At 45.8% G+C, this 144,179-nt stretch overlaps 1 long non-coding RNA gene across 2 annotated transcripts; it reads left to right on the top strand.

Moving 5' to 3' along the window:
• Positions 1-50,727: 50,727 nt before the first annotated feature.
• LOC137752052 (uncharacterized) lies at positions 50,728-135,573 on the top strand. 2 transcript variants are annotated; one of them, XR_011071036.1, is made up of 4 exons: positions 50,728-51,015; positions 129,664-129,712; positions 130,895-130,995; positions 134,712-135,573. It is a non-coding gene; the product is annotated as an uncharacterized lncRNA (long non-coding RNA). The 2 variants fall into 2 exon arrangements; XR_011071037.1 differs by lacking the exon at positions 50,728-51,015 and adding an exon at positions 51,427-51,597.
• The last annotated feature ends 8,606 nt before the right edge of the window (positions 135,574-144,179 follow it).

Raw genomic sequence — 144,179 nt, 5'->3', positions numbered from 1 at the left:
AAATCCCTATTCTTTGTTTTTGTTTCACATGCAAACCTCCATCTCAGGTTTGAGACTATCCTCAGAGCTCTGTTTCTTCTTAATGTGGAATGAGACTTCACTTCCTCTCCCAACAAAGCCATTTCTTTTGGGTTGGCCATAGCTTCTGCAACTGTATCTCAACTGGAGCTCCAGCCAACAAAGTTTTGGGGGTACAAGTGAAGTTGTATTTATCAACCAGGTTCCTCATTTGTGACTCAGAAATGCACATGAAAATTGGAGACTGTCAGTATTGCTTCTGACTCCCTGGCTGTTTGTTGTTTTGAGTGAATTTCTGGGTACCCCCCATCCTGTGTTCTCCTTTTCATTTGAGACTGACGCCCTCCACAGAGGCAAGTCTGCACGCCCTCTCTCCTGACTGTCCCACATCTGCTTCGGATTTCACTTGCTGTCCTGTCAGGAGTGTTCTGCTGACATTTTGAAATCCTTTACCTTAGAAGCTGGGCGAAAAAAAAAAAAAAGGATGTTGAAGCATGGCACCATTAGAAGATTTTATGGATGGGATAAATCAGGTTTGTATTTTTATAGATTTGACAACCCAGCTTTCAAAGGCACAACTGTAAAACATCACAGATTGGAAAATGTCTTGGTGGAGCCCATAAACTATTCTATCAGCTATCTCACCTATTAATTATTTTCCTCAGCACTTGAGGATTTGAAAGTGACTGACAAAGGTGTTAAGAACTGGTTCAAGACAGTTTGCATTTACACACAGTTTAAATGCACATTCAGAATGATTTCCACCTTTTAAATGTGTCGGTTATTATTCTAGGGTGTGTAACAGCGTGGCAAGAATGACATGGTTAATGCAATAATATGATCTTCCATCACTTTTATGAGATATTTGCATCCTTTTATGCAACACCTAATTGACAGCTGCCCCGCCAGTCCTCCCCAATGGAACCGCCTATTATATGGAATTTATGGCCAGTGCTTTTTGAAGTCAGTTCAATGACATGAGATGAAAATCTCTTTTAAATGACATTCAGTGAAATCTTTTCTCTGGCTGGAAAAATTGCATTTTGAGAAATATTTATTTATTGTGTAGTTGAGCTAGCCACAGTGCCAATGTGTGTGGTGTGTGTTAGGCAGTCCTTTTCTGTTGGGGATATACCTGCTGTGGTTGGGAAGCACAAGTCCCAGACCTTGCTGTGGCCCTTCTTATGTATATCAGGGCACAGCCAGCAAAGTGGCTGTTCTTGGGGAACACACACCCCTCTTTACTCCATTGGTCCAGAACTTCCGTGTCATGTGTGTTCTCTCTCTCTCTCTCATCTCATAGCTCTTACTTATTGTCCTTCTGCTAGAGTTTCAGCTCCAAGAAGACAGTGATTCTGTTTTGTTCAAGGATGTGTCCTCTAGCACATAGTAGGTGCTCAATAAATCTTTGCTAAATGATTGAACAATCACTCAATTGCCTTGGCCTTGTTATTTTTGTGATTTTGATACAATATTTATCCTCCCCAACCCATTCAATCCTTATTCTACAAACCGTTGAGTTTTATGATGAAGCCCCAAACAGATGCTATATTTATTTATTTTTTTTAAGGAGGTGGATGAGCCACTGCAGCTAAGAACTGGCACCTCTTCCAGCTGACTGATGGGTGGGTCTCCCAGGGTGGCCAAGGGCTTGGATGGCTGCCGGGCCTTTCAAACTGCCTGATCCAGTCTGCCCGACCTTTGGTGGGACTGGTGAGTGAGCAAGCACAGACACTGGTTTGGATTTGGGGAGGGTAGTTGACTTTGATTTCTGACTTGGTTGAGGACCAGCATGGATATCAATGCCTGCATCTTCTGTGACAAAGTGAACACGATTAAAACAGGATGGATAGATGTTCACCGGACTCTTGCCAGAGCTGAACTGGGAAATTTACCCTCCGTATCGTGCTTCTAGGGAATGTGAATCCACCCTGGACTCTCCAGTGTCCTGACAGTCCTTACAGGGTCTCAAAATGCAAGGACCACATTGACATCCACCTGGTTTGCTCGTGTAGCCCCAGTGCCTGGCATCCTTTTATTCATCAGCATTCCCTGTGCTCTGTGAGTATGAATTGGTGTTTAGCAAACATTGTTGAATGAGTGAAGTCATTCACTCTTGTTTCTGGTTGATACTATTTTAGAGGCAGGTTCGAGGAGCCTGAAGCTTACATACTTTGTGTGTGTGTGTGTGTGTGTGTGTGTGTGTGTGTGTGTGTGTGTGTGTGGTCTTCTTAATGTCAAAGAATACAAAATGACAAATTAGGTATGAATATAATTATTTATTTGGAATGAGTAAAGAATTTGTAACAAATTACTGGAAGCTTAGAGGTTCAGGTCCCTTCTTGCCAAGCTCTTTTTAGCCAGTTTGCCAGAAATGCTTTCTTAGGAATGTTTTCCTTTTCTCAACTGGCTTTCCTTCTCCATTTAGAGCTCCCTAAAAGTCCCAGCAGTCCCCAGCACTACAGAGCTCATGCATGTGAAGGACCCCAAATCTTAACCTTCGTTAGCTTCACAGTAATCCTACCTCTGATTATTTCACTGTTGTCTTGAGAAGACCCTAGAAAGAAGAGGAGTGGGAATGGGAGGAAAGAGAAAGAGAAAGTTCTTGACTAGTAGGCCATTGGCTCTTTGAGCAAATTCTAGAAACAATCTGGGACCTCAACTAGACTGTAGCCCAGAAATGTTGCAATGCCAGGACACCCTGCACAGTCCTCTTTTGGACCCCTGCCATGCTCCCTGACTTGCCCTGTCTCTTGTGACCAGGCTTTGGCAGCCACCAACATCCTGCCTTTGGGTTGCTACTGGATCAAGCCTCAGGCATAAGCAGAGTTGAATAAATTCCCAGGCTCCACGCTCTACTTGTTGGCAATCAGTAGGGAAAAGGTCAGGTCAATTGTTCTTTCTTTCTTTCTCTTTCTCCTTCATTCTATTTTCCATCTTCTCAGAGAGGGGAGCGGCGTATGAGGAGCCAAGTCCTTTGCTCCTCTTCCGAAACCTAAAAAGACATCCTGATTTATAGGAGCACGTGATCGTCATTTTTTTCTTTCACCCCCTTAAGTCTCTGCAATTTCTTTGAAATTGGTCTTACAGGTCTTACGGGTCTGTAAGACCACATTTGGGTCTCACAGCAGACGTTATAAGTCTTTTCCATAGCATTTCTAAGACCAAAGACCTTTAAATGCAGTCATGTGGATCAAGTGAATTCAGTAAATGCACGTGCCATTGTGTAAAGGGTATGTCAAAGAGTTGGGATAGACAAGGAGCTTTCCAGAGAGGACAGTAAGTCCCCGACATACAAACCTCAAGTTGCGAACTTTCAAAGATGGGAACTTGCGTTCCATCAACCTCAGGCGTGAGTGAAATCGCAGCTCGCCCTCCGTCTCCTACTGCTGACGATCCTTCAGCTCTACCATCTCCCACCTCCTCTCCCTCCTCCCGTCAGTAACTCTTCTTGCCTGTTCACTCGATGCCAGCCCCTGTGTGCCAGCTGTTGTACTACTGTACTTTTCCAGGTACTGTACTGTAAGATTAAAAATGTTTTCTTTATTTTTTGTGTGTTTGTTTTTTATGTATTATTTGTGTGAAAAGTATTATAAACCTATGACAGTACAGTACTATATAGCCCGATTGTGTTAGTTGGGTACCTAGGCTAACTTTGTTGGACTTAAGGACAAATTGGACTTAACGAACGCACTCTCGGAACGGAACTCGTTTGTATGTAGGAGACTTACTGTATATGCTATTTCAGGGGCAGATGAAGAATGAAGGATGCACCATGTAGCTGTAACACAAAATGGATTATGATGATGTGTAACATGAGGAAGGTAAAAAGGGGGGAGGGGCTATAAGAATCCAAGACAGGGCAAGAGCACATTGGGTTATATATACTTTTCATGGAGGGGGCAGGGAATTTCGTGGGACTTTAAAGAAAGGTAGGATTTCAGCAGGCAAGGATGGGCTGGGAGAGTAGGAGAAAGGGAAGCATCCCATGAGCACAGCAGGGATTCGGGAGAGTGTGGGGAAAGTTCAGGGAAAAGTGAGCATATAGCTTTGCTGTAAAGTGAGAGAATATGCTGGGAAATATTTTGTAATAGATGAGAAAGGATAAAGTAGGTACACATTACGGATGTCCTTGAATCTTGGGCTTAATAGTTGCTGTGAAAGACAGTGTGATGTACTGAGGAAATCACAGAATTTGGAGCCGGAAGATCTGAGTTAAATTATGACGTTGTAATTTACCGGCCGACCAGCTCAGCAAATCATTAAACAGTTGGAGGCTCCCCAACCGAATGGTGGATTAATGTCTCAACTAGTGGTCATTATAAAGGAATGGTGTTCAGTCATTAATCCTTGCAAGAAACACTTACCTACTGCCTAGGTCCTAGGGTTACTGAGGGAACCAGGCATGCAGGGCTCGGTTTTCGAAGAGCTGGCATGTTGGTACAGAGACCCAGATAAGATAGACATACACTAGCCGAAAGAAAATAAGGTAATTTCAGATAGTGATAATTACCGTGAAGGGAGGAGAACAGACAATTGAGTAAAGAATAATGAGACAGGGGAGAAGAGCTGGATTTTTTCGTACTTCAGATGTGGCAGTTAGGGAAAGCTTCCTGGAGGAGTGGGCAACGGAGGAAAGTGAGCCAGAAACGTGAAGACCTGGGGTCTAGGGTTCCGGGCAGTGGTGATAGTAAGACCATAGGTGAGGATCAGAAGGAAGGCCAGTGCGGATGGAGGACAGGGGGAGAAAGGAGGAGACAAGTTCCTTTGTATTGTCAGGACAGATCATATAAGGCTTTGTGGTCTCGAGGAGGAGTTTGTCTTCGATTCCAAGGGCCGTGGGAAACACTGGCTGGTGGAAAGCAAGGGTAGGGCATAATTCATTCTGTGAGAAGAGAATTGTAGTAGGACAGGAACAGAAGGGGGAGACTAGCCCTGGGACCGCTGTGGTACTTTAGACAAACAATGGTGGTGGTTTAGTCAGGGTAGTTGTTGGGAGACAGAAACACAGGGTTGGATTTGGGCTATTTGGAGCATTATCATGAAATTGCTGTTAGATTAGACGTGACCATAGATAAAATGCAAACTAGAAATGCTTTGTAACCTGAGAGCCCCGCATACGCACGAAGGAGTGATAGAGCCCGCGGTCCGCAGTCCGTGGGGAAAGGTGAAGGTTTGGAGCTTGGGGAGTGACACCAAGCAGCACTTCAGCCAGGTAATCAGGCCCTCGCAGCTCGAGGAGAATGCTCAGAGCCCAGGAGGGAGGGCGTCAGGCAGCCCAGCGCTTCTCAGCTTCCAGGGGCACACAGCTCACAGATGGGGCTCCGCAGATCTAGGGTAAGACTTGAGACTCTGCATTTGGAGCAAGCTTCTGTGATGCTGAAGCTGCTGGTCTGCAGGTCAGCCTCCCAGCAGCAAAGAATTCAGGACAACAGTTCAGAATCGTTCAGGTGAGATTAATGAGGGCTTGAGGGGGCTGGGGCCATGGAGAAAGAGAAGAGAGCTCGCTCTTTTACAGTCCAGGCAGAGGAACAAAGGGGAGTCATGAAAAAATGAAGTTTCGGGTCACGGGGACCAAGAAGCGATGGTGTCAATAATATTCGCACTGGAAGCGGGAGGACGTTTGGGGGAAGGGAAGAGGATGGATTTTCTAATCCCCATTCTTTTTTCTTGTGCTGTAGCGTGGGGTCTGACTTGGGTACTGGGGTGGGAACCACCACTCCCCACCCGCCCCCGCCCCGACCTATCCAGTCTTGTCTGGAAGGAAGATGAGTCAAAGGTTTCATTCTCTACCACTGTGTCTACTGAGTACGAGCATGCAGAGACTGCATGTATTTAAAGAGCCACAAAGGGAAGGAGGACCAGGAACCTCATTCCAAGCAGTGCGGTTGGAATTTGAACCCATACATCATCTGGGAAATCAGGAAAGGCCGTGTTTCCTTGGACCGTAGTCTCTGCCTGTTTACCTTGGAGCATCCTTGAGGCCAGCCCCCGCCCCATCTCCTGCACATGACGTGCTGCTCACTCCAGATATTGAGACCATAGAGCCCGAGGCCTAGTACCAGTACATATCTGTGTGAGGTTAATAATACGAACAGCAGTCCACGTTATTGGACACTTACGATGTGCCAAGCGCTGTGCGACACGTTTTACAGTTATTTCATTAAACCCTCACAATTCCAAGAGGAAAGTCTTATTAATATCACCTCTCCCCACCCCAGACATCACCCATGCCCGTTCTGTAGCCAAGGGATGTGAGGTTTTGCGAGGCTTAGCGGGTTTGCTGAGGTCCCACAGCAAGGTCGCAGGACTGGAAATCAGAGTAATCAGTTAAGTAATTCTTCCAACCAGCAGGCCCAGGGAGTCTGTCCTAGCAGCCTCGCCCTGAAGCATCAGGGAAAACAGCTCCCCTGGCAGCACCTCTACAAAATCATCCTTCCGCCCACTTGGGGTTAAAACAGGGTACTTTGGCCCAGCAACTGGTTTAACTCATCTCTGGTGCTAGCTCTGTCCCCAGTGGTCTGTGTGACCTTAGGCAAAGCACTTGAATTCTCTGGGCTAAAATCTTCTCCCCTAGAAAAAAAAAGAGGGGGATTTGATTTCTCAGGCCCCGCTATCCATTAGAGAACCGCAGAGAAGCCTTTAACAAATACTGTTGCTGGGTGCCCCCCAGAAATCGCAATTCACTTTGTCTGGCGAACGACTCAGGTACTGGGACTTTTGTAAAGCTTCCAGGGGCTTCCAGTGGACAGCCAGGGGTGAGCCCCTAGACTGGCCGATCGCTCCTCGAAGGCGGTGAAGGAAAGCCCACCTCTTGTCACTGTCTTCCTAAGACTTTGTGATGCAAACCTCTACCAGAACTCATTTCATGGTAGCTTTTATTCTGAGCACAAAGCCTCCGTGGGGCCATGCGGTCTGAAACATTAGGGAGGTCTGATCTGGTCATAAAAATCATGGATTTTACAGGTGAAAAATAGGAATGTGGGAAAGATGATCCTTTTTTTTTTTAATGAAAGAAAATGCTTCTCCAGAATGGCCCTCTGAGGCTCCTGGAGGGGCCTGGGTACTTTGTGTGCTGAGATATAACCTGAGGCTGAGAAATGCGCTCAGGGCCAGCAGGACCCGCCTGGATTTGGCTGGGAAAACGTAGTCACTGGATGCCTGAGATATTACGCAGAGTGACATGAGGGCAAGGCACGAGCTGTACATAGAAATGATTTCATCCCCACGGTTGGGACGTCGAATAGCCTCCGGGGCCTCTGGGGACCGGAGCTTCCAGGCGGCGTGTGTGTGCGTGGCAGCACCCGGAGCCACCAAACCCCGCTTCACGGAGGTGACATCATGACCAGTGACCCCGGCCCGGGGGGCGGGGGGCGGGGGGGGGGTGTTTCAGCCCAACGGTCCCTCCTGTGCCGATACGTGTCTATGTTAAGATTCCTTCGTTGTAAGGATTGGTGTATTCTCCCCGAGCTGTGCCGTCAGAGCCAAGCCTCGGCCGACTCCCTTTGATCCGAACCTTCTCTCACTTCTGGTCCTGAACTGCTGAACCCGGAGATGTTTGCCTCCCGGCGCAGGATGACGTCAGCGAGGAGGCAGCTCCTTGGCGGAGGGAGCCAAGCCCTCAGACACGATCTCGGAAGTAGGACAAGTACATTGTGTTTCTGCGCTCCAACCCAGAGAACTTCTCGGTCCCCGAAGCCTGTGCCAAATGTGTTTGCGTAACCTCAGTCAGGCGCTTCCAGAATGTGGGCTGAGGACTTGCCAGGGTTTCATTTCTTTCGGGGATGGACATCCATGCCGAGCCTCAGTGGCGACAGCCACGCAAGCCAGCGGGAATCGGGGGCTCAGACCTCAAAGAGGGCGAGGGTCCTGAGAGACGGTCTCCCTGCCCGGGCTACACACGAGACCCGCCTGCCCTGGGCTCACCCCATATGGCCGCGAGAACACTGAGATGAAGTTGCCCAGGCATGCTTCCATTTTGTTTGGGCTAAGGGTGTGTTAATGCCGTGGAAAAGAGCAAGAAAAGCTACCAATCTGGCCGCTGCTTCTGAACATTTGCTCTGCATTCCTGAATCCTCCTGGTTAAAGAGAACTTCCTTGCAATTCTTTCCCCCGAGGCGGTGGGACAAGAACCCACACGTACTATACACATGCAAACACACACACGGAATTAAAACCTTTCGGAAATGAAAAATCATTTATCGCACGTGTGCCCACATTCACATGCTCCTACTGGGAGAAATAAAGGACTATAAAAATGGGCGTGCACATAAAAATGACCAATTTCAGGGCCAATGTTGGTGTCTTTCAAAGGTCAATGTTATAATAATAAACTACTTTGTAGTGCCTTAGAGTTGGTAGAACAATTTCACGTCTCATCTGATCAGCCCAATGACTTTGTAAGGTAAGGATTAGCTTCCTCTCCATTTTAAGGAAATGAGAGATCAGAGAAGTTAAGTGACTTGTTCAAGATTACACAGCAGTTAATTTCCAGACTCAGGATAGAAAACACGGGTCACTCCCACGCAACCTCTCTGCCAAATGTGGCTCTCAAATCCTGACCTTTGGAAGACCAGAATTTAATTGCCACGTGACTCATCTGTTTATATGGCTGGACGTTAGGCCGTGTGTCTCAGAGTGTGCTTTGAGGACCAGCCTCTCCTGGGAGCCTTTGAGAACTGCAGACATGCAGACCCACCCCAGACCTTCAGGATTCCCCTCAGGTGATTCCCAGGCGCAGTCGAGTTTGGGATGCCCTGGGGGAGGGGGCTTGGGTTTCCGTCTCAGCTCTGCCACACGCAGGAGTCCCTGAGTGCCAGGACTGCATAACCTGGGGAACTAAGAAGACAGACCCATGCCAGGATCCCGCCAACGATGAGACAAAGACAGAGATTCACTCTGAAAAACGCCCCAGGTGGCTCTAATGTGTCACAGATTGAGAGCGATTGGAATAGATCATTTCTGAGGTTCCTTCCCACCCTGGGTGAGTCTGAGAGCCTTCCCTTCCTCTGCCCGGGAAGAGGAGTTAAAACATCCTTTTGACTTTAAAGAGGCCCCAAAGCATCATGCAGCACTCAAGGCCCTGGGGTGAGGAGGGGCTGGCCTGCACAGCTGGCCCTTCAGATGAAGCTCTCCAGTGTCCCTTAGGACTGGCCCAAGAGTCAGCAGATTGCAGACACCACCGAGAGTGCCAAGGAGAAAGTTCCAGACAAGATCTGGATCCCAGGAACATCCTGGCTGTTGCTGGTAAGGCATTGAGAGTCCCCAAGTCATTACTGTGTTAAAACAAAAACAAAAACAAATACCAAAACAAACCCCACACAGTTCCCTGTGTGTACAGAGTCACGCTGGAAGATGTGGGAATGTGTTCAGGCTCCCGTGGAGCCATCTGCTTGAGCTATCAGGAGGGAACATTCGTTAGGGAGAGATTGCGCCCGGGTCAGGGGAGGACAGCTGTACAGCCGGGGCCACTGAGCTAGCCCGTGCGTGAGGGAGCTCGTAACTCGAGATGTCCCGTATTTCACTGCTTCTTAGACACGCAGAGGGGATGCCAGGCAGCAGGACCCACGACGATTTACTGGGTTTTGCAAAAGCAATCTAGAGACTGACAGAGGTTTCTGGTGGTGCTCCGTGCTGCCACTGTGAACGCTCGTGTTCTCATCTGCTATCTGTGGCTGGTCAGGTCTCACTCTGGCCACGGGAGGCCACGTGCTTCAGCTGGGTGCCGCGCACAGAAAGGACACCGCTGTCGCCATCCCTGGCTGCCGGACCTGTGCCTGTCACGTCCCTCTTTGCTCTCTGCCTTTCCTCTCTCTTTCGCTCTCAGTTTTATGGCTTAGCAGCTGCATGGCTAATTACTTGATTTTCCTCCCCCTAAACTTCTTGGATTCCTCTCATCACCTCCTTCCTGCCTCTTCCCGGCCCTTATTCCCAGGGCACAGTCCAATTCCCATAGCTAAGCCTCCCACTCGCTCTCCCAAGCTCAGGATCCCAGGGAATCTGGAAATACTGGTGTAGACTTCTCCTGGATCTTGGAATAGAGGCAGGAAAGCTTCTAGGCTTTCGGTACCCAGCATCTTTGACGCTTACCCTCTCCACGTGCACTGGCCGTCCCGTGACCACCACAGGACAGGTCAATGTGGCGACCAGCCATCTGTCAACAAAGACGCCAAGGCAGGGAAGCGTCCTGTTCTCCTTGTAGGTCTAAGAGCAGCAGGATGTGGGCAGTGTGGTCGCGTGGGCCGCCTGATTACAAAAGCCAGTGGGTCGGGCTTCCTTGGTGGCGCAGTGGTTAAGAATCCGCCTGCCAGTGCAGGGGACAAGGGTTCGAGCCCTGGTCCGGGAAGATCCCACACGCGCCACAACTACTGAGCCTGCGCTCTAGAGCCCACGGGCCACACTACTGAGCCCGTGTGCCACAACTACTGAAGCCCGCATGCCTAGAGCCCGTGCTCCGCAACAAGAGAAGCCACCGCAATGAGAAGCCCGCGCACCGCAACAAAGGGTAACCCCCGCTCGCCACAACTAGAGAAAGCCCTCACGCAGCAATGAAGACCCAACGCAGCCAAAAATATAAATAAATAAGTAAATAAGTTTATTAAAAAATAAAATAAAATAAAGCCAATTGGTCTCAATCCTGCTACATCGTAGAATCCTCTGGGAAATTTTCAGAACGTACCAATTCCTGGGCCTCGCTCCTGGACTTCTGTCTTAACTGGGCTGGAGTGATGCACAGGTTAGGTACGTTTTTTTAAAACAAGCTGTTGGCTGGGTTGAGAGCCACGGCTGCTCCACTTTCCTTGGGTAGCGTCTGAAATAGGTGTCAAGTCACCACATCCCCACTCCCAAGACGGACGGTGTGGTATTCCCCAAATTGAATTCTAGAGTCTATGTAAAAGCGAACAGGGATACCTCATGTTTGCCGATCCATGGGGGAAGGCCAATGTGAATGCTAGTGTTGGAAAAAAATGTGATTGTGCTGTTGCCTGGCACATAGTATCAACTGCTGACTAAGTGCTGCCCGATAGTCCTCCCAGAGGGGCTGGCTGTAATGAACAGGACGGAGGCATCCGACTCGTGTGTAATTACACGTTAGTGCCGCTAAGTGCAGCTCACACCTACTGCTCTCCTTGAGGCCTCTGGGCCAGCGGGCAGACTTTGCATTGCTTATTCAGTTATGTTATGTGTCCACAGCCTAATCGCTTTTAGATTTGCCCTAATTTCTTTTGCAGGGGAGCACCTCTGGAATGGGTCTCATTTGTCTATCTGTCTTAATTACCCTTTCCTGACCAAGAAAATGGGAACTGCCGCCAGCCCTGGGATGCAGCTGGGTTGACTGGGGCTCTGGGGAGAGGAGGAACCATAGAATCACACATCTGCCTGCTTCCAGCTGTGTGGGACCCCACCAAACCGGCCCCCCCCCCCCGCCTGTCCCTCCCTGTTCATGGTGGAAGCCACATGCGCTCTTGATCCAAGAATGTGCCTTTAGACATCGTCTCCATCTATGGCAACAGATTGTGAAGGAAAGAGTTTTTAAAAAAGGGACACGTGTGCAGGAGCTCCAACCCCTGCTGGCGGGGTTTCCCCACAAAGAAGCTGGAATATCACGGCTACAAGGGATCCAGACTGTTATTCAGCTTGGGGCCACATATTCAAAGGTTTATGCAGCTCTGTTGGATGGAGCTTTCTGTGATGATGGAACTGTCCTCTAACTGTGTTATCCAGTTCAATGGCCACTAGCCACATGTGGCTATTGAACACTCAGAATTGTCTAGAAACTGAACTTTTAAGCTTATTTAATTTAGTTAGTTTAAACTTAAATTTAAGTAGCCCCATGTGGCCAGGGGCCTTTGGATTGGACAGCTCAGGTATACAGAATCAGGCAAGGGGGAGAGACCTGGGTCCAGATACGACCCCAGGCCGTGGGAGGGACTCGGGCCCTGTCTGAAGAAGGCTCACTCGACTCCAAGAAATTGTTGCCGTGTGGCAATGTTACGGGCTCAGCAGTGAGATATTCTGTGTTTTCAAGAGAAGACAACAATCCAGGTTTTTGTTTGAAACCTCCTAAGTTTTAAATGTTGGAAACTAATCAAAAATTTTAAAGAGCTTGTAACTTTCCTTTTAGTACAATTCCTTCATTTTATATCTGAGGAAACGGAGACTCAGGGAACTGACATGTCCTCCCCAAGGCTGCAAAGCAAGTGGGTGACACAGCCTTACCTGGTCTTATTCTCGATTTACCTCTCATCTCTTAATCTGTGTCCGTGCTCTTTTTCTATATTCTCACTCTAGATGGTACCTATTTTATCCTCCAGACATTTTCATTTTCCCAAACTGACCTGTGAGTTTGTTCTCCCCTCTTATTCTTCCAGCCAGCGAGAATTTTCTCCAAGCATCTGAAATGCCCTCGTGGCAAAGGAGAGAGAATTTTTGCTTCTCGGATTTAGGGGGCTGGAAGCAGTCTGTCTAGAGGTCTGAAATTCCTTTGAAGTCTCATATTTTATCTTTAAAAAATCCATGCAAACTTGGCAGTCTACTCCTTAATATATTTGTGCTTATTTAGTATTAAGACAAAATCCTCCTTTATATTTTCAAGTAAAACTGAAGTTCCTAAGAGAAGCACCAATTTAATCTTACAGTTTCAGGAATTATCTGGCCCACAAGCTCATACCATTTTAGTACCTCATACTCCAGTTTGAAAAGTGCTGATGCATGGCAAACTATTTTGATGGTCAGCTGAAATTTCTCTGCCTTCCCAACGCACCATCACTGAACAGGTAGAGAGGAGACTTCTTGTTTGGGGATGTCAGGATTTCTCGTCTTTTCCAGGAAGATGTGAATAGTTTGGGGCATGAACTTGGATCGTATCTCATTATCCTTGAATTTCAGATATTTCAAAGGCATAAATACAGAGATAGGGTAAGGCAGGGAATATAATCAGGAACAAAGGGATCAATCCAATGTCACTGGCTATTTGAATGGCGTTGTCTTGTCTCTAGAAAGTGAGAAATATGGAAGTAATAAGGAAGGAAACCATCTTGCGGGGGGAGAGAGTAAACAACCTTAATTCAGCCTCCCATTGCATGTTCTTAAGGCAAATGTGCAGGTATTCCAGCTCACATGTGTATGTATATATACACCTTGAAGAGAAGATGCAGATAAAAGAAGGGTAGCTCTCATAAAGAAAAGCCACAGACTATCAGTCCTGGGTTAATTTTGTTGCTCTGTGGCTTCTTGATACATCAACTTGTTTTCTGTGTTTTTGCATTATCCCCTCCTTACCTCAAAGGCGTCCAGTCAGTTAGATGTAAAGGAAAGTTTAAGAATATTGACATTGAGTTTGCAGCTAGTCATGGCTTTATAAAGTTAGGAGAGAAAAGTATCTTGAGCATTTTTTACTTAGATAAAAGACTGGGAAAATGTGGGACCCTTTGTGAATTTACTGTCACTTACTGTCTGCATTTACATGCAGAGTGCAGTGCGTTATGGATTCTCATGAAAGGGATTGGTTTTACAATGAGCTTTGGTTGATCTGGGCAAATCCTAAGGTCTTCTTGGTCTCCCTCCTACATTCTGTTTTTTGTTTTGTTTTGTTTTATTCTTGAAATTTCCAGAAGACATCCAGGATTTCAACTATCACTTTCCCAATTCCCCAAAACATCACCCCATATTTTGAATTGCCTACTGGATACGTCCTCCCTCTTGAGATACCATAGCATATCAAACTTAAAATTTGCTAAAGAAAATGTATTATCTTTTCTCCCAAACCTGCTCTATATCCTATACTTTCTCTCTCAGATAGAGGTGAAATGGCTCACTTAGTTTTTCAAGTTAGATAATCCTCCATCATCTCTGAGTTTTCTTTTTCTTTTCCTTCCACGTTCAAGTAGTTGCCTATCTTGTCAAATTTCTCTTGATGTATCTGGCAGCATTCCCAGTGCTATGACTTTGCTTCATACCATCATGTCTTGTCTAGACTGTTGCTACGGCCTCTAAATGATTTCTTTTCCTGACTTCTGGTCCCTCTCACCTCTGGAGTCACTTTAGCACTGCCCTCCTGAAATCATTAAAAAAAAATTGGATATAGCAGTCTCCTGCTTCAGATTCCCTGCAGACCCTTGCTGTTCCAGGATAAGGTTTAAATTCGTTGTAAAGGCTGCATGATTTGTCCCAAACTGATGCCAATTTAGTTTTTCAACCTAGGCTTTTTCCGGTTTCCACCTACATATTTGACAGTCACGCCACACAGCACCCCATTCCTCAGATCTGGCACACCCTTTCGTGACCCCGGGTTGCTGCTGCATCATCCCCTCTGCCTGGGATGCTCTTTCCTTTCTTCTTATTTCTCATTCATCTTTCAAGATCAGTTTCAAATGCCAGCTCCTTTAAAAATTGTCTGCAATTCCTCCGGTCACGATTAGCGATTTTGACTCTCGTGCTTCCCAATGCCTCATCCGTGGCTCTTTTACAGCTGTGATGCTTTGTAATTCACTGGTTTATGGTTTCTCTGTATTGTCCACTAGATAATGAGATACTGAAGACCCATGTCTTGTTCATCTCTGTGTCCCAGGGCCTGGCACAAGCGGATGCCCAGTAAGCCTTTATCCAAGCACTAATCTTACTAATCACAGTGGCCAATGGTGAGCTCCTTAAGAGGAAGGATCACGTTTTAGACATCTTTTCACTGTCAGTGCCCGTCAGTTACTGAGTGCTCTCTAAGAGTTTATGGGCATAATAAATCAGTAATTCCCAGAAATTAAATATGGTGATAAAGATCTCTGTCCATCAGTTTTGTGCCCTTGGAAAGTTACAGATCATTGTTGGGAGGGAACCAACAGTCTGAAGACCAACAGTCCATCATGACGGCCATGCTTTTTGCGTTCATTTTATTTCTACCCAGAAATGATACGAAGAATGGTGATAGCTACTCTTTACCGAGGGTGTGCGATGTGTCAAGTTTTGCATTAAAAATTACCTCATCCAACTAACATTTCTTTAAAAGGAGCTATGATGGAACTAAAGGCTATCATCAGAAAAACTCTGGAATTTATTTAAAATTACCTTGTACACATCTGAAAGACTCAAATTATTGTTTAAGCCTCTCAGACATTACACCACTAATCCTTTTCTAATGATCTCATCTTAAGACATAACACCAGCAGGAGAACGGTTGAGCCTCCCCCCATAACAACATAATGAGCAGATTTGGGTATTTACATAATAACTCAGAATGATTTCAGGCATTTTAGACAAAATATACAGCCACTTAGATTGCTGTCACTGCAGTTATCTCATCGCTCTTAGAAATTAAATGGAGATGGAAATGGAAAAAGTGAAAATATGGGAGTTCTTGGAGCTGTTGTACTTGGTTTAGCTACTTAAATGTTCTGGGTCTCAAGCAAAATGCCACCATTAGGAGATTTGGTTCACAGAAAATGCAACCATTAAAGCTTTGTGCAAGATATCAAAAATCGATCTGAAGTAGAAGCAATTAGACTCCAGAAATCCTTTTGAAAATGGCTACTATTTGACATTTGTAGAGGGGGGAAACTGATGATCCTAGGGGTAAGATAACTTACCAAATTCCCTATTTCTGACTCATATACCATCTTTATTTAATATTTTACTTCTAGCTTCATCTTTTAAACTTCACAAATGGGGCACCGTATTTATTATGTTGTACTTTATTTACCCACATGTTTGTTATTTTCTTTACTCCTCACTTCTTCTTGAGAATCATTTTATTTCCTTCTGAGATCATTTTCTTCTTTCTGAAATTCATTCTTTAGAAGTTCCTTAACTGAGTGTTTGTTGGTAATAACCTCTCTCAGGTTTTTTTTCTTGCTTGAAGTTACGTTCACTTCATCCTCATAGTTGAAAGATAGTTTTGCTGGATTATCAATGATTTTTTTCTCGATTGCTGCTGTTTGTGAGTCAGCTGTTGGGCTACAGCTCTTTGTAGGTTAGCTGTCCTTTTCTCTGGGTGCTTCTTTGACTTCAGTGATTCTGCAGTCTTGCTCTGATGTGTCTGGGTGGGACTCTCTTTGGAAATGCTGGTGTTCATTGGGCTCCTGGAATCAGGGAATCGTTGTCGTTAATCAACTCCAGAAAGGTCTCATCCGTTATCTCTTTTAATATCTCCCCATCCCCCATCTCCTGTGTGCTCCCTGTAGATTGATATTAGAACTTTGCCCGTGACCTCCTCGCCCCTTGACCTCCCTTTCACATTTTTCATCTCTTTGCCACTTTATGCCTCATTTTTGGTAAATTTTTCAGCTTGATCTTTAACTTCATTAATTTCCTCTTCAGTTCTGACTAGTTATATCAGCTTTTGGTTTCTCGGATTTCTAACTGACCTTTTTTTAAAATCAAAATCTTTCTTCTTATATCAAGTTGGGGTGTCTCTCTCTCTTTTTCTTTGTAAATAGTTGTTTCTTGGGACTTCACTGCAGGAATTCTTTGAGACCTAAGTTGAAGTCTCTTTTACTCAATTTGTGGCTTACGTTTTTAGAATGAATCCCAGCCCCAAACTATTTTAAGTGTGGGTTTATAGTTAGATATTCTCAGCAGAGAAGTCCCCCCACCCCGCTTCTTATTCCTCCATCAAGAACAAAGGACAAGACAGACATATTTATTTCTTTCTCTTCTAGAGTTTCCTTTTTAGGTTCACTTGCTGAAAGTGTTTCCCTTTTGAGGTCCTGGAATTTTTTTTTTTTTTTTTTTTTGGCCAGTGTTTCCTCTGACTCCTCATCCGACTCTAGCCGAGGTGTGTTTCCTGTCCTGCAGGCATGGAACCTGTTAACTCCCCGGGGGCTAGGTCACAGTGGTCGGCAGATGACGCAGGGAAGGTCCGCTCCAGCAGCAGCTTACCTCCCTGGATTCATGCTGTCTTACTGCCTCTAGCCTCTGAGAATTCACCTTACTTTCTTCCAGCTGTACCATACATTGCAAAACATATTTTAAAATTCATTCAGTGTTTCAGATATTTCCAGAAGCAGACATTTCCAGGGAGAATTAACTCTCCAACGTCTGATCAATACGATAGTTGTCGTTCCTGTTTGAAAGTTTAGAAGTACATTGACCAACAGGATAAGTGACTTTCTTGATAAATAATCAGTGTCTACACCAGATACTCAGGCCAGTATCTTCATTACTGTCTTAGCTGACAAGACAGCAGTCTTTCTACTACCTCATATTATAAAGATGTTTAAAGGGCATTCGATGGCCTTGCTTCATACTTCTTAGAGAACATAGTATTAGTTAGATAGGAGATCCTTATCTTCCCACTGCACAATCCACCAACATACCTGCTTCCCATCAGTTGTCCCTCCATTTCCACGGGGGATTGGTCCCAGGACCCTGCCACCCCACTCCCAATACCAAAATCCTCGGATGCTCAAGTCCCTTATATAAAACGGTGAGGTATTTGTATGTAACCTACGCACATCCTCCTATACACTTTAAATCATCTCTAGATGACTTACAGTACCTAACCCAATGTAAACGCTATGTAAATAGTGGCCAGCATGTGGCAAATTCAAGTTTTGCTTTTTGGAACTTTCTGGAATTAAAAAATATATATAGATTTTTGATCTGCAGTTGGTTGAATCCACAGATGTGGAAGGAACCCACAGATAGGGAAAGCTGACTATACTCATTCTTACTGCCCTGCCTTCTATTTCTGTGGTGAGATTTCTGCTTTCACCTAAGTTTGCCCTTTCTAGCTGTGCTTTGGACTCCTTTCCGCTCACTGTGTCCTGGCCTTTCTCCTTGCAATCATCAGTTTATTTGCTGCTTCACCAGTTTCCCTCTCTCCACTGAATTACTACCATTATCACTAGTATATCCATGTAGAACCCCTTCCTGTGACCTCCACATGCACCTCCAGCTACTACTTCATCTCTCTGATGCCCTTTACAGCAACTGCAGGCATACCTTGGTTTATTGCACGTCACAGATATTGCATTTTTTTTTTTTTTTTTTACAAATTGAAGGTTTGTGTCAACCGGCGTCCAGCTGGTCTGTCGGTGTCATTTTTCCAGCAGCACTTGCTCTGCTGTGTCTCTGTGTCACATTTTGGTAATTCGTGCACTATTTCAAACTTTTTCATTGTTTTCATATTTGTTATGGTGATCTGTGATCAGTGATCTTCGATGTTATTATTATAACTGCAGATGTGGTAGAAATAGCAGGAGAACTAGAGTTAGAAGTGGAGCCTGAAGATGTGACTGAATTGCTGCCATCTCATGGTAAAACTTTCACGGATGAGGAGTTGCTTCCTATGGATGAGCAAAGAAAGTGGTTTCTTGGGATGGAATCTACTTCTGATGAAGGTGCTGTGAAGATGGTTGAAATGGCAGCAAAGGATTCAGAACATGCCATAAACTTAGTTGATAAAGCAGCGGCAGGGTTGGAGAGGATTGACTCCAATTTTGAAAGCAGATCTACCGTGGGTAAAATGCTGTCAAACAGCACTGCACGCTACAGAGAAATCGATCGTGAAAGGAAGCGTCAATCGACGTGGCAAACTTCACTGTGGTCTTATTTTAAGAAACTGTCACGGCCACCCCACCTTCAGCACCCACCACCCTGATCGGTCAGCAGCCATCAGCATCGAAGCAAGACCCTCCACCAGCAAAAAGATTCTGACCTGCTGGAGGCTCAGATAACGGTTAGCACTCTTTTAGCAAGAAAGTATTTTTCAATTAAGGTACGTACATAGTTTTTTGACATAATGCTATTGCACATTTAACAGACTATAGTATAGTGTAAACATAACTTTTATAGGCACTGGGAAACCAAAAAATTCATATGACTTGCTCTATGACAATATTCACTTTATTAGGGTGGTCTGGAGCTGAACCCACAATATCTCCAAGGCATGCCTGTAATTAAAAGTGTTTTCTAAGTCACAGTTTCCACTCCTTTTTCCACATTCTCTCCTTCAGTCCATTACAACTGGGGGCTTCTCTCCTTTCTAGTTGCTCATGTCAAGATCACTTTCACGTTGTCAAGACCAATGATCATCAGTCTGTTCTTACTTGACCTCTGAGCCGCCTTTGGCACCACTAACTATTCTCTTTCTCCTTGAAACACCTTCTTCTTTTGGCTTCTGTGATAACCACACACTCTGCTTGTTCTCTTCCTACCATAACACTTCTTCCTTTGTAAGTCCTTCTCCTCTGCTGGACCTCTAAATTTTGGAGTGCTCGGAGGTTATGTGCTGGATCTGCCTTCTCTTCTCCATCTGCAAACGTCTCCTGGGTAATTACTGTAATTCCACTGGTTTTGACTCACAAATCTGTAGCTTCAGCCCAGAATGTCCACTGTATTCCCAGGACCTGAAATAGTGTTTAACACATAATATGTATAAACAAACATAGAAATAAGAATCAGAAGACCAAACAAAGCACCACAAGAACTCAAAATCTGAAGCCTGAAGTGCTTCTAATCAGGTGAAATGGTGATTCGAATAGTGTACCTCTTGGAATCACTGCCCCTCACCTGGTTCGTGCTGACATCTTCAAAGAATTATGGCAAAAATCCATGCAATTCCTGGTATTCTGCAGAAGAAAAAAAAATCCAATGTCTTCTCTTCACGGAAAGCTTGAAAACTGGCTGGTCCAACCTACTGTTCCTTTATAACATGTTGAAACATTTAGAATGGGAAAGAAAGTCAAAAAGCTCCAAAGTCAAAGCCCCAAAACCTTGGGGCAATAGACATCAGAGCCCTGAGGGAGCAAATCATTTTTAAAATCTGGGCTGCTTTTTTCCGAAGAGGGAGGTGTGTGTCTGTGTGTGTATCTGTGTCTGTATGTGTCCCTGGTGTGTGTGCCTGGAGGACGGGTGCTGACCTGGAGTGGGTGGAGAGCAATGGCTATAACATCAGTGGAGAAAAGGACAGGAAAGGTTATCTCTTTTACAAACATAAACGTGTGCAGCGTCGTGTCTGGCAGGAAGAGTCCAGATTGGTTCAGATGTAAAATCAGGTCTGGGAAATGCAGATGATAATTGATCACAGGTCTCCTTCAACCCCTGGAGTTCTCAGATGGACTCCTGCAGGGGACCCCATTAGGCCTGGGCTTATTTGAATTCTGGCTAATGATCTGGAAGAGGGTGCTGCCAGTCTACTAATGATTCTGAATCACAGTCATTTTGAGGGCTTAAATCATCAGCGTGGACTGAAAAGAATGCACATTGTATTAACTTCCTATTGCTGCTGAAACAAATTATCACGAGTTAATGGTTTAAAACAATACGAATTTATTACCTTAGGGTTGTGTGGGCCAGAACTCTGACAAGGGTCTCAGCCAGCTGAAGTCAGGGTGTGCGCAGGGCTGCATTCCTTCTGGAGGCTCTGGGGAGGATCTGTTTCCTCACTCTTTCCAGCTTTGATTGGTCCCTTCCGCTGCCGTCTCTCTCTCCGGTTCTCTGCAGCCAGGAAACATTCTTCCCTCTGAAGAAAGGGAAGATCCTGTTGGGCCACCCAGATAATCCAGAATACTCTCCCCAGCTCAAGGTCCTTGACCTCAGTGGCATCTGCAAAGTCCCTTTGCCGTGTAAGGTGACATATTTACAGGGTCTGGGGATTAGGATGTGGACTTCCTTGGAGGGTGGGGTCATTGTCCTGCCCACCACACACGTAGAGAGGTTAAAAATTGGAGCTGTGTAAAATCAGTCTCAAAAGTGGAAATGAATGGAAGAGGGAAAATGGCTAATCTGAGCCGCCCTGATTCAGCAGGGGTTAGAGACACATCCTCCTGTGAGCAGGAGCCAACCGCATATGCCCTTCTGGGCTGGGCCCAGAGAACCCATTCTGGGGAAAAGTGAGGCGCAGGCCATTGCCTAGGAGTCTATGGATATTCAAATGAGTGTTTGCTGTTTAGTTCAAAATCAAACGTCAGACTAATGTGTCTTAAATAGTAAGTTATTTCTTCGGATGGGGTGTCTTAGAGACTGCAAAGGAGATGAATGTGCGAGCTGATGATTAAAAGGAAACCAGGGCAGGTCTGAGAACAATTTGCAAAAATGACGCCCGGGGAAACACCTTCAAGCGTAGCCAAGGAGGCTAATGAGGAACAACAGGCCAAAATCCAGGTTAATCAGTTTCAATCAGATACGAAAAATGAACGCTACTGGGACTGGGACCGAGCTAGGCAAAGCAATGGCCCCCAAAGATGTCCAAATCGTAATCCCCAGAGCCTGTGGATACACTGCCTTATATTCTGGCAACATATAGTAGAGTATAGTACCGTACAGTACAGTACGCCATATACACGGCAAAAGGGACTTTGCTGATGAGATTAAATCAAGGACCTCGAGATGGAGAGATTCTCCTGGATTATTAGAGTGGGCCCAGTGTAATCACAAGGGTTCTTAAAAGTGGAAGAGGCAAGCAGAAGAGTAGAGAATCAGAGAAGTTGTAGCACGAGGAAGACGAGAAAGACGCAGCCTGATGCTGCTGGTTTTGAATGAAGAGGAAGGGGCCATGAGCAAAGGAATGTCAGTGGCCTCTAGAAGCTGCCAAAGTCAAGGACATGGATTCTTCCCTAGGGCCTCCGGAAGGAGCACAGCCCTACCCAAACCTTGATTTTAGCCCAGTGAGACCCATTTTGGACTTCGGACCTTTTGAAGTGTAAGCTAGTACTTCTGTGTGGTTTTAAGCCTCTAGGCTTGTGGTGATTTGTCACCGTGTGTTTTTGTGGATCTGCATTCTGTAATGGAGTCTAATGCTACAGGGATATCCTCTCAAAGTCTGGCTGAAAGGCTGAGTGATTGAGTAAATTAACACATAAACTATGGGACAATCTTCTCAGGACACTTTGAAATAATGTCACTACTTTGCTATTTAAATTAATTTTCCTCTTGCATAAGCTTCCTTTGATCAGGAGCATAGAACACCAAGAGAACACACAGATACACACATGCAAATAAACAACTGTGGGTTCTAACGGGTAGGACAAGGCTTCCCCCTCTCAGGGTTCTGCAGTTAAGCCCAGGTTGGAGGAAACTAAATCCTCTCCAGTTTGGGGCCCAGCAGTGGTGTGGCAGGAAAATCTGTAGCATCTCTAATGTTCCAACCCAGGCTGTGAAATGTTCTTAATCATCTGACCTCAGACTCTTAGTTCAGGCTAATTAAACCTCTTCTGGCTGTACTAAATGTGCCAGTTTGCAGCAGCGGTTGGGTAATAGTTTATACTGTACACCTTGGCCATGGGAGTTTGCTTGAGTCCCTCTGTTTCTCTGTACAGGATTCAGGCCCTTCTAATAAGAATGCGATCTACCTGGTGCTCTGGTGGGGTCTCTGGGCTTGCAGCCATCAAAGGGACTATTTGTAGAGGTGGGCGGCGTGCTAGAACCAGCCAGCACCACCATCCAGCAAATCTCCCCTGAGCCTAAGGGTCTCTTTCCTCTTCTCCTGGGAGCTGCTTACCTACACATGTTCTCAGGTGGGTTTGGAAGAAGAGCCTGCTGCCTGCTGTGTCTGAAAAGGGCCAGTGGTGGGAAAGGTCAGCGGGGGGTCAGTGAGGGAAAATGTTCCTACAAATGAGCGTGTATCTTCAGAGTTAGTGTGGCGGGGAGAGGAGCTGGTTAGACTTTAAAGTCTATTTTATTAGGTGTTCTTAGCCATGAACTAGGCTTAATGACGGGCTACATGGCTTGTGTGCTCTGGTGTTATTTTTAAATTACTAACAAATCCTCTCTAGTGGTGAATAAGTGGGAATTCTTAGATTCTGAGTGTGGGTGTCTGCATATAACCCACTGTTTCAGTGTCAGCTAAGCTGACAGCCCCCAGTTTTGCAATGATATTTGAAGTGTTCTCAACGTCAGACCGTTTCACCTGCATCTAAGGCGATGGAGGTCCCAGGAAAGAAAGAAAAAGCACTCTCATTTTGGGCAAATTGCTTAGTTTGTCTAAGCCTCAGTTTGTTCATCTGTAAAGTGGGGTTCATAACACCAAACTCAAGCATGTGGTCATCGTGGGGGTTAAATGGGACAGTGCACGTAAAGCCCTGTGGAGAGTGCCAGCCACAGGGCGGGCCTCTGCAGAAGTTAGCTGTTCTTCCTGGTGACAGGTGCTTGAGTAGCACCAGGTGTCACCTACAAGCCCAAGTGCTGAGGTGCAAAGATGATTCAGCTAGAGTCCTGGCTTCCCTGGTGGCGCAGTGGTTGAGAACCTGCCTGCTAATGCAGAGGACACGGGTTCGAAGCCCTGGTCTGGGAAGATCCCACATGCCGCGGAGCCACAACTACTGAGCCTGCGCGTCTGGAGCCTGTGCTCCGCAACAAGAGAGGCCGCGATAGTGAGAGGCCCGCGCACCGCGATGAAGAGTGGCCCCCGCTTGCCGCAACTAGAGAAAACCCTCGCACAGAAACGAAGACCCAACACAGCCAAAAATAAATAAATAAATAAATTTAAAGTTCACCACCAGCGACTGTGCCAAAGCACCTAGTTTGCATTTAAAAAAAAAAAAAAAAAAGATAGAGTCCTGCCTGAGAGACTGTTTGTAGTTTATTGGGGGTGGGTGATTTGTGAATATATAAGAGTAAATGAAGAATCATGGGTCCCCTTAAAATTATGACTAGGGTAGAGTGAGTGGCCCATTGTGCCTGGGATCTGGATGAGGATAATGAGGAAGGGCTTCTAGATCAGACACTCTGGAGGTAAGACTTGACCAATGAGTAGGTGTTCACGAGGCAGATGGGCAGGAAAAAGGTCCCTCCCGCTTGACGGAGTGCCTGTCTTAGAGGGTCCTGGCACAGACCCGGGGCATTGCCTGCCTGTCCCCGCTGTGGTCTGCTGAGGGGGGGGGGGGGAATATTCCTTTGTGCAGGCATAGTTGAGAGGAAAGCAGCCATCCCAAAGGCTTCAACTTCTGCAGTCAGGCGGCCTTCAGGGCAGGCACAGGAGACCCTGCATCCCGGCTCAGCTTCTTCCAGGGCTCCTGGCAATGGAACCTTTTCCTTTGCAAAGCTGCATCCTGCCCTTGCTGGCAGCATTGTGGGGAGGTGCCCTGAGTACATAACCCTGGGAAAGTGCCAACAGAGTAGGAAGATCATGACCACTTGCTAAGTAGTGATGAATTCTTCCCACTCTTCTGACCTGTCCTTTCCTTCCTGCAGTGAGTCCTACTGATTGCTGCCGACTCTGGGTAGTACGTGGGGCATCAATCGTGTCTTCATTCTCTCCTCCCAGTGGTGGAAGGACCTGACTCAGTTTTGTACATAGTATGTACTCAGCAAATGCTAGTTGGAAGAAATAGTGATTTCTTGTTTGAAAGGAGGCTCTTCTCCATATATTTGGACAGCAAGTTCCATGTGGTTGGAAGGCAAAGCCCATACGTGACCTTCCCACCAGAGTCTGCCTGGGGCCAGCGTAAGTCTTGACATTTTGTGATCTCGAATACATTTTTCTGGTAGTTAATGCAAAGCTCCAAATTCATCTCTAACCACTTCCCCGTACTCTTAATGAGTTACTAGGCCTTGTCGACTGTGCCTACAAATATTCTCACATTTTTCTCCTTTACATTCCTACTGCTACTTGCATTCAGACCCTGGTTATTATTTATCTAAACTCTTACAAAAACCGTTTACCCAGTCACCTGGTCTTCCTGTTTTCAGTGTTACCTCACCCTTTCTATTCCCCAGCCTACTTTTTAAAAGTATGGACTGATCATATGTCACCCATCACCTGTGTGTGTGTGTGTGTGTGTGTGTGTGTGTGTGTGTGTGTGTGTGTGTGTGTTCCTTAGCCTGGAAATAAATCCCTTCACAATATAGTCTGCCTCGAACTCTCAAGACATGGTATTCTTCTGCCATTTGCTGTAATCAAATGTAACAACACGTCATTCCATTTATATTCCATGTCTTTCTGTCTTCATGAATGTGCTGGTGTCATCCTCTTTTCCTGCAATGCCATATCTGTTACTCAGGTCTCAGTCTGAATGCTACCTTGCCTTATCCAGAGGCAGAGGGTTTGGAATTTAGAGCCGAAAGGGCCCTTGGAATCTTCCACTTCTGCCTCCTCACTGTATATGTGGGGAAACAGGACGCTAGGGAGGTGACTGGGCTTATGTTAGATCAGCATTAAAGCCAGGACTAAAGAGGATCTCTGGCTCTTAATTCACTCCTCTTTCTATGTGGCCAATGCCTTTCATTCACCTTCGATAACTTCTCTTATGACAGTTTTTACATTCCATTTTGCTTTACAATTTTCTGTAGTTGTCTGTATTTGTAGCTCTGAGGGTGGAGACCATGTCTTAGTCATCTTAGTATATTCCACAGCAATTAGCACAGACCTTGCACATGTTAGGTGCTTTCTGTGTGCACTAAACATGAATGGATGGATGGTTGGGTGGATGGGTGGATAGGTGAGTGGATGAATGGATGGATGAGTGAATGAATGAAAGGATGAATGTGTAGATAGAAGGATAGGTGATTGGATAAGTGGATGAAAGGATGGTGGGTGGACAAATGGATAGGTGGATGGAAGGATGGATGGATAGATGCATGGATGAGGTTATGGATGGACGGATGGATGGATGGATCTATGGTTGGATGGATGGATGAATGGGTAGATGAATGGATGAATAGATGGGTGAATGGATAGATGCGTGCATGCATGAATGAATAATTGGATAATTACTGATGTAGCAGTTCTCTAGGAATGTGCTCAGGTACCCTAACAGCCCCACAGCAGACTTTATCTGCAAATGTGTGTATTGTGTAGCACAGCTGCAGTTGTGACTTACGCATTTTCTGATGTGATGAGGAAAAGATTATGAGAGGGGGTTTGGGTAAGGGATATACCCTTCCAGGTGTGCATAATAATAAGTCTTCATTTGTTACAGAGCCTGTGTTAAGTACTCCATGCACATGATCATATTTAATCCTCACATCAACTTTATGAAACAAGTTTCTTATTATCTGCAATTTACAGGCACTTAATGAGGTTGAATAACTTGTCAAGGAAATTGCAGAGTTAAGATTTGAGCCCAGGTTTTATGCACTCGGAAGCCCAGGCCCTTACCTACTACACAGAGCCAGGAAATATTGTGGTGGCAGTTGGGTGTGAGGCCTTGGAAATCAGAGCTGCTATGTTCGAACCCAGTCAGGCCACTCATTTCCTGAGCAGGCAAATCACTTAATTTGGCTTCTCAGTTTACTCCGCGGTTTAATGGAAGTAATAGAATCTTCTTAGCAGGAGTGCTGTGAAAATTAATGACTGCATATAAAGTGGTTTAAGATACAGATTCTCACATAAAAGAACCTGGAGGGAGGGAGTTTGGAGTGCTATTAGGAAAGAGTGAGGAACTGCAGCTTATTCTATTTCCATGGGCTGGGTTGAGAGTGGGCAATGTATTTGTTGCCCATTTGTTAGGTATTTGTAAAAAATTCAGCTTCAAATCGATTTGCCTGGATGAAGCATTCTGGGGAAGAAATAGAACCTGGTAAATAATTTCTAGATTTCATTTTTACACATTTATAAAACATTATTTTTAACACTATATTATTTTTAAAAGAGAACTCCTGTTATGACTTAATAATGATGGTAATTAAATACCACTGGGGGAACCAGGGGAGAAAAGTGCCACGTGGCCTTGATCTCTGAGTCAGCCGGGCTTCCCCACTGGTAAACTCAAGGTGCCATGTTCTTTTCCTCATCTGCGTGTGCTCGGCCACGGACACGGGTAGGAGATGGAAAAAGAGAAGCTCTTTATGTCACTCTCCGCCTCTCCAGATGGGAGTGTCTTGGTGTGGTTTCATAGGTAGGATTCCTGATCTCAGATTTTATCACCCTTCCTCATATTGTATGCAGACACCACACATGCCCTGTTGAATGGATGAGTAAACTTCCCCCAGCCTCTTTTATCCCAGCCAGGTATTACTGTATATTTACATACACTTTCTCATCCATTCATGTACTCATCAGATATTCATGGAACATCAGCTCTGTGCCAGACACTGTTCTAACACTGGGGATTCAACAGACGTGATCTCTACCCTGTGGAGAGATTCACTACCAGATAATCAGACAGCGAAATAATTAAGGAGATGACAAGAGCAAGGAGGAAAAGTAAAGGCAAGTGGGAAAGCCTGTGACAAAAGAGTGTGACTTTGTGGGCTGAGGTCAAGGAAGACTTCCGGAGGAGGTGGTTTTACCTGGGGCTGAAAAATGAGCGGGAATCAGTAGGGTTTACAGGGCCCAGTTCCTGTACTAGGTGTGTGGGATACAGAGATGAATAGGACCCAGGAGGTAAATGGCACAGCCCTGACCTCAGGTGCTTCCACTCTGGTCCAGGAAATGGACAGACACACCAGCAGTGATGTACAGAGAGGCAAGGGCTGTAGATAGAAGTGCCCGAGGAGGAGGGCGAGGGGGCGGAGCTCCTGCCCGGAGAGTTTCCGGGGCAAGTCCGTCCTGTCTGGGGAGTCTGAATTGCTCTGACGCATGAGTGGGATTAGTAGTGGATGATTGGCAAGGGATGGGGCGAGGGCATTTTATGGAGAGGGAAAGCTCAGATCGCTAAAGCATCCCTTGGTGGAAGCACAGGTAGCTTTTCAAACCTGGAGCATAGGGACATGTTGGGGAGAGGAGATGGGAGAGAGAAAGAGGAAGAGGTCAGGTAAGAAGGGCTTTGGGAGTTATCATGCTGAGGAATTCGAACTTGAGCCTCTTTTCTGTGGGAATCGTTGAGGGGTTTTAACCAGGGGAGTGAGCGATCACATTGGCACTCGAGGATCCTCCCTCCGGCAGAGTCGTGCTCGGAGGCTGATACAGAAAGCGCCGAGAGCATAGCATGGATGGGAGAGAAGGAGAGTTCGGGAATGACCTTCTGAGACTGTGTGACTGGATGTGATTGGGAGGGTACAAGAGGGCAGTCAAGGAGAAGAGTCTTTACCCTGTTCTCCAGGAAGCGATTCTTGGCAAAAGGTTCTTTAAACAACCAGTTCCTTGATCAACTGCTCAGCTTCTCTCTCCTCTTAGGGTCCACCCACAAAGCGTCACTGATTGTGCAGAACCTGGCAGCAAAGATACCTGATGGATTGGTTAAGGTTTTCCAAACATCTTTGACCTTGTGACCATTTCTTTCTTTTTTTTTTTTTTTTTTACGAAACATACACTAACATCCAGAGTGATCTTCCTAAAATTACACACTGAGCATATCAATCTTTGCTTAAAATCACTCTTTTTTTGGACAAAGTTCAAATTATTTGCTTTGCACCTCGAGACCCTTCTGGAACTAGTGTTTGGGAGACCGTGTTGGAAGAAATGACTCCATTTGTAGATCTTCTTTTAGAGAAATGTCTCTTCAACTCTTTTGCCCATTTTATTTGGTTGGTTTTCTTTCCATTATTGAGTTGCAGAAGTTCTTTAGATGCTTTGAATATAAATCTTGTGTCAAATATATGTTGAAAGTATTTCTTTCAGTCTGTGTTTTGAGATCACAGTATTATGTGAAGCTTCAGGAGGGAAATATGATTAATTGAGTTTTGGGCAGGTTGCATTTGAAAAGCCTGAGGTATATTCAGTCCATGCCTGTGTTGACACTAGTCTCAAGGTGTCCTGGGGTAGGGCATGTCGTTCCCTGCCTCTATAATATTACCTGTCAAATGGGGATAACAGTATTGGCTTGCTCTTTTTCAAGGGTTATCATGAAGATAAAACAAAATAAAATATGTGAAAACAGTTTAAAAGAGTGAAAAGCCATATACAAACGGTAGTGCCCCATTGACATTATGTATGTTCCAGACCACTCCCAGAAGGTAAAGACTTAGCATTGCTTTCAGCTTTAACCCGTCTTACCTCTTGTCTTAACTTCTCTCCAACTTGCCTTTTGCACCTGCACATGCCAAAGAAAACTCTTCTCCACTTACATCTCCTGGATATTTATAACTGGGTATAATGTGTTTGAACTCCAGACCTGAACAGGATACAACACGCATGTATCGTGGTCCTCTGTTTGCTTGTGTATTGGTCATTATCTTCATCCAGTCACTCTCCCAACACATATTTATTGCTTTTTAACTATATATTCCAGACACACGCTAGTGACAAAACAAGAGAGACATAGTCCTCTGCCTCATGGCCTGAAGTCTTTAGTGAGAGTCAGACAATTACATCATCATTATCATACAGGTCATGAAAGGGGGTTGCAGGAACATCAAAGAACAGAAGGCAGAATCTGGGGGAGCAGCATGTAAGACGTAAAGGAAAGCAGAGGAAAAGCCGGAGCTGTGACACCATGAAGTTTCTAAAGGAGCCACTTAGGGGAAGTAACAGAAGGGCATCCTACATCCATCAGGAAGGAAGCCTGGATGCATGAAACCCACATCTTAGTTGGCCATTCTAATCTTCCCCATTCACATCTTTTTTCAGGGTTAGTTGGCGGAGTCTCAAAAGGGTTCCTATCCCTGCTTCTTCTAGCCCTTTGTTGAAGGTAATCATGACAATAAGTTGTTCAAAAAAGAGCTGATGGGAAGGAGAGGAGAGCTGGGGCAATTCCCTAACTGAGTGTCAACTCTTGAAGAATTGACCATTGGCAGAATTGCCCTTCTCAATGACCGCTTCCCATCCTTTTCCGGACCTGGCACTCCAGAGTCAGCTGGATCCTTCCAGACAGCCACTTGTCTTATGTCGCCATCTGCCAGGCTAGCACTGGGAGAAGAGGCAGAACTCAGACCTTCTGGCTGTGACAAACCCCCTCTGTAGGGTGCACAGTGCCTGGGACCAGGAGCGTCCCTAGGAAAGGCAGCGCTGAGCCGTGCCCCGGCCGTGCCATTGGCACAGAGCTGCCCGGGCCCCGGCCCCTCTGCTCTTGGTTAGGCTATTTGGGGCATAGAGCAGAGGGCTATCTGTGCTCAGAGTACAAGTTCAGATGAAAGATTTTCCATAGGTTTTTTTTTTTTTTTTCCACAGTCAAAAAGCCTCTCCCAGATCTGAGGGGCCTGTCGTCCAGCGGCTTTACTGGGCATCTATCCGAGCTGGGTGGGCCCTTTATGCTGACTTTCCCCAGAACCCACCCCCCAGAAAAGCATGTGTTGTCCGTCTCCTGCCACGGTTCTGCAGAGTGAGTGGCTCTCATCGATGCAATGCTATGGGCCCAAGATGTTTTAGGTAAAAATCAACCAAGAACTTAATGAGCACCTTGGCAATTCGCGTGGTCCATTCTCCGAGCATCTCAGCTCACTGTTGCTGTGGTGATTCATCTGTGTGGTGCGGGAGGCTTCAGTAGCTTGAATGATGCGTGTTACATGAATGCGGCCCTAGTTGACAGGTGTGCGTCTCCCTTGCTCTAATGGAAGCATCATCTGCAATGCAGCTATTAACTGGTAAGTTTTTATTTTAACCTCCTGTGTTCTTCAGAAAAAAATTCCACCCTGAGGGAATATGAAGTTTAGGTCTGACTAAATTCAAGTGATGTTAACTCATTCATCTTGGGCACACTTCCCAGTACAGAGCCTCTCACCCAGGAGGGGCACGATAAATGGGTCCCTCCTCCTTCTGGAATGACTGAAAAGGAATCTAGGCCTCTGGACTGGCTCCTGGAGATTCGTGGGTTTGATAGAACCAACAGCGTTTGAGGAAGGAAGTACTGCGTTCTCCTGTGGACGTTGTCGACCACGTGACTCTCTCTCCACGCAGGGGCCATCTGTTGAGATCAGGTGGTGTCACCCTTCGTCTTGCAGGTGTGAGAAATCACCGCTTTCTGCTTATAGAAGTTGGAAAGGAAACTTTGCCTTTCTGTTTCAGAGGCTGCCTGTGGCCTGCTGACCCCTGCTTGCTGCATGCAGGCCGTTTCCCCTGTCTTCCGTGGGCTTCAGCATCAGCTGGGATTTATGGTAAACTGTAGATTCTAGGGCGCCATCCCTATAGCCCTGATTTGGAATGTCCGGGGCAGGGTCGCACGCATTGAGAAATACTGGGTTCATAAGACTGAGACTAAGAAAAAGAACGGCCTGAAGCTGGGAACAAAAAGAGTTGGTGACAAGCAGCAACGAAAAGCATGCTTCTCGTCGCTGCCATGCATCAGTTACACGGACACAGCGCTGGGTGCCAAGCAGGCTAAGTGATGTTCGTTTCTTCAGTGCCTACTAGGTGCCAATCCCCTGCCATGTGCTGGGAATGCAGAAATGAGGAAGAAATAGCTCTTGCCCCACGAAATTCACAGGCCAGTGTGTGTGGGCAAACAGACAAATACAAACAAACTACAATGTATGGAGACTGATGGTGCAATAATGCAGCACAAATCCAGTCTGAAGAGTCACAGAATAAAAATAGCCGCTGCCATTTATTGAGCATTTTCTGTGGGCCTGGCTTTGTCTTACATATATTAAGTAAGTTCCTGACAACAACCGTTTAGGGCAGGTGAGGAAAGAGGTCGAGGCTGTTAAAGTAGTTTGCACAAGGCTGCCCAGTTAATAAGCAGCAGAACCAGACTGTAAGTTGCCAAAGGCCATGTTCTTAAGAGCTGTATTACACAGTCTTTCTGGAGAAAAGGGGCCTGGTATTTGCTGAACACGTACTATGTGTGGGACTCACTTAACTGGATATTCGTGACATTTCTGAGGGTGGCCAGAGCTCTGCAAGCACTCACAGACCAGGCACACGTTGTCAGATGCACCAGAGCCTGAATGGATGCAGGGATGCAGGGATGTTGGGATGTTGATTCCCTTAGCCTTCCTGGTGTCTGGGCAGGGACTTGTCACCTCTAGCTATGGCATCCTAGTCAGCGTACCCCAGTATGCTCACAGTTTAGGGCACAGACAGCCCTGGTCTCTATTTCCCTGCCTCCATAAGCTATTGATGCTGCGTAGACGGCAGCTGTTTCAGCTTAAGGCGATCGGGGATGGCATTTTGCATTTCCATCCTCCGACCCCTTTCAAGTGTGAGCTTGGTTCCCCGCCCAGTCCTCTGAATCCAATCAGTTGGGCTGGTAGGTTGGTGCTGAGAGGAAGCCCCATCTGCTGGAACAGGAGTCAGAGCTCTTTTGAGTCCCTCACGGTTCACTTGCCATGCCCCGGACTCACTCTGCACACATTCTATCCGTTGGGGTTTCGGTTGAAGACACCCGTCTTCACTTCCTCTCCTAAAGACTGTCATGTCTTGTGTCGCATGCATGCAGCATGGCTACTCCAGCGTTGGCCACGTGTCATGGGTGGTCCCTGGCCCCTCGGTGTGAAGAGGGGCTGCAGTGACAGGTCCTTAATCAATCTGCAGTTTCCATTTGCCTTTTAATCAGTTACTATCGGGGGCCAATTATATTATTTTAAAAAACCATTTTCCTTTTCTTTTACGTGGTTCATCAAAAACAGGAAGTCAAAAGGTATGAATACTCTTCCTGTGAATCAGCAGAGAAACCTTCCTCATTTGTGCCCATGAACATGCCACAGGGGGCCACCAGATGCGCTACTGTAAGAAAGGAAGGTAGCAAGCGGGACCCTGGGGTAGTCAGCAGGCAGGAATGCCGGGCTGGGACAGCTGTGCCTGTTGACCTTGGGAGCTTAGCCTGGGAGGCATTAAGTAGAGAGGTAGGCACGCATTGTGAGCTGCAGCAGCAGGGGCGGGGACAAGGGCCGGCACAGGCAGCTCGCTCCAGGGCTGTTAATAAGTAAGGTGACAGGCCAGTGCCGAGGAGCAGATGATGCCCTCCAGTAGCCGTCAAACTGGAATGATGGTCCCGGGCCTTCTGGGAGCTGGCGAGAGGGGTGGCTGGGTTGGGGGAAGCGGCAGGGGGACGGGGTGGAGAGAACGCGTGTAGGAGAAGGAGCTCATTTCAGCATCTTGTGCTGCATCCAACACACAAACACTGTTGTTGCACAGACTCACTCGGCCTCAGGGATTCTGTCCAGTGCTGACTCACACAGGTCACTGATTTGTGATTAGCAACTCATATTTTGATATTAACCAGTGGGTCACGAGTATCAAGGAAAAGGGATCGATATGGTTTCAGGCCACATCCCGTGATGTCACTGGGGTTGAAAGACAGTCCTTTCTTGGCTGTTCAGGTGGCTGCTTGCCAGAGAGGAGGTATTGGGCAGGCTCTCGTCCAAACAGGCTGTTTGGTGTGCCTTTGGGAGCGGCCACCTGCCTGCATCTTCCCAGGGAAGAGGTGGGATGAGTGAGATCACGTAAGGAGAGTGTTTGAAGACCTGGAAACAAAAGGCCTTCTGTACGTAGGAGCTGCTCTGCCACTACCCCCAGTCCAAAATAAACAGCCTTTTCTGCCGCTGTGGATGGGCACTGAGAAAGCATGACGGCATTGGTGCCCAGACTTGTCTAATCACTCACATCCCCCGCCAGCTTCCACCTGGAGCCCGTGCTCATGCCAGGCTTTGAGCATCTCTTCCTGCAGAGCCGTGGCTTAGGTATCAATTCCCCTCAGCATCACTGACTCTGATGCTCTGAGCCAGGTATCTGGGATCAGACCGCCTCCGCTGATGTCATTTGTGTCCATTGGCCTTGCTCGTCTTCATTCTTTCATCAAGATTGTATCTAGCACCTATTATGTAGCATGCACTGTGGGATGAGTTGGGGATACAGGGACGAAAGCATAGGATGTGTCCCGCAGTTGCTTCAAGGCCAGTGAGAGAGAATGGCACATAATCCAATCAGATACAGGTGACCAAATGGTAACCGTGATTAGAGATGGGATGCCATCCCTTGAGAGACATCCAGGTAAGTAGCTTGTTTCATGTGCTGCCACATCTAATGGTTACTGAGCCTAAACTCCCTTTCTGTAACTTTGAGTCATTTATCCAGGTTCTTCCCTCTGGAACCACAAAGAGCAAGTTAACACTCCTCTTCCATAATGATGGAACTTTGGATATGTAAGCTTCTCTTCCAAGGCTAATAGTCTCATGACATGGAGTCTAGACCTGTCCCTGTTTTAATTGCTATCTTCTGGATATATTCTAATTTCTCAATGTCTTTATTGAAGTGGTAAAGCCAGAATCCAATACAATATTATGGGTTATTATTATTATACAATATTATTATAGCTGGAGAGAAATGTCAGAAAGACAAATAAATGAGGAATAATTTTAAAAAATAATAAAAAGGAGCCAGGCAGTGTGTGTGTGTGTGTGTGTGTGTGTGTGTGTGTGTGTGTTTAATGCACGGGATAGAGAGAGAGAAAATATTTTTATTTTTAATTTTCCATAATGCGAAGTCAGTTCAAAGACTTTTTAGCACAGCATAATTGATTTTGACTTAGATTGTAGCTTACATTTCCATTCTCTGGTCTGTTTATGTTAAAGTTCAATTAGGAAAGCTTGATGGAAACATCTGACCTGGGCAGGTACCATGGCTGTCAGCCCCTCAAGTCAGTCTTGACCTCATTAGCCATGGCCTCAGCACCCTGGGTGATCCTCCATTTCCAAGTAACTTCCTAATCTGGTCACACACATGGTTTTCTCTCTGTGTCAAAGCTGTAACCAAACCCTGCTCTCCTGCAGACAGCCAGGGAGAAGGCTCGCACGGGCAACGCCAGGGATGGGCATTCCACTTACAGTCTCTGTAAATCGTCCACAACCCGAGGAGTTACTCCTTCCCTATTCCGAGAAGTACAACCTGTGTGACCGCACATTGCACGTGGCCGCAGATCGCCTGTGATGTCTGCCTCTAGAGCACAACCCGAGAAACCTGTTTCTAATCTATCTCGGGAAACTGTCAGTGTCGGGATTTACCTGTCATAGATACATTGGTACTTGGCATCTGTTCCAGCTGTATATCTCACAGGATCCCTTGCAGCTAGGGTTATGGATACAAATCAGGGTTCCCCGGTTAGAGGCACTCATGGAAGATTTGAAATGTGGAACTCTGATAAAAGGTCAGATTTCTGCAGCTTTGGCCAATGTTGCTGGCAAGCAAGGTCTTAAAGATGCTGCACTTTTCTATAGCAAGATTCTCTTGTATAATTGTCAGCTCATGCGAGTAGAGAGGCAATTGTAGCAGCATGCTGACAGTTTCCAGAATCCACAGCTCTGGGGCTGTGCTCTGGGACTCAGCCATTCCTGGGGCAGCCTGCCGACTCTCCACCTTCTGTTTGGGGTGGAGGGAGCAGTTCCCCTTGTGAATTGGGTCAGCAGTATAGTGCCAGGAGTCATTCCCGAGGCCCCAGCCTACAGCCTCATCCTTCCTGCCCCTCCAACGATTTCGTGAGCACTAAATTCCCTGTATTAAACCCCTTTCTGTTTAAAATAGCTACAGTACTTTCTGTTTCCTGAAACTGAGCCCTGACAGGTACAGTGTTCAAAGGTAGTGTCTGAAAGGTGATTTTCACTCTTTTACCTTACTTCAAAAGTGTCTTGTGATAGCTTTTAGAGAGCACTGCACTAGAACTTGAGTTTCAATCCCGTGTCTGTTGCTTGTCACCTATGCTCATGACCTTGAACGAGTCACTCAGCTCTCAGGTCCTTTTCCGTATCTATCCCATTAGGCAAATCATACCTGCTTTGCATATGTGAGCCTCAGTGGAGAGAATGAACCTGAAAATGGGCTTGAAGCAATGAAACGTGACTGGCATGTTTTCTCCTCAATCTAATATCCCCCCCAATAAAACCCAATCTCTGCCTTTCACAAAGTCTCAGATAGAAAATGTTTTCTATTCATCCTAAAGAGAGAAATAATATCAAATGTCCTGCCTCACATTTTGTTTAGGATTCCCTGTGACTATTTGCAAACCAAATGCTCTGAGACTCTGGAGAGAGAGTTGCCATTTATGCAATAATTTCTAAATGAATAAGTGTGAAATTGGTGAAAGCAAAGGACCTTTTAAAGTCAGGCCACCATCAAGATAGACAGTAGCATCATCTAGCATGTGAGCTCAGGGTTTTACAAGGAAGTCCTGTGGAAAAAGAAGATAGTTTCTGAAGTCAAATCATACCAGGTTGGTGGCGGACCAGGCATCCCCTCTCCGATAAGCTGTTGAATGTCTACCATGTGCAAGGCTTTCTGTTAGGCATTGGGCCCTATGCTAGATGTGAAAATAAGTACACTTGGGAAAATGTTACTGTCTGTAAATTATATATCAGTGAGCCTCACTAAATTAGAAGAAAGACACAGAACTAAATATAATGGTTACTCATTTTCCATTCTGAACACAATTGTTTGCCATGTAAAACAGACCCACTGCACAACACGCCATAATTCCCTCTTCTGTACAGATAATTGCTCTTTGCCACACCCATGCCTGTCCTCACTCCACTGGTCCTTCTCGTGGGAATCCTTGCCCGTTTCGCCTACCCGATTCTCAGCTCAGAGGCCCCCTACTCTGAGAGGATTTTCTTTTTCTTTTTCTTATTTTTTAAAAAAAAACACTGGAGATTCTTTTTTTTTAATTTATTTTTAAATTTTATTTAATTTTTATTTATTTTTTGGCTGCGCTGGGTCATCATTGCTGCGCACCAGCTTTCTCTTCGTTGCGGTGTGGTGGCTTCTCTTGTAGTGGAGCATGGGCTCAAGGTGTACGGACTTCGGTAGCTGCAGCACTTGGGCTCCGTAGCTGCAGCACAGGGGCCCTAGAATGTGCGGGCTTCAGTAACTGTGGTGCACGGGCTCAGTAGTTGTGGCGCACGGGCTTAGTTGCTCTGCAGCATGTGGGATCTTCCTGGACCAGGGATCGAAGCCGTGTCCCCGGCATTGGCAGGCGGATTCTTAACCACTGCGCCACCAGGGAAGTCCCTGACAAGGTTTTCTTAGCTCTCTAAATCTAAATTAATCCTTCTCTGCTGTCATAATTACTCCTATATGTTAACTCTAGCGTACATCATTTTTCTGTCTCATATGAATCTCTGTTTTAATTATTTTGTTAGTTTTTAGTTATTTTGATCTGTAAGTATCTTATCTTTGTATACTTTAGTTAGATATTTTAGTTATGGAAACTGGCACAGTGTAGCGCTGGTAGTAAACCAAGTTTGCTGAATTCAGTTTTGGGTGGATCCTACATACCTTTTACTGAATTGAATAGTTGAAAGGAGATAGACATAAAACAGATATTGGTGAGGCCTCAGTGAGTCTTTCCTATTATTTCCTGTTTTCTCCTTAGCTGCTGCCTGCCTACTCTCCCCACATGAGCAAGTGTCCACCCATCTTGTTAGAAGTGGATAATGTATGGTAACAGGCAGGGGGTATTAGAACAATAGGAGATAATGCCACCTTTTTAGCTTTCATTATAATTTTTTGTAGTGCCAGATACATGAAATTTCAGGGAGAAGAAATGTGTATAATTTATTCAAATCCTGATTAAACCAAATAAATGAAATGCATCGGTGTATTCTGTAAGCACTTGCCCTGTGCACATTATAGAATGACTATTTTAAGGGATGTACTTTTCCCCTCAAATTCAGAAAGAGGGTGAGAAGAACAATAGACAGGAAAACGAGACATCAAAGAAAGTGTAGATGATGTGCAACCGCTTGCCGGACGAAGTGAAATCTTAGGAGTCGTTAAAAATATATATTAATGCTATTAACAAAAATGACATGCATACATTTGTATAGAGTTGTAACGTGTCTAGTTTTTTTTCTTACATGTATTATCTCATTAGACCTTCACAATAACCCTATGAGGTAGATAGGACACAAGTTTCATAGGAGGAAATGGATTTGTATGTCTTTTTTGACCTCTTTGAACATAGCAAATTTCGTTGTAAACGATTTAGGGAAATATGCCTATCTGAAAAATTTATTAGCAGCCATTTTGCTTTAAGATGTCAGACTACACCACTAACGAGCTTAATACCCATTAGAAGTTTACCAGTTAGGGTCAGAATCATCTAGGGTTACCCTGAAGCAGACAGAAAAACAAAATGATTTTCTTTGAATTGGGGGCTTTGCTCTATGGGTTACAATATTGGCATGAGCATGGTCTTGAAGCATTTATTTAAGATCAAAGTCTGGTCAAAGCTAAAGATGCTAAATGTTTGATTCTAGACATCTATCTTTCTCTCCCCCTTGCAGTATATGTCCACACCAATAGACACTGAGCTGGGGTGCAGATCAGAACTGCTCTGGATTGGTTGCAGGTGAGTGAGGGTCAAACCCTATCTACTTCCAGCTCTCTGTCCAACTGGTGTGATGCCACCTAGAAATCAGCCAGAACATGTGATCTGAGGAAAAAGATTAGTAAACAACTCTCTTTGGTTTTGAATAATTCATTCTGCCTCATTTATTCTGCTATTGATTCCTTCTAATGTATTTTTTATTTCAGTTATTGTATTCTTCAACTCTGGTTGTTCTTTATATTTTCTAACTCTTTGCTAAAAACTTCTTGTAACTTCTCAATCTGTGCATCTGTTCTTTTCCCAAGTTCTTGGATCATCTTTACGATCATTACTCTGAACTCTTTCTCCAGTAGATAGCCTATCTCCACTTCATTTAGTTGTTCTTCTGGGTCTTTGGTTTTGCATAGAGACATGAAAAATAGAAAAATATTTAAAATACAGCTGACTTTTTTCAAGTTAGATATTCATTTGTTTAGCTATGAAAATATCACTGTGCTATAACCTCAGGACACACAGATAACACAGTTCTCATACTTGGGGAACCCACAAGCTAAGCAAAAGCACAGGGACATGAAAGGTAGGAATGATTTGCTAAAATGGTCAGTGACTCATAAAATATGTGTAAAAGTTCTAATTAAGATGGGAGAGAGAGGACAGGGCGGATACAAGAGATACTCAGGAGGTGAGACAGACAGGGCATGATGACTGACTGGGTGGAGGGGTGTGAGGAAGAGGCAGAATGAGGAGGAGAGAATGACTCCTAAGAATCAGTCACGGAAGAAGGAGGTTTGGCGCGGCCATGATGACATATATAATGCAGGAAGAGGAAATGGTCAGATCTGGGGTGAAAAAGAGCCTACAGTTCATCCAAGCAGAACTGCTCAGAAAGCAGTTATGATTCAGAACTAAGGTCTAGGAGAGCTGGATACAGTCCTGAGAGGTACAGGTGAAGCCACAGCGCTCAGAGAAAGAAGCAGAGAAATTGATGAAGGATTCAATACGGGATGGCCCGAGGGGTAAAAGGAGAAGAGCAGACATCATCATAGCAAGTAGAAGCCAAGCGTTCAAGAAATAGGTCATGTCAATGTCAAACACCGCAGAATTGTCCCATAAGGATGAAGTAGATTTAGCATTTAAGTCATTAAGATGACTTTAGGGGAGGTAGTTCCAAAAGCACTGTGGATGTAGGGCCATGTATTAATAGGTAAGGAAAGTGTGGTAGGCAGAATAATGGTTCCCCAAAGACGTATCTGCCCTAATCCCTGGAACCTGCGAACATCGTGCCTTATATGGCTAAGAGCTTTAGCAGTTGTGACCTAAGGTAGGGATCTTGAGTTGGGGAGATTATCCAGATGGATGGATGATTATCCAGACGAGGACTGTGGTCACACTGAGTCCTTATAAGTGAAAGAGGAGGCAGGAAGAGCCAGCCAGAGAGGTAGGGTGTGACCTCTCAACCCACTACTGCTGGCTGTGAAGATGGAGGAAGGGGGCCGTGCGCCAGGGACCAGGGAACGTGATGATCTCTGGAAGCTGGAAACGGTTCCCACTGTACAGCTGTGAAGAAAATGGAGCTCCTGGTCTTACAACTGCAAGGAATTCTGCCCACAACCTGAATGCAGAAGATATGGATTCTCTTCTAGAGCCCCCGGAATGGAACACAGCCTGCCGACACCTTGCCTTTGGTCTGCTGAGACCAATCCCAGACTTCTGACCTAAAAAAATCACAAGATAACAAATTGGTGGTATTTTAGCTGATGTTTGTTGGTAATTTGTTACAGCAGGAATAGGAAACTAATATGGAAGGGTTCCCATCTAGAGTTACGGCAATAATGAAAAAGTCAGCTACTTGTTGAAGACGTTTGAAGGTTAAAAATATAAGATTATGAAGCTTGGAAATATGTTACTAGGACAAATTTTTAAAATTTTAAACATATATTTATTCTTAATTAAATTCATAATAAAAAATCTTTAAATTATTATTCATGAACACTCATGTTGGAATTTCAAATAATATAAAAAATGAAAATTAAATTAAAAGTCACCCTACTCACTATTATAATTACATTCAATATTTTAATTGTGTTCATTATTTTTCTAGACTTCAGGTGACTAGACTTCTTGATGTGCATGTGTGTGTAGAGGGGTACATACCTAAGATCATACTACACATGTTAATAGGACAAATTTTGGAGTCACTTTTTCTTTTTTTTTTTTTTTTTAATGATTTATATGCAAATTTTATCTTCAAAGTGGGTTTTTGTTTGTTGTTTAAAATTATTTATTTATTTATTTATGGCTGTGTTGGGTCTTCGTTTCTGTGCGAGGGCTTTCTCTAGTTGCGGCAAGTGGGGGCCACTCTTCTTCGCGGTGCGCAGGCCTCTCACTAACGTGGCCTCTCCTGTTGCGGAGCACAGGCTCCAGATGCTCAGGCTCAGTCATTGTGGCTCACGGGCCTAGTTGCTCCGCGGCACGTGGGATCTTCCCAGACCAGGGCGCAAACCCGTGTCCCCTGCATTGGCAGGCAGATTCTCAACCACTGCGCCACCAGGGAAGCCCCCCACTTTTTCTTTGGAATAGGAGGTAGGATGGTTGGAACCAGAGTCATACGTAGACCTTTGACACTAACTACATCCTCTTAGCTCTTCACTGGATGAGGTTGATTGATACGTAAGGTCCCTATATTTGCTGCAGGGACGGTGATACATCCTGTCCCTGCTTTGGACTTTATTTATTTATTCATACATGACCTTATTTTTTAGAGAAGTTTTAGGTTCACAGCCAAACCGAGTAGAAGGCACAGAGACTTCCCATTGTCCCCCTCCCCCCAACCTGCCCAGTCCCTCCCCCCACTATCAACATCCTGCTCCAGAGTGGCTCAATCTTACAATCTACCTTGATGCTTCATTATCACCTAAGGTCCACTGTTTACATTAGGGTTCGCTCTTGGTCTACTACGTCTTTTAACCTCAGAATAGAGAGATCCCACCAGCAACCTTTTGGTAACTTGGTTCCCTGCTGTCATCACTCCATAGCCCATCAGAGCCCACCCCGTGACTTGATAGCAGTGGGCACTTGGAGCCCAGGGTACCTTTAATTTTCCTTGCTCCGTCTCCTTCCACGTCTCCCGCTCAGCAACCCGGCTATTACAGTAAGAGCTTAATGTGTGCCCTGGCACTGTTGTGGTATCATTTAGACGATCGCATGCTGGGCTGACACAAGTCAGAGGCGGCTAACACATTAAGGGTTCCTCGTTATCAGCTTGCTGGGGATTCGGTCAATGGAACGGTGGTAAACCTCAGCCATTCCGCTGAGACACCAGCCTATTTACACTCTTTCCTCATCCAGTCCTGTTCCCTCCTGCTCTGTCCCTTAGAAATGCTGTCTCTCTACGTTGTTTGAAGCCAATGGGTAGCCGGGCGGCTTTTTCAGTCTTGCCCAACCCCCTGCGAACATAGACATATCAACTGGTGAAGACATTGTTATTGCCTTTCAAATGAGAAAGTCCCGGGGCAGTAGTCACGGCCAGGGCGTTTTAAAACATTTCTTTTATAATTATATACATTTCACGTACTTTTAGATTTCTGTGCATATTGCAATTGTTTCAGTTATACTCATTTGGTTTTGAAAGAAAGTTTCTAGAAGCAAGGTCTAGACATATTTATTGCTTATTTAATATGCCCTAAAGACAGCGTCCAATGCCACACCACTGATTTCTCATTAACACTGGTGAAGGGCTGCAAGTCTAAACAAGGCCTTCTTTTACTTTTTCTGCATCCATCCCTATACTTCCTTCCCAGGTGTCCTATGGAACTAAGCATTTCTTTATGCTCATAATTCAATTCAATTACTAGACACATCACAGAGTGCACCGGACTGATAATAATCAGTAATAAACAGTAATGCTTCTCAGAACGACCTTTAGTCCAGTTCTGTCTCACAGGTGCTCTGGGGGCCAAGCAGGTCTCCACTGACATATGCATGGTTTCAGGGGGCACGTGCATGCTCTCCTCCCCCCCAGAAAGGCCCAGACTCGGCCTATAGCCTTAGCCCTGGAAGAATTCCCTTTATTCCAAAAAGGTACAATTATGAGGAAAAAGTTGTGGGAGGAGATCGCATTCTGGGAGCTGCTTACCCATCAAGCTACTCTCGTGTTGGCGTGTATCCTTCCTATTTTAGCTACCCTGGGTCTCCTGACCCTAGGCAGTGGCTGGGTCAGTTTTTCTTACCATGCCCATCTGGGAATACAGGTACTGAATGATACGGGTAAATTCACAACTAATCCATTGCCTGCATTTGCTCTGAATCTTTAGGACCAAATCCTACTTATCCATCCTCCTACAAAGTTGTCTTCTTACCAGCAACACTACTGCACCTCACCTCCTTGGAATTCTCTGATGGTTTTCTGATGTTCGAGGGCAGGAGTAATGTATTCGTGTACGGATTCAGCAGCTAGCATTTATGAACTACTGTGAAACAGGAATTTTACCAGGCAGTGAGGATACTTAGTTGAGTGAGACACTGTTTCTATGCCCAAGAAGCTCACCATCTGTGACTTAATTTTAATATGTGTTGCCCTGTGTTTGGGTCATTTGGCTGATATGCATCAAAGGTCTCATTGGATGGTCCATGCTAGAGGAGCGGCTGACGCAAGCTAGAACCAAGTTGAATGTCAGGGCCCACACCTACCTCCTTCTGAGCATCAGAGGGCATCTTGGATGCACTTAGAGTCTTCAGCTGGGCTGCATGAGAGGAAGCGAGGCAGGCCTTTGTCACCCTCTCCCTTGACCTGTGGGTACCATATAGTCCTCCGTGAGGGCCCCTGGAGAGGTGAGGGATCGGATGGACACCTGAGTCTCAGAGTAGCTGTGATTCTGTCGACGTTGCTGTGATGGCCAGGGATAGGCACATCTTGAAACACGATCTAAAATGTTAAGTATGAATATTTTCGGCATTAAAGACACATACCTTTGCTTTGTATTCCATGTGTAGAGTAACCTAATTCAACACCACCAGTTACTAACTTGGATAACAAGACTAATCTAAATAATCCCTTCCTTTCTTATACATGACACTGTGTCAGTGATATAAAAGCTCTGCAGACATATCATATGTGTGAAAACAAATGTTTACATTTATTGAAATAACTTTTCTATTTGTAAATTTAGCAGATTTGTTATAGAATGTCACCCACAAGGGAAGGGGTATTTGTGAGGAACTTTAGGTCAGTTGGTGTGCATCTGAGCAGTTGTAGATACATTGGTAGTAATGATGGTGAGGAAGAAAGGAGAGATGTTGCAGAGGGAAGAAGTTGGGGGATGTCTAGGATGGGCCGGGGCTCACATTCGGTGGAGTAGACTGTGCCAGGGCTGGGTTGCAGGAGTCTGCGGGTGCATATTGAGGAAGCTGGGTGCTGGTCTTTGGCACAAATTCCTGACAGAACAGATAGGAATGGGTGCTTCAGGCAATCCAAGGACACCTGATTTGTCGTCTTTGGATTCCGCTTCAGTGTAGGCAGAGCAGTGGTGGCTGGTTTTTGTTCATCTTGCACCCCTAAAGTACCTCAGAAAATGGGTAGCCCGTTTCCACCAACTTTGCTTTGGAGAAGTTGATCTCCCGGATGGGCTGTGGCCGGCTGGCAGCCTGTGGGCACTCCCGAGGGCACGCCCTCTGCGAACCTTCCCTCTCACGTCCTGTGGACCCAGAGCACTTCCGCCAGGAGATCCATAACTGCGTCCTCCTGGGTCTGAGGCCTTCTTGGCTCAGAAAGCTTCCTGGGTTTGCTGACATCACCCTCGTGTGGAGGAGGACCGGCCTGGCCGCTGAGAACATACATGGAAGTGGATGAAGTCTATGAAGAAAAAGGAAAATAGCTCAGCCAGACACGCCTTCGACGGCCATTGTTCCACCCTCGGAATCTGTGGAGAGGAAGAGGTGACCAGGGAGACATTTCCTAAGCACAGATGAGAAAGAGGCTGGTGAGACCGGAATTCGTCAGGAGGACACGAAAGGCAGTGCTCTCCCACCAAATAGGGTGATTCTGGGGAAAAGATGTGATGACAAGAGGCTAACAACTAGGAATTTCAAAACAAAACAAAGTGCTGTTATCACCACCTTCCCAGCTGCGGGTGCCTAGAATCCAGGGCTCTGCTGCTCGCCACGCGTGACGTGCCAGGCACATTCACTCTTCAGCAATGTCCCAATATCCTCTCTCGGTGATGGATTCCAGGGCCTCACATTCCTCCGTCTGGAAAACTTTCCTCACGTCTAACCCAGATCTCTCCTGCTGCAGCTGAAGTTCATTGCCTCGTCCTCAGTTCCGGAGGCGATGGAAAAGAACCTGTCACCATTTCCTCCTTAGGAATTCTTCAGACGCCTGATGGCTTCCAAACACAGCCTATTTTCCCTTGGTCGTTCAGAACTTGTCTCTGAGTTGGTCAATTCTGGAGCATCCTGGTCAAATCTTTCTGTTCAAGGGGAACGAGCTTTAATTCCCAAGCAAAGTAAAAGGGCAGAAACAGGCACCCCTGTCCTGGTTCGTCAAGGAAAACCCCTTGCCCTGGACTCTGGTTTTCCCGCACAGAATGCAGCATGCTGGTTAAAGAGCGTTTTGTTTCCTTTTTATGGAACCCATTGTGTGTTGCATCAAAGACAATGAGCGGTTCATGCAGCTGCAGTTGTCAGAGTATTAAACTTCCCAGGCGGGTCCCGGGAGCTCTCAGAAAGAGGAGTAAAGCTGCCCCACTGAGAGGTGTGTCCCTTGTGTGTCTGTGTGTGTGTGTGGGCGGAACACTGGGGCTGGGCCCACCATGCCCTTCTTCCCACCTTGAAGCCCTCACTGCCTCTTTCAGGCTCGAGAAGCTGTCCTCACGGCGACACTCACACGCCAAGGAACCGCATAATTGTTGGCAAAGTCTGGGGGCCCGTAAGCCAGACTGGGCGGAGAGAGCATTCCATTATTATAACACAATGCCATAATAGGATGCGAAATGCTTTTCACATTCCTTCTTACACAATAAGGATCTTAAAACTGGACTTTTCCACTGAAAAGGAGGTAAAATCAGCCCTCTGTTGTGTTCTTGCAATCAAAGTTAGCTTATTCATCTTGGGGGCTCCCGTGTGGGCCTGGCTCATACCGGCCAGCTCAGAACCTTCTCCTGCAGGCCTGCCCTGCGGGCTCCGAACCTGGCAGCCGATGCCACTCTTGGGAACGTGGCCCTGCTTGGAAGGCTGAGCTCATTTTTCTTGCCCCAGCACCAGAGGGCCTTGGAGTGTGTAAAGCCAAAGCAAGTCCAAGCCCAGGCCTCCTCGGAAGACTTGAGCTTGCAGTGCCTGGAAAGCTGATGTGCCCACACTGGTCTCTGAGTGAAGCACTCACCTCCTCACCTCACCCACCCACCCTGGGGCGTTGGTGTGATGCTCTCCCAGGCCTGGCGGGGACAGGGTGTCCTCCTTCCTGCGCTCTCCCTGGGCCTAGCAGGGCCCCGTGCGTACCTTGTCAGTGCTATTGACCGGCTGACTCACAGATCCGGCACAGACGCTGGAACCCAGCAACCTGGATGCTATTTCTAGCTTGGCTGTGGTTCCCTGGCTCTGCTTTCCTACCATGCCACTGGGAGGAGAAGTCATCTGGCCGGCGCTGGGCTAGGCGGCCGATTTGGGGTGGACACCAGGAGACATGGGACTTTTTCTTTATAAAAGTGTAGAAAATGAGTTCAGCAGTCCTGGTGACCCGGTCCACCCCAAGTACAATCTCTGACTTTGGCAATGGTAGGCAATGGAATCGATTCAAGAAATCTCTGTGAACCTCTGTGGAGTTCCAATCCATCTCGCAGAGTAAATTCTCACTCTTAATTCATTGTTGTACTTATTTGTGGCGCATCCATGTTTTAGAATATTTAATGAGAGCCTTTCATAAAAATCTCCACAAAACTTAAATGCAAGTAAGCAGCATTCTCTAAGCCTCGAAACTCCCCATGAGATCAGTTCCTTTACAGGCATCCTGTAAGGTAGGGGTTGCCTGGGCAGTATTTCAGACTCTCTTAATAACACCTTGTGGGGAAATCATGACACACTTTCTTATTTTCTATTAGGCTTACACTTGTTCTTTGGATGAAAGGAACTCCATGTGTAAACGCAATTATTATTCTCTGAATTTCTTCTGTGCAATTGGAGCACCAGAATCTCCTGGGCTGTTTGAGCAGGATTCAGGCCTGAATTTTAGCGGTGAGTATCAGATAAGAAAAGCAATAAAATCCATGAAAAATTAACATTGCTAAAGAGGACCCTGGGGGTTACAGCTCTGAGGGTCACCAGTAAGTGGTCATGATTTAATGAAGTGCTCCCTCTGATTAGTGAGAAACGGGCCTGGCATCTTCCACAGCATAAATACCCTGTTTCTGAGTCTGCCAAGCAAATGCTTTCAGAGGCTGGATTTTCTCCCTGCTCTAGGGAGCTGGCAGTGGACAGCAGAGGACATTCCACTGAAATCAGGCCATCGGGAGCCGAAGACAAAGGCAGCTGATTCAAGTGCACCAAATTGGAGTTTCCCTAATCAAATATATTAAATTCACCATCATTCTTGATTGTTTTAATGGGAAGAAAGGGCAGCTGTGCCCTTCGTTTTCTAAGCATTTTATTTAGTGCCCTGGGGAGCGGGGGAGGGGAGGGGAGGGAAAGCAGGATGGGAAGGGAAGAGCAGTTGAGATGGCCAAGAAAGCTACGGGAAGCTAATGTCTTTTGTCTTAAAAGTAAAATGATTTTGCATGCTGTTCAGATCCACACTGAGAGTTCCCAGAGCCGTCACTCACCGAGAAAAACCCAAGATAACCAGTTTATAAAGCATGTTTACTTAGGAGTGGAAGAACAGCCGGCAAACAGACAGGGGCGTCAGGGGGGTAGGGAGCAGGGGCTTGGAATATTCGGGCAAAGAGAGACACGGGCGACTAGTGTTAGACAGATTTGCTCCACTGGTTTCATGAAAGCCTACTCAATTGAGCATTTCTTACCCCCTGCACACTCATGCTTTGTACAAAAAGATTTAAATTTCAAGACACTCGGGGAGACGGATCTCCTCTCCTCTGTCACCTTCCTGGCTAAGAGCAGAATTCACAGAAGGCCTTTTTCACCATTCGCGTGACGGGATTCAAAATTCTGGTTCAGAAACTGATGGCCCGACCTATTGTTTTCTAAGACAGTTTTAACGTAAAGTCCAAGCGTGATGCTTCCTGCCCGGCGTGCTGTGCTACAGACAAGGTCTCGGTTTGGACCCCCAGCTTCAAAGGAGAACTTGGGCGCGTGATGTCACTTCCTCTGTCTGCTGAGTCGGTAACAGGATGAACCTGAACGTGATATGAGCCAGACATTCCACTGTGTAATTCTTTATTTCACTCCACTGTAGGGCAGGGTACTTAAGCAGACATTGTTTTCGTCCTAAGAGCTATGCAGCCACAAATGTGCTTCGTAAAGGAAACAAAGGTCTAGGAATTGCAGGATGGGGCTCACAGGCTCACACAGGCTAACGTGAGTCATCCGGAGAAAGGGCTTTGGAAGCTGGTGCCTGTTACAGCCTGAAGCCAGCCTGTTTCTGAGCTGGAACGTGAAAGGCAGCTGGCTGTGTCAAAGGGGCAGAGAATAAAGCCGCAGTGTAAGATGAAGACACAATTCAGCAAGGAGAAGATGCTGTTAAAATGGATTCAGCTCCTCAGGCAGCCTCTTTTGGAGGGCCCCCTTTTGGAAACAAATGACTCTATTCCTCTTAGAGAAAAAAAAAAGAGGCGGTGGAGGTCCCTTTCAGAAAAATGTTATCGGACTCTTCTTAAATGCCCCTATTTGAAGAGAATCAGAGGGAATGTGATAAGGCAGCGTCTGTATACTCGGGGGCATTGTATCAAGTGACACAATGCAGGCTAAATGAAGCTCTTCATCCCTCAGAGGATATCTAATAACTCAATCAATCAGCTCGGGTCTCCTGTCACATACGGTGGGCATCCAGCCCCCTTATGGTGGTTCCTTCCTTTACCAGGAGCCAGCTGGGTGAGGCAAGGTCAGAAAGAGGAAGAAATTGCTAGCGCATTCCTCCCCTTGCTCCCTCTCTCTCTCACACACAATGCCCTTTTGTCCCTGTGGCCCCCCGTCCCTCTGGGGCCTGGCCTGAGCTGGGTGGAGGCCGCTGCTAGGGAGCCTCTTAGCTGCCCCCGTCTTCCTCCTGTGTGGCTGTGTGGGGTGAGCCTCGCGGGCCAGCTTGGAGTAGCATTCAGAGCTGCCAGGCTCTGGGGTGGAGTGCAGGCTTCTCAGGGTGCATCTGGGTGGCGCTGAAGGGGTCTGTCTCTTCCCCCCAGTGGCTAGGGCCTGGGTGCAGGAAAGGAGCGCACAGGGGTGCTTGTGAAAGCATCGGGGCTGCAGAGAGAGCTCAGGGCCTGGAGTCAACCTCAGCGTAGCTTGGTCTTCTCTGTGAAATCAGAGGCTGCAGGAGACGACGTCCAAGGTCTCTTTCAGGTCCAATGGCACGTACCTCTCAATAATAACTGAGGACACGGGATAGGCCTTCCGAGTGGATGGGCCTCGATTTGAAACCTGACTTCACCACTTTGTGGTTTTGCTCAGGTTATAAAGCTTCTGTTTCTCTTTTGGAAAAAAAAAAAAAAGAGAGAGAAAAAAAATGTTGGGTTAAATCACATCTACCATACCAAGATGTTGTGTGAGTTTAATGACCCGAATTACAAGGAAGAGTCTGGTATGATTCCTGGCACATGGTACGTCCTCCTAAACATCAGCCCTCCTTGCAACTCTATGATATTGACTGTCAAAAGAAAAAAGCACTTGATGAAAATCTGCATTAGTCCGAGAGGCTTGAAATTTACAAAGAAATTATGTACCATTTCCATGTTGTAGGTTAGCAGTTCCTAGATATTTCAATTTCAGAGATAAGTGAAGTTGGAAAAAAAAAGTAATTAGGATTGGTTGCAAGGTAAAATTGTCAACTTTTAAATTTTGGTCAAATAAGTTGGTTAAAAAACAATTCTCATTTACTCTCACCATCATTTCAAAAAAATGAAGGCCATGCTAAACAGTCCTTATTGAGAAAGGACACTTGTCCTTGTTAAACTAACATATGTATGTCACACGTGTATTTCTTTGAAAAGTCAGTTTATTTCTTTTTCTGTTAATATTTTATTTATTTATTTATTTATTTATTTATTTTTTGGCTGTGTCGGGTCTTAGTTGCGGCGTGAAGGATCTTTTGTTGTGGCGCGGACGGACTTCTCTCTAGTTGTGATGCACGTGCTCCAGAGTGTGTGGGCTCAGTAGCTGCAGCGCGCGGGCTTAGTTGCCCTGTGGCATGTGGGATCGTAGTTCTCAGAGCAGGGATCGAACCCGCGTCCCCTGCATTGGAAGGCGGTTTCTTTACGACTGGACCATGAGGGAAGTCCCGCACGTATTATTATTGTACATGAAATGTATATGAACATCATCCTACCTTTTCCTTCTATTTATGATTTACTATGGATGAGTGACAGTTTGTCCCATTCTGCCACCATTATGGGGCTGGTCTTGAGAAACCACTGTCCTAGGGAGGAAATTTAGCTCATTCGTGTACTGTCACGTGTTTATGTAAACTCATCTGTGCTACTTTACTTATTTTCCTTTATCACTTTTCATTCTGATCGCCCTATCCCTGTGTACACAAACACAAACATTTCATTTATGTTGCTTTAGCCCACCCCAATCCATCCTGAAATTTCCAGAAGGGGGCAAAACGCTTACAAAGGGTCATATATTTCAATTCTGTATGTGCCCTTCCTCCCTGTCACTTGAAGCGACCATCCTTAGTGGCACACTGAGCACGCATATGGGGAGAAAGCCCACCGCAGCCAAGGGGGCCCCTCCTTTCATGGGCCTCCACTGCGTTTCGGGGCTGTGTGACTGCACTGCTTGCTCTGAGCAGGGTACAGCGTACAAAGAAAGCAAGGGAGACCCTGGCCTCTCCCCGCTCAGTGGACCCGCTTGGCATGGGACATCTTGGGGGCTTCCGACCCTCTCTGGTCTCAGCCACAACTTGTTCTGGCTTGTTCCTCTGTTCTGGCTCAACTCCCAGGAAAGAAGGGCCTTTGAGTCAGGCTACTGGTACTCTGTCCCCTCTTGATAGAAGGCAGGAGACCTCTGGGCTTAGCGAAGATTCCCCTCAAGGCAGGCGCCTGGGTTGCTTCTCATCAGCTGGGAATCTGGGCGGTCATCCCCAGCGTGGAGTCCCCGGCTGGCGCTGTTGGAGCAGAACCTGGATGGCTCTCCACCTCCTACTGATTCGGGTTCTCCCAGTGTGGCTTCATGTGTTGCGAATTACAGAAATACCAAACACACCCACAGTTAACCATACGCACCAAAATGCTCTCGAATGCAAAGTGTAAGTGACTCTGAAATGTGCTCTCGATTTGCGCTGGCTGTACATGGCTTGCTTCCATTAGTGCCAACGCCACGGAGCTCGTGCTAGCCTGCTCCCCATGGGCTGGGCTTGCTTTGTTTCTGGCGCTTTCCTTTAACTCTTCGCCACCAGGAACTGCAGTGGTGCTGGGATCATATTTTCCCTGCGAGGGGCGTGACCCTTCTTGTAGACATATTTGGTCTTCCTGGGAGGTCTCTCCACGGTCAGAAAGGAACACACAGAAAATCCATTAGGCGCAATATCAAATCTCTTTCTGGGGTAACAGATGTCAGTGCTGCTCGCTGAGATCTGAGTCGGAAATCTGCGGCCTTGTGGAGCCGAGTGGGGCGGAGTCCAGCGGTCCAGCTGGCCGGCCACACAGCCGTCAAGCGCAGTGCCACCTCCCGGCTCACCATTTGAGTCCAGCTCCTGCAATTTGCAAATGGCAGTGGTGCACAGAGGGCAGCCAGGGTCTTCCCTCTCTCCTGCTCCCTCCTCCCCAGCCCCTCCCCCCTGCTTACTGGGGCCTGGTTCCTGCAATGCGGTGGAAGATGCTAGCACGGAAGTGAGGTGGGTGCACATCTAAGCTGAGCTTTATCTTTCTGGGCTCGTGAATCTCTTTTGAAGTGATTTAGACCATCAAGAACAACGGTACTTGTTTTTCATTCCGGAGGCTTCAGTTCTACCAAGAAGCTTCTTAAGTGTTAAGAGGCTCCCTGAGGTTGGTGCTCTCTCCCTTCATGTGGTTCGCCGTTCTCATGTTTTACTTGTTTTTGATGTGGTGACTGTAGCCAATGAAAGCGAGTCCCCTCCTCCCCTCCCCCAGCCCCGGCTCAAAGTTGTAAACCAAGAGTTCTTGGCTTCTGTCTCAACATTTCCTCTTTTCGACATCTCTGCGGGGTCAAGAATGCCATTTTCTCAGTCACTCCCAGGAGCTTCAGCTTGTTATGTCCTTTGTTCACTCACAGGGCCAGTGGGATGCATGGGACGGAGCTGGGGTCCGGGCCGTGGGGCCACCTCCTGAGAGCAGCCCAGGTGCCAGGCACCTCGTTAGAAACTGAGGATGCAAAGACCAGCCCAGCACAGACCCCCTCGTGGGTGCTTCAGCTTTCCTGGGGACAGAGAGTCGATGCCCACCATGCTCTCATGAAGGTTACCAACACCATTTTAATTGCCAAATCCAAGGATCCTTTTCAGTTCCCACACTTCTTTCCCTCCCTCCAGTTCAGGCCTGCCCTGTGGCTCTCCCCTCCTTTACTCATTATTTTATTCAACAGATACTTATTACGGGGCTGATTCCGGTGCCATGGGAAGTGGTACAGCATGGTCGTTAAAAACAGGTTCTGGGTTGTAACATCTGTATTCACATCCAGCCCTGACTTGTCTTAGATGTGTGGCCCCGGTAAGTTATGCAGCCTTGCAGGGACTCAGTTTCCTCACCTATTAAATGGGCTTAATAATATTACCTACCCCACAAAGCTTTGTGATGATGAGACAATACAAGGAGTGTGCTTAGAACAAGGCCCTGGCACATTGTAGGTGCTCAATAAATATTGGCTACTGTTATAATAATAATAATAATAATAATAATAATAATTATTATTATTATTATTATTATTATTATTATTATCATTAGACACTGGGCTAAGCACTAGGAATACAGCTGGGAACCCAGTAGCCATGGTTTCTTCCCTCAAGAAGCTTACAGGCCAACAAAACAAAACAAAATAATTGTAGGAGTGAACAATAATTGGAAATTTAAAATATGGATACAATTATGCCACGTTGGATGTAATTAGAAGGCTTAAGTCTAAGGTCAATCTGATAGTAATTAGCTTATTAACTTTGACAAGCCATTCAAGCTCTCTGGACTGCAGCTTCTTCATCAAATAATCAATGATTTGGATTTTATTACCTTTATAATGCTATAAAATATATTTCTGAGATATGAGACTATTTGTATAATCAATTAGGTGGACTTTTTATAAAGCAGGTATTGTGTTCATCTCATTCACTCCAATATCAACCAATACCTAGAAATCCATCAACAAAAGTAGGCTTCCAATAAATATTAATATAAAAATGGGAAAAAAAGAAGCTTACAGGCCAGTATGGGAGACAGCCATTCAACAGGGGCTGCCGATGTGTTAAAATAAAAACAGCAAGTACAGAGGTGTGCTTCCCACAACCCAGGCTACTGTACTCTTCTGTTTCCCAGATTCTCCAACCTTTCTTTCTCCAGCTCCATCCCTGACTTGTCTTTCTCTTTTCTTTCACAAAGCAATGACTCCGCCAGACTCTGTGGTTGTTTCCTCCTCACACCCCTCACCCTCACCCCAGCTCTCCAATGGAGGTGGCAGGGAAGCCTCAGGATGAGTGGAAGGCTTTGCATCAGTTAGGAGTCCTCCGGGCACGGGGGTGGGGTAGTGGGTAACAGCAGGAAGTGCTTCAGTGTAGGTGCGGGCTTCCTTCTTGGAGGGAGATGGCTTCAGACGGCCTCCTCTGCTCCGCAGTCAAGTCTCCCACAAGTCACCCGCCCTCTCTATGACTCACTTTAACCATCTCCAAAAAGGAGATGATAATACTCTCTACATGGGGTTAGTTGTCCATATATACATATATATTATCAACTATATATACACACGCAAACACATATATATATATATATAACATGCGTATACACATTTACAGGCATACGTATATATGCCTGTATATGTACACATATATAAATACGAATATATGAAAAATCTCAGTTTGGTGCCTGGGCCATAGTCAGCACAGAGTGTAGCTGTCAGTGGTAGCTCTCTGGCTCTAGCTGTTACTAGGAGCTGGAGCAGCCCTGTGGGTTGTGATTCTTGAAGCACAGTGTCTGGAATACAGAAATTCCTGGGCCATGCAATTCAGTTAACGAGCTAGGAATATGGGAGACAAAGTTGACAGAGATGGATTCATGCCCTGGAAGGAGTTCCCAGTGCAGATCTGTGTACAGGTGACTCCAACTCGAGCCAAACTCTAGAAGACAAGCTAACTGAGGACGCACGTCCGGATGCTCAGAAAGGAAACAGTTCTGCTCAGGCCATCAGCCGCTTGAGCTTAGAGAATCAGAAAAATGCTGATGGGGAGATGAGGCTGGAGAAAGGACGTTCTTGTCGGAAGACGGAGGAAAGCGTATGAGCGAGTGCACAGATCTGGGCAGCCGCGTGGCAGGCGTGGCCTCTGACCGTGGTGCCTGGAGTGCAGTGGTCATGCAGGGGCTGCGTCTGGAAGGCCGGCTGGGGTTGCGGTGGAGGGTTTTTAGGCTGCTAAGGGGTTTGCGGCTAACTACACTTTTGAGCTAGAAATGTATTGTCCTCTAGTGACTTGAAGACTCCATCAGGAAGAGCCTAGCTTGTAAGGAGAAGACAAATTGAAAAGGAACAGGATTCGTGAAATAAGGGACTAACGCCAAGTGGAATCAGACCAGCAACATCACCTTCCTTGTTTCTGCTGGCCAAGTGGAATCAGACCAGCAACATCACCTTCTGTGTTTCTGCTGGCCAAGGACTCTGTCATTAAGTCCCAGCGCCGTGGCAGCCGCCATGAGATTAACATTGCCGACAGATTTCCATGTGTAATAGAAACTTGAAACTTTTTTTATTACTTAAGAAAAGAAACATGGTGCCAAAGTGACATGTATTATTAAGATTTGGTATTTGAGCCTGGCCACGTGAGGAAATAATCCAAACTTGCCCCCATCTGACCCAACGTCTGTCCACATCTCAACCTCCCCATGGCTCCTCATTACCCAGTGAATAATTTCCAAACTCCTCAGCATGGTTTACTCTGCTTTACCCCCACCAGCCTCTCCCCTTGTCACTCTTCCCTGTGCCCCACCCTCTGGCCATATTTAATGCCTTGTGGATGCTTGAACCATGCTTTGCACCCACTCTGCTCTGTGCCTCCCTCTCTACCTTCTTGCCCGGGTTAATCTCTTCTTCTCATACCCAAAGCCCTGCTTTGATGCCACCAGCTCAGACAAGGCTTCCTGAGCTCCTGTCTCAGGCAGGGCCCCTCTTCTGTTCTTGCATAGCAACCTGTACTTATCTTTGTCATCTTGACTCTTCTGCCATATTGTAGTTGCTCATTTAACAGAACATCTCCTCCACGTGCCTGTGAGATCCTGAGGGCAAGATCTGCTTCTCTCAGCCTGCTATCTTGAGCGCCTGGCATATCCTACGGACAAGAAGAGTTTCTGAATTGCAGATGAGCAATCCTAGGAATCTGAGAGATTGCATTGTTGGCCTCAACAAGACCTTAGGATCCTTCAGGGGCCTGGAGACAGCGTCTAATCTTGAGTACTTAATATAAAAAAAAATGAAAGAATCCATGCTGAGGATGCTGAAAAGGATGAGGTCCTCTGGAGGATCTTAAAAGTGTCGACTTTGACCCAGGCCAGTGTGCAAACGTGGTCTTGGACCTCCTGCTTCAGAGTCAACTGGTCTACCAGCTAAACATTCAGATTTCTGAGTGCCTGCCTTATATCTTCTAAATGAAATTCCTGAAGAACAGGGCCATGGGATAGGTATTTTTAACATGTCCCCTGGTGATTCTGATCCACCCTCAAGCATGTGAAGCCCTGATGGGGACAAAGTCTCCAATCAGTGAAATATTGGGGTAGGCGTAGGATGGAAGGGGAGATTGAAAAGGAGCAATGCACACTGATGCAGTTTTTATGGTTCAAGAATTCTCAGCGAGACTCAAACCCCTCGAGTAAACGGTATACTATGCAGGCTGTCATAGGACAGCATCTTGACTTCAAAATTAAACCTCTCTTCTGCTTCCTTCATTCTATGGTTTTTGAAACATTTGTCAAACAGGGAACAGAACCAAGATTTTCTGGATGTCATGTTATCCTGATTGGAGATTGGAACAAAGGCCATAGACATGAGTGATCAGAACAACTTGACAGGTGAAGGGATGTAATTAGAAACAGCCCTCCCATGGAGGGAGTCAATTTAATCCATGTCCCTCAATGTACAAACAGAAATAAATAGAACGCTCTGTAGGGCCCCGAGGTAACAGGTCTCCTGGTGTTTTGCCACTTTCTGGCTCCAAAGAGTAAATTGTAAATTCACAGAAATGAGCTCTCAGCCTCCTAACTAGAGAGCCTCCATCAAACGTGGATTCCTCTCAGTCTGGAGAAGACGGGAAAGAATTTGAGGTGTGGTGGCTCTGATGACACTCAGGTGAGGGAGACCAGTGCCTTCCATTGAGAACAGGAGAAAGAGGGGACTAAGGCCATCCAGCTGGGCTTTTTCCACCTTTTCTCATTGTATGAGATGGCTGACCTCTTCCCAGCCTGCTGTTTTCTTCTTGGGATGAACTGTGGTTTGATTATCGTGGAGAGGGAAGGCTCTGGACCACGTGGTGGCTGAGATGAGAGGGAGGTAGATGGTCACCCCTGACTGGGGTGCTTTGCTGATGGGTGGTTCAGGTACATGTCACAACCATCTGGGGGTAGAAAGCTGTAGTGGTGAAACCCTGTTCAAAATAATGCTGTAACCACAAGACAAAAAACATCAACAGATAGTAGAAGCATGGCTCTGAAATTCCCCTCACCTTTGAAACTAAAGGCAGAAAGAAAAACTGTATCTGTGTTGCCAGCTGGCTAAAGAGAAGATTGAGTGGTGCGTCTCTGATGTCTCAGGAGGTGTGATCCATTTCTTCATTTAATTTATTTTTTATTTTTTGGAATCGATAATGAGATAGAAAAACCTTGAGATTAAATTGACCCAGAAGCAAAGAAATTATTGCAAGTGTTTTTCTAGCCATTTCCTCCAACACTAAAGGTAAAGGAGGCAAATTCTTTTTATTTTTTTTCATATATATATGTGTGTGTATTTTGCTTTAAATATATATATGTATATATAATATATATATTTGTATTTCGCTTTAAATTTAGTCCTTGGACATAAAATAGCTTTAGCAAATACAGGATTGTAATCACATTGTAAGGTTATCTTAATGAAATTATAACCTTCTACAATGACAAATCTGCAAGACGTGGCAAGATGCAGTGATTCATATTTACTGTGCAGGTACTTTAAGCTCATTTGGCCTGAAGTACCTGAGAGAAAATTCTGTATGACAGAACTATATCTCAACTCTCACCTACCTTGTAACACCTCTAAGTTCTTGCTAATACAATCCAGAACAAAAGAAGTAATAGTCAGGCAAAAGTCTCTAATAGAAAATAGAAGCCCTGGCTTCAGAAAACTCTGTGTGCCTCCCAAATTATAATAATAGAAAAATCCCAGAAAACAAAAATTAGGATGATTATTTGTATTTAGATAGATTTTTCAGATTTGCTGCAGGGTTGTTTTAATCAAATATTCGTCATGATTTACTGCTCCATTTTTTTTTCTACTCCCAATTTTTAGAGATAGCTCTAACACATAAAACAAGCTAAGTATACCCTATTACCCATTTATTGAATCAGCACATCTTCTACAACTCTGTCCTTTGAATAAATAGGTGTTACGATTTCAGCTGTGGTTTAAAAAAAATGGACATTGACACTGGGCAGGTCTTCGTGACCCTGCAAGATTGAAAACCAAGGACTGTTACTATTTACATTTCTCAGATAAGTACAACTCATCTGCCTGAGATGCTGTGTCTGTGTGATTCTGGAACATAGTCTATGACTCAGTTCTGTTAAGAATGAAGCACTTACATGTGCCCACAGTCACTCGGACCCACGATTGCCACACAAGATAGCTTCCTACCCTGGTCCCCCTTCTGTTGACCTCAGAAACATGCTTTCGGACTTCTCATGAGAACGGCATCTGGGTGCCTGATGTATTTCTATTTGGAGATCCTGGGTCACCAGAATACACCAAAGTATCACATTGCATTTCTACTATGACCTGAAGCTTGGTAAGATGGGATTGCTGAGAAGGCAATGTCTTCTGACTAAAAGTATCTTGTCCTTTCTAGTCTATCCTCAGAAATATATATATATATATATATATATATATATATATATTTTTTTTTTTTAGTATATATATATATTTTTTAAATTTTTATTTATTTATTTTATTTATGGCTGTGTTGGGTCTTCGTTTCTGTGCGAGGGCTTTCTCCAGTTGTGGCAAGAGGGGGGCCACTCTTCATCGCGGTGCACGGGCCTCTCGCTATCGCGGCCTCTCTTGTTGCAGAGCACAGGCTCCAGACGCGCAGGCTCAGTAATTGTGGCTCACGGGCCCAGTTGCTCCGCGGCATGTGGGATCTTCCCAGACCAGGGCTCGAACCCGTGTCCCCTGCATTGGCAGGCAAACTCTCAACCACTGCGCCACCAGGGAAGCCCCTATCCTCAGAAATATTATTCCCTCTTCCCTCATCTACAATGTTATTCCCACTCACACAGAGGTTAACACTAATTCTGATATTAATGTAGAACTTTTCTCACTATGGGCCAAATACTGTGCTCAAGGCACACGAAGTACTTGTTGTGTAAGTCAGACACCAGTCTAAATTATTTTAAGATGTTAATCTTCGTAACAACTATGGAAGGTTGTTAATATTATTATCCCCATTTTACATCTGAGCAAACTGACATAAAGCAAAAGGTTAGTTAGTTTGCTAAGGCTGTGTAGTCAGCAAGAGGCAGAGCTCAGACTGAAACCCAGGTAAGTCTGGTTTCAGAGTCCATACTCTTAACCACTTTCCTGTGTTGCCTAGGAAAAGTTTGAATTGCTATTATGGTCCTGCAAGGTAGATACATTACTGCCCTTGTTTTGCTGATGGAGAAACTGAAGGACAGATGGCCATGTCATTTTCCTAGCATCATACATTCAAATCCAAGCCATCCCAGTTCAGAGGCTTCCAACTTTTTCTCCTGTGTGGACCCCCTACAGGTGACCATACTGGGGACTGAGTGTCTTCTGCAGGTTGTGTTTAAGAAGAACCTCTATGTAAAGGGCTAAGATAGCTAACAGCTACCGAAGGGTGAGGTATGTGCTTGAGAGAAGCTGAAGAGGTTTACGATGCTTTCCAGGCTGCAGACACCACATGTGCATCCTACTAAGTCTCATGGGCTTTGCTGGGGGACTCGACTTCAGGGGCAGTGAGGGAATTCAAATCTCTGGGCTCAGGCGCTCAGATTCTATGTCTTTAGGACTCGAAGCTTTCGTCTGGAGCTGAAGCAACTTCTGCAGTTCAGTCTGCAGTGCACCTGCAGATTTCCCATTAAACTGCCTGCCGAATCAGGAATAATGATTCTCAGGGGGAAGAGATATTATTTGCATTTGAATTAATGTTGAGTTCAGAGCCACAGATTCCTCATCAAGAAGGATTTGGAGCAATTGCTCATATCCTGGGGGTCTGTGACCAGCCCATTATTTTCATCTCGCAGGGTAGTACTAGAATTTTTAATTTTTTTTCAAGTCTTCTTTCAAAAGTTTGGCTCTCTTTATCCCCATGATCATAATTATAATAATTTTGAAACGTCAGTCTGCTCAGATATCAAGGTGTTGAACGGCTAATTTCACTTTAATGAATTTGTCTTGTATGGGCTGATTTTCCACATCTGTCCTAAGCTGAATAGCTAACTGGTTAATATGAGAACTGTTCCATTTCATTAACTTCTCCCCGTTGATCTCCTTGAGGTGGAACTGATGCATTGCCAGTTGCAATCCCTGTCAGCTCTTTCTTTTTAGGCAAACATGACCCCAGATTCTATTCTAAGGCACTGATGCCAACTAAGGAGAATAAAAAAATGAAGTCGTTTGATCATCCAGGTAAACTGCAGGATTCCGTATACTGGGCGGCTTCCAAGAGATTAGCAAGTTGTTGTTATGGACGTCATAAACACCTGGACCCGAGGCCATCTTGGTGAAATGTACATGTAAGGTCACAAAGCCCCGGCGGGAATGGAGAGGGAAAGAGGTTTGGCTGATGGACACAGGAAGGGATAGGAGAAGGAAAAAGAAGGCTACAGGGTGGAAGGGACCCAGGAGACTTTGTGGAGGGTCTTGAATTGGAGTCTAACCTTGTAGGAAGGAGGTCTCTTGATCGCCATGGTGGGCTAGGAGGATGTCTCAGGAAATAGTTCAAGGTAAAAGAGAAGATGGCAGTGGATTACTGAGTCTCCTGGTGCCTCCTTCATAGGGCCCTAAGTTCTGCTGAGGGGGAGAAATGATCTGTTATGATGCTCTAGGCTCTAAGAGAAAACCCGTTGCAAACAATCAGGATTGATTGATTCAATGGCTCTGTGTCATCAAGGATCCAGTTATTTGTGTCTTTCCGCCTAATGCTAGCATTGATTTCATTCTTAAACTTGCTCTCCTCAAGGTTGCATGAGGACTACTAGGAAAAATCAGGGCTGTGTTCTTCCCTGCTCAGCCCCCTGGGGTTAAAGGAGGAAGAGACTCTCTTCATCCATGGAAGAAAAATCCTTCACTTCAGTCTGAATGGACCAATTTAGGTCTTGTCCCGCCCCGGCACCAATAACTATTACCAAGAGAATAGTGTTGTGAATTGCTGGCTGAAGCCTAGCTCTAGAACCCATGACTGTCAAGAGGTAAGGGGTTACCTGGATTATGCTAGACCAATCAGCGCCCACTCTTGGGGTTGGTGACGCGATCAGCTTTCTGTGAGACACATGAGCTATTTGGAGAAAGGATGGAGTCTACAGGAATGAAGAAGAAAAGAGCAGAGTAGCAGCACTCACTATGCTAATCTATAAAACAGAGCTGCCAACACTACCATGAAGAAGGTAAGGATCTCAGCTGAAGCCTACTGACCCCAGAGGTAGATCAAGGCTAGATCGCCTTGCCCTAATGATTTGAGACCAGACGCTTTTGCTCTGGTGTTTATGAGCCCTGCAAACAAGGTAAAAATGGAAATGAAACCAGAAACCAGAAAGCAGCACCGAGAACTCAGCTATTAAAGGAGTGGGCATGTGTGTGGGAGGCTCTGTGTGCTGGGTGTGTCAGGTTGTGCCCTCCACCATGTCCCGTAAGTGCTTAGAAGGATGGAGACTTGACTGGGGCATACTGTGTACATCCCAGGACTCGAGGGACCGTCACTATCCAACCAGAAGAGCGGCTCCCAGTCTCCATCATTCACATAAAGAGCCCTCTTGCTTGGTGAAACTGGCAAAACCAACTTTCTAGCAGCCATAGACTCCTTTGTGCATTTTGTTAATTTTTATGCACATTATTTCAAGTGTACTTTTATTCCTACTGATTATATAGAAACATTTCATGGTTGTCCTTTCTATGTATTTGTCAGTTTACCCTTTGGGAATAATAGATGGAGTGTCATTTTTTTTTAGGTAAAGATTACGTGTGCATGAGGAAAGCACCACCTCCTCTCAGATTATCTAATATTTGTATCACTAGTGTAAAATTTTAAGTAGCTATGAAGTTGATGATAGATGTCCTAGGAAGAGCTGGACGTGGATAGAGTCACTTGGTGCATTCAAGAGGGATGAGCTTGAACTAGCCCATGTCCAGTGAGAGACCCAACAGAGATCCTGTGAGAACAGGACCTTGTCGTCCTCTCAGAGCATCCCCTTAGTTTCCCATCTTTAATGCTTAAGGTCCCTAAGGAGTGCTCTGTGGGTCAAGACCTGGGGTGGGGGAGGGAGGTGGGTAGAGGAAGTGGGACTGGGTAGAGAGAGACATTGAACTTCAACACCATTAGAACCTAAGCCTCAGCTTACGCATGGGGAGAAGTGACAGTCAAACATTGCCACTGTCCCCTGTTGAGATCCTCTCCTCTCCCACCTCCAGAGAACCACTGCCCAAGTGTGAAGTAGGAACTCAAAGGTTTGGGAATAATTATGGGGTTGGTTAAATGGGTGAGCAGCTTCTCCCTAAGATCATGAGGCATTGATGAAGGTGATCAAAACGGGCACAGATTGATTTACAGCTAAAGAATAAATTTTGGACCCCAGTGTAGGAAAACTTGTAAAGGCAGTTTTAGAACCAAGAAGCCAACTGGATTAAAACACTGGCTAGGACCAGTTTATACAAAAAGTGACATAGAGGGCCATTGAGAACTGAACTGGATATAACGAAATATCTGAGAGTGAACAAAAAGCACAAATTACATTACACGTGTGTCTATCATGACAGTCACACTGATAACAGGACTCCAAGTTACTATGCACCTGGTACATGTCAGGAGCTGCCACAAATACAGATTATACCAATTTATAATCCCACACTGCCCTGCAAGGCAGGAATCGCCCTCATTTTGTACATGAGGAGTACGAGGCTAAGATTTCCATAACTTGCCCAAGGTCTTGCCGCTATTCTTGGCAGAGGTGGGTTAAAGTTCAGTCTGTCTAACTCCAAAGTCTGTGCTGTTGTCTCTTCAATGCCCTACATGGGATTAGAATGTGGGTTGTATGTTCCGCAAAAACTGTGGAACCATGAGATCCTAATTAGCATGTATGACAGTGTGTGTTCTATACACGCACACCATTCATGTGTATAGGCAGAGACCATCTTCACGTAGGAGATCACGCGGTAGCTCATAAGACACTATTGAACACATAAGGCAGCTGATATTTACTGTTGGGACCTCTGATACCCTCACTTCCTGGGAGTTTGGAGGCTCCCTGAGGTCTTTTGCTCCAAGTGGCGGGGAGACTGAGTCACAGAAGCCACCAGCTGCTGTGTAAGGGGAGTGTCTGTTTGTGGGGCAGGGGTTACGGCGGGGAGGTGTGCTGGGAGGGAGCCCCTGGGCTGGGGCTCTTGGCGCCTAAGATGAAGGTTCTCTAGAGCAACTTTTTTTTTTTTTTTTTTACTTCTTAAACCTTAATGTGAAAAGAAGTCACCTGTTGTTCTTGTTGAAATACAGATTCTGATTCGGAACCTGGGGTGGGGGGCCCGGAATTCTGCATTTCTAACAAGCCTCTGAGTGATGCTGCTGGTCTAGGTAACCCTTTGAGTAGTGGGGGCCGTGCCTAGCAGCATCAGAGAAGGAAACCTTATGCTTCTTAACATTTCTTTGTAAAGCAAGTCAATTAAGAAAGGAACTGGCCGTAAAGAAGCTACAGGACACAAGGGAGGCAAAGAAACAATGCTCAGACGATGAGTGACAAGGGAGGGAGAAAAGGACAAACAGGACCTTCCGCATCTGATAAAGAGATTGCCAGAGGTCGAGGCGCAGAGTGGCTTGAAGCTTTAAAGGACAAGGGTTTCAGAGCAGTTTGTAAAGTTACAACTTCATACAGCAGGTAGTGAGCTTATGGAATGCATTACCCTTAAGCTTTAGTAAAGATGAAAATACAGTTATGACAATGCTATAAATAAAAGAGTAAATTACATACTTGCAAGTAGGTTCCTGAGGGAAGGATATTTTGGAACACCTCCCTAACTTCTGAGGTTGACACACATGTAAGCTCTGTGTTTAGAGTTTCTAAACCAAAACTAAGGTTTTATGATTCACAAAGGGTTCCTTTTATCCCCCCCCCGTCTTTGGGTGTAAGACATACTGGAAGATACAGTATGGATGCTAGAACACGAGCATTTCCAGGACTTTTTGATGGTTTGGGGGAGCAAAGTGCTAGACATTGGAAGTGACTACTGTCCTGGGGAATCCAGGGTCTCTGGACTTCCTTTCAGATACTACATTGGGCCCAGTTCCCCAATGCAGTCCTTCTGATAGTAATGGGATGTGCGGATTGAAGACTTGATGAACTTGTGTTCTATACATCGGGGCTAGACCATCCGGACCCCACCTGCAATACGCCTGCGCTGTATTTACTCCATGGCCTGAGCGCCTCTCTGTTGATTTGCTATGGTGGTTCATAGGGCGCGTCTCTGAATATTCTGGTCATCGCATCTACCAAATTCTCTCATTTATTCCACAATGATTTGTAAATGACAACATGCCCAATGCTGGGTAAATAAAAAGGAACAAAACCCTAGCTCTCTCCTCTCATAAAGCTTATAGCCGAGTGGGGGAAAAAAGGGCAGCAAAGTTTGTCATTTTTTATGTATCTTTTTCATAACTTATGAAAGAATAGTTTACAATTGCACACACCCGGTGACATTCTCAGACGAGATGGTTCACAAAGGGCTTCTCTAAGGAAATGATTTTCAAGTTGAAATGCTGAGGATGGGTAGGAGTTAGCTTGACAACGAGGGAGGAGAAGGACGTGCTCGGGGTATGTAAAGCTGCTAATGCAGGAGGGAGCTTGCGGGCTAGTGTCGGGGGAAGTCCTGATGGAGGTGAATGCTGTCTGCTGACGCTGGAGAGACTGTTCATAGAGGGCATTCTAGGCCGCGGTCAATTCAGGTTTCCTCCTACAGACGCTGGAAATCTGTCAAAAGGTTTTGCGCAGGGGTGTGTCCTTGCTCTAGAGCTCAGGGTATTCCAACCTTCAGCCCCGAGACAGAGCTTTGGTACTGAGGCTGGGGTTTGGAGCTGGCACCTCCGCTGCCCAGTGGGCAAGGGCTGCCTCCGTCACCAGATAGACACTGAAGTCTCTGTATCCCTGTCCAACCTGTAAGGCACAGGTCGATGCTGTGACCGAGAAGAGGGGTGGCCCGGACACGGGCAGCATGTGAAAGGAAAGAGCTACACGTCTCCATCCTTCATCCTCTGGCATGGAGCAGGGGTGAGGCCCACACAGAACACTCGGGGGGTCGTCATCAATTATGTCTTGTGCTGCCAAAGTCTTCTTCCAAGAGTAACAACTAGAGCGCTGTCAAGACCTCAAAAAACTTATTTTATATTCCAGATTCTGTCGCCTGCAGGTAGTATTCCCTCAGGTGTAGGGGATAATTTCGATTATTATCTGCTAAAAGGATCAGCCTCTTAGTGGTAGCTGGTAGATGAAGCTGGAAAAAATATTTTTTTTACTGGCTTGCCATGCTGGATAGAAAAATCACTTGCTTTGTCTCTTTTTTTTTGGAAAAAGAATCATCGTGTGATCAATTCAGTTTGAAGGAAAGGACTTTACACTCTTCTCATTTGCCTTAAGCCTCCTTAGTCTCACTGACCTATAATCCACCTCTTAGCCTATAGAATGGGCTGATTTTTTAAGCTCATTATCCTGCCTTATGAATCAGGCATCCCTAAGCAATGAAGGGACCCAGTCTCAAGCCAGGAAAGGGAAATCTTTCTTGTTTTAGCTCGTAGATTCCCTAGGTAAATTTTCTAGTGATCTACTTGCAGTCTGGGAAACAAGGAAAGATGGGGCTCGAAACTCCCCGGAACAGTTTTTAGCCAAATAATTCACTCTTCTTGAGTCAACTTCAAACATTTTTTTTAATTTTTAAATTTTTTTTTTTTTGGCTACGCCGCACGGCTCACAGGATCTCAGTTCCCCAACCAGGGATTGAACCTGGGCCACAGCAGTGAAAGCCTGGAATCCTAACCACTAGGCCACCAGGAAGCTCCCTCCTGCATCAATTTTAGCATAAAAAGTTTTCCAAAAAAAATTCTTATACTATTATGGTATCCCCTCCGCCTACCCACCTCCCAAAAAGATGTCTCAAAGATGGAATCCAGCAAAGAAAAGATGAAATTCAGTATTTGCCTCCATAGGAGGCCATGTGTCGAATTAGAGAGACTGAATTTTATAAACTTTCAGATTCTAAAGTCAGCATAACTGAGGACTTTGTTTTAATTCTACCCAAGAGTTATCCACATTTACTTGTTTTCTGAGAGTCTCAAAGCAAGTCGGGAAGAAGTTGGGGCATGGGCTCATTCTACCTATTTTGATGTGAGGTTTCCCCATCAATCACTACAGATAAGGAGCATGTCCAGATACTGTCTGCACTTGGAGATGAGGGAGAAAGTAAATCCTTAGAAGATTTGCATGGAACATGCTTAGGGAACCAGAGTTCTAAGTCTGGGGCTCTAAGAGCTCCATCTCCTTGTGAGACCTCAGCTCAAGAATGAAAACATAAATAAAGAAATAGACACTCGAGAGCTCAAAAGAGAAGTGTCTGTGGGACACAGAAACAATGTTAGAGAATGATCTTCTGCTCCATTATCAGTGACAACAGTAATTAAAGGGCTTGGGAACCTCAGTGGTCACCATGGCACTGTTTAATAGTAATTATTGGGCAATTACATATTATTATATGGGAAATATATCATTATATAATTGTTATTATTAAGTATGATGTTGACTATTGCGGTTCCAAGCCCTTCTTCGTTTGGGGGCCTCTTTGGGGATGGTAATTGAGATGATAAGGGACAAAATAAAGAAGAGGGAGAGTAACTGGGTGAGGGCATGTTTGCTCAGCTGAGCTAGAACAAAGGACAGGGAGATAGAACCTCACGAATCAGCGACAGCTGTACCGGGGCGTCTGCCTGGCATCTCTGACCGACCTATGAGATAATTCTTCTCAAAGAATTTCTGGCACAGAGTGTTCTGGCTTCATTTTTCTCCACTGCCTTTGCAGAGTGTGTAACTGTGGCATCGCACAAGAACACAGAACAAGTGTGTGGGATGCCCTGCTCTGGTCTTCGCGCTGTCAAGGTGCCTGGGGACAGCTGGGAGAGTGAAATGGGATGTGGGCAAGGGATATGGAAACAGAAAAGAAGTGGATTACCGAGGGCGGCTCTGACCTGGAGGGCACTTTCCTGAGCACCTTGTCCTGTATTATTGGATAGATCCTCCCAGCAAACCTCTGAGAGGCGGTGATGTGTTCTCATGGATATAGAGCCTGGATCTGGAGCCTGGAAGACCAGGGTCAAACCCAACTGTCAACTCTTTTGTGCTGTGTGGCCTTGGGGGGGTGACAGTGCCCTGGGTCTCTTTCCTCATGTGTCAAGTGGGGATAACAGCGTCCTCTCTGCAAGGTGGCTGGAAGGGTGGAGACGGTGTGAGCGCCGCACATAGAGCAGCTCCAGGCCTGGGTTGAGTGTGTAGTGACCGACAGCTGTTGGTAGAAATGGTACTCGGCGTTATCTGCCTTTGCTCGTGGGGGAACCAGCCCCAGAGAGAATCTCAGATTCAACTCTGACTATGAGAGTCGCCCTACATCGCCATAGCTAGTAAGTGGCAGAACTCAGATTTAAACCCAGGTCTTCTCGCTTTGGTGCTAATCTCGTATGAGACTCTGGCGACCCTTGCTAGCCCTTAGGCCTTCGGGCAGCTCTGAGGTGGCCGGTTGAGCCTGAACTGTCAGCGCTGCCCTCTGCGTTGGAGCACATAAGGCAAGCCCAGGCTTGCTTGCCTCCGTCTCAAGTGTAGCCCAGGTCACAGGAAGGGAGTGGCCAAGCAATGAGTGGAAACTTTCCACAGGCGGTTAGTCAGGAAGAGGAGAGGGCGGGCTGTGAGAAAAGGCAACACACGTCCCCCAGTACGTCTCTCCCTGGGCAGTTCCCTCTCTGGAGGAGTAGGTGATTCCTACGGGGAAGAGTACAGTGGTTTTTGTTGTTGTTTTGTTCTTATTCTTTTTTTAAAAAGCTCTGGCCAGTTTTATTAAAGAAAAATTGTGCACGAAGATGCCACTGGGGGAAGCTCATGTTCACCAACCGTCGGTCGAGATCATTGAAGGGGGGCTGAGCAGCACCCCGCTTGGCGCCCGCCTGCTGCCGGCAGGGACCGGGACCCCCAGGGGGGCCCCATGGCTCCTATCAGGAAAGCTCTGTCGAGGGGTGCTACTGCGTGATTGGGTAGTGATCCCCCCTCGGGGGTCGTCGTCCTGCACAATTTCCCCATTGGCCAAGATCAGAGCCATCCTTCCAGGCCTTGGGTCCCTGCTGGGTTGCACCTTTCCCCAGACCTCAAAACAGCTCCTGGGTTTTGGGTGGGTGCAGCTCCTGGGCCTCAGTGGTATCCGCTCCCAGGGGCTCCCAGGCCGCTTCCTCCCACCTACAGTGGTTTTTCAAAATGGAGACGACGCCCCAATTCCTTATTCACAAGCACATTTTCAGAGGCTATTAGGAAAATGACCCAAAGATGCACACACTTAGAGTAAGAGGAGACACACCATTAGGAGCGGGTCCAGGCCCACATCTGGGGTTTCTTTTAACCCCACTCTTTCTGGAGAGAGTCAGGTGGAGAGAAAGCCATTCGACATTAGACTGAGTGCAGAAAAAAAAAGGACAACCAAGCTCATAAAATCAAGTCTTTAAAACTAAATATTGAGTTTCTCTGGTTCTTTCTCTCCTGAGAACTCAGGTTATTCTCAAACACTCAGCATTCATTTGTTTACTTATTTCTCCTTTTAATAGGAAAAAATGTAGAAATTATAATCAGTCCTAAGTGTAGGCAAAGTCACATCGTAAAATAAGGATCTTAAAATACGATTTTCATCTCCTCAAACGATTGCTTCTGTTCCTGGATTCTGTGATGAACAAGAGTGTTCTCTTATTTTTTTGGCCTAATATGTATTCACTCGCCTTGGAATCAGAATACCAATTACTGATTTCCACATTTTACTGCAAGATACTATCAAGTTGGTGTGAACTGGAGGTAAATTTAGCACTAACATGAAATAACTAGCCTGGGATCAGGGGAGTCGAGGGGTAGACTGTTCATTTTGGGCAGAGCAGCGTGGCCAGAGTGATGAGGGCTGGGTATTTTTAAGTAGTATTTGACATTCGGAACTTTGGACCAGTCTGGGTGGCCATGGCCGAATTGAGTCAGCTACTCTGAGTCAGGAGAGTCACCTTTGAAGCTACCTCCATCTCTAGGAGAAGGTTCATCGTCCCAGGAGAGTTTCACTTGATTCATCACAGGCTGTAATCCCTGGTGAGCCAGACCAGGAGAAACTCTGTTTAGTTGGCTGATTGCCTGCTATTTCAGTAACCATGAGGAAGATGGCTGCAATAAATAGCCTTAGACCAAGAGCTGGAAGATTGGGCTCCAACCTTGACCTACGGTTTGGGAGACAGTGTACCTTATCATTCAAGCCAGCACAATTTTGAGAGTTTCAGGAAGTCCTTTCATAGTTGCTATGGAACAACATTTGGGAGCGGGACTGTCCTGGGCAAACTAGTATATACAGCTCCCCGCATTGGTCTTGGGTAAGTCACTTACCCTTTTTAAGCCTCAGTTTTATCAATTTTAAAACAGTGAAAACTACCCTTCCTATCTCACAGGGTGTGAGGCTCAAATGAGATCATAAATGTAGAAAGTGTTTTGAAAAAAAGGAATCACTTTACAAATTTACAGGTTATTTCCAGATGGAAAAGGCCCAAAAGCAGGTGAAACATATAAAGGTGGTCGAAAGGTATAAAATTCCAGTTCTAAAGTAAGTATGTCCTGGGGATGTCACATATGGCATGGCATCTATAGTTAATGATGCTGTATTATCTATTCGAAAGTTGCTAAGAGGATAGGTCTTAAAAGTTCTCATCACAAGAAAAAAAAATTGTAACCATGTGAGTGATGGTTGTTAACTAAGCATGTTGTGATAATCATTTCACAATATACACAAATATCAAATCATCATGTTCTACACTTAAAACTAATACTATGTTCTATGTCTATTATATCTTAATAAAACTGGAAAAAATTAAAACGTACAAGAGAGGGAAATAAGTGTGCAAATGGTATTATTAGTGATCTGATCTGTATCATTTTTTACAAATTAAATGAATAATAATAATAATAAAGCCCAGAGGCTTAGCAACTTCTTAGTAGCGCTAAAGCCTGCAAACAAGTCCCACCAGTTCCAATATTTGATTACAAATAAATGGCCTCATTGTTATTTTCCTAACCCTGTGCACCTATGGAGCCAATTTCATAACTGGATTTATCTTTTGGTGCAAAGAAGAGTGATGTGTCCCAGTGGTAGAAGTGACACAACATCTCCATTTTCTTCTCTTGGTCAGAGAGTGAGGAGAAGACATTTTCTTACCAGTGTTTTAAGACTCTCCTAACCATGGTCACAAGAATTAGCATCAGAAAGCCAGGGACTGGCATCCAGTTTGAGGTTTTCATTTGGTTTTTAAAGTGTTTACAAAATGACTTGACATCCAAGCTTGTCCGTCTCTGCGTATGACTATTTTGGTGGTCTCTAAGTGGCAATAAGTGAAACATTATTGCTTTTGTGCCACATAATTTCCCCATAACACAAAGCCTAAATATATCCCCCTCAGCTCCATTGGAAGAATGTTGCTACGAGTGTGGGCTATGGCCGCCTCTGGGTCTGTTACCGCATAGGATGGGGTAGGGGTGCGGGTGTTCTTTAAGCACCCCTGGGCCCCAGAGCCTGATTAACTCACTGTTACAAATGCTGATCTTGACTCAGAGATAGAAGCTGGGGATTTAAGGTCAAACTTTTTTTAAAAATTAGGTAACGTGTTATAATTACATGGTGGAAGCATCAAACCTTTTTTAAAAATTAGGAAATGTGTTATAATTACATGGTGGAAGCATAGTGTGCTTGGAGCCAAATGTTGATTAATGTTAGTTTTAGGATAAACAGAGGGAGAGAAAGACAGGAAAAGCCAGTGGACTCCAGAGTTAAAAATATTCTCGAGTTGAGACTCAGTATCTATGGGTATACAACCGGATAATTACTTCTGAAGAGTGATTACCTGTGCTTATGTAATTAACCTTGAGTTTCCTCTGGATGCTGGAGCTTCTCTCCTGGGAGGTACCAATCACTGTGGTTCACAGAACACCGAACTCAATCCAGAAATGCCCGCACGCTAAGGAACTCCGTGCAGCTCGTTCAGAACAAGTGTCTTATCTTTTCTTTGTGGAATACAGGAGGGATATTGTTCACTGGAGACTAAATCTGCTGGGCAGGTAATAAGACGTTGGACAGCATTGTAGATATTTGTCTTGCAGAGAGTGATGTGATCTGGTAAGGAGACACAGAGAAACTTGAAGCTTATTTTAATTAAGGCCCCTTGAAGAGCCTATCCATCCTGGAGTCCTTCTCTGTTTCACTTGGGAAAGCCTAGAAAAGAAAATGGTAAGCAGCCCTTCAGCATTCTGGCACCTATTCACACAAGCTGTATCCAAAATAAGGAGAAGATGAGAGACCCAGGGAGGCAGAAGGATCTTGAAGTCTGTAAATGTGGAATGAAATCGAATCCTGTAAACTAAACTGGGTTGAAATTAAATGGAAGTAGGGGGTGGGGATGAGGGGAGAAGATCATGCTCACTTCTCTTTTAGAGATCCTCTGAGACTCGAAGGTACTAGAATCCATCACAGCTAAGTGGTGTAGTTCATTTTCTAGAGCATATATTGTTGGTTGCTCACAAACGGCTGTTCTCCCTTTCATCCTTATTAACAGAACCCTGGTTTTATTTGGATGAGCCGCTGTCCCTCCCCCCACCATATGTCCCAGTAAGACAGTCATGGTCATCCCATGATTGGTTTAGGCAAGAGCACGTGGTACCATTTTGCCCAGTGAGATGTGAAGGAATGTTTGCTGGGGGATGGGGGCACCTGGCAAAGATTTGTTTTTTGGTGTTTTTTTTGCTTATAAAAGGAGACCACCAGGAAGAGGTGGTCGCCTTCAGTTTCTGCTGGATGCTTGTGTTTGCATGTGGTGCCCAAGCCCTCCATCTTGCTTTCATGAGATCAGCGAGCCTGAATACCAGCCAACCAGTTGAGGAGGGCAGTGCTGAAAGACGGGAGGAACTTTGCTCATGAATGACATTAAGGAGCCCATGAATCGACTAACCTTGGAGCTGCCTTACCTTGGCACTTCTTACCATGCGAATAATCCCCCAGTTGTTTATGGCAGTTGATTCAGGGTTCTGTTGCCAGCAGTTGAAAACATCCTAACTGATACAGTACTTTCTTAGGAGAATTATATGTTTTATAACAAATCCATTTCTTTACCAGTACAAGGAGCCTCAAATCCTTAGGAGGGGGTCTTCTGAACCCCACTGGACAATGCTCAAGATTAGTAATAACTATAATAAGAAGTTGTACTTGTTTAGGATATATATTTTCTGAAGTACTTTTACATTGATCTTCACCTGCAAGGCAGGTGAAATGAATATTATTCCTATTTTCACGATGAGAAAATAAACCCAAGGAGGTAGAATAATTTACCTGACACATCTAGTGACATGTTGATTACAGAGCTAGGATTAAAAAAACCTCTAAGTCTGGCAAAGAGAAATGTTTTGACAGTGAGAAAGTAAATGTAGGAAAGGATTCAAAATCATGGACCTTGGAAGCTGCCAGCACTGGGTTTAAATTCCCACCCTACTTCTTGTTAGACAAGTGACTTAAATCTCTCTGATCTTTAGCTCCCTCATCTGTAGAATGATCGTGATAAAACCCATATCACCAGGTCATTTCAAGAAATTAAGGAGAAAATATCTTTAAAGTACTGAATCCAGTGCTTGGTATAGTACAGATTTCCCTCTCCTAAAAACTGTCCATAAACCCTTATTGAAAGAAATTTTTGTCCCTCCATCCTTGCCGCTTTTAAAAGATGAAATGGGCAACCGTGAGTCCCAACTAAGGCAAAGACTAGATAGAACTAATTATTTCTAAAAATCCTTCAAGATGTAAAGAGTCTATGGTAAGAAAAAAAGAAACACATGCAAGAAAGAATTAAAATTGAAAGTGTTTCTGGCCCATTGGTGATAGCAAATGATATAAAACGGGATGCCACATGATGCAGACAGGGCTGGGAAATTTATGTGGGAATGAAAATAAGACCGCGAAAACAGGCCAGGAAGGAGCTGACAATGTACAAGTATGGAAGAAAAAGAGCCAGTGGCCTTAGTGGTACGCCAGCTAAACCTTAAATCAGTTGTGTTTTGCTCTTATTAAGGAAAAGGCAGTCGTAGCCTTGGAATTCACAAACAAGTGCCTGGCAGGAGGGAACTTTGAATAGATCCTCCCACCTTGACCGGCCTCTGTCAGGCCTCTCTTAGAATTCTTTCTGGCCTCACCTCTTAAGTAAGATGAAGTGATGGAGAGGGGTTTGAAGAAAATCCAGAGAAGGCAAATGAAAATGATTAAACAGCTGGAAGGTAGGACTGTATCCTCTGCACCTGGTCAGGGGTCTGCACATACGAGATGTTCAGGTAACCGTTTCTCGATATCGTGATATAAGTTTTAAATGCCTTCTGGAAATACAGGTGGAACATTTAAAAAAAAAAAAAACTTTGTGGCAGTAAGTATTACAGAACCTGGAATACAAATCTTCTCTTAGGAACTTTTTAGTGACTATTGTAGAAAAACTGTAAAGTTTATTCCCTTGTATTTAAGCCTTCAGAGAAATGGGGCCAAATAAAAGGAAATCAATATTGAAAAGCACACAGGTAGGTCACTGGGCCCTGGGTTTATGTCATTGCTCTGTCATTTACTGACTGTAAATTTGGGCCAGTTCATTCGCCTCTCTGAGTCTCAGTTTCCTTACCTGTAAATTGGGGGTGATATTAGCACTCATCTTATTGGTCGTAAGGGTTAAATGCAGTGACGCCTCTTGGTATTTAGACAGTGCTTAGGACACGGGAAACGATTCAAAAGCGTGGATATTGGTGCTTGGGAATAAGTCAATCCACGTTAGCTGTTATTATTGAGTAGGGAGAGAGTATCAGTTTGCTCACATGAAGAAGTGTCTTGGAAATTCCTTAGTCTTGGACGCTTCTGTTCATTGACTCAAGTCCCTGCATTGCATTCATGTTAGTCTGCTGCCCAGCTTAACTTGGACCCCCTCCCACCTAACAGCCCCATCTGAAGGGGGAGGTGGGGTGGCCGCTGTTATAACATGTGCCCAACCCTGTCCTAATCAGAGCGGAAGAGGGTACCCCTGACCCATGAGGTGGCCAGAACCGATTCACTCCCTCCCCTTACTCTCTCTCTGAGGAATTTTAACTAAGAGATTCAAGGGACCAGGACTCAGTTGATGGTGGTCTCCAAGGTTGGAAGGTCATCTAGATTTGGTGGCTGAGCCCTCCGTTTCGGGACTGGCCGTGTGGGCCATGGTGAGTGGTCAGTGGGCACGGAAACTGGTCGCAGAGAGGGGACAATCAGTGGGAGATGAGAGACGACGTGGCCTCAGAGAAGCAGAGAGTTCCCTGCCCGACGGCCTCCCAGTTTGCCCGCGGCTGGCTGGCTGCACTTCGTGAGGATTTTCTATAATAAACCTCCTGGTGATTTCAGCTGCTTAGTTCCTTGAAACCAAATGACCTTGCCCTGGACACCAGCCCACTGTCTCCTCCATCTGGTGTGAGAAGCCACTCAGGAAATGTGGATGACCATGACGGCGATGGTGATGACAAAGAGAGCAGGGGGGACTGTGGACGATCCGTGTTGGCACCTGAGTTCTGCAGTGCGGCTGTGCTCTCTGCACTGTGTACCACTGCCCTGTCCTAGCCCTCGACCGAGACCAGACGCACGCAGTAAGCCCCTTGTTTCCTTGGGCGACAGGTACCATTTCAGCTCCTGTGTCAGGCCACCCCTTTCTCTCCTGTTCTTTTCTTCTTTGTTTAATGTCTGAGACTCAGACCCTTGGGTACCTGACGTCTATTACTCAGCTGAACACTGGCTCCTTGAGTTTAATCATTTTTGAGTCATGAGGTCTCCTAATTAGCATAATTAAACTACATTTTACATTTAAAAGCGTGGAACTGCATCTTTATGGGAGATTAGGTTCTAAAGTCAATCTGTGAGGCAAAGACCAACTACACTCAAAATTACTATGGAGGGACTTCCCTGGCGGTCCAGTGGTTAAGACTCAGTGCTTCCACTGCAGGGGGCGCGGGTTCGATCCCTGGTGGGGGAACTAAGACCCTGCATGCCTCACGGCGCGGCCAAAGAAAGAAAGAAAGATTACTATGGAAAGCACCTTACGTCATCCTAAAGTATTGATAGACGGTGGCATATGGGGTTTGCTGTACAGGAATAGCCATGCACACTAGGTACTATAATACATTCAGTAATGTAGACTGTATGATACAGGGTTTTATACAAAATCAGTTTCCTGTTTCCTCCTTCCCTGCCTCTGCCTCTCTCTTTGCTGAGCACAGGCAGCTTGATGCACATAAGTTAGTGAACTAGCTGCCTTTCCCGCCTCAGGGCTTCCAGCGGGTTGGGGAAGGGGGGCGGAGAAGGCAGTGCCATCTCCGGGCTGTGCAGCGAAGGGTTCCCTCAGGGCCCTCCCGCTTCCCACACTCACGCAGACACTCCTGCAGCCCTGCAGGCAAATATACTCATCTGAGATCTAATCAGGAGACTAAAAGGAAAAATGAGGAACTGGGAAAGATGCTGAAATCGTCAATTATCCACCTGGGATGCCTACTCTTGGCTTGCCCGGTAAAGACAGATTATGATAAGGAGAGAGAGAGAGGAAGGGCAATTTGGGGCTCTCACCCCTGGGATCATTCTACCTGCAGCCCTGAGTGCTGAAGGTCGGGTGTTAAACAGGCAGCTAGAGCCTTGGGTTTCTCCACGCTCCGCTGAGTTTTGTATCGAAAACGGGCAATCCCTCTGAAACCCTCAGGTCCTCTTCCAGTATCAGTAGTGACATCCCCAGGAGTGAGAATACTCTTGTTCCCACGGAGAGCAGGATGTCTGACGGTCCGCGTGTGCCTGTGAGTTTTGCGTTGGGCATGGCTGACTTATTAAATAAAAATCACCTAGCGTGATTTCCCATATGTCTGACGAAATACTGTAAAAATGAAAAGCAGATCTTTGCCATGCGCTCTTGAGCAAATACATACGCTGTCACATCTCAGAGTTATTTATTTCTCCTTATTTTCAGCGTGCCCAGTGCCACCATCCAGATGCACAAGTAAAAATGGCAAATAATTTCTCAATTATCTGAACATTTAAATTTTATTTGGAGCAGGTGGCGTGTTTTGGATAATAAAATAATAAAAATAATAAAATTTATTTTATAATTTATAAAAAATGTATTTTATTTTATTTTTAATTTTTTATTTATTTTTGGCTGCATTGGGTCTTCATTGCTGACCACGGGGTTTTCTCTGGTTCTGGTGAGCGGGGGCCACTCTTCATCGTGGTGCGCAGGCCCCTCCTCGCGGTGGCTTCTCTTGTTGCCGAGCACGGGATCTAGGCACACAGGCTTCAGTAGTTGTGGCGCACGGGCTCAGTAGTTGTGGCTCGCGGGCTCTAGAGTGCAGGCTCAGTAGTTGTGGCACGTGGGCTCAGTAGTTGTGGTTCGCGGGCTCTAGTGCGCAGGCTCAGTAGTTGTGGCGCATGGGCTTAGTTGCTCCGCAGCATGTGGGATCTTCCCGGACCAGGGCTCAAACCTGTGTCCCCTGCATTGGCAGGTGGACTCCCATCCACTGCACTACCAGGGAAGTCCTAAAATGTAGTTTAATATATTTTATTCATTTATTTTAAAGATTTTTAATATAATACAATTGAATCACCAAATTACAAGTAATAAAATAATATAATAAAAAATTCAGGAGAAAATGGGCCAAACATGTATGTATCTCCTAGGAGCTGAAACCTTGATTCAGGGACTTGGAGATGCCATCTGAGTCCTACTCAGGCTCTGTCATGCCCCGTGTCACTGGATTAACCCCAGTTCTTCTCAGTGACTCAATTTCCTGACCCTCCATGGAGAAGAATAAGCCTGCCTAGGTCACATCATCTTGACCCGGGATGATTAGAGGAGTGAGAGGAATAAATGCTTGAGAGCAATCAGAGTTCAGAAGGAAGGTATTACATGTGTGTGATTTCACGCATCTTTTGAAGCTTGACAATTGGCGTATTTGTCACTTTTAAGGGAATTGCAGAAAAATAGTTCTGAAGCTGTTGCCCCTGTTAACTCTGAGCTTGGGGTCCAGGATGGGGGTGCTGGCGGTCAGGGATGGAGGGAGAGCCTCCTCTATCCTGGCGAAGTGGGTGTGAGTGGGAGACTGGGGCCATACAACTTTGCTGGCCCCTCAAGGGGCGTCGGGAGCTGGTCTCTGCACCCAAGTGTGTATGGCTGTCGCTGGTTGTCGGCTGCCCAGGTCTCCTAGCAGCTTTTCAACACGCTGGCTTCCTTTGTGGCCTGGCAGTGTCCCTGGACAGGGCAGACTCTCGGCATCCCCTGGGACCATGCGGCTCTGTGTCACAAAGAAGAGGTCACTCCACGCTGCCAATGTCACACAGTTAGATCAGCCCAGCATCCAGGAGGACAGTCACCCCGAGTCAGCCCTGGTGCCACCCTGACTTGTCAAGCACCCTCCTCCACGGAGAAAGAAAAAGGCAATTCACAACATAGGTAGAGCCTGGCTTTGGTTCTTGGTTCATTGGCTCTTGTACGACTCACACCAGGGTCTGCAGAGAAGTGATGGAGCATTCAAACCACCGAACTGCTTTTGTCGTCAGCAGGACAATCGGATCAGCCCACGCTTTCAACCAACCCGCTCCGCTTCCCCTGCTGCGGGAATCCTGGGGTTTTTGATGAGGAAGGGGCCTTAACCATTAACCAGTACTCATTCCTCACGCTCTCATTTCTGAGATAAGACATTACTCAGGCTGATGGCTTGACTAAATCTTGACAACCCCTGCCTCTGTCCAGTGGAGGAATAACTGAGGATTCTGGACTCTCGGCTCGGGGACCTGCAGCTGGGGCCCCCAGTCCTCTGCAGAGCAGAAGCCCTGAGCTTTGCTCCCCAAAGGCCAGGTTCAATCTCTATCCAGCTGCCTCTTTCTCTCACTCACCAGGCCAGCCCTGCCTCTGGGGACCTGAGGACCTGTAAATTAGTCTGCTCAAACTGCCACAACAGAGTACCAGAGACGGCGTGATTTAAACAACAGCAATACACGTGCTCACAATTCTGGAGACTGGAGGTCCAAGATCAAGGTGCTAGCAGGTTTGGGTTCTTCTGAGGCCCCTCCCCCTGGCACACAGATGGCTGTCTTCTCCCTGTGTCTTCACACGGTCTTCCCTCTGTGTGTGCCCAAGTCTGGGGTTTCCGTGACTTAATCGTCTCCTCTCATAAGGACACCAGTCCGATTGGATTAAGGCCCATGCGAATGGGCTCATTTTAACTGCATCAGCACTTGGAAGACCCTATCTCCAAATACAGTCACATAACCCACATCCTGGGGGTTAGGGCTTCAACATGTGAATTTTGAGGGGGACACAGCGCGGTCCACCACAGTCTGCTTCCATTCCAGCCGTCTGAAGCCCACTCCCACCTTCCCCTGAGACACTGGGCTTCCATACCCCCAGGAAATCGTTGATCACACTGGAAAGGTGGAGAAGGAGCCTCTCTGGTGGGCGAAGGCAGCAGTGTCCCCGCCAGAGGGTCTCCCCACCCAAGCTTCCTTTCTCTCTGCTCCTCTTGAAGGGCGCTCCAGTCAGGAAGGGGGTTCATCTCACTGGTTTCCAGCAATGCAAACGGAATCCCCAAACCCCCCACTGCTGTCCCCCTTCTCTTGTGGAGGAACCCACACACGTGAATGTTAAAAGCAGCGAATCCTGCTGCCCTTCAGCTGGGCAGCTCCTGGCCGCCGGTGCAGCAGGTCCTTGGTTTGGCTCCTGTCAGGCAACTGCTCCCCTCACGTGGTAGCTGTAGTCACTACCATTTGCCGAGGGCCTGGCATGTGCCAGATCACCTTGGTGCTGAGGACTTAGCGTGAATACTTCATAGAGCCCCACGGTCATCCGGTGAGGTCGCTGTCATCACTCCCGTGTTCCAGGTGGGGAAGTGAAGATTCTAGATGTGAAGGGGACAACGCTGGGAAACAGAGGAATCCGCATGGGAACCCAGGTGACGTCAAGACTTGACTTCTAACCTTGACACGACACTGCCTCCTAGCTAACCCCTTCTGCTCCTCTCTTAGAATCCTGTGTGTTTCTATGGAACTTTCTCTCACCTCCTGGAATGGTTCTCAGGTTCCCACCTCAGAATTACCCTTTCAGCATCATCTCTAGAAGACAGAGCTCAGACAGCACAGTGTAAAGGAAAGGACTTGGGAGTCAGGGTTGGGTTCAAATACTGGTCATGCCATTTACTAGCCATGTGACCCTGGGGGAGTTACTTAACTTCAGTAAGCTTCTGTTTGCTTATTTATAAAAGGAGATAACCTTTATCTTACATGGATGAAATTGGATTCGGGATGCCAAGCCACGTGCCCATGGTCTAGCCCGCAGAAGGCACTCTGAGAAGGGTAGTTCTGCATTAAAAGAGACTCAAGAAACAGGAAAATTAAATGCATTTGGAAGCCTTGATTGAATCTTGGATTAAAATTTTAAAATAGTAATTTAATTACATTAAATTAATAATATATTAATAATAATATGCATTTGTATATATGTATATATATACATATACACATATGTATACAAAGTGCACATTCAAATTCCTCCGATCGTCCCAATAATGTGTGTGTATGTATATATACACAAATATATTTTATGTTTATATATACATATATTTGTGGCACTATATATTATAATATATTAATATATATTAATGTGACATTAATTATATGTATGTGGGGAATTTGAATATGGACTTTATATTAGCTAAGAGTATGGTATTAATGCCACACTTCCGGAGAGTGACCATGGTATTGTGACTACGGAAGAAGATGCCCTTGCTCCTAGGAGACACACGCTCCTATTTAGGGACATATTTAGGGATGAAGTCTCCCAATGTCTGCGACAAACTCTCAGATGGTTCAGCCAACAAACGAATACACTCCCGTGTTCTTAGGTGTACGCGTGCACCCATGCACATTGAGAAAGAAAAAGCAGATGCGACAAAAAGAGTGTATACGTCGTACTATTATTGCAACTTTTCCGTAGGTTTGAAATTTTTCCAGGTAAAAAAATTGTGGGGAGAGGGGGCTTCATGCAGAGGGTGGGGTGCAAGCCAGTGGAGCAGCACAGTGGAGCGTGGAGGCTCACGGTGATTCTTCCCCTGTGTCACAAGCCATGACACGGCCTCTGTCCGGGCGGTGGAAACTGCCTCTTCTGGCGAAGGGGTCAGCCCTCCTGCTTCCCCACAGGACCTGGCTGGTGGGGCACAGCCCACTTGCCCACCCAGCTGTGTCCCCGCCCACCAAGCATTTTAGAGATTAGGGCTGCCAGATTTAGAACATAAAAATACAGCACACCCAGTTAAATTAGAACTTAAACAATGAATAATTGTTTTAGCGTTACGTTTCTCAAATAGTGCATGGAACGTAACGTGTACTAAAAAAAAAAAAAAATCGTTGTGAATCTGAAATTGAAACTTAACTGGACGTTCTGTATTTTATCTAGCAGCGCTACCCACACCCCTGCCCCCAGCCCCCCACCTCACTCTCACCCCCGCAGCCAGAGGTCATGGGCACCTCTGAAGACTGTCTTAAGAAGACAGAAGAAAGCGTTCTCGGTCCCCAGGCAAGGTTTGCAAATCGCTGCAGCGACCTTGGGCCCTCTGCTCCGTGACTCAGTCAAGCACGCGAGAGGGCAGCTGGTTGAATGGGGACAAACCCATGGGCTGTAGGGAGGGAGGGGACAGCTCCCAAGTCCTCCTGGGGCATCTGGGCGGACCCTCGCCCTGGCCACGCCCACTTAGCTGTGCTGATGCCGGTGTCCCTTCCTCCGTCCCTCCCGCCACGCAGCGTCACGCACAGCCCAGCGGCCTCACCACTCCAGGCTGGGTGCGTTTGGGCAATAAATGAGCTAACCTGTCTCCGTCTCCTCATCTGTAAGATACAGATAATAATAGCCCCTCCCTCACGGCCTGGTTATGAGGATGAATGGAGCTAATGTTTGCAAAGCACTCTGGACACTGCCTGACCAGTGGTAAGCCCTATAGTAAGTGTTTGTTAAATAAATAATCCACTCGTGGAGGAAGGCTAGGATCTCTGCCGAGCCCCCAGGGCACAGCCCAGACCTGCAGGGGGCTGTGCCCTGGAGGGAATTCGATGGCAGTGTGCTCAGCCCTCCAGGCTCCCTTCTCTCTGGGCACTTGCAGGTGTGAAGTCAGGAAGGAGATGTGGGGACCGAGGGGCTGGCGTCCTGGAGGAGCGACTGTGCCTCCCGACCCCGCTGTTCACGGCGCAGGGACTTGGAACTGGGGAAAATGCAGCTCAGTTTTGGAAACAAACCTCATGGACCTACCCATCGCCATGATATTTTATTCATCGTGTCTCTTTTGCTCTTTGATGCCTTTTTTTTCAGTCAAGACGTCCCTCTTTCCCTCTGTTCTCTTTGGTTTTCAGTTTTATTTTGTGGCTTCCTCTCCTCTGTTTTGACTCAGGCCCCTTCACCTCATTCTCTGAAAAGGAAAAAAATCACTCCCAGGGTGTCCAGGGGTGCCGAGGGCTATGGCTGGGACAGGTCAGCTGGTCCCCACCAGCCCCACAGGGAAGCGGTGATGGTGGCACATTATTTCAGGGTCAGGGGCTGGCCTGAGCCTTGGGTCCCCGCGTGGGTGGGACTCTAGGGGCCAGGGAACGGGGGGCTACAGGCATTCACGCTAACAGTCCTCTGGAGGGAAGGATGCTTAAGGAAAGAGCCACTTTCTTCAGGTACAGTGAGAAGTGCCTCACTTTCCTCTCCCTGACAGGACCGCAGGGCTCTCCCCTCGCGGTGTTACTCTTGTTCTAGCTCTTGCTTCGGGGGAGAGGGCCTGTTGACCTTTCCTGGGCTCCTGCTTTTCCTCTTCCTCACCCCTGCTCCCTGCATTGTCACCTTCCTCTCAGCCTTGAAGGGCGTGTCTGTGCAAACGCTGGGACGCCTAGCTGACGTCCGCACTCGGAGCGGGAAGTGAAGGACTGAAGTGGCCAGCTGCACAAGTCTGGGCACACGTGCCCCTCCGCTGACAGATGCAGATACGTGAAATGTCTTCTTTTTTCTTTCTATTAATTATCAGAGTAATTACATAATTTCAACATTCCCGTTCACGCTGGGTGTCCAGAAATGGCACTCCACTGGGACTTGCATTAAAGGATAACATTTGATGCAGATGTTTTGATGCATCAGAAAGGTCTGGTCAAATATAAAGATCTTTTTTTTTTTTTTTATAAGGGATTTTAATGGTTCTACAACTTTTGTTTTTTTTTTTTGGCTGTGTTGGGTCTTAGTTTCTGTGCGAGGGCTTTCTCTAGTTGCGGCAAGTGGGGGCCACTCTTCATCGCCGTGCGCGGGCCTCTCACTGTCGCGGCCTCTCTTGTTGCGGAGCACAGGCTCCAGACGCGCAGGCTCAGTAGTTGTGGCTCACGGGCCTAGCTGCTCTGCGGTATGTGGGATCTTCCCAGACCAGGGCTCGAACCTGTGTTCCCTGCATTGGCAGGCAGACTCTCAACCACTGTGCCACCAGGGAAGCCCTAAAGATCGTTTTTTAAAAGTGAGTAATGTGTGTCCCACTCCTCCCCTCCGGGACCTCCTCCATCCCTTGGAGTGGTGGCAGGTGTCTGCATTTCAAGGGTGGTGAATGGGATGGGGGAGCTTTTGGAAGGGGTGAGGTTATCTGCCTCCCTATTCATTTAAAAAACTAATAGCTGAAATTTTTTAAACATGACAAAATATTCTCTCATCAAAATAGTTGTATCAAAGCTGCAATGTCAAATATCATGCCTCCTGCTTTGCTGATTGTAGGTTCTCAGTCTCTACGTGGTATTATGGTTGTTAATTTAACCTGAAATTTAAATTTAGTAAGGCTTCCAAAGGGAAGGTAACCAAATGGAGATTTCTCTGGCATTATGGATATATGCATATATGTGGGTTCCTTCTTTCCTTCCTTCCTCCCTCTCTCCCTCCCTCCCTGTTTCCCTCCCTCCCTCCCTCCCTCCCTTCCTTCCTGCTCTTTTTCCTCCTCCAGTTACAAATGTTGAATGTCATTAGGGGTTGGCCTCTTAGCCATTTACAGCAATGTATTATGTTCATCCTAATGAACCAGATACAGTCTTATATACATTTTAAATGCTGAAACATTTGGTTTAGTAATGATAATTTAAAGTTTTTCTTGGCCAGATTCAGCACAAAGAATATCTTCTTTCATAGACACATTCAATGCCTATGTCTCTAGGCGTTGGCCAGTCTACTGCATAGAGAGAAAACGTGCTGAGATAGATTGCCATATGGTACAGGGCACATCAGAATATCAGAGTTCCTCTTTCTGGAATATGTTTTGACTGAAGCTTAATTCACCCTCTAAACGAATCTGAAATAGATTCTTTACCTATCACATTTATTTGGCAACACTCTGAACTTTAACGTAAACCTGAGCAATGGAGACACAGCTAAATCTGGCAGCATATTAATGTCACCGATCACACATTTTATTTATAGAATTTACCCTCTCCCCAGTTTTCAGTTAGAAGCCCATAGACAGTAATTAAGCCATTATAAAAACACAATAGGATATAACATAATAGAACCATCCTGCTGTCAAGGCACACAGAGCAGGGAAATCAGGGTAACACAAAGAAACACAATGCATCCAATTTAGCCCTGCTGCGGAAATGTCACAAACCAGTGCCCTCCAAAGGATAGGAGGGGGAAAACGTTATTTCCACAGACAACTGGGGATTGACTCTTAATTTTCAGAAAATAGCAAACCAACTAGCAGACTAATCAAGCCACCAAAAAACCCAACCAATCAAGCAAAGAGCAATTGTCCACAGCAGAGTAAAGAATAGAAGCCGCCATCTTTGTACTCAAGGAGTTTACAATCCTTTGAGGAGTAAAGGCTTAAAATAAAAATCAGTGTGACGGTGGTTCAAGATATATCACGAGAAAGATGGGATTAAGCAAATAATATAGAAAGCACATTATATAAATCTAAAAGAAGGCCAGGTCACTATGCCCCAGAAATACTGAGGAAGCCTTTACTTGAGGAGGTAGGGCTTGAACTGGGCCTAAAATGATGTGGAAAGTTTGGATAGCAAGAGGGGAGAAAGGAAATTGTATGAAAAAAGAAATATATTGGAAAGCCAGACATTCAAGAAAATGTTTACTCCAAATTGGGTGCAATAGTTCACAAAATAAAATATCAGACAATGAAGCTGTGGATATATTATCTTCCTTTTAAGATGGAACAATAACAAAATGCTAATGTGTAGCAAAAAATGTAGATACAATATACCTGTGATCCAATCTGCAAAAGAAATTCATATGTAGCAGAGAAAAAAGACTGGAAGGAAATACATCAAAAGTTAATATTACTTTTTTTTAAAAATGGGAGATAAAAATATCGTGATTTTTATTTTTTCTTTGAACTTTTCTATGCTTTCCAAATCCTAATCTAAATAATAAAATCTCTACAATAAAGTAAAAACAAAGGAAGACAAAACAAATTTCAAAATATATTTTTAATGGCCTCCATATACAAATTTTACATTCTACCATTCAGTCATGCATAAGAGTACTGGGCAGAGTGTGTTAAAAGGGCTATACGTATGGGACTGAATTGTGTTTCCCTCCAAATTCATATGTTGAAGCCCTAACCCCTAATATGACTGTATTTGGAGATGAGGCTTTTGAAGAGGTAATTAAGGTTAAATGAGGTCATGAGGGTGGGATCCTAACCCAACAGGGCTAGTGTCCTTATAAGAAGAGGAAGAGACATCAGGGATGTTTGTGCACAGAGAAAAGCCATGTGAGGACACAGCGAAAAGGTGGCCATCTGCAAGCCAAGGAGAGAGACCTCAGGAGAAACCAAACCTGCCAACACCTTGGTCTTGGACTTCCAGCCTGCAGAATGATGAGGATAAAGTTCTATTGTTTCCACCACCCCATCTGTGGCATTTTGTTATGGCAGCCCTAGCAGACTAATATACTCTCTTTATGTAACTTACGTTACATGGATGATATAATTTGTCCACCTATATTTTTGCTATAGCATTAACTTAAAATAACTTATGACATTTATCCATTGGAATGAACCTTCCATACCACCTGTGTCTCCCACTCTTGGTAATTTCGTTTGCTGAGCACACCAGAACACTGGCCCTGGATCAACACCTGCGGAAGCTACAGACTATATAAGACACAGAGGATAGGACTCTGCCGTGCCAACGAACAGTAAAAAGTAATCCAGGTAGACAATGCAGGTAGAAGACCCATTTCCTTTCCATGTGGCTCCACTCAGCTCTTCCTGCAGGATTGAAGGAACTGTTCCCTCAGCTTCTGGGCGTGCTGCTGGTTGACAGCCCTCCTTCTTCAGTCGTCTCTGGGAGCTCTGGGAACTCTGTCCTCTACGAAGGCAGCCTCTTCACCCAAGAACTGCCACCTTCTTGGGGACAGCCTCCCTCCAATGACTGGTCAATGGAGGCTGATAAAAGTCTGACCTCCTTGTCCCAACTGGGGACCTCTCTGATAGGCCAGCCCAGCTCCAGAGCTCTCCGTGCCATCAGCTGAGACCTGGACCGAGTCCACAGTCCAATTTTACCCTCTGGTCAATCCTGATTCCTTCCCTTCCCCCACAGGTATGAATCCAGAGACCTCGCCTTAATAATTTCCTGTTTGCTAATCTCTGCTGCAGAGCTTTTAGGGAACTGACCTGCAATATTTCCCAGTTTATCTGCTCCGTCTCTTCTTGCCCCAAACCCAGATGGCTTATCCATGTAATCTCAAGGCAATTATCTGCACATCAGGGATTATAGATGTTCTCTTGTGTAGCACTCAGGTGGCATTTCGTGACTTCTGGTGAGCAGGGAGGTTTATTTTATCTCTGATACGAATTCCTACGGAAACTGCTCCTGAGCCCTGGGGTTAAGTCGTGAAGGTTGTTCCCACTCTCTCTCTGCCTTTCTCACCAGGTAGTTTTGTCCTCATCCAGACTGAGGAGTTTGAAATTGGGAGTCTAAGTCTCCTTTGGTCCTAGACAGTTGCTCTATATTAGAATATTAAATGTCAAAGCTGGAAAGTACGTTAGAAATTACCTGACTCTAGGATGACCAAGGGGTTTTAATGCATGTTGTGACTTGGATTAATTTGTAGTGGCTGTTGGAGACCTGCCTTGAGGATTTTGAGGATGGCCGGGGTTCAGTGGGAAAGCGTGGTGGTTGGTTACGTGTGTGGGGCATGGGTGTGGGTTGCCACTTCATTGACATCCTTGATAATCCTCCTCTCTTCTTTCTCTGGAGATGAAACTGGCCCAAGGTGAAACCTACCCAAGTTTGTGTGGCTGGTTACAGGAGTTTGAACCATAGCCAGTATGTCCCAACAAACAGGGCCGACTCCTGCATCCCACAGATGCCGCGGTGTGCCTCTCTGGCTAACCTCCTCTGTTCCAGCCCCTGATCTACTCGAGCACATGAGTCTTGAGCCAGATCCCAGTTCCCCCCTCTTTCTTGGCTGTCTTCTGTTGCCATATGTGAGCATGATTCTTCGGGCCAAATTCCTATGAGTAGTTTCTGTTTCCTCTGTGTTTCTCAGAGTTAAGTCCAACAAAGTTCTAGCACTTTGGGATGGGTAAACTTGGTAACAGATTAAGTCTCTGCCTCTGATCTGTCTTCCCTCTCATTCATTCATTTATTCATTAAAAAACGTTTTAGGCACTTGACATTGGGAATATTAAAATTCCTACTGGAAGAGCCCACAAACACCTTTGAGCAGTGGCTTAAATGCGTAATAAGGCCCATCCTGCCTTGTAGTGGACAGTTTTCTCTTTTTCTTCCCCCTGCTAACTGCATCTTGTCCTTCATTAAGAAACTTATTCAATCTTCTTCTTCTGCATGGTTCTCTTGGAGCTGTCAATCACACCACCAGCCCATGCCCTGGCTACACAGGTGGATATGAGACTAAAACCTGGCTGTGATAGTCCAGTAGTGGACCCCCAAAGATGGGGGAGTCCACTACTGGAGGGACCATCTTTTGAGGGGACCCCCCCCAAAGATGTTCTGTCCTCAGAACCTGCGAATATATTTTACAAAATCGTTGCCATTTACATGCAAATATGCTATTTAATATATATTGCCATTACATGGCGAAAGGGTCTTTGCAGATGGAATTAGGCTTGTGGAGTTTATGACAGGGAGATTGTCCTGGATTTTCTAGGTGGACCCAATGTAATCACGTGGGCTCTTAAAAGTGGATGAGGAAAACAGAAGGGTCAGAGAATGTGATAATGAGACAAAAAAAAAAAAAAAGCAGGAGTGATTTGAAGCTTGAGAAAGACTTGACCCACCATTGCTGGTTTTGGAAATGGAAAAAGGGGCCATGGGCCAAGGAATGTGGGTGGCCTCTAGAAGCTGGGAATGGCCCACAGATGGGGAATGAAATAGGAAACAAGGACTTCAGTCTTATAAACACAAAGAATGAACTCTGCCAGCAAACTGAATGAGCAAGGAAGTGGATTCTTCACCACCCTCCCCCCTCCCCCGAGCCTATAGAAAGAAACTTATCCTTCCAACACCTTGATTTTTGTCTGATGAGACCTCCACTGGACTTCTGACCTCCAGAACCATAAGATAATAAATGTAGTCTGTTTTAAGCCACTCAGTGTGGCAATAGGAAATGAAAACAATAGCCAAGTCTCTAGCCAGAGTGATGGGCCCAGAGATGGGCATGTGGTTCAAGCTCAGTTAATCAGAGTCCTTCCCCCTATTCTAAGAAAGAGAGGCCTTTTCTCTTCGTGGGAGCTGTAAGGATGTATGGCCCCAGATCTGCCAGGGGCCTGGCCCCTGCCAACTGGAGAAGCTGATAAGAACTGGGCCAACATATTGGCAAGAGCTGTGATGGGAGCCAGTGCAGGTCCTGACAAGGTTTTTCTCCAGCTGTACTTGGGGCCAACTCCACCCCTGCCCTTTCCTGTCACATCATCCAATTAACTCCTTCTTTTGTCCGAATTCATTTCGGCTGGCTTTCTGCTACTGGTCACTGAAAGACTTGTGACTAATTCACGCTCCCTCCAAATACCAGTCCCTGGTCTTCCATACTTAAAATCACTTTTTGTGCTAACATAGCTTCTCCAGAAGGAAACTGATAAATGTATATGTTCCCTGGGAGACTTGGCACGTTAGCAGAAGTTATTTTATCAGATAACTCAGCTTCCATTGAGTGATGACAGAGCCCAAAGGAAATGGGGTTTTGATGGGAGATGGGGACCAGGAAAGATCTGGACTGTGGGGGACACAGACCAGGGAGGCATGGGAGGAAGTGATGTTGAGTGAATGAAAGAATGCAGGTGGGAGCAAACCATGTCAATCTTAGACGTGGCGTTAAAGGGGAGAAGGGCGATAACCCTTCTCAAATCGGCTTAGTGCCTCTCCACTCTCCCAACGGTTTTCAGTCATCCTTGACTCTCAGGACAGTCTTGATAATGTGTTCCAATCACGATTAACTCACGCAGCAGGTGGGTTAGAACTGGACTCGTGCTCGAGGCGGGAGGCAACATGCCCCGTTCCCCGAAGCCAGGGCCGCTGTACCGCCTTGGGATAACTTTGCCTGAGCAGGCGTGAGGACCACCAGGGTGGCTACTGAAGTCCTGGGAGTGGGCAGGGACAAAGTGCCCATAGCCTTCTGGAACATCACAAGGTAGAGAAAGAAGAACTAGAGCAAAGCAACACAAAACAGTCTCTTCGTGCAGTTGGCTTATTGTTGGAGCTTGAAATTCTGCCAAGTGTTCATACTTCTTAGTTGTCAGCAGTTTAGTTTGAGACAATAGTGAAAACAGCCCTTTTGGTCTCTACCTAAACTTCAGCAGAGGAAAAACAGCTTCAGAAGTTGAACTGGAATGGTCTCCTTACCTTAGTTGCCCCGACCCCGAGTTGCACTGCGCTAGCAAGGAATCTAGAACATGGGGCATGGAAACGCTGTGTTTACGAGACAAGGCTGGGGCTTACACGTTCTCTGAGTCAGAGCCTTGGGAGCCAGTGGTGATTTAGTGGGGACGTGGGAGGGAAGCGCTTTGCCAACTCGAAAGCCCCCTTCTTTGGCTGAGCATTGTAAGCAAACGTGAAAACTCAAATCTTGCAGCTTTGGGAGTTTATTTTCTCTTGGAAAATGTCTGGATCCTTTTTCTCTGTAAGAAGGGAAAGAAAAGGCTAAGAGTAAAGATGACAGGTTTACTCGGGCATGAAATCACTGTTGGACAACTCATTTTTTTCTGAGTTAAGTGTCAAAAAATCTGTGATTTTCAGAGTAAGTTTCCGTGAAATTACACATGGGGTGGATAATTGAGAGCAAACTGCCTGGGCTGTTTGGTGGGGGCGGTGCTGCCCTTTCTGGGAATTTGGGTCTCTCCCAGTGTCAAGTTCCTGTGGCAACTTGTTTATTTCCAGCACCAGGGTCTGACCTGCACCTGCTCAAGTCTCCAGCTCCTCATTTCTGAGCAGTCATGAGGCCAGCTTCTAATTTGTTTGTGAGATCGGCAAGCATTTATTTTTATAGTGTCACTTGATCATTTTTTATGTGAATCTCAGGAAAACTTGGAAAGAATTTTACAATCTCTACACAGGCGTTTTCCATTCCTGTTTCTATGGGTTCTGACCCCTGGCTCTGGCATCTGCCTATCTTATGGCTGGTTTGGCATATAGCAGCAAACCACTGTCCTATCAGGAAGCCCAGAACAGGCTCTGAAATTTCAGGTCAGTGTAGACAATGGCTTCTTTCAAAAAGTCTTTACATAACGTGGCTTTCTTAATTAATGTACTGCGGACAGAGTTTTCTTAACTTTTATTTGTTCAGTGGTTTGTTTGGTTTTTTTTTGTTTTTATTTTTTTTTCCGTGCAGGTGTTAGGACTTTGCACCGTCATTCATTGGCACTCATAACATTACTTGACAGTCAGGGTGCACCAAATCCACCTTAAAAACCTGAGGGTGAGTTATAACTAGTTACATAAGGAAAGGAGAGAATCTGGAAGGAGGCAGCAGCACAGAGAGAGAGAGAGAGACCTCCTTGGAGATATTGGCTTAAGCTTTGCCGGCTTCAGCCTCTTGGTACCACGATCCCAAACCAGGACGTGGCCCTAGCCATCTCCGCACGGCCCAGAGATGCAGGGCAGCTTCTCTGTTCTGATGCCACACAATCCCTTGCTGCAGGAAGCAAGAATTGGGTTCCCTCTGGGGCCCTAGGAAGGGCTAGTTTTATGCTCATGGTGTTCATACGTTCTGAAGTGCACACCAGAGGAAATTTCTTTCCTCCGATATCAGACATTGTGCGAAGAGGCAAAAGCTCCCCAGCGAACAACCTTTTCCCTAGCCTCTCCTGACTGAAGTGTAAATGACTTTTGAGAGCAGAATAAGCCAGTCGATGCATTCATTCTTTGAACTTCTCTGACTGGGAAGTGGTTCTGAGACTTCGAAAATCTTCAAAGATCTCAGCCCATGAAATCAATAGTTCATTTTTCAGAGTTGAGGCAAGAATTCGCTCAGTGAGCATAGTGTTGAGGACCTCGTGTGAGGGAAACAGCATTCCAGACACTAAAAAGGCTGTGGGCTCGGAAGAGCACAGGCCGTGCCCTAGAGGGGCTGTCTAGGGAAGAGTCGAGGACAAGGATGTACAGTCTATAGGATGCGTACAGAGAGCCACAGGGATCAGGGTGAGAACAGGCACATTGGGTTGGGAGTCGGGGAGGGAGGATGGGGAAGGGATAAGGGCTCTTTTCATGCAAGTATTTACCAAAACCAAAAGTTGGGAGGCAACTGAAATGATCTGAAATCTGTCCCATCCTCGTGCATTTCTTGACTGATAATTTTGGTTTTTTGTTTTATTTTTAATTTATTTTATTGAAGTATAGTTGATTTACAATGTGTTAATTTCTGCTGTACAGCAAAGTGAGTCAGTTATACATATATATACATGCTTTTCATATTCTTTTCTGTTTTGGTTTATCCCAGGATATTGAATATAGTTCCCTGTGCTATACAGTAGGACCTTGTTGTTTATCCATTCTCTATATACCAGTTTGCATCTGCTAATTCCAAACTCCCATTCCATCCCTCCCCCACCTCATCCTCCCCCTTGGCAACCACAAGCCTGTTCTCTACGTCCGTGACTCTGTTTCTGTTTCATAGGTAAGTTTATTTGTTTGACTGATAATTTTGAAACAAAAACTAAGGACACATATATAGTAAGCTCTTACTAAGTATCAGGTGTTATCCTATATGTTTACATAAATTATCATGAATTATCTCATTTAGTCTTTATCATAGGCTCTATGAGATTTGTACAGTTCTCCAACATTTTTTTGGATGAGGAAACGAAACCTCGGAGCGGTCAAGTGACTTGCCCAGGACCCCTCAGCTAGTTGGGGCAAGAATGGGATATAAATCCATGTCTATCCATTTAACTCCAGTGCCTTCTCCCTAAATCATCATCATCTTTTTTTTTTTTTTTTTTTTTTTTTGGTTTTGCATGTTTATTGCTGAAACCTGAAGAAGAATCTTATGGCCTTGGATTGTCCCGCAGAACTCAGGAAGATTTCTGTGCCTCTCGTGTTCAGGGTCATGACTCCTAGTAGCTGGGGTCTGGGCTTTACTGCCCAAACCAAAGGGTCAGGTTCTCAGGCTGGGGCCACGGATGCCCACAGTCTTCTGCACCATGCCTGACCCCCCCGCAGGCTCTACAAAGCCTTGGATGGATTTGCTAGCTCTGGCAGGCTGTTTCCCTCCACCTGCCTCGTTGGCTCTTAAACTGCAAACAGGAAACAAAACTGCAAAAAAGAGGGAAAAGGTGGTTTCAAGAAAAGGAAAGCATCTTCCTTTAGGCCGTGGGGCTGCGGGAAGCTGAGTGATGACTGAGAGGTTTAGGAGGGGCTGCTACCTGGTGATGAGGAGCTATGAAAGCCAGCTCAGAACAGGTTGTACCCTGTGTGCCTGGGAAGAGTGGAAGCCAAAGCCACTCTCGGTCGAGGGTGTAGTGTGAGCTGTCAGCTTCCAGCAGGAGGCCAACCAAGCCTGCAGCACCCCGAGGGCAGGCAGTTGAATAAAACACACGCTTGATGAGAATATTCAGCTTCCAGATGTCGCTAAGCTAAGCTAAAGCCGCGGTTGCTAAGAGCAAATAAATCACTGCTTGCGACACTGGACCCCACAAAACTGATGCTCTCTTTCCTCACCCAAGGGTGAGAAGGGATACAGGATAAACCCACTTCTTGGCAGTTGGTCCTGGGAATATTATTTTACGTTCTGAAACTGCTGGAAAATCACTGATGAGGCAGTCCACCGCTTTGAGTAAGCAGGTAGTAAACCCTGAGATGATGGGGTGGGGAGGCCAGAGCCCACAGTGGGTCCAGTGTCCAGCGTGAATTCCCTTTGGCTCAGGGAAGGGTGGGTGTGGACTGGGACGGGCTTGGTGCGTTTCCTTCTGACTTCAGAGGCCAGCCATTGTTCTTTCATGTTGTATGCTCAGGTGGCACATGATCTCTCAGACTTTGGACACCTGTTCTTTCTCAGAAGAAACGCTGGTCAAAAACAGCAACAGGCTTTGCAAACAGCACTCGCAGGTAGCAACCTAAGGATGTTCTGCTGTGCAGTGTCTGGACAACACTGCCATGCACCTTTGTATCTTAACAGTACATTTTCAAGAATCACAATCAGAGAAAATATTTGTTCCTATACTTGGGAAATTGAGAAAAAAAATGCAGCCATAATCCCACCCTCCCAATTTGCCAATTATTGTCATGTTTGCATACTAATCCCTAGTCTTTTGACTTAGGCATTTTCTTTCCACCTGTGGTTCAAGCCCACAACCATCTGCTGAGCCCCTGCCACGTACTAGTTACAGAGGCTGCCAGGGAAGCTCTGGGAAGTTCTGGGAACGTTAATTTAACCACATGGTAAGCCGTTTAAATGATTTTTTAGAATAAAAGCAAATGTCGTTATACTATGTAGTAGAATGAAAAAATAGGCAGGAATCTAAATTTAAGACAAGCTAGGACTTCAAAGATGGGCTATGCAGCTTCTGTATGAAGAATGGATGAAATGGATTTAGCCCCAGGAACGGCACAGGCCCTGGCAGTTGGTTGATGAAGATCCCGTGAGAGATGAAGAAAACTAAGTGAGGAGAGGACAGAGTGACGAGAGAGGTGCTTTTAACGAGGACTTGAGAGGGCCTGGTAACTGGTGCTTACAGGGGAAGAGGCAGAGGAAGGGGGTGATATTTTTGATTACTTTCCTTGGGCCATTTCCAGAAATCAGATTTGTACGGCTCTTAAGTCATCTAGCAGTGCTCCATCTACTGCAATTGGCAAATAATAATGGCAATAGCCATAACAGTATTGACTGACATTGATTGAGTTCTCTCTATATGCCTTACCTCATTTAATTTTTACACCCACCTATAAGGTAGGTTCTACTGTTAAACTTCTTTTGCAGATGAAAAAATTGAGGCTCAGAGCGTTTAGGCCGCTTGCCCAAGATTAAACAGCTTTTCATGTACCAACACCCAGGTGGCTAAAACATCAGGAGGGCATCTTCTAAGAGGAGAGAACTTACATAAATAAATGTAAACAGCAACACCTGAGTTTTATGAGATTCCACTGCATATGAACCCCCTCTGCCTAGTCTGTTTTTTTGGATATTAGAAACATACCTCCCTTTAATGCCTCTTATAAAATTTTAACAACTTGTTAAGAAACCCTTTTAAAAGATACTCCATAAATTCCTGACCTCTTAAATAGATTGTTTGCACATCATTGAACCTTTTCTTGAAGCTTTGTTTGGCTATCAGGAGCACCAATATTGTCATTCTGAGAGGCTCTTGGGTGCTGAGGGGAATGGGGGTCTTTGGGTCCCAGGCATCCTGGGCTGTTCTCCTTTTCTCCGGAGCCGGCCTCCCTCCGCCTCTGCAGGCAGCCTCCATCCCCGCCCCACGGCCTCTGGTCCCTGCTCCCAGGCCTGCCCGCTTCTCCACTGTTATCCTTCTCTCTCCTTTTCCCATTTACTTCTCAGCTTTCGCAGGGAGCTTGCTGCCTTTTAATGATGCAGAGAGCTACCGTGTGCTGAGTGCCCAACACCGTGAGGTCTCCACCCGGTCCTGTCGAATCCCTGCCGAATCCTCGGGGCGTCTTAGTCTGTGTTTCCAGCAGGGATCACAGAGGCTCAGCCATCAGGCCACGCCCACTGCTCTTGAGCGTGGAGCTGGGATTCGAACCCGTGTCTGTCTCATTCCATTCCTGTTTCCTTAGGTGCAGGTGGTGCCCTCTGTAATAACTGGGCCTAGGAAAGGAGTCTGCCCCTGACCTTCCATACCACAAAGCAAGACCCTGCTTTAGTCTGCATTGCTTCCGCCTTCTGGCTGGTTTTCACTGGAGCAGCGATAAGTTCGAGGGCTGCTTTTCCGGGAGGCACAGAGTCCTGCATGACAGTTGTAAAGAGCCCGGGTTCTAGAGACAGAGAGGGCTGAGGCTGGGCCCTTCATTTCCACCCACGGGCTTCCTGCCTTGGGAATAATGCCAGTACCTAGCTGGCTGTGCTGGAGGGAGTCGATGCGGCCATAAATCACGCTGATAATGATGGTAGTAATAATAGCCCTAGCGGCAGCTGACACCTTCTGAGCGCTTACTCACATCAAGTGCTGCACACTGACCCTCTGCGGTGATTCTCACCTCTCATGGACGGAGGAAACCAAGGCACAAAATGGTCAGGAAACTTGCCTGAGGTCACGCGTCTGGGAAGTGCTGTTGCTGCGGTATAAACCCTGGTGGTCTTGGTTTAGCGCCTGGGACGTTGCCCCTCCCGTTAATTGCCCGGCAGGGTGACCTGTTCTGTCTCCGTGCTACCCGCCCCTTCTCTCCTCTCTCCCCTCTCCCTCCCCCGCCTCCCTCCTGCGCTCACCCCCTCTCCTCCAGTCGTCACAGGACCCCGGCCCCTAGGAGCCCGGCCTGCGGACTCCAGGTAACCGAGCTATCGCTGCTGTCCCTTGGCGCGTGGGCACCCCTCCCGGCAGCCACGTCCGCCTGGAGCACGCAGCCCACTGTGGAGGGCCACTTGCTACCTTGCCACCGATGATGCCCGTGTATCATAATTGTACTTTTTTTTTTTTCACTGAAAGCCACATGATGAAGCTAATAGGGTTCATGCTGAGAACAGATGTTCTTATTTCTGCCCAGATGCTGTCCGTGGCAAGGCTTCTCGGGCTCTTTTGTACTTTCATTTGGAGTGTTTCTGGTTGAAGGGTTCTTGGGATGGGCTGAAAAATCACGCGGTCCTTCCAGGAAGGAACTGGGCACGGGTCTTGAGGGGGTGTGAAGTAGCCATCCTTGGCATTTTGTAATCCATCTGCTTCCCGAGGACATAATCCTGTTCCTATTTGAAAACTGCCTTGGATCACACTTTATAATTAAGCATGCAGATTTTCACTTTTCTGGTTGCTTCAGTCTTGAGCTAATGTAGCAGCTAACAATTCTTCCATTTTCTGCTTTATTTCCTCTTCTCTCTCAACTTAGAATTCATAGAAGGGTTTTTTTTCCCTCCCCATTAAGATAATGATATTATCTTAAAAGGCTGTGATAATATCATTGATTCATTTAATATTTATTGAATATTATTGAATATGTGCAAGGCACCAGGATATAAAACAGACAGGGTTTCCACTTTCATGGGGCTGATGTTCTGGTCGGGGAAGACAGACAATAAACCAATAAATAAATACACAAGCTAACTTCAGATTGAAGGAATGCTATGAAGGGATGAAACAAGAGGATAGGATAGAGAGAGTCTGGGAAGTGAGGGTTACTTGTATAAGGTGGCCAAAGAAAGTCTTTCTGAGAAGGTGACAGTTAAGCTGAGGTGAGGAAAGAATATTCTAGAAAGAGGAAATGACAAGTGCAAAGGCCCTGAGGCAGAGGAGAGTTGGGGAGTTAGAGGTACAGGACAAAGGCCAGTGTGGTTGGGTGTCCTGAGCATGGGGAGGGGAGGCAAGATGGAGTCAGAGAGGAGGGCAGGGAACACATCTCATAAGACCCACAGGGTTCCTCCCTCTCCCCTCAAATAAGTTTTTTAAGTCAGTCAGCAAAAGATGATGGAAAATCCTTCCCTAGGATTTGTGGGTAAGTTCTGCTCTCCTCTCTGGACCAGTGGGCAGATGGTTTGTACCAGTTTTCCCTTCACCTGCGGGCCTTGATAAACCTCTCTTAAGTTGTGCTCTGTCCTGAGGACCATGGCGGGGAAGGAGGGCAATCTAGACTCACCCATATAAGCCTTAGATGGATTTCCTTGAGCCAGGCCTCCACACTGGGTGAAATCTGACCACAACCAGAGCTGGCATTTCAGAATCATGCAAAGGCACCCGGACCGTTCCAGTTAACGGTACATTCTGTCGAGACGGAGACCAAATCTTGCAGCATTGAAACACACATACACGCAAAGAGGTGTCTGGGTTGTAAGATGCTATTGAAGTCAGGGGGGTGCGTGACAATGTGTGACGACTCCAGACAGCTCCTCCCGCCCCTGCAAAGTTGGTTCTCTTCTGTCCTGCTCGGAATGGGCACAGCCCAGGCTTTCATCATGGAGTGGCCCGAGGCCATCTGTGGCTATGTGGTCAGCACTGTGCCGGAGGCCCCTGGGCCCGCTGCGTGGTCCCAGGTCAGAAGTCGAGGCTGGGGTCTTCTCACGGAGCCGTGGGCCTCTTCTAGAGCACACCCAACTTTCCCAGACACTGCTCACTGACTTGGCCTGCCTACAAAGCCGGGGCTCAGCCCATCTCCAAAGATGAGAGAGACGGTCAGCTCGGGCATCTACCCAGTTTTGGTCAGGAGGAAACTATGCAAACTAGACCTATATGCAATCGAGAGACATACCCTGGAGGGACATTCAGAGGGGATTCTGTGATGATGATCCCAGCTTCCCCAATCACAGGCATTTACAGTTTCCACCAGCCACTCACTGAAGTCAGTGGGTTTGCTGTTGGGTCCCAGATGTGGGCTGGCAGAGCTGGAGCCCCACGGAGCCCCACAGAGTCCCTGCGTCCTGTCGCCTCTGTCCAGCTCCACAACACCTGGTGCTCTGTTACCGCCACTCCCACAGCGAGTGTTGACGGAAGGCCTGGCTGCCTGAGAGATGCCACAGGGCAGACGGATGTGTCCAGCCATCAGGACTGGAGAGCGTTGTTCTGGAGTCGGAGTGATGGTGAACCATGAAACGCAGAGGCAGGAAAAAGAAGCAGCAGATTTGGGAACCCTGGCAGCTCCCGCAGACCAGTTGACGGGCCGTGTGAGCCCAAAATGGAAAAAACGGTCACACGTTGTGGGCCTGGCCTGGACCCACATCAGGTGGTGAGTGTTGTCCATTCTGACCACGAAGGTCAGTGACTGAGGCATCAGCACGGCAGGGGGCTGCCTGCTCTGGCTTCTCGCTGTGCCCACCTGGGCGCGCAGAGTGTGAACCTGGAGAGACAGGGCCAGGGTAAGATGCTCCCTCTGCCCTCGCTCGTGAGGGCTTATTTCAGGCACAGGTGCCATGATTGTTAGGGACAGAACAAGACATGCAAGGCCCATGTGCCAGACCCAGATGTCGTGGGGTGGGACTGGATTTCAGGCGTCCATGGGAAGCAGAGCTGTGTGGGCCCACAGCAGAACTGACATGTGCGTTGGCTTCTGAAGAGCGAGCAAGCATTTGCCAGATAAAAAGTGGGAGAAGGTATTCCAAGGAACAGAAAACAGCAAATGCAAAGGTGTGAGAGTAAGACTGGGTGTGTACCTGTGCGGTCTAGAGAATTCTTTCTTGTGGGGCAGGAACCCATTGTAGCACGTGCTCTTGGGAGATAGTATTTCCTAATCCCCGATGCCGTGCTGGATGTCGTTATGATGACGAATGTCCGCTCCCCTCTTCTGGTCTCTGTTTTTCAACTCCTCCCTATGTGGGGCTAACCTCTCACCCCAACCTATGCCCACAGGCTTGGCCCAGCCTGATCCTGAGCACCAAGCATTGACCTTTGTATCTTAGAGAGGAAGGGCCAAAACAAGGGATCTCTGGTTTAATTCTGGATTCTACTTGGTCTTTTCCCCACAGACAGACTCACAGATAGGCCCATAGCCCAGGGTCCTGCCTAGTTTTAAATCTTTCCCCAAACATTTGCGTCCTTTTCTGGAACTTTAGCTCAATGGCTGGGGACCTGCCACACACTGTAAGACTTCCCCGGTGCAGGCTGCCTCCAAATTGATCCATTATTGGCTAAGAGAGGTGACTTCTTTTACTATCCTCTGAAAAAAATCTTGCTTCTAATTATTTACGGTTTCCGAAATTGCTTCTCTGTCTATTGGCACTGAGGTTTTCTCTCATTTACAACTGTGTATACTCTACGCTCTAAATTATTAGTTCTCAGCCCAATCCTTTGTGTTCTCCAAATTATGTCAACGTTGGGGATAGTTCTCATTTGCTCATTTGTTCGTTCATTCAGTATATATTTCTTGAACATCTGCTATGTGCTAGGCACTAGGAATATAGTGGCAAGCAAGATAACGTTTCTGCCATCATGAAGCTTAAGTTTTAGTGAAGGAAGATGGAAAATACTCAAAGAAATCACCAGGCAGGACTTCCCTGGTGGCGCAGGTTAAGAATCCACCTGCCAATGCAGGGGACACAGGTTCGATCCCTGGTCTGGGAAGATCCCACATGCCGTGGAGCAGCTAAGCCCATGTGCCACAACTACTGAGCCTGCACTCTAGAGCCCGCGAGCCACAACTACTGAGCCCATGTGCCACAGCTACTGAAGCCCGCGCACCTAGAGCCCGTGCTCCACGACAAGAGAAGCCACCACAATGAGAAGCCCGCACACTGCAACAAAGAGTAGCCCCCGCTTGCCGCAACTAGAGAAAGCCCACGCGCAGCAACGAAGACCAAACACAGCCAAAAAAATAAATAAATAAAATTAATTTTTAAAAAAAGAAATCGCAGTGAGAAGAAAAAAAAACAAAAAAAAGAAATCACCAGGCAAGATTTTTTTTTTAACATCTTTATTGGAGTATAATTGCTTTACAATAGTGTGTTAGTTTCTGCTTTATAACAAAGTGAATCAGCTATACATATACATATATCCCCGTATTCTCCTCCCTCTTGCGTCTCCCTCCCAACCCTCCCTATCCCACCCCTCTAGGTGGTCACAAAGCACCGAGCTGATCTCCCTGTGCTATGCAGCTGCTTCTCACTAGCTAGCTATTTTACATTTGGTAGTGTATATATGTCCATGCCACTCTCTCACTTTGTCCAGGCTTACCCTTCCCCCTCCCCACATCCTCAAGTTCATTCTCTACGTCGGCATCTTTATTCCTGTCCTGCCCTTAGGTTCTTCAGAACCTGTTTTGTTTTTTTTTTTAGATTCCATATATATGTGTTAGCATACGGTATTTGTTTTTCTCTTTCTGACTTACTTCACTCTGTATGACAGACTCTAGGTCCATCCACCTCACTACAAATCACTCAATTTCGTTTCTTTTTATGGCTGAGTAATATTCCATTGTATATCTGTGCCACATCTTCTTTATCCATTCATCTGTCGATGGACACTTAGGTTGCTTCCATGTCCTGGCTATTGTGAATAGAGCTGCAATGAACATTGCAGTACATGACTCTTTTTGAATTATTCACCAGGCAAGATATTTAAAGAATTTGAGGTGTACTGGGAAAAAAAAAGATCGATGTGGTAGACAGAATCCGACAGGGGGCCGATGAGGTAGGACAGGGGAGTTGCCATTTAAAAAAAGCCATTTAAAAATAGCTGGGGAAAGCACGTTCCAGAAAGTAGGAACAGTATGAGCAAAGGCCAGGTGGTGGGAAAAAAAGCTCGGCGGTGCCAAGAGGGCATGAGGTATGAGATGAGACAGGATGTGATAAGACAGGAGCCCAGTCTTGGAGAGCGAGTCAAGGTGTTTGGAGGGTTTGGATTTTATTCTAAGGGCATTCTATGTTGAACCATATTAAGTGGGATCCACGTTGCTTAGGATGAATTCATTTTAAAAAATGCTTGCATTGAAAGAGCCAAAGAGTATGGTGCTAGGATGGAGACTTCAATGAGGGCAGGAGCTGAATTCAGAGACAGAAGCTCCCCATGCTTTTTGTAGTGTTCAAGGGGGCTGCAGAGGGATGGCCATTTGCATCTTGAAATGTTCACATCAAGTCAAACCTATGAAAACATCCTGAGGGTAGACACTGCTACCAACCCTTTAGCCTGGCAGTGTCGTATTCTCTTCTGAGAAGGTGTGGGTGTGGGGATAGGTATGCAGGCAACACGAGATGTCTACCAGGCTGGGCTCCTCATGTGTTTTCATTTTAAGCTTCACATAATACACTGGGTTGGGCACCTTTGGGATGTCAGCTCTGCCAAAGAAGTAGTAAAATTGCCAACAGGGAAAGGTATCAACAGGTCACCAATCAAAGCCCCTTCAGAACAAAGCTTGTCAATATTTTCTGCAGGTCTCTGCCGTGGCTTGGATAAATTGCAACCAGTTCATTCAATTTTTATTTAAGAACTAAGTTTTTCATATTAAAAAGTTATAATTAACCACACTGGCATAAATTTATTTTGTGTCAGACGTTTAGCAATGGGAGACAGCACTCGCTCATCAGTTTGTGCTCCTATTGATGCATCCACCTGAGCTACAAGAACTTGGGTGAATCTTCTCTTCCCTCGCTATCTCAGTTGAACTGGCCCATCTTCTGAGCCCACAAGATGACCTGTTTACTTAAAAAGTTATTATTTGTAAATACTTACCTATACAGATAGAAATGTTCTTAATCTGGTGCAAGCAGAAACACAGTGGATTTTGAGGCTAATGTAAGACAGAAGCTGCCCTCCGTCACCTCTAGTTTAAAATATTTCCTAGCCTTATTCCTTTCATTCATTGACTTTCTGCAGTTACATATACTGGAGCTCCAATGAAGAACCATTAATGTAGGAAAAACGTGAAGGAAACGTAATCGCAAATGAAAGGTGAGAGGTCGGGGGTAAAGAGGTCACAGGAAGAGTGCTCCTCTGGTCTTAAAGCATCAGTATCTTTATGTCTGCCTTTGACAGTTGTCACAATTTCAACCGTCATTACATAGACACATCTACAAGTATATACATATATACGCATATACATATAAAACACGTAAGTATACATAGGTATTTAACTGTTCATCACAAAAGTATTGCACCAACATTCACTCATTCCGTCAAATGACAGATAGTTGAGTCCCTACAAGGTGCCACACACTATTTTAGGCAGGACGAATATAGCAGTGAACGAAACAGACAAGACATAACTTTCGTGTGCACTGGAAAGCAAAAAATTTGTGTGACTGGCTTTATTGCGATATTCACTTTATTGCGGTGGTCTGGAACGGAACCCACGGTACCTCCCGGATGTGCCTATACTCAATATATTGTCTAATGGATTGCTTTTTTGTTCAATTTATATATTTCGCATCCTTCAATATCAATATGAACACAGCCCATTAATTTTAATAGTTCTATGGATTTCTGTTAGGTGCGTGTACCATATTTGCTTAGCCTTTCTCCTGTTTTTGGACCTTTCAGTTGTTTCTCAGAATTATTAAAAAAGGTTGCACTAAACGTTCCTGTACATCTTTGTGTGCATAGGAGCGTCTGTCTGTGGGATAGATTCTTCACCCAAAACTTTCAAAAAAGTCAAACCTTTGAAATGAATTTCATTGTGAATTATGTGTTTTGATTAGTGCCATTTTGCCAAATGCAGAAAATCATTTTAATAAAAGGTTAGGGAAAAACTCCTCTAGGGTTCTTTTCCTATTTCCCTGCTTTTCACCATATGCCCCCCCCCCAAAAAAAAATTTTTTTTAATGATCTTCTTGCCAGGAGCTGCTTTTGGCTTAGCCAGGAGCTGAACATCACAGTGGGGACAGAAAGGAGCGTTTTCCTCCAAACTGCATAATTTGGCAAAATTTTCCTGCTATGGTAGTCACGTTTTTGCAAGATCCAGTGAACTTTGTAAAGGCTGTCTCTCCATCAGTAATTGGCTGCAGCGAACCCATGACAGCATGGCTACCTCTCTCTTCCTTGACTTCTTCCTCTCTTCCCTGAAGTTCTGGGCTCCTATAGATCATTTGTTCTGGGATCCCAAGGTCAGGTCCTTGGGAAATTCTCTTGCCCAGTGCTGTAGGTCTTGCTTCTTCTTTATTCCCTCTTGTATTTAAACCCTTCCCCCTTATAACAAGGTACTTCAGATATGATCATAGAAGGCCAGTGGGGAGTTCACCTCCCAAACTACGCTGGGGTGTGTGTGTGTGTGTGTGTGTGTGTGTGTGGAGTGTGCAGAGGCCATGAGTGTGGGCTTCCTGGATGACTGACAAAATGCCATCCCATCTTTGTCTAAGGCGGTGATCATAATCAGTAGCGGTGAATATTCTCCTGCATTTACTTTGTACTAGGCACCATGCTGAGCCCTCACCTTTTTATTTCATTCCCGTAACAATTCCACAAAGTAGGAAACATTCTCCCCATTTTACAGGTGGAAAAATCAAGACTCAGAAAGTAACTGCTCAAAGGACACACGACTAAAAGTTGGAAGAGCTGGGGTTTGCAGCTGGGTCTATTTTGGACTCTGGAGTCCCACAGTCTTGACCATGGTGCATCCCGCCTCGTTTCCCGCCTAGGCTACGTCTCTGGGTGTTTCACTTGAAGGAACTTCTTGTCTATTCCTCTGGTGCAAGTCCAAGCCACAGCCATGGGCCAGCACTGGGTTTCAAGAGTCAGAAACATATGGTGAAGGTGTTTATGATGCTGCTGGTAATAACTAGGACTCATCTTCCAAGACAGACTTACCGTGTGTGGCAGAGGAGACAGATTTAGACTCAGAGACCCGAGTTAGAATACCGGCTCTATCACTAACGAGCATGATGACATTTCTTGGTTTCTTATCTTGAGAAATAGTGACCATAGTAACTCCCTTATAGGTTGTTGTGAGGATGAGACAATATGTATATAGGCGCCCGCTAAAGGATACTTTTATTATTATTTATTATTATTATTCCAAGAGAAGCAAAGACAATGCAAAGTTCCATGAGAAGCAACCATGAGTCTGAATTCCTAACTGAAGAGATGCAAAAGTTACTGGGAACTATGACACCGGTGGACCTTGAAAACATTATGCCAAAGTGAAAGAAGCCAGTCACAGCAAGGCCACGTATTAGATGATTCTATTTATCTGAAGTGTCTGGAATAGGCAAATCTATACAGACAGAAAGTATTTCACTGGTTGCCTTGGGCTGAGAAGTTTAGGGGGATGTGGCGAGTGACCACCAATGGGTATGGAGTTTTGCTTCGGGGTGATAAAAATGTTCTAATGCTGATTTTGCTGATGGATGTGCAGCTCTGTGAACATGCTAGAAACCAACCAACTGTGTAATTTAGGTGAGCGAATCGTAAGGTATTGGAATTATATCTCAATAAAAAGTTTCTGTTAAAAATAAGTTTCTGGTGTATGTTTAGTTAAAAGAAATGGAGAAATACCACAGTCTATCATGGGTTTATTTACACGACATGTAATATAGTATAAATATTATATACAGTATAAATAAACTTTATATATATTTATATATTATATATAGTATAAACATACTATATAAAATATAGTAATACTATACTATATTTACTCTGAATGCATTTCTCCAAAAAAACTCATACTGCCTCTTTCTTAGCCAAGGCACTTAGAGGAAAGTATCAAAAACTAGGTATGAAGTTGAAAAAAAAAAAAAAAAAGAAAAGAAAACCTAAAGGCAAAACAAACCCAGGAAGAGAAGCTAGACGGAAAAATGTAGAAAGCTGGGAAGGAGACTGCCTCTGAGTCTGCACTTGGCCTGACTCACGCTCGGCAGGACACGTGTTTGGAGCTGTCTGTTACAGGGTGACGGAGCTCCTGTGATTCATTCTCACTCTCTTGCGGGGAATCCGTGTGACAAAATGGCCTCTGTGAAGAAGCACACACAGATGCCCATGTGGCAAAGAGCCGAGGCGGGATGAGGACAGTTGGGTGCCGGTGGGGTCCAACCACGGTGTCCGAATCCAGTCGACTGACCTATCCAGGTCCAGCTCCCCGGCTTTAGTCCACAGCAGGTGTAACACCCGCCCAAATATGAGAAGATGCAGAAGTAACCTGGTCATAAATGTCTTGTCTCTGAAAAGAGAAAAGATCTATAAAAGTGCCTGGCTCATGTTAAGACCTTAATGGATGTTTGTGGAAAGTACTGTTGTTGGAACGAACCCAGCCATAAAAGATCTTGTCTCCCTCCCATCCTGACTCTTAGGTAGCTAGTAAATTCAGCAAGAAAAAAAAGAGTTGAACTACTCCTTGGACCTAATAATAATTTACTTTTGGTAGTGTTTTCCAGTTTATAGAGTGCTCCTAAAATCAATAGCTCTTTTGATTTCTGATCAGCATTATGGAGGCATAGAATGGTAGAGAGCAGACTCAGAGATGGCCGGTGGTTTTCAAGGTCACACAGTCAAGGCAGTGAATGAGATCCAAGTTCAGCCTTCTTCCCGGGATGCATGAGCTGAAATTACTGGTCAATTTCATTTTTTCAGCACTTCAAGGGATCATATTGAGTCTATAATTTAATCAAAAGAAGATTATAGGTAAAAACATCACATATGGTGATGATGGGGGTTGGCCAACCAAGCCACCACTTCTTGAGACCATAAACGAAGGAGTGAACTAAGCCTCAGAACAGAGAACCCAGTGCCTGTGAGAAAAGGAACCTCACATGGTGGTGAGGGGCACAGGTTTGGAACCACATTCTGGCTTCACCAGTTTTGTTACCCAAACACTGGGGGTGATGTTACTATTATAGGAGATTAAGGCAAGGATCTCGGGGGCCACTGCATGCTCAGTGTCTAGCACAGTGCCTGGCACAAAGTAAGTGCTTATTAAAAGCTATTTTCTATTGCTCATCTCCTTTATTTCTTCTTATTTTATCCACTCGGCATCATCCTCTTCACTGTCATTTGCTCAGGAAAGTGCGGGGACCTCTCACAAGGACGGAGGATTTAGACCACTTGTGAGGAGGTGTGGAAACCCCTGTGGGATCCAGGGTCAGCTGACATGGGGAAGGGAGGATGAATTCCTTTTTGCTTCACGTTTGAAAGCAGAGGCTGTTCTGGTTATGCTTGTTGTCTGCTTTCTCCACGTGCAGTTTATTGGTCCATCCATTCTTCATATATTCATTTCTTTCCTTTCGTTTGTTCATCCCCAGCCATTCTCTAGATCTGAATCCCAGGCAGCTCGACCAGTGCAGTCCTGACCCTCCACTGAGCTGGAGAGACGGTGCCAGGTCACAGGAACCATGGGTCACAAATGACCAGGGAGACTTTGCCCTGGGAGGCAGGCTGGGCTTGGGGTGGGTCGTCTTGAGAGCGTGTGGTGCCAGAAGGCCAGGTGGTGATATGAGAAATGGGGTCCATGTGAGTCTCAAAGGCAGAGCTGCAATCAGAGTCCGAGTTAGCCAGCCGAACCAGAAGGCATGGCCCCGGGTCTGGCTTCCCCACAGGCTGGACGAGTTTAGAATGCAGAGGTCCCCACAAGGCAGCACCCACAGGCAGAGAGGTGGTGAGGCGGATGTCCAGAGGTCAAGGCCTTAGTCACGGAGGCTGGGGCAACAGGCACCTGTCTGGTTCCCACATTGCAATCTGGACATAGGACTTGCATGGAGAGGCCAAGAGAGGAGTTCAGAATCTGGGAATCTGGGTAAATGGTCCACCCAAACTCCCACCAGACACTGTAGGTGACCCAGCTCAGGGCCTTGAGCCCCTAACCTCCAGGCAGACCCAGGCTGGCAGATAAGTATCAATACTTTTCCAGGCAGGGCATGGCCTTCAGGGAAGGGAGCTTGCAGCTGAGGGTCATATAGGGAATCCCTTTAGCTCTCGAATACCCAAATGTATTCTTTTTTTTTTTAAACTTTTTATTTTATATTGGAGTATAGCTGATTAACAATGTTGTGATACTTTCGGGTGCACAGCAAAGTGACTCAGCCATACATATACATGTATCCATTCTCCCCCAAATTCCCCTCCCATCCAGGCTGCCACATAATATTGAGCAGAGTTCCCTGCGCTATACAGTAGGTCCTTGTTGGTTGATCATCCTAAGAAATGAGAGGTAGATGTAAACTAACAAGAGGTTCAAGTTGAAAATCTTTTGATTTCTCAACCACTGCAGGAGTGATTGACCCATTAATCAACTCTGTCAATCACCAGAGCATCCTTTGACCCCAGAAATCAATCACTATGGCTGCAGGTGACCCCTCTGTGTGGCCCAAACATCCCTCCTCTTATCTTCTGCTAAATCTTTGGAGCGCACCTGTGTGACAAGGCAGAATACATCCTTTGCTGTTTGTCCAGTTTCAACCAGTTCTTGCTGTAGGTGAATGTTGATTACAACTCTGTTGCCTAAAATGTTGATGGTGTGCTGTTGGGGAGAGCGGAAAATACCACTGGAGAGATGAATGAAGAGGGTGGAAAACGCAGCTCAGTGGGAAGAGCACTGAGTCAGGGTTTGAGAGACCTGAATTGCAGTCTTTGCTCTCCTATTAACTGCACCATCACCTGGATTGGTCTCAGTGTCCCTGACTGTTAAATAGGGGTAATACCTGAGTTCCTTATTTGACTGTCACAGCGATCTGATGAGATAATACAAGCAGGAGGACTTGGGAAACCAAAAGTCCTTAATTATTTCATTCAAAAGAATTTGCTAATAGCAGCCCATTGGTCGCTAACTAAGTGTAGCTGGCCAGGGGAGGGTGACAGATAGGAAGGGCAAACAGAGCCGGCGTCACCCAGGGTTTTTGCTACCCAGAGGATGAGATTTGGCCTCAGCCGTTAATGAGAGGAGGAAGCAGAGCAGGAAGGACCAGGCAGAGGAGCAGGGCCTGGGAGAGAAACTGAGGCAGGAAGGATAAGGCAGCTCCCTCAGGTTCAACAGACAAAGGTTATGTCCAGGCAGGCAGGAGCCTAGAAAACAGAGGTTCAGAGGTTCAGAAGGGGGACTGCTGAGAACCAGCCGGGAAGCCCCGCAGGCACCAGGGCGCGGGCACCTGAATAGAGAGCCGGCATTTTCCCCATCCCCTCTCTTTTCCAGACCAGATCCGAAAGACGACTGAGGAGACACCTAAGAACGCTCTAAGTAACGATAAAAAACTTGAGCGTGTGTTAGAGCCACCTGGAGGGCGTCTTAAAACAGAACTTGCTGGGCCCCCCTCTAAAATTTCTGATTCAGTGGGTCTGGGCGGGACCCTCCCCGGGAGAATTTGCATGTCTCTCTGGTTCCCAGGTGCAGCTCCTCTGCTGGGCTGGGGATGGCACTTAGAGAACCAGCACACGGTGGCAGTTGTTATGAATTCTTGACCCATGAAAGAAAAGGTGAGTGAGGAAGCACGTCAGGGGCGCCCTCGCTTCCCCCTCACCGCAGCAGGTGTTTTGACCTGGTTCCCCTGCGGGCTCAGACCCACCCAGGGGCGGAGCCCTGGAGGGCATGGGGGCAGGGCTGCCTCCTCCTCCTCCAAAGCCTGTAGCTCTTGGGCGTGGTCAGACCCCATGCCGATGGCCCGGTGCCCCCATCCACCTTACGGATGCTGCAAGACTTAGGCGTGCTCAGGACAGGTTAGAACTGCCATTTACGGACGCCAACAGTGTGGGAGTATTTTTTCTTTTTTGGAACATCTGCAAGTAGGAAAACATGTGCTGTATCATGTGAAATCTCTCCCCTGGTGCTTCGTCTGCTTTCTTCCAGGCTTGAGGGTGGTTGTGATTACCGGGTTACATTTTCTCACTTTCTGATTCTTCTGAGCTAGTCGTGCACCTTCAGCTGGGGGAAGTTGGGGTGGTCAGTGTACCATCCATCCTGCATAACCCTCTTGGCACAGCCTTAGCAATGTGATTGATAATCCAGGGATGTCCTTCCTCCCCGCCCCGCTTCCTCGCCTTCCCCCCATTGAGACCCACAGAAGCGCTACACTGTTCATTCACTATTTTCTAAATGCTCTGGTGGTGGGGAGAGGCTAAGTGGAATATAAGAGGAAGTAAATTGTTACTCAAGCAGAGAGGATGGAGCGGGGGTGGGCGTGGCCTGGGCGGGGAAGTTTCTCTCAGCGAGTGCCTCCTAACTCTGGCTGCATCTTACCTCGTAGCTTTTATAAACATTTATGCTCAGGACGTGAGATTCTGATTTAAATTCATCTGGGATGGGACCCTTGGCACTGGAAAATTTCAGTCTCTTCAGGGGATTCTAGTGTGTAGTCAAGCCTGAGATTTGCCGTTCTAAACCAATTTTTCTAACCATACCTGGGTGCTGAGCACAGCTGCATGTTTGTGTGACTTCCTTTGAACAACCACAAGCCACGCTGAGGTGGGCTGGAGGCTGCCACCTATGGGGTGGGTTAGAAGTCAATGCCACAGTCTAAGTTTAGACAGGTAAGGCTAGGTGTCTTGAGACCAGGTGGGCAAGATCAAAAATGCAAGTTCAGAGAGCAGCAAAAAATCCCCAGGCTGAGGATGACAGAGGCTGGGACCAATGCAGGAGCATGAGCTATGGGTCTAATGCCAAAAGAGCAAACTACCAAGGTCAGGTTGTCCCAGGCCCATGGAAGCAGCACAGGGTTAAAGCCTGATTCAGCCCAAGTCAGGAACTCCCAATGTCCCATGTTCTGGGCTGGAATCGAGTGAGTGGGACTGAACTCACCTGGGATGTTCACAGCCAGCATAGGAAATACGGGAAGCCAGGAAGTTCTTGAAAGAAGGGAGATGAAAAATAAAAAGTGCAGAGGAAATTGTTTGGTCTCTATCATGCTCAACACCAGTTCCGTTGTTGTTTTCATGAAACTGACCAAGTGTTTCTGATGTATAGAATCTTGTTTAAATGGTGACTCTAATTTAGTAGGTCTGGAGTGGGGCGGGGGGAAACCTGAGGGGCCCGAGACTCTGCATTTCTAACAGTCCCCCAAGTGAGGCTGATCTGAGGACCGCTCCTGCGCAGCAAGAACTTGGAGGACAGGGATGATGTCTACTTAAATGCACCAAAGAACACCTGGCAGAGACCTGTTTGGTCACTATGGGTGTGGAGGCTGACCCATGATTTTCCTCAACCCTCAGATCATTTAAGGGAGTCTATGGTTTTTCCAGAAGGTTCCATTTTTTTGAGAGAAGTAACTTTCTGCAGACGTCAGTAGAAGGAGAGCATCATGCCATAAACAATGTCTACTTTACATCACCCCCTCCTTCCCCCACACGTGTCCCTTACAGAAGACGGAGAGCCTACAGAGTGAGTCAGGCTTGAGTTGACCTAGTGAAGCAAGAGCCACCAATAAGTAACCTGTTACCTGGGGATAGAGCAGCAATTCTTTCACAAATGAATGTCAATGAGGTATAATTTTCTGCTGTAGCAGAATTTCTACACCTGACGGTATTCTTAATATACTTTAATTAAGAGGTTAATCTGTTGTAGAAATTGCTTTTCTCTGAAGCCACCTGAAATCAATTTAAACTCAATTACAAGTGGTTAGCTATTGTTTATGTGGTTAAAGATTAGAGAATACATTTTTGCTTGTCAGGAGCCTTCAGAGCAAATTTTGAATGTCATGATCAGAGGAGAGTCTGAATAGCTGGGTGCTCTTTAATGGGCATGGAGAAACCATTAGAAAATGTAATCAGTCCTATTTGATGACTTGACCTTGGGACTTTGCTTGAAAAGGGTCTAATCATGTCTGTCCCATAAGTGCCACCAGGATGGCTCTGCTGAAATTAATTGATCATTACGTGCTTTCTGAGAGCCTAATATACCCTATTTGATGGCATATAAATTGCAAAAATAATCTGTAAATTATATAACAAGCTTCAGAATACATTTGCCCTCTGTCTCTTTAGCACAGATTAAATCTGACAGCTAGTTTCAAAATGATCAAAAATCGCTTCACTCCTCCAATAGTTTGGCATGCTTGAGTTTTACAAAGAAAAAAAAAATCCATTGCACGGCATGTACCCAGTCTGTAAATGTGAATTACAATCCATTTTTGCATCAGTAAAACGTAGAGATAAAAAGAGGTCTGGAAAGGTTTTCTGGGGCTTGAATGCATTATTTTATTCAATTGCTTAGTAAGGTACTTAGCTGCTATTAAAATTTTGGATGTGTGTCAGAGACAAGGAAACTGTTTTGAATCCTCTCCACTTCCGCACTAAGTATATGAAAGAATTGCGTGCCTCTAATAGGCCAGCCAGCTTGCTAATGGGATACCCCATAGTCTGGTTGAGCGATCCACAGTGACAGTGCCCTCCGCTGATTATCGGTGGGTTAAAGGTTTCTTGACATCCTTTCAGGTGTCAAAATGATGAATCTAATTTACCTCCTCTGTTTTTGTGTATTCTTCTGGGATCAAGACATTCTGCCATTATAGTGTAGACAATCCATGACATTTTGGTTAAAGTTGCAGGAAGTCTTCCTCTAGAACACTTCCCCCCTCCAGAGAATTATTAAAAGAATTTTCCTTTGAGCTGACACTTTTCGTATTTGAAACAAACCTTCCAAGATTTTCTTCCATACATGGTGAATGGTTAACTATTGAGTAGAAGTCCGTTATTCCTGCTTAATTGGCATCATGAGAGAGATCACATTTTTGGAGCCTGAAAAAAAAAGTGTGATGAAGTGGGCACACAGTAGTGTTTTGTATAAGAGACTGGGGCAGCTCCCTAGATGGCAGGATGGTAGTAGGTTTTCTGGGAACTGGACCGTTGAAAGCTAACATCTCTTGGAAGGTGAGTCAGGGGTGAAGCTCAGCTATAAGGGCCATATTTATTACGTTAGGGCTCTGGGTCAGGTACCAGCTCTGTCCTTTAATAATTGTGAGCCTTTGGGCAGACTTCTTAGCTTCTTAAAGCCTCAGTTCCCCCAGCTGTAAAATGGAGATAATAATGAAGATTAACGGCAGTAGAGTGTATAAAATGCCCAGTAGAGTGTCACACACATACACTTACTAAGCTCTTCATCATAATTAAGCAAAGCACAAAATGATTTGGCGTCTCTGTTTTCTGAGCCCTAAATAGGGGTGCATGATTTGAGAAAGGTGGTTTTTCCTAGCTGGTGAAATTTTTGATATGAAGAGTCTCACAGTGTTACTGAAAGGAAGCTGTCTTTGATTTTTCCTATTTTTCATTTCACAGATACCCTTTAGGACAACTCCCTCTGGAGTCAGGATGGGGGTGAGGGAGAAAGAAGATATTTAAGACAAACTCTGCTCTGGGAGCAGAGCCCTGAGCTGTAGTCTTGGTTCAGCCGTAAACCAGCTGTGTGAGGTTGAGAGCAAGGGGTCCCTCCTTCTCTGGGCTCAGTTTATTTGTGTAAAACGACAAGGTTGAACAGATGTCTGTTAAGGTGGGTTAGAGCACTGAGATTCCACAGTTTTTCCTTGCTGGCCATCTCTGTAAGACCATTTCCTGCTCCACACCCAGGACGTGGTTGGAGGGTGGGCACACACAGGGCAGCCTGGACAGTGCGGTGACCCCATATCTGTATGTTTCAGCCTCGTGCCGCCTGACCCCTCTGCTTATGGCACACATGGTCCTATGTGCGTGGCCACATGTGGGTAGCCATTCACTAAGGAAGGGTCACACAGCCTTTAAAAATCATGTCTGCTTTTGAGAAACATAAAACAAGAATCCTACACTTCCTCAATTCCAATAAGCCTCCTCTACTTTATGATTTGGGGAGTGCCTGCTCTGCCCCACCCCATCTCACCCCCTTCTCCAAGGGAGAAGAGGTCACAGAAGAGCATCCTGAGGGCCAGATTCAGCCCACGGGTGATATGATTCTACCCCTCCCCCCCCCCCCAAAGAAATTCCACCACTGGAGGAAATTGCCAGCATTTAAGAATCGGAAGATTTCATATAGAACTCAGATTTCCAGCTTCTTTTGAAAAAATAACAAAGAAGAAACTATCACCAGAATTTCTCCAGAAGGATGACCTGGCTGTTACACCAGAGGGTGAAGAGTCCGGCCAAGACAAGAAAAGGGCAGCACCCTGACTCTGTCCCCTTGAACCTCTTTGAACCGGCACAGACCATGGTGTCGACCAGTCACTCCGAAACCCTTATTGCAAAGGAGGCTGTTGGAGAACCTCACCCCGCCCCCTGGCTTGCTTCACTCCTTCAGGGTGCCTCCAAACCTTCCTGAGCGCGTGTCTGTGCCCCTTCCGTGGGTTCCTCTCTCAGAGTTCCAGTTCCTTAAGGGTCAGTCCTCATGACCATGCAAATCCCTCAAAGAAGGTCTGCGCTTGGGGATTTAAATAAGTTATAGGGACTTCCCTGGCGGTCCAGTGGTTAAGACTTTGCCTTCCAATTCAGGGGGTGCAGGTTCTATCCCTGGTTGGGGAGCTAAGATCCCACGTGCCTCGTGGCCAAAAAAAGAAAACAGAAAACAGAAACAACATTGTAACAAGTTCAATAAAGACTTTAAAAATGGTCAAAATAATCTTTTAAAAATAAATAAATAGGGGCTTCCCTGGTGGCGCAGTGGTTGAGAATCCGCCTGCCAATGCAGGGGACACGGGTTCGAGCCCTGGTCTGGGAAGATCCCACATGCCGCGGAGCAACTGGGCCCATGAGCCACAACTACTGAGCCTGCGCGTCTGGAGCCTGTGCTCCGCAACAAGAGCGGCCGCGATAGTGAGAGGCCCGCACACCGCGATGAAGAGTGGCCCCCAATTGCCACAACTGGAGAAAGCCCTCGCACAGAAACGAAGACCCAACACAGCCAAAATAAATAAATAAATAAATTAATAATAAATAAATAAATAAGTTATACATCACTTTGCAAGAGTCTCTGAGCGCACGTTTTGTTATGAACCGAGAGGAGAGGGTTTGGGGACACAGAGGCTCTAGCCTGGGCTAGAGGATTAAACCAAGAACCTGGGAAGGGTGGGCAAGAGGCTGGGATAGGATGGAGGACCGGCAGCTTGCACACGTCTCCCTGGACTCGTAGTTCCGGAGGTCAGCAGGAAGCAGGTGAAATGGGGAGAGACATGGTCCTCTCCCCGCACAGCGATTCTCCTCCTGCCGGTTTCAGGCGCTGGTACTCCTAGCGCTCTGCTGTCTGCAGGAGAACAGAGAATCCTCATGGGCAACAGGACAGTGGCGAGGAGGTCTGGAAAAACCTCACTGCAACTCATTTGAGGGCAGGAGCACATGCCAATAGCACGCTGCCCCTGGACCTGATTTTCCTCAGATGCTAAGTCGCCTTCCAGCTCTGAATTTCCATGATTCTGTTTTCCTTTGCTGTCCCAGAAGAACTGTGCCTTTTGGCCCCATGTGAGGGTTCATCCCTAGTGTAAACCCGCCTGCAACTTCCCACGACACACCATGGTTTGCCAGTCAGGCCACTGGTGAGTGCTGTTGCAAGCAGTCCTGAAGAAATTTTACCCGAGAGCAGGTTTATTAGAACCTCAGCATCACAAAATCCAAGCTCGTGAGGACCACACCACCGGTGGCTCACGTCAGCCCGTGGCATTGAGTGTGATGTGCCGGTCAATGACTGGCCTCAGATAGAGTCAAAGGCCATGACATCAATATCTACAGAGCAACCTCAGTCCAATATTCAGCATTACCTTGAATCAAGTCATTCACTTGAGAACTCAGCAACTGAACCGAATGCAGGAACAGATGCCTGACGAGGACACGTGCAGACAAAAGGAAATTCCGACCGAGGAGATAATCTCCATTGATTCAGTCACACAATGAAAGGTTTTCACTCCTGCACGAAATACTTTAACAGGCAGAGGTTTTCTGCTTTGTACTCTAAACGCTGTAACTCCTTTTCCCTAGAAATAGCAAGCATACTATGTCACACTAAATTCCTTCTGCCCATTGAATCGTCTGGTGTGGAATTTTGGACATTCCAAATTTGCTTTTTCTCTCCATAACTCTTTTGTTCATTCACTGGGTACTTCAGCCAAATCCTATTGAAGGAAGGAAATGTGGCTTACGCTGCGTGCAGATGTGATGTGAGGTTTGCATTCTCCAGTGAAGCTGTCAGAATATTTTTTAAAAAGTAGCTGCATCCTTATGCAACCATCATATCTGTATATTCTCCTCTAACCTTTTGTATGTATATTTATATGGTTGTAATAAAAGTTAACACATACTTTTTCATTTATCCTTTTAACTCCATGCACTGGTTACATAGGCTTCATTTTAATGAGTGGAGAAGAATCCATCAAATGGATTGTGGCATACATGCCATTGTGGCAGATTGTAAAACTGACCCTAATTCTTCACCCCTCTCTGTTTCTGCATTCTTTGCAATGTGATTTTGTTGGCCCTCCCAGCAGGGAATGGAGTTGATTTTCCAACCCCTGGAATATGGGCTGGCCTTGTGACTTGCTCTGACCACCCAAATGTAGCAGAAGCAAGTGATGGTGTGCTGATTTCAAGCCTATACCTCAAGAGTACTTGAGGACAAGAGGCCTTGAGTACTTCTGCTTGCCTTCTTGGAACCCTGCTGTAGACTGCTATCATGAGAAAAATCCCGAGCTAGCCTACTAGGGACTAAGAAACCATGTGGAGTGAGGGCCGGTCACCCCAGCCATTACAGCTGCCCCTTCCTGGACCACTCAGCTCCTGGTTATATGTCATCTAAAATCATGGACAGGTAATTTAAGTATATAATAATAAAAAGGATGATGATTATTGTTTGCTAACATTTATTGAAGCCTTGTTATAGGTGGTCAATTAATCTGCTTCCTTCCTTCTTTTTAGACTTAATTATCCCTTTATTTACTAATTCCCATAACAAACATTTACTGAATGCCCTTAGATAGGTGTTTGATTAGATTCATTCACTCACTGATACCTCTGTGAGCTGGGGATACAACAGTGAACATAAACAGTCCGTCCCTGTTCTTGGGGACTTTCCTGGCGGTCCAGTGGTTAGGCCTCTGCGCTTCCACTGCAGAGGGCACAGGTTCAATCCCTGGTTGGGGAACTAAGATACTGCATGCCACGCAGCCAAAAAAAAAAAAAAGTCCTTATTCTTAAAAAGTTTACATTCTAGTGGGGTGGGGGACAGACATAGACAAGTCTATGGCATGTCAGGTGGTAATAAGTGTCATAAGAAAAAAAAAGGGAAGAGTGATAGGGACAGAAGCAGAGTAGAAATAGTAAAAAATGTTTTTTGTGAAGGTGATCAGATAGAGGATAAATATAAATTTTTGTTTTGAAGTCTTGAAATTGTTAGAGTTTTTTTTTTCTTTAGAATAAATTCAGATAATCTAAATCTCTTTAGGGCATCATTTCTGAAATTTGGTCCCTAACCTGCTAAAATCCCCTCTGCTATGTGTTTGCGCACCTTTGGAGATGGTACCTGGAAAAGGAAAATAGTCTAAAGAAGCAGGAGTGTCTGACCCTGGAGGTCACCTTGTCCTTAACTTGTCAGACACCGTTTGCAGCCAGTCTGACGTCAATCAGCAAGGCTTGACATATGATTCATCTGTGTTCGTACCATTGTTGGTTCCTGTTATTGTTTTTCTCCTCACATTGTAGTTAATCATTTGTTTGAGTTTGGCTAAACACTCACGTGCCTTATTAGGCCTTTTCCTACAGTTTCATGTGGACCAAACCCTTGGTGAAAATGTAGGTATGGGTCAGGTCTCTATCGGGGATCCAAGGCCCCTCTCCCATTCCCAAGGGGGCCAGCACGCTGGAGTGAGAGGTCAGAAGGAATAAACCCAGTTTGTAAAGCAAAATCACAAATATCCGTAGGTTGAAGGACAGAACGTGTCTTTCTTCCTACAAGCAAATTTTAGAGAATCTCGAAGGTTCTCTTTTTCCTCTGAAATTACTCTCAAATTTTAAAAGAATTCGATCCTGAGCCATTGACCTGAATCCACTGCAAATAAAAAGAGAAGGGAGGCCAACGAGGATTTAAGGATAAACACAGGAAGGACAGAGACCAGACTCCACAAGGATTTCAAAAACCCAGATCTGCTTACAAAGCACATTCTAACCCAAAGTTTCTGAGTTGAAAAGTTACCCCCTAAGATATGCAGACACAAAGGGAAGAGCTTAATGAAACTCTCCTCCTTCCTAGCCAGGGTAAGGCACAGTCAAACAGCAGGAGACCTTTAACAAGTTTTTCTTCCTTTCCTTTCCTTTCTTTTTTTCCTTCCTTCCTTCCTTCCTTCCTTCCTTCCTTCCTTCCTTCCTTCCTTCCTTCCTTCCTCTTTCTTTCTTTCTAATATCCTCCTTCTTAGCTTGACAGCAAACAGGACAGATAATCTGGCCCTGACTTGCTCCATCTGGATTTGGAAGCCTTCTTCCTACCCAGTTGTCAGAAGGCTCTTTGTCCTCAAACACAGAAAGAGGTAGATCTCACTACCACCCACAGTATATTTCTGATCAGGCTCCAAATGAAATTTCAGACCAGCCTGGAGCCTTTCAAAGCCAGGTCGAGCCTAAGGCCGAGCCCTGCTTGCAGAAACGACTAATGACTTGCGGTAATCACCCAAGTTCAAGGAGCCTGCAAACTCTTGAAACAGGACTTTGGAAGTGAAGAAGAAGTTTCTCCTCTTAGTTCATCTCGTCACCATCTGGTTAGATTTTATCATCCTTACTGCTCTATGATTAATTTTTTATGCCATAGATGTCTGCTAATTAATTGTAATTACTGGGAACAGGAAATTTCAGCGGGACCAGATCTGATTATTCGGAATGGCAAAGTTGGAGAACAGTTCCTTAAGAGACGTTTCTTGGGATTGTCAAATTTCAGAAGCTGAATGGAGCCACTGAAATCAACTGGTTCAAAGAGTTCACTAATAGATGAGGAAGCCTGTGAGAGTTAGCCCAGCTGGTTAATAGCAGAGCAAGGACAAAAATCCCAATATCCACTTCCCTGGTCCAGTGATGTTTGTACCAGGCTCCACTGCCTCGAGAACTAGTTCAAACCAGAAGCAGCCACTCCTCTCCGTTTGGGTGGGATCATCAACTCCAGGATGGAATTTGGTCAAATGTCTCATTGCATCATCACATCGCTTTGAAACTCCAAGTTCTTTGGACACAGAGTTCTTATCTACATGATGTGAACCAATAAATTCTCTGGAAAAAAATCAGTCCAACACTTGGCTGGTGTCTTGGAGGGGAAAAAAAAAAAAAAACTGGGTGATTAAATTTTTAAAACTGAATTAAGCAGCTGTGTTTGCATCCTGTGGACACTCCTTTTATGCCTGGACCAAGCTGTCTGAAGCCGGGGTTAAGTCACAGAATTGTATGGAAATTGTCCGGTGGTTCTGTCATAGCGGCAAGTGACATACCAGCCCTTGGCTGTTGTTCAGGGTGATGGGGAAGGTCCAGGTTTTAGTCTACTGGTTATTAAACTGTCAGGCTACGTTTCACTTTTGAACGGTAGAATTTTTTTTTCAAATAAAATAGTAATGTGTCATCTCTACACATAAAATAGATAAGGGCGACATTTTATGCTTAAGATGATAAATTTCCCCTCTCTAAAAACAATAAATGAGAAAAATAAAATGGTCTGATTGAACTAACGTTTGCACTTGTGAGTTAGAAGAGTCATTTTTAGTCTCAGAGCCGCGTCAACACGTGATTCGCCTCCCTATGTGGATTTACTGGCACCATAACTGATTCACCTGGTGTATCACGTGCTCAGCCCACGGTCTGGCTGGCTCATGGGAAATGTGAATACATCACTGACTCTTAGCTTGTGAGCTTTGGAAAGGCAGGAGCTACCTCTTAATTCACCATGTATCCACCCTTCCCTGAAATCACCTACTGCCATGACTTTCACAAAGAAGTCATCCAATGAATGTTGGCTGGATTAGGAGGTAATGAGTTGGTACTTGATGAGGTTGAGTAAGAGTGGTCCACAGGAGAGCTCAGAGCAGCGGAGGGCTGTAGCCAAGTCGGTGAGTTCAGTGGGATGCTCTAACTACAGTGTGATGCATGAGTTAGAACCGAATGTGTCAGCCTGCTTCTTACAGATTCTTCCTCCTTGCGGTGTATGTAATTAATGGCATTCTCTGGTCCATGTGGTCATCAGGGCAGGGACATTTTTCAGCTCCTTCTCTAGCTTTATAGATTTTTATCTCCTCTGTGGGCCTTTGGGCCTCTTCAGATCAGCGCCTTGATTTGGATCTTCATCATCTTTCACCTGGACTATGGCAGTGACATCCAAGGAAAAGTATACCTGTCTCAAGAGTCTACCTTTGCCAGTTCATGCTGTGCTTTGTTAGAAAGTTTATTTTCTAAAACTCAGATCTCGTCAATGAACTCACCTGCTTCAGAGCCTTCAATGGCTCCCTAGTGTCTGTAGGTTAAACTTCAAACTCCTTTACAGGGCATTCAAGGTCATGCTTTTCCTTCACTGCCACTGCCCCCCACCTCATGTGACCATTAATTTACCTCCATGGAGGAGACAGTTCTCTTTGGGGCCTCTGCTCCTTTCCTCGTGTTATTTTCACCTGAAATGCCCTGGCACGCTCTTTGCCTTTTGCGTCTGTCTCCCAGCGGAGAGCACTGCCCATCACGACAGGTAACATCTCTCACCATTCTCTTCCCAGTGTTTAGTCCAGGGTCTAGCACGAAATATGTATCCAATAAATATTTGTTGAATGAATAAAAAAATAAAAGGCTGATAACTATGGTTTGCATTGAATTAAAAATCAAATATATTTTCATTACTAGAAGAGTGAGATGGCTCAGTTCAGTTCAGTGCCATACATAGTGGGAAACGCAAAGAGTGATAAGGCAGAATCTCTACACTTTAGAGGGTCAGTCGGAAATAATCAGTGATGGCAAGAAATATGAAAACGATCAAAAGAAAGGGGCCAGCTAGAAGAGGTAAACCCTAGCAGTGATCTTCTTACTGAATTCCCTGCCTGTGATTTCTGTTCCCTCCAATCTGTACATGTTTCTCAGATTCATCTTCTCAAGTACCCTTTTGGCTATATCAGCTCTCATCTTAAAAACCAGATGTCCTGAGGTCCTTGTCACCTACAGATAGAAGTCCAAACCACTTATTCAAGCCATTTATTCCTCCCATAGGATCCAGTCTTTGGCTGCTATGACGTGCCCTTGTGGGATTCTGTCTTGCTCTGGGGGAGCTTCTCCCATCCCACCAGGCTGTGTTGGTCCATTCTTGGAAGGATGCAGAGAGCTATGGAAACCCTGAGGCAGCAACACTGTCCCGGGAGCAGGCATCGTCTGCACAGTTATGTGACACCTCACTTGTCTGATGCTCAGGAGGCAGGTCTCAGTGTCATATACTGAACACTGTTTTCTATTTCTTTTTTTTTTTTTTTTTAGTTCTTTTCTTAAATTTATTCTCAATTTTTTTAAGCTGAAATATAGTTGTGCAAGTCACCCCCTCATAGCATACATTCAGAGTACTTCTGCCTGCAGGAGTACCTGGGGTTTTCTCTCCTGGCCTCTCCCCCTACAATCAGGATCTACTCAGATACTGTTTAGCTCAGCTTCCATGTCTCCCAAAGTCTGCTCCCTCCCTACTCTACAGCAAAGATTCTAGCATTCAGAGCTGTGAGAATCACCCAGGAATTGGTTCAAATGCATATTTCTGAGCCTTACCTTGGAGAACTCTGCATTTTAGATCAGCATTCTGGCTGATTTCGATACAGGAGGTTCACTGCCTACACTTTGAGAAACATCTTAAATGTGGTCATCAACAGTTCTGCGTATATTCATTCATTCATTCATTCATTCTTATATTTAGTCACAAACACAGATATTTCTTCTACAGCATAGCTTTTTAAAAAAATTTTTATTTTATTGATGTATAGTTGATTTGCAATGTTGTATTAATTTCTACTGTACAGCAAAGTGATTCAGTTATACATATATATACAGTCTTTTTCATACTCTTTTCCATTATGGTTTATCACAGGATATTGAATATAGTTCCCTGTGCTATATAGTAGGACCTTGTTGTTTATTTATTCTATATATAGTAGTTTGCATCTGCTAATCCCAAACTTCCAATCCATCCTTTCTCCACCCTCCTCCCCCTTGGCAACCACAAGTCTGTTCTCTATGTTACAGTAGAGCTTTTATAACAAGACTTGCATATGATGGGATCAAGAAGAATGAGTTACATCTACTGTTATTAGTTATAAAAAATTGTCTTCTGAAACCATCCAGTAATCATATATCCTTAAGGAAAAAAAAAATGCTCAAGTCTGTCCCACACAGCTGCTTGGAAAAGCTGTGTGATTTATTTGCCCCTCAGTGAATGATAAGAAAATATGAGAAATCTGCCCTTACAAGGTAAGGGGAAAAGAAATACCCCACTTAAGCTAGGTGGATGGATTTGCTCAATGATGTTTACTTTTTTAAGCTATGCTCTTATACATATATTTTAAATTCCAAAAGGAAAAAAATTACCTTGGAATTGCACATCTGAAAACTTAGCCTAAGGCCCTAATATGATTTTTGATAACTAAATATTCATTAGGAACACAACCCTCAAAGTACAGAGAACAAATTGTATTGGTTCATTGAGCCTACCGAGTTCCAAGTACTATGGTAGAGACACAATGACAGCATTAACTACAAATTTATAGGACTTACTTTCCTGGCTTCAAGGGTTTTGTCAGGGTTTAGTGGGTGGTGACATATGATAACCATATTTTCCCATATAAAATCATACATGGTCTTACAAATTTGAAAGTGAGATTCTTCTTAAAATTCCTGGATGCATGTTCCTCTTTCCACATGAATTCACCAATTTGGACAGACTGATCTCTTCACGGTCCCTAACCTTGCCCCACACCTTCCTCCCACCTCTCTTTAGCTCATGCAGTTTCCCATTCTTGGAATACCCTCCTTTCTATTGTTCTAACCACCTAAGCCTAACTTTTATCCAAGATCCAGTTAATGTTCTACTTCTTTGTGAAGTCAACCTAAGCCATCTCAGACCACATTGAACTTCAGCATAACTCTATCCCTTATTGTTTACACTCTTACTTGGCATTTAACAGATGCCAAGGCAGCATTACAAACCTTCTTACGTACAGATCCCATTTCCCCAATTACACTACTGCACAGCCCTTTGGAGGGCACAGTGATCGTACCATATGTATCCTTGCATTCACTAGACTGATTATAGGATCAGACCTATGGTAGGTACTCCTTAAATTTAAGGTATGAATGAGAACGTGGACATTGTCTTTATTCTTCTTGTGTGTGTGTGTCAAATTTTCTCTGTGGTTGGCCCATTCTGTTGTGCAGGCTCTGAATTCCACTCATGTTCTATGACATCTAAAATTTCAGTGATGGGTGTTGTCAAGTTCAAAGCTATCTCCTGGGGTAACGTCCATTTCAAATCAAGAGCCACAGACTCATATGCTTTCTGGGGCCAGTCAAGTAACCTCATAGGACAGTGCCCACCCAGCTCCGTATTCTTGCTATGAGGGAATACAAGCTAAGCCCAACCTACCCGTCAGAGCGGAGCGTGTTCATGCCCAAGGTGTACACCACTAGGGCTCTAACTCTATCAGCAATCCATGGTCTTTGAACTCACTGCTAGGGCAGTTTGTTCACTGGTTAAGCCCATCTTGCCACCCTGACCCGAATGCAAATGCCTGTCTGGACCCAAATGCAAAGACCCATCTCCAAGTCTACCCTAACCTTGGTTGACCTGTTTGCACAGAGTCAGGTTGATTCTCAGTTATCAATAAAGTCTCTCCGGGCAAGGCTTTTTGTTGGCTTCAACCTCTGCCCGGAGTTCCATGGCCAATGATGCTCATCAAGCTCTGACTCTCTGCTGCCCTCAACAGGCCTTTGACCTCATTGCCTTTGCCATTTAGCCTGGTTAACTCTTGGCCTTCCAGATGAGATAAAGGTCTTATGGTCTGAGATAGATTAAGTATTTTGTGTCAAGTGCTTTTGTGTGTTTGGTCATTAATTTTTGTTCTGGTTATGGGTGGGAAGGTGCTTTCTTCTTGACTTACTTGCAGTTATTGTAGGTATATTCTGGTTTTTTCCGCTTCTGTACCTACCATCTTTTTTTTCCTTCTATTTAACATAGCAATGCTATGAAGTAGAAGTCAATTATCTTGGTAAAGACAGTATGGTTTAACTGAAAGCATGTGACATTTGGAGTAAGACAGGTCTGAGCTTTAATCCGGACTCTACCAGTTACTGGCTCTATGAACTTGGGCAATATTTTTCTGTTTTGTTCCTCTCTGAAAAGGGCATTATGTAATCATATGCAAGCAAAACTGACTCATAGATGGTGCTTAATACTGGGTTTTTTCCCCCTTCTTCATGAGGTGTTTTCACTTTGAGTAAGGTAGCCAGTCGTCAGCTTTCTTGCTATAGAAATTAGCAGTCACTGCGTGGGAGACATTTGTAATCGACTTCTCCCCTCTGCTCAACCTCCTTTGTTGTCTTCAGTCTGTGGTCTCTCAGATTCGGGAGAGAGAATACACATCGGGCAGACGTTTAGTCAGCAAGCCCAGCACTTTCTCCCACTGACTAAAGGACCTTACTTCACCTGCAAGCTCAGGAACTATCCTTTGACTGTGAGCCACAACCCTCATGAAACGTTAGTTATATGAAAACTAGGCAGACTGCTATGTCCTGTTAAACAAAACTGGGTCTGGAAGGGCTCGTTGGAAGGCTAGGTGCTAGTTTCTAAGCATAACAGCCATATGTGATTCTGCTACCAACACTGGTCCAAGGCAAGACCTGATCTCCATGACCATCTGTTGAATTTTCACTGTCAGAGATTTTACATATCATATCGTTTAATCATCAGAAGAGCCTTGTGTGTTAGGCTCTCATTCCCATTTTACAGATGAGGCAACTGAGGCTCAGAGAGGTGGAAGTAACTTTCTCAAGGTCATATAACTAGTAAAGGTCAGAGCTGGGATTTGAAGCAAGGTCTGACTGAACACAAGGTGTTGTGTTCCACTGCCTCTAAAAACAAGGGGTCTGAGAGCCACCCAATGGGGAGGGCAACCTGAAGGGATATAGATCTTCACTTGGCTCCACAGGGAGACACAGGTATCGGCACCTCGTTGCTCCATGGGGGCTCTTAAAAGCTAGGTTGGGGCTTCCCTGGTGGCGCAGTGGTTGAGAATCTGCCTGCCAATGCGGGGCACACGGGTTCGAGCCCTGGTCTGGGAAGATCCCACATGCCGCGGAGCAACTAGGCCCGTGAGCCACAACTACTGAGCCTGCGCGTCTGGAGCCTGTGCTCCGCAACAAGAGAGGCTGGGATAGTGAGAGGCCCGCGCACCGCGATGAAGAGTGGTTCCCCGCTCGCCGCAACTGGGGAGGGCCCTCGCACAGAAACGAAGATCCAACACAGCTATAAATAAATAAATGAATAAATAAATAAATTTAAAAAAAAAGAAAAAGCTAGGTTGAAGGCCGGTTTTAACTATAATACAATAATAATGTCAGATCGTAGCCTTTTGTCTGTTGCTGATCCAGTGTTGATTGATAGGTTACATTTTTAAAGATTGCATCAGTAATTCATGCTAATTCATTACTCCTGAATTAGCGTAATGCTTCAAATCATCTTGTTTGTAATTCAGCATAATTATCTATAATTAAAAATAAATTCCTGTAGGGTGAGAATATTAATTCCTATCCAAATCTCTTTATTTCAGTTGTGCCTATCAACCATTACCCAGCTCTCACTCAACAACTCTGAACACTTATTGTGGAACTGACTTTGCTCTGTCCAGTGAGTTTACACTTCCTATACCATGGCATATTCTTCTCTCTTTGGGGTCAGCATTTCTCTGTGTATTTTGCATTAGTAAATGTTCTTAAAGTTAATGGCTTTTGTTTGTTGTGGTTTGATTCACTCAGAGATTCTGATGAAAGCTATGAAGCACATTCAAGGACAAAAACACACAGGTTCATACGCATAGATTGTGCATGGAATTTCAGGATAAGCAAGGATCCCCTAGGACCTTCTTAAGTGGGGTCCCCAGACCATCAGCACCAGCATTGCTGGGAGCTTGTTGGAGAGGTAAATCCTTTGGCCCTAAATAAGAAACTCTGGGTCTGAGGACCAGTAATCTGGGTTTTAACAAGCTTTCCAGATGACTCTGATGACCAAAAGTTTGAGAACCGTGACACGAGGAGGAGTTAAGAACCTTGCCCTGGCAGGATGCCATTCACATCCTGCAATAAATATCAGCTCTGTGAGAGCAGAAAGGGTAATGGATCCTTGCAAGCTCTGATCCCGTTACCTTCCCTGGGTGCTAACGACTGCTTCGTGTTTCAGCCCAAGGATCCATTTGCTCACCGGCAGCAAGGAGGGGGCTGGTGGCACCATCACTGAACCTGCTGGGACACCCCAGGGAAATGCTCCCAGGTGCCTGGGAACATTCCAGAAGATTCAGGTGGTGATAGAAATGGGCAGGTCCTCCCCCTGGGTCCATACCCATCCTTAGATTGCTCTTCAGCCCCACCTGTCCTGGTCTAGGAATCATCCTTGCCGTTGAGGCCAGAGTGCTCTCTATAGCAGAGCCCGAGTGTGATTAGGGAGAACACAGTTTGGTGCTTAGAGTTTCAAGAAGTCAACTTTTGGAGTCAATCTCTAAGTTTTTCCATGCAGGAAATTTGACCTCTCATCCAGGTAACTCGGTCATTAGACCTGCGTTTTTAATTATGTTTCCATGTTTAAGTTTTATTGTGTGAGGAAAAATTACTTAGACTCATAAAAAAGTTCTCACCTGAGGCCCGAATCTTTCTTGAGTAAATGCTTTGACATGCAGTTTATTGCCCTAATCAGCCACAGTTATTTGTCCTCTCCCAGCTCTCATCCCTTCTCGGCCTAAACCCGCCCACCATCCTCACAAATTTAGTGCAAGGAACTGAAAAACATATAAGAAGGTTTTGTAAAGTGAGCTTCTATTTAGAGATTTATTGTGCCTATGTTTGTGTGTCCTCTTTAAAATGTGAGAACCTGGAGGGGGCCATGTGTTTAAAATTTGTTCATTTTACTATTTCGGTGCATTAGCATTTACCCTGAGCATTGCAAGGAAGGTGCCTATAGGAGTATGGAAATGGGATTATTAATTATGTGGACCAGTTGGCTTCTCTGTGTTCAGTGGCCACATCGCTTAAAAATTCATGTTCTTCATTTCAAGGAAGGACCAGATTGGAGAATGTAAAAAAATAAAAAATTAGGGGCAGAGTTGAGATAACTTCAAAAAGGGAATCGACATCCTCTTTATATAAGCCCCTCTGTCCTGAATGTTTTCTCACCCTTCGGGAGACAGTCAACCTTCTATCCCTTCTTTAAGACCCAGATTAAATATTATGTCCCTTTGTACTAACACTGTCTTTGGTTATACTTTTATTGTACACTTACAACGTTGTTTTGTAAATATCTGTTTTCAGGTCTGTTTTCCTGGCATTCTGTGAGCTCCTTAAATTCAAGCCCTGGGTTTTATTCATTGCTTTGCCTTCAGCACCTAGCACATCAGAAAGCTCAACAAGCACTCCTTGAGTTCAGAGATGTTAGCACACAGACGATTGTCCTGTAGTGCAACAGGGGGCATTGAGGGATAGGCACGAAACCCACTTTTGCCTAATGGGCAGCTTAGTAGATGCAGTCAAAGGCTAGCGACTTCTCTTAGTCCTACTGGCGACCAGGAAACCAAGATCCCTTTTCACAGAGAATCCATTCCCTTCCTACACTGCAGGAGAACTTACTCTCTGAAAAAGAAAAAAACAAAAACAAAATAAGAAAAGAGGTTATTTAACTGAATATTTGAATGGGTCCCAAACTGCTAAGCGCTTTACAGGAATCTGAAAATACAAGTCCCCTGACTTTGCTTCTCCCTCCAGCTGATACCCCACCTCTCTTCTCTGCTGAACAGCTGCTTCCGTTTCTTCAGCCCCATCGGTCCACTGAAATGGTTTTTGCCACCACGACCAGTGGTGACCCTGGCTCTCTATCTAGGAGTCTGCCATTCTCTCCTTAGCTGACTTCTCAGTGGTACTTAGTGCTGTGGATCACTCCCTGACTTTTGAAGCTCTTCCCTTCTTTTATCAAAGCACCTATTTTTCTAACTATTTAAAAAAAACTTGTTGTTTCTTAGAAGCTAGCCTGCCTGACTGTTTTAAAGTCCTTGTTAGTTGCCATGTGTCCTTCATGTGAATTTCTCTAAGGGTTTTGGAGGAGAAAGGGGACATTTCAGTACCTGCATAACCAACTCATTCCCGTTGTTCACGACTCCACCCAAACCCTTTCCTTGTAGTTCTTCGAGGTGATATTCTCCTTTCCAGCCCCGGGGTCTTTACCACCTGGAGGTCTCCCTTCCCATCTTTGCCTTCAGAGCTCAGCACAAACATCTCTCCTCCTGTGAGCCTTTTCTGGCCATCTGATCACCTCCATGCTAGGTTAGTTAGCTTTATTACTGTTCTGCCAGGACCAGGCACCTTTCCTTCTAAGCACTGATCCAAGTGTCTAAATGTAAATCTATTTCTGGTGATATGATTAATACCTGCCTTCCCACTGATGGTAAGCTCCATGAGGGCAGGGACCTGGTCTGCTTGCTTATAGTGAGTGCTCAAAAACTGTTGGCTAAATAAGTAATTTTATTATTTCATTGAATTTGTAAAGCAATGCACAGAGCTCTGACCTGACAGTTCTTAGGGGGCTCCATCCCCCCTTCTTCTACATTCTTACCCAAACAATAAAGTAAAAACATCTGTCCTTTTGTTTCACTCTTCACCAAAGGGAGGAGAGCCTGAATTTATCTGGCAAGTTGGAGAAAAGCAACTCTGTTACATCCATCTACCTCGTCATGGGCCATGCCCTGCTCACAGCCTGCTTGTCAAAAAGTTTGTTGGGGCGAGTGAGTGGTCATGGGTGATTCCAGCTGGTTTGTAATGAGGTGGGTAGATCTGCCTATTTCCAGGGCGAAGCCCATTTGTTGACTGGTCTGAGCCATTTCTGCAGTCGAGCTTTATCAATCAGTCTGACATTTTGACTTCCATCTCTCTGACCTTTTAATTTTCTCAGTGAGTCAGTACTTCGGATGCTAAAACTTAGGTGTTAATTTAGTCCTCTAACAAAAATGGCAGGCTTCTTAGATTTTTTTCCTTTCCCTGTTACAACTGATGCCCTTGTTTCCTGAGCCGACTAGGTCAGAACAGTTTTTCTCTTTTCTACAAATCATGGTATAAATCTTACTGAGTTTCTTTTTTCCTTGGAAACTCCTTCCCTAGTCAAGTAGTGGAAGTTTCAGTAACTCCTAATGCCATCCCAGAGTCACTGATGAGATGAGTCTTTCACATCTCAGCTGCCTGCCTCACCCCGACTTCTGGTAAGAGAGCTGTGGCTGGCAGATCACGCTCTGAACTTACCAACAATCTCCCCCGCCCATGGAAACAATGACCTGCGGGTTGGGGCAATTGACCTGAAGGCAGAGGCTCAAAGGAATCAAATTTCTACCTGGCTTGCAGCCTATGAGGTAGACTGGCACAAAATCAGTGCTCAAAGAAGGTCAGAAAATGATTAACCAGGCCAAACAGAATTCTTCTCAGAGAGAACTGAATCCGAAGTGTAGGCAAGCATCCACTAGCTGGGAAGGAGGACCCAAGAAGGGAAGTGCACGGCGAAGCTGGAATCTGATCATACCTGAGGCTTGGTAAAGGGGGAACACCAGAGAGAGATGGCTGATATCCTGCTGCTGGTTGTTAGATGGATAACCAGGCTGCTAGAACTGCCTTGGATTCCAAGTGTGCCCGTGCCCCGCATCCAATACTACTGGGAGCCCATGTACACCTTTGTCCTCTGCAGCCAACAAAGCTCAGCGAAGACTCTCACAATTCAGGATGCTTCTGTTTGTCTCTCCTGAATTCCCTTTCTGTTTCTCCAGCACCCTCGAGGAAACGTCTACAAGGTGTTCCTTAGCACAAAACAAGAGCGTGTCTCTATTTCCTACCGAGCAACTCTATCCATGGTCTTGGTTTACTCCCAACTTCACACATGACCTTGTTGGCCACAGGAGCCCATGTACTTGATGTGGTGGAATCGAGCAAATGGCATGGGCCAGAGGTGGCAGACACACAGCTTGCGGGCTGACCCCGGCCCTTCCAATGTGCCTGGTTTGGTTCACCCATATTTGTAAGAAAAATTTTTGAATTCATTTCTCACATTTAAAAAGATGGAGACTCCCCATAAAAATCCAGATTCCTAGATTCCCTGAAAAATGTGAACAACCCTCCACAGCACTGGGCCTCCTTTCCCTGAGTGCAGTCATTGGTCAGAGCTGAGTAATGGCCACCCCTTCCGTTGAATACACCCTTAGCTCTAGTTCATCCCTGGCCTGCCTCCATCGCTTATGTGCCTCTCTGATCCCTGTGGTCACTGGACTTTGAACTCACCGACAGAGAAAGAATGAGGGAGCAGATAGATGAGGAAAAGAAGCAGTTATCTCTTAAGCCAAGGCAAGAAAGAGAATTAAGGAAGGGATGCAGCCAAGAGAGGATATAACAAGTGATGCTAAGGGTGGGGACCCAGCAGTGCCATTGAATTTGATTAGGAGGGGGTCACTGATGGTTTCCATGAGTCCAGAAGCCAGATGGCAAGAGGATAAAGAAGCTGATGGTGGTCAAGTTGGATATTGGAAATTCAAAGAACTGAGTCATGAAATGCAGAAGAGAGATATGACAGTTTCAGAAATATTAAATAATGACCATTGCTAATGTCTTCAGAATTTCAGAGACTTACAAAAACTTCAAACAAAGAAGGGTAAGCCTATTATGTAAGGGAAAAATAGATATTGTCCCAAAAGGAGGTGATATTTATTTATGGAAAATACATAAGTTGGGATGGAGAGTACTGATTACTTCATGGGGATGGTTAGTCTTCTAGAGCTAGAGAGAGGTGGTCTGTCTCTACTGAGATTTGTAAGTTCCTGTGGCATTTTGTCCATGTTTTAGTTTTCCTATCAAGATGGAGGGACTCTGAAAAAGTTTTGATTCCCAGTTGGTAGCAGCACTTGCTTTTAAAAAATGTCCCCGTGATAATTTTTTTGGTCGAATATTATCCTGTGGCCTGTTTCATTTTCTCAGTGCTCTTCAGAATATCTCATATGAAATAAGCACCTTGGATTTACACGAAGAAATTTGCTTTACAGAAAATACTGTGTAATAGCCATTACACGTCGTTTGGTCTGTCTGCATATAATCACTATGAATTATGACTTCCGTTTACAAATCCATGTGCCTCAACCCACAACTGCTGAGGCTTTATTCGTTCAAGACCTTAAAGTGGACTTGGTTTGTGTTCTGCTTCCTTACCATCCTGGGAGTCTTACTAATGCACCCACTTCTGTCTTCCTCAGGCTCTGAGACTAGAAATATCTGCTTTTGAGTAAATACTTAAGTATTCACTAGGGCTAGACCTTCTCAGGCAGCTATGACCAGCTCCTGATGGAGGCTAAGAAAATTCTTTCAGATTCGCTCACGTGAAATATCACCTCTTCTTTCTTTTGTGGCCTCAGGCTTCTCGCTTCCTGCTTTGTTGAAATCCATAAGTTATCAGGTAAATTTTGCTTCTCTGGCTTGATCTTTACCTGAAGCATCCGAATGCCTGAATTCCCTTCTGGGTTCAGCAGGGGAAGAGGGCTTGGCTCCTTTCACTGGTGGCCGCCATCTTGTTTCTACTCCCAACTCTCACGTTTTCCCAACCCTTTCTTGCTGGTCAGCTCCTTCTCCCAGCATTGACTCCCTTCCCTGTGGCAACTCCCACAATGCACAACTGGGAGTTTCTCTGTTTACAGTTTGCTGATGGGGAAGGTTTCAATTACACCTCAGCTGGTTCATCCTCTTTAATTTATACTCCCACTGACTGCTCTGTTCACCTATACTTCTAACTATTAGTCACCTACGTGGAAGGAAGATATTGAAAATATCCTTCTGGGTTGACCCGATTGTATGGTTCTTTTCAGTAACAACTACTTATCTGAAAGGAAAATTAAAGTCTGAGGGCAGTGAGAGATTTATAGTATCCACAGCGTCAATGGTCTTTGGAGCTGGAAAGATCTTGGAGAGAATTTAATGCAAACTATTTATTTTCCAGATGAGGCTTGGGGAAGAGATGTGATTTACTCAGGATCATTTTATTAGCTAATGTCAGATACCTTGCCTTCCTACACAAGACCATTTCCACCCCAGAGTATTTATTGACACCATGGTTATACCTAGATAGTCATACCTACATATAACCTAGTCATGTGTGTATGTGTGTGTGTGTGTGTGTGTGTGTGTGTGTGTGTACACCTGAAGAATGTTTCCCAAACCTGTCAGAATCTTATGAGATGCCTTAAGAAAAAAGGACGGTAGCATAGACCCGTATCAGACACCCTGAAACAGAATCTCTTGAGGCTGGACCCAGGAACCCAAGGTCTGGCCTGGAGAATGCTATTTTATATAATTCTCTTGCCCTCCCCCCCTCTTTTCTTCTCTCCCATCAGGCACTGCATTTTCTAAGGCTGGCTGTTACCTGTGTGAAAGGGACGCCAGGTAGGCTCACTACGCTACGTTGTCATGGCAGGAACCAGAAACCGGGGAGAGAGGTGTGCATGTAGCAGCTGCCTGCTTGTGGCTCTGCGCACAAGGCCCTGTATCTTTAAGCAGAGCTCGGCGAGCTTAGAGATGGGCTTTGTTTGCTCGTCTATGTGGAGGCGGCCACCAGCCTGTGAACAGGACCTGGAGCCGTGGGCGTTCTCAGGGGAAGCTGTCATATGAGTCAGGCCTGCAGAGGATTGTGAGGCAGAGTTCTCGACATGCTCAGCGATGATTCAGGGGCCCAGCTGAGACCTCGGTGTGCCAGGCTGACCAAGTAACCCACTCTCCCTGCCCGGAGTTAGCCCTGTCTGGACGGTAGGGAGTCGTCCTGACTCGGACGACCGTATCATCACCACCAGCAGTCAGAAAGATGGACAGGAAACCATTCTCCCCGCAGCAGCCATGGCATGTGGGCACAAGGAGAGCCGGGGAATTGTGGGTTCAAATGGTCTGGGGTGACCAGCTCCCCGTGCATGAGCATATCAGTAAGGCATTAGTGCTAGAAAGCCCACGAATTCACCGGCTGTATCCCCAGGGCTTACTCATCACTGTGATACACGGGTGAGGGATGTAAATCCCTTCATGCGTTTCGGGATCGAAAGTCTCCTCTGTGGTCAAGGACTTGGAACAGCCCTACGTGAAAGCAGTGAGAATGACCCAGTGACCTTGGGGCTGCCTCCCAGCCCTGCTCTGAACTCCAGACGCATCTGCAGTCGTTCAAGTGCCCTTTATTCTTGATCCTCAGGAGGTGGTCTATTGGCCTCCTTTTCCCTGCAGATACCAGGGTGGGGCAGAGCTCGTAAATATTCATCGTCTTCTCGTCTCATGGCTCTGATGGCCCCCAAAGGCTTGCTGTCTTGCAGGCCAACCAGAGGCTGAGGAATAATAGAAGGAACCGTGTGTCACTCAGGTTGTTCTGGCATCACTTTCCCTCGAAGTTGGGAGAGGACCTGGGCTATCTCCCACCCCTGAATCACTTCGAAACCAGAAGTCACAGGGCAGAGGGTGGATTTCACACTTAGGTGTCAATGAGCAGATGCAGCCAGAACCATCACGTCTTTCCAGGGAGATAAGGGGATGCAGGGCACGTGATCTGTAAGTGTTTTTATTTCTTTGTTTTTACCTTGAATCCTTCAGGCATTCTTGTTGGAGAGCGCGTCCCGGGAGAACAGCTTCCCTGAGTGGCTGGTCCATGTTGAAGGGGCATAGCGGGCGCCGTGGGGGAGCTACAGCGGCCAGTAAGTAACATGACCCCTCGTCGATGCTCCACGTCAGTACCCAGGCCCAGGTGGGAGCAGCGAATGTGTAACCTTGAGTTACAAGGAACCGCGACCCATGATGGCTGGGTCATGTAGACAGGGGCTGGGGTTGTTGCAAGAAACAAGGGGCAATGCAGCAGAAGTTCTCTCCTCAGAAACCACAGTATGGTTAGTCCACCCGGAGATCAGAGCTGGAGGCAAGATAGCTCTCGGGACCTTGGTACTTGGAGGTGGTGGAATTTGTGCTCTGCCACTGAAGCGACTTGGCCAACTCTTTGGTTTCTGCTGCTCTCTATATGCATGCTTTAGCTTTTCCTCCCACCACCCTCGACCTAATATAACCCCTCTATGCTATGTCTTCTGTTTGATCATGTTTCTACTTCCTCACACTTCGGGCTTGCTCTTAACTTCAACTGGCTCAAGGCTATTCATGGTCTTACCCGCTCCATCTCAGCCCCTGTAGCAAACAGCCTGAGACTCTTGTGTATTTCCCCATTCAAAGTCCTGTCAGTGAGGACCTGATTGGCCCAGCGGATCCCTGTTTGAGCTGAGCTCTTTACAATAGGTCATGAAATAAGCCTGGATAGGCAGCCCTGACACAGGTATCTACTTCCATCCAATCAGATCAGGACAGAGGTAATAGGGCCGCATCTGGGGCTTCCATTTCAGCACAGGCTATGGTAGGACACTGTCCCTTAGAAAAGACCATGGATGTGATCTAACCATGTTTTTCGACAGGGAGCCAAGACTTAAAAAGCTCCCAGTTAAGGGAAAAAGCAGCAGCTCCAATCTCAGGCAAATGCCGTATATTTGGATATTGTTACTAGGCCCTTAAAGTACAGAAAGAAATTTGAAGTCACCTTGAGAAACTATACACAGGATAAAATATAATGTTGCTGGAACCAATGCCAAATACCAAATTTTGAGGTAAAGCAAATTATACACATATGCAAAAATGGTGGAGAAGGGGAGAGATGGGGAGAAGGGAGGCTTGGAAATCCAAGCAGGCATGAAATACAGAGACGATCTGGGGGTCATGGTGAAACACAAGCACTGTTGAATATGTACAGTAACGTGGAGTTAGAATATAATGTATAGGATTCAATAGAATTTCTTGTAGTGTTCTCAGCATTGGCTAAATCCTTATTACATTTAGTTTGTTTCCATATTTTTTAATAAAAGAAGAAGAAAGGAAAAGCAAAAGTGCTGGAGAAGATTGGGGGATGCAAGGTGAAAAGAAAGAAAGGAAGGGATGTAAAACAATAGTTGGATTCTTTAGTGTGGGAATAAAAAAAAACAGGCGAAGGATTGACTTTTCAAATTCAGCCTCAAAATCTAAGGCAGCAGATGTGTGGACTATCCTTTTATTCCAATGCCACAATTAAAATCAGAGGGAAAAATGGGGAGGCGAAAACTATTGGCAGGTTGATTGCCAAGCAACTGATGGAATTGCAAAGGGCCGAGCCAATTCACTTTTCTTAACAACAAAATAATTGGACTGTGTCTGAACTATGTGAAATTATCTCCATTTTACAGACACCAGATGAGTTTGATCATTCAGTAATCAATGCACTGCTCAGCACTAACATGTTATATCAGCCAAAATAGATGATTTGACTCCAGAAATGTCAATTCAGTGGCACCCTGTTAACATACTCTTAGGCTTTGTAGGAGAATGAGCTCCAGAACCAGAACTTTAGTTACTGCTTTACCCAGAGAGACAGTGGACGTGAAAGCCACTCAGCTTCCTCTTGGAGAGTGCAGTGGTTAGAAGACAGGACATAGCTTGTCCTTTCCCCCCTCACTGGACTGTAGTAGATTCATCCAGTCATTCAAAGGTAGGCTGCAATGCAGTTCCGACACCAACCACCCAGGGTTAGCACAGACTTTACAGGGAGAGGGCACTGTCCTCCAAAGACTTCTTTCCCTTCTGACACCAGCCACATGTTCCAGGGTCCCCAGGGCACCCACACCTCTGAACAACTGGCTACAACTTTGGGGATTCCCATGACCCTTTCAGATTTGATAATTCGGTAGAACAACTCACAGAACTCAGGAAAGTGCTCTACTTACAGTTTTACTACCAAGGATACAAATCTGGACCAGTGAAAAGAAGACACCCATAGTGTGAGGCCTGGGAGGATCCCAAATGCAGAGCTTCTGTGTCCTCTCCATGTAGAATCAGGACGTATCCAGGATGTATTCTGGTGCATTGATATGTTCACCAACCAGGAAGCCCATCTGAGCTTGGTGTCCAGAGTTTTTACTGGGGTTTCATTATGTAGGCACAATTGACTGGATCATTGGCCACTTGCCTGAATTCACTCTTCAGCCTCCATCCTTTCCTTGGAGGTCGAGAGGCTGGGCTGATGTCAGGTGGTTCAAAGCTCCAACCTCGAGTTATATGGCTGGTCTTTCTGGCATGGCCAGCCTCCATCCTGACATGACCTAGTGGCCCACCATGGGTCACCTCACCAGCATAAACTCGGGTGTGGTCTCAGAGGCCACTGTCTTCTGGTGAGACTGGAGACTCCCAAACTGCTGTGGCTGCTGCCACTTCCCATGGGGAGAAAAATAAAGTTTAGGTGGTATTTCTGCTTCCTAACCTGCATCCCAGTGGCTTGCCCTTTCACCTCCATCCTTCCCCTTCTCCTACCAGGCTTCCCCCCGGCTGTCACTTCAGGCACCCAGAGCTCCAAGATGGGGAGGTAGCTCTTTCCTCCTGTCCTGATCACCTTTTTTTTTTTTGATTCAGATTATCTATGTCCCAGGAAAAATGACAGTGGAATAGTTATCCTATCAATAGTCCCCCAAAGAAATTGGTGCTCTTTGGTGTACTTCTCACTGTCTGGGTTGGGCTGCTTGGTCTGCACTTACCTTCATTATTATCACAATCATCACCATCACCATCGTCATCATCATAATCATCCTCTACCTCCTACTCCTCCACAACCATCCAAGATCAGTGCCCCACAAGGACCTGTAGGAAGCAGCCTTCTGTGTTTTTACCCAGAGAGCAAACCAAGCCCTGGGGAGGGAAGTAGAAAACAGACCAGCAGGCACAGCAGGCAGTAAGCCTGAGCTGGGAGGTTGGAGGAGGAGAGAGAAGGCAGGAAGGACATGAGACATCAATCTTCCTGCAGACAGCTGGCGAGGCCAGGCCGGCTGTCGGCCAGAACACACCGGAACATGGCCACCTGGGGGACAGGTCTGCTGGGGCAGTCCAAGCCAATTGCTTGAAAACAGAATTGTAGAGGAAGTATGGCAGTGAGAGTAATGGTGCTGGCCCTGCCCTCTTGCCTCCCCAGACACAGGAAGAGCACGGAGCCAGGGCAACGCCGAGCTCACAGGGCAGGTGGCCACACAGGACACTTGCACCAGTTTCTGTGTTCTCTGGGGTCAAGCTGGTCATCATGGAGACAGAGGGAGGCTCCCCGTTCTCCTCCTAGCTTCCAGACCTGCAGTCTGGCGTGGTGCTTTGGGGCCAGGGAGACTTAGGTTTGATTCCTGGCTCTGCGGATTGCTAGCTGTGTGAGGTTGGGTGTGTGGCCTGGCTTACACTGAGCCTTGTTTACCGTGTGTCATGCTATCTTCCTCCTATTGTGGAGTGAGGGTTAGATGAGATGATATCCACAGAAGCTCTATGATACCCAGCATATTTAGCCTGCCGCCCTTCCTTTCTCTCTTGTCCTCAGGTCCCTGGTGCCACCGTCCTCCACACAGCGCCCTGCACCTGCAGACTTGGCAGAAACTCCTGCTCCATTTCTTGCTGGGCTGGGATTATTCAGGATCCCCCACCATCCAACAGAGTTGGCTCCTGAGGGGGAACAGCGCTGAAGGAGAGCTTCTCATTTCCCCCTTGACTCAGCCTGCGGACTTTGCTGGAATAAAAGGAGGTTGGCGTTTATGTGCTGTGATTTCAGGGACACCAGAAAGGCCTTTCCTTTGCTCCCCTCACTGCCCCACTCCCACCCAAAAAACACCCCCAGAAAACTCTCTCCTCTACGTTGCCTGCTGAAATTCAACTGATGGGATTTTGTTCTTTTAGTTAAGTCGTTTAAACGCAAATTTTCTTAGAAAGCCTGAAATGTGTCTGTCTGGATGAATGAATGAGTCTCATTCTCTCCTCTGAGGTCCTGTGTGAGGGATGGCCTGAGGCCATCGCTGAGGAGGGAAAGCAGCCCAGACTCTACTTAACCTACTTCACAATTTTGCTTTGAGCCCATTTCAGCTGAGGGTGCAAGACCGGTTTCTCATCAAATCCACAAAACTCATTTTCTCAGCCTTGGAGTTTTTTCCTGCCCCACCCTCAGCCCCACCCCACCTCCTCCCCACCTCCTCCCCACCTCTGTACTCCACTGTGGCAGGAAGGAAAGATGGGATGTTTGTTGAGGGTCTCTTGTGTGCCTGGATGGGGATGACATATGTCATCTCATTTAAACCTCATGCAATCCTGGCAGCAGGGATTAATCATCTGACTAGATGAAGAGAAGAAACAAACAGCAGAAGAGTTAGTAAATTATCCGAAGACCCCAAACCCGTGAGTGGACCAGCTGGGATTTGGACCCAGGTTGGTTTTACTCTGAAGAGTATTCATAAAGTGGTAGTAACTGCTTCCACTTTCTTCTTGATCCTATCGCCCACGTTCTAGTTCTAATTTATTAAATTTAATATATGAATTACAAAATATAAGTTTCTAAAAAGAGGATGAGACATTTCCATCACAAAATCCTAGATTGTTAAAGACATTTTATTGTGAAAACACTCAAACATCCACAAAAGGTAAAGAGTAGGATTGCAAACCCCCTACCATCGTAGCCTGTTCTCACTACAACGGATAAAAGCAGGTTAACAACCAGGTGATATGAAAAGCATTGGGAGAGGCAGAGCCTTTCAGCTACTCCTTTCCTACAGACACCTGCCCGAGCACAAGCTCTGTTACGTTGTTCATAGGTGACAAGGATCACTAATCCTTACTGAGAGTTTACTAAACTGCAGACGTGCTTTGTGCTTTACGAATGGTAACCAGTGTAATGCGCCCAACCTCTCAATTACCACTGACTCATTTTGCAGAGTTGGGTGCTAAGTCCAGAGATGTTCCTTTCTTGCCCAAGGCCATGTGGCTGGTGGCCAGGGGCAGAGCTGGGGCAGGAACCCAGGCCACCAGGCTCCAGAGGCCATGCTTTACACCCTGGACTTGGCTCCCCTCGGTTCCTCCCTGACTTGATTTATATTGCGAGACAAAATCCGCAAGCACCATATTCCCCACCTTTGGTCTGTTCCCAGTGCCATGCTCATTTACTCCTTTTTCTTACATCAAATGCAAACCTTTTAGAATTATCATTTGGAAGTTCCAAAACGTTTGCCCCAAGAGCAGGGGGCCAGAACTTTGAGCTTTCAGGCCAAACACTGTTCACCCTTTTCCCAACTACCTCTTTCAGCTAAAGCTTCCCTAGATGATCTGCAGGAACGGGGCATCTATAGCCAGCACCCCCTCACCCCCAGCCCATCTCACCACACCCTTGTTTTTAAACAGAATTGAGATTCTCTTTCTTTGTGAAGTCACCAAATCAATTCCAGTTCATTCACTGAGAACAAGCAGAGTCTGAGGTGCCAAAAGCTAAAAATGGGGTTTAGCAAACATAATGAGAGAAGCGTGGGGAGAGGCACCAGAACGGGAGAGGCTGGCTCAGCCCTTGCAGACGAAGGAATCAGGACACGTGAGGACTTGCGCCCTGCTGAGTCTCTTTCTAACAAAACTGTGTCTCATGGCCACGTAGTAATAGTCCAGCTGACGTTTGGAGTTGAAAACAAAACCTAGTTCCTGGAAGCCCGAGCACTGCCACCTGCTCTGTCCCAGGTCTACAGCCAGAGGAGAGAGCATCGGGGGACACTGTACCAGAAAAGAGGGTGAGAGAGAACCAAGGTGATGGGGGAGTCTTCAGAGAGGCATGGTGGCACGTGTGTGCGTGGGACACCCCTGTGCCTGGCTCTCTGCTAATGCCTCATACCCATCCCCTGGCAGCCCCAAGAGGTGGCCCTTCCTCACTCGCAACTGGTGAGAGGGGACCACGGGCTCAGGAGTGTGGTCTCAGGACCAAAGGGCATGCCTTTCCATCTGAGCCCTGCCCTTCCATCTGAGCCCTGCCCCTCTCCAGCCGTGTGACGTCAGACGAGTCACATAATCTGTCTGGGCCTCAGTTTCCTCATCTATATATTGGGGACAAAAATAGTTCTTATTTCATAGGGTTGTTGCAAGGCTTTAAGGGCTGGTACATGCAAAACGCTTAGAACAGTGCTCAGGACCTAGAAAGCACCATACACATAGTCGATAGCAGAGAGGAAAGCCTTGGGGTTGGCCTCAAGCCACCAGTATCCACGTCCTCGTGCTGCTCTTATGGCTGGAACCTTCGGCTAGAAAGTCAGACCCTCTCGGTCTCAGTTTCCTCTTTTGTAAAAGGTGGATAACAGTAATCATATCGGGGGGTGGTCAAGAGGTTGAAAGGAATTAATATTACAAAGCCCTTCAAAGGAACACACCTGGCACCAGCGAGCGCTCAGTGTAATTATTATTTTGCTCCGTAGCACGTTGACATTGTACAAGGCGGTCACCTGTCAAGGAGGCAATGGGGTGACCTGTGATACCTGCGATTTTGTTCCATGAGGAGAGGATATGAAATTGGAGCCAGAAAATGACTGCCTCTATTTCTCACTTCCCATAGCGGCCAGAATTCCCCAATTCTGGTTATTTTCAAAAGCTACAGTTTCGCTCACCAGCTCCTGATCCAGGACCTTCCCCCAGGGACCCCTCCCACCCGAGTCCCACACACCCGAGTTCTCCGCGCCAGAGACCCACCCACGCAAAGCCCTTTGTACCCGGCTCACGGGTTTCTGCCTCCTGACCAAGTCTGTGCGTTATAGCCATAATTGCTTCACAAGTTATATGGCTCATAAAACAGAACAGCATATTGAAGGGGAAATTAAACGACGAATAAGCTGGTTTTCATCACATCTTGCAAGGGTGCTGGAGTTGCTCCATGTGATTTGATTCCAGCTCAAAAATTGCAGTAGGGCTTAGGTAAAGGCTGCTATTTACCTATTTACCTAATCGTACCTAAGGTACGATTTACCTCTCCTATTGTTCTGGGGGTTTTCCGATGATCTCAGAGCCACGGGCTTTCTGTAAATGTGTTGTCTATTAGCTCCTCCCCTTGTAGTGCTACTAAAAGTACACAAGGATCATGAGATTTGGGGATTTGCTTATCCAGGGGCCACAGAGCATAGCACAGGGGGATTTTGGAGAACTGGACCACATAGAGGGGGAGGGCTCCGGATGCTCCTGCTTGATCCTCTCTGTGTAGCGCTGGATGGTGTAGACGGGCTGCTGAGAACTGCAGAGCTGCAGAGAGAGAAACAGATCAGTGAGGTGTCATCGGGAAAGGGTCAGGTGGGTTTAGTGACAGCCTGGATCTAGGGTAAGAGGTGAAATTCAAAGAAATCCCCTCTTTGAGCCTGGAATAAGAGGAAGATTGTTGTGATGGAAAGGTCAGGAAGAATCAAGGGTTTAGAAAGAAAAGAAGTCCCCTATTTATTGGACACTGAGAGAGAAAAGTGTAAAATATGTTTTTGCTTTCAAAGAACCTACATTTTCCCTGGAGAAAAAAGACACAAATATACAAAAACCTGAATTGATATAGAGATCAGTCCGGGCCATGAAGAAGGATGTTTCATGACAGTATAGCATTAATTTTGGTGTATAATGGTTGATGTAGAGAATAACTATTGGAAGATCACTTATGGTGTGGAGGACAGAGAAGGCTGTAGATAGAAAGGGCCACCTGAGCTGCTTTGGAAGCATTGGCAGGAATTGCAAAGGTGCAGAGGACAGGCAAGATGGCGTCTGCAAGAATATGGAGGCTTAGAGGCCAGAGGCAGGGCGAGTGTTGGAAAGTGGAATCCTAAAGTGTTACTAGCTGGGGGTAAAGCTAGAAAGGCAGATCAATGTGAAGGGCCTGGAAAGCAGGCTGAAGAGTTCATTGCGATACAGAATCATGAACTTTATGCTAAAATATGCAAGCACATTGAGCCTCCCACTGGTCGTGTGACTTTTCCCCACTGCCTTTGACTCAGTTCTTCCAGTTACTGGCGGGGGGTGGGGGCGGGGGTGGTTAGGCTGGCCAGGGACGGTGCACCCATGGTGCAGGACCATGAATGGTTCAGCACACTAGTTCTTTTAGCTGCGGAGGAGAATCCTTCAAATCACAGCTCTCTGAGATGGATTAATCACCATTATCCTGCCACGTGAATATATGACTTTATTTTTCAGAGTGAGGAAGAGTGCTGATGGCCAGGCTTTCACCATTTATACCTTTAATAGGTACTGAGTAACTTGTACATGTCAGGCACCAGGCTGGGCACTGGGGATGCTAGGATAAATAAGACAGAGTCTGATGGGGGAGACACACAATTAAGAGATAATTATAGCCAGATGTGTACGTAAAGGGATTGCTGACTGCGTGAGGGCTGTGTGTGGGGAGGGGCAAACTCAGGCACCTGATCCAGCCCCAGGGATTGGAGAAGGTTACCTAGAGCTGCTGTTGTCTAAGCCAAGTCTTTAAGGACAAGCAGAAGATGCCAGGCAAGGGAGCGAGCGGACGGGAGGGAGAGAACATTCTAGGCTGAAGGCAGAACATAAGCAAAGCCACAGAATGTGTCATAGAATTAAGAGAGTGGGTTCTGAAGTCCAGTTACCTGGGTTGAAATGTCATCTCTGCCACTTACTAGCTATACAAGTTTGGGCAAGTTACTTACCCTTTTTCTGACTCAATTTCCTTGTGTATAAATGAGAGTAATGATTAGTACCTACCAGATAGGGTTATTGTGCGGACTACATGATATAAGGCGTATGAAGAGGCTAGCATAGAGCCCAGGACACGGTAAACACTGGATGATCGCAGTGATGATTATGAGGTTGATGACCACCAGTGGTTCAGTGTTACTGGAAAAGCAGTGGAAGACAAGGCTTGGCGAGCGATGAGGCCAGAGACATCGGTGATAATAAACAGCCTCCCTACTGATTTTTTATTCTACAGGCCCATGGGAATTTTTAAAGGGTTTTAAGTGTGGGGATAGGATGACCTGATTTGTGATTTAGGTAGATTCTTCAGGGCTCTGTGTAGTGAGATGATTGGAGGAGGACAAGCCTGGAGGCAGGACGTTCTGTTAGTGGCTTTGCAGTGGTCCAGGTGGAGACAATCAGGGCCTACGTAAGCCAGGGGAATGGAAAGGAAGGGGCGCATTTGAGAACTCTAGGTGGTAAATGTGACAGGAGTTGATGAAGGAGAAGAAAGAACCGAGGACATTCCCAGGGCTTCTAATCTGGGAGATGAGATGAAGAGTGGTCCATCTACTGAGACGGAGAACATGTAAATGCAGCTTGTGTCAGAAAGACAAAGGTGAGATCCTTCAGAAGAGCTGAATGTGAGGGATCTGTGGGCAGCCAGGTGGAGAGGTCCAGCAGACCATTGTTTGTATAACATGAAACTTATCAGAAGGTCCCAGCTAGAAACACAGATTTGCATGCTGCCAGCACAATGGTGATTGTGGAACTATTTGAGTCAATGAGATTGCCCAGGGAAAGAATGTAGGGTGAGAAAAGAAGAGGATCTAGGCCAGAATCCTGGGAAACACCACTATTTAAAGGGCATGAGAGGAAAAGCAGCCTTTAAAGCCAAGAAGGACAGATGGGAGAGGCTGAAGGAGAAACAAGAGGCAGTGACGTGATGGAAACTAAGAGAGTGGAGAGTGTGAGGGGGAAGAAAGAGACCAACCATCTTAGATGCCACGTGGAGACCAACCAGGTAGGACCGAGAAAGGGGCCACCTGGCTTGGCAAGTAGCTGGGCAAGGAGGGGAGGAAGGAACGTGAGCTGAGGAAGTAGAGACAGAGGGTGTTGACTGTTTGAGATATTTTGGTGAGAACAAAAGAAAGAGGGCTTCCCTAGTGGCGCAGTGGTTGAGAATCTGCCTGCCAATGCAGGGGACACAGGTTTGAGCCCTGGTCTGGGAAAGATCCCACATGCCACGGAGCAGCTAGGCCCGTGAGCCACAACTACTGAACCTGCGCGTCTGGAGCCTGTGCTCCGCAACAAGAGAGGCCACGACAGTGAGAGGTCCCCGCACCGCGATGAAGAGTGGCCCCCGCTTGCCGCAACTAGAGAAAGCCCTCGCACAGAAACGAAGACCCAACACAGCCAAAAATAAATTAATTAATTTAAAAAAAGAAAGAGAAGTAGCTAAAGGAAGGGGAAAAAAAGAGTTAGAGGATGCTTCACTGTTTTTTCTTCTAGTGGGAAACAATGAAGAAGGTTTATGTCTGGCAGGAAGGAACTTATGTAGGGGAAGAAGTTGTAAAGGCAAGAGCAAAAGAAGGTATTGATGGATCCAAGCCCAAAAGGAGATGGGTGGACAGGATACCGAGAGCTCAAGAGGAAAGAGATTGGCCTAGGTGAAACGGGAGCAAAGCAAAGAAAAACATCATCTTTTCCATCTTTTGTGAGACTCTAGGGAAGAAGGTAAGTGGATGAAAGTTTTTGTAGGTGGGGACAAGCTTAAAGTTTGCCCATAACAGTCTCAGGCTTTTAAAAGATGTAGAAGTAAAGGCCATATGCTGCAAGCGAGGGGTTCAGGAGATTGTTAAACCTTTCCGGAGAGTGTGAAGAAGTGGAAATTCTACTAAAAGGGTGCTGAGCAAGGACAAGAGAAAGACTGGCCATGGATTTGTGGCAGCAGACATCTAAATGGTGGGGCAATACTTTTCCTCCCTCATATAACGAGTTGAGAATAGGGAAAGAAAGGCAGGTTGCAGTATTCACTCGGGGTTGGAGCTTTGCCACGAAGGCCCAGTTAAAGTCCAGAAAGGCAAGGCAACTGGGGCTGCTGGAGATGGATGGTAGTGTCAAAGAACGAGCCTGAAAACAGGCTCAGGAAGCGAGCAATACCCCTTCTGTCTCCTTGTTTATCCCAAGGAAGCTCAAGGGAAAGAAATAACCTCAGAAGAAATTATGCATGTCTTATAATCATTATTATTTAACAGATGAGATCCCATTTTCATTTCTGCTCCAATTCACAATTATGAAAAACAATGTATTTAACTTCAAATGTCACCTTGTCCTTTTCTTGGGGTTATGCATCAGCTTAAAGTTTTGGGAACTCCAGAACCCTTAGATGAACCCTCCCTTCCGCCATCCATAGCAATCAGGCATTTCCCCAGCAACCTGGGTGGGGGAGGGGCAGCGTGGTCTTTTATCAAAGGGAGGAGGGAACATTGACCCAGACCTGCTGAGGGGAGGCTACCCAGCTCTCCACAGCAATAACAGAAGAAAGGCCAGGAAATCACTTAACAAACAAGCATTTGGAACTTGTGGTAGGGAATGAACACCCCCCCCCCCACCCCGTTACCATCACCACCCAGCCATCCCCCCACAAAAAAAATTAAGAGTAGGGCAAGAGAGTTAAAGAGATTATTTTTAAAAGGAAATAGGTTGGGCTGTGGTCTAAGAGAAGTCAATTGATTGGGTGGAAAATTAAGAGTATAGCGAATGAGGTTGTGGTGCTACCTCATGGACTCGGAAGAATCATCTGTTTTGGTTGTTGGTCGTGGCAGCCAAAGGGCAATAATTATTTTCTCTCCCTGGTTTGGGGCACCGCCTCAGTATAATCAATAGAGGAAGAACTTACTCCACTCTGGAGGTACCACTGCCATTTTCTCGGGAGGCCAAGATGCTCCGAGAACTTGCCTTCTGATTCCTCTGGCGAATGTTCTGGAAAGACCTCTCACACTTGTCCACTACAATATAAAAAGCTCCTTGAGATGGTCTGTCCATTTATTAGCCACAGAGACATGCACATAGCTCGGGTATCATCCTAACTTTGAACAGAAGTGAATTAAAGTTCGTGTAAATAAATTGTGAAAAATAAAAATGGTGTTTGTACAGTATATTATGGCTCACGAAGCAATTCCTCTCGTTACCATATTTGATCTTCTCAAAAACTCTTTGTAGTCGATTATTATTCTGAGTAAAAAACAACCCCTAAGCTTGAAATGTTACTTAGCTTGAAAATATACTTTTTTATCATATTAATTCGATTGAATTTCTCTACTGCTTTCCTCCGTATTTCCAAGTCATTTTCATTTCACTCCCCTCCTCCTATAACCTTCAATAGATTTCTAGAATTAAATAAAATCTCTCATCCGATGCCCGCCGTGCTTAGATTCAAATAATTCTTCCAACAGTATCTCCTCGTCTCATCTCCTTGGAAGCATATTTCTTTGTTCTCTCTCTTCTCCCTCCGCCAATCCCATCCTTGCCTTCCTCTTCTCCTGGGTTCTCTGCTTTTAACAAGGCTGGATCCTAAACTTTGACCAGTTCTTAAAGGCTTCGCTTAGTCACGACCTCCTTAATAAAATCATTCTTGCCAACACACTCACATTCAGGTGTGTTCCCTTCCTTTTCAAGGTTCCCAACATATGTGAAGTTTTTGTTTCAAAAACTATGTCAGAATGGTGTCGAAGATATTTAGTGAAGTGTCTTATTAGATTATAACTTCTTGAAAGCTGTGGTTTTCTTCTTTTTAGTGCAAAACCTAGATCAAGCATTTTTTCCACTGTGAATTCTTTTCCACGACCACTTCATAATTCCCTTCTCTCTCTACCACATACTTTTAATATACTTTAAGCAGATGTGCTTATCACATTGTATTGAAATGTTTGGTTTTGATGTTTATCTTCCCTATTAAGCTGTAAGCAACTTGAAAGAGCACGGCATAGTGTTTAAGCGGCCAGACTGCCTGGGTCTAAATCCCAGCTCTGTTATTAACCAACAGTGTGACACTGGGCAAGTTACTTAACCTCTCCGTGCTTCAGTTTTCTTATCTCTAAAATGGAGATAACAGTAGTACTTACCTCACAGAGTTGCAAGGATTAAATCAATTAACACAGTAAAATGCTGATCAGAGAGTAAGCAATTGTAATTACTGTACTTTACTGTCCTTTGTATTTTTATTGACAAGAACAATGCTTAAACTAAACAGGCACACGGCAGGTGTCTGTTGAATAAATAAATGAATAAATGAGGGAAAATGTAGATGATGGTTGTTTCTTAC

This window comes from Eschrichtius robustus, chromosome 18 (genome assembly GCF_028021215.1).
Source record: "Eschrichtius robustus isolate mEscRob2 chromosome 18, mEscRob2.pri, whole genome shotgun sequence".
NCBI classification, from domain to species: domain Eukaryota; kingdom Metazoa; phylum Chordata; class Mammalia; order Artiodactyla; family Eschrichtiidae; genus Eschrichtius; species Eschrichtius robustus.
The sequence above is the reverse complement of the archived record's forward strand: the minus strand, read 5'-3'. Positions and strand labels throughout refer to the sequence as shown.